A 144179-nucleotide genomic window follows, 5' to 3' on the forward strand; every position below is an offset into this window, starting at 1 on the left:
CTTATTATGAAACCAGTAGATACACCCGGTTTCCTCCTCTGGAAAATGCAGGTAACAGTGCGCCCTTAGAAGGGTTAATCGAATAAGGGAATGTATGGAAAGTACTGGTCTCAGGCTTGACAGGTAATAGATAGCCAATAAAATGCCAGCAACAAGCACCCAACTGGATACACGTTTTCTACCTTTCAACACTGTCTTACCGTTACTATACTTATTTGCCTTCTTATGAGGTAATAGCTTCACCTTATTCCCCTTATTTTTCTCTGAGGTCTACTGAAACCCTGTAATGTGCCAGGCACTTTTTCACTAGGTCATGGGAAATATCATTAGCAGTCTTATTCTTTTTTTGGAATGCTTCTGTGCTCAAGTTTCTAAGTATGATGTCCAGTTTCTCCAAGGACTAGGTTGTACTCAGAACAAGCACCCAGCACCCACCACCCAGCATGGGACATCTGTGAATGTCTCCAGGAGGAATACAAGTAGGCAAATTACTTTTCTGAAATAACTCACTTTGCAGTTCTTCCAGGGCGGGCTGTCATAGGAGGTGATGTGGAGTTAACATGAGAGCTGGCTTATCAGGGCCAGGTACCTAACATGAATATGTCGAGTTTGGGTACCAGATATGCTTCAGTTTATGTGCAAAGTCCTTAGCACTGGCCAAATCTGTTACCAGGAAGTCCCTCTTTAATATGTCTGATAAAATTCTGCCCAAACTCAATAATTTTTCCTATGCCTTAAAAAAAAATCAAACTCCAAGTTTCAAATATTTTTGGTTGTCACAGCTGGGAGGGGGGTGCTACTTATATCTGGTGGGTAGAAGTCAGAGCTGTTGAACATCCTTCATGCCCAGAACCACCTCATGACAAAGAATTATCCAGCTCAAAATGTCGAGAGTGCCAAGGTTAAAAAATCCTGATCTAGAACAATTTTCTCACTTTGCAAGTTTTCCTCCTTTCACAGCGAAAACTATCCTGGAACTCTCTCCCAGATTTTACCCAGATTACTGGAAGGAATGATCCTATCTCCACACATAGTACTCTCTCTCTCTCTCTCTCTCTCTCTCTCTCTCACACACACACACACACACACACACACATACACTCCCCAGAGCCTGTCTTTCCTATTTGCTCCTCGATCTTTCATGGGTGAGGTGTCCACTTGAATTCTGAGAATGGAGCAAAGAGCCACATTTGCAAATGTTTGAGCATGCTTCCCAGCTACTTTCCTTGATCTTTAAGAACCTTAAACCAATTAATTAAAAACCAAATCATTCTGTGTTCCCAGCAGCCAACAAATAGTTTATTGTGATCTAACTTTTTAAAATCTTTCCTTTTCTCCCTAGCTGTGTCTTGGAGCCTCAGGTCAAAGATTGTTCTAAATGGGTTTGCTGTAGGGAGGCTTTGGGAGAGAAGTTGGCAGGAATTTTGGTGTGCTGCTTGCAGCATCTCTGTCCCAGTGAAAGGGCTGTTATTATAATATTAGAGTCTATACAAAGATTTAGAATTTCACCTTTCCAGCATTTATTCAAATTGTATTTATTTTATTTTATTTATTTTTTTAAAGATGTATTTATTTATTCATGAGAGACACAGACTGAGAGAGAGAGGCAGAGACATAGGCAGAAAGAGAAGCAGGCTCCTTGAAGGGAACCCGATGCAGGACTCGATCCCAGACCCTAGGATCACGACCTGAGCCGAAGGCAGGTGCCCAACTGCTGAGCCACCCAGGCATCCCTCAAAGTTTAATTAACAAAATTAATTAATGTTAAAATTTGTCATTTGTCTCTCTAGAGATCATAAGTTCCATTATTAGAGCTTCTAAATTATAACTTTCAAGGAATTAAAAACATGACTTTCATGTAAATAATATAGTGGACACATGTCAAAGGTTTTACTCAACTCAGTAACTAATGAGAGAACCAGTCATAACATCTTACTATTATGTAAGAGGACATTTTGGAAAGTAGACGTTTGTGTACACAATCAGGAATGTCGAAATGAATATTTGCCAGTAGTTGCAAAACATGTCACCAGCCTATAGAAAACTGAAATGCTGTGTTTGGGGTCATCTTTTCTACAGGGTAGAAATGAAATTATCTTTCGTGGAGAACATTCATTTGCATCATTATCTGTGTTCTACAATATCACTTCTATCCTTACACATTTGTAATGCAGCCTAGTCAATAGAAATACAATGAAAGGTACACACCTCTGTAGAATCCAGTAATTCCCTGAAGGTCCCTTAGACCATGGCCCTCACTCCAGCAAAAAATACCAGTGCCATTTCCAAGTGATAGACAATTTCTTCTGCAGAGAAGAAGCCAGAATACATCCTGAATATGTTTTTTTCTGACTCGGATCCTTGCAAATCCTTGGGGGCATAACATGTAAGTAACTGTGGGATGCTTATTTAGCTCGTGGATCCTATAGTCCCACACTCCTAATCTATGAAATTGGAAATAAAAAGACGAGTGGGAGCAGAGGGTGAGAGAGAATTTGACAGAGAAATAGAAAGATATAATAGTGGCGATTTATCGCCCACTCTGTGCAAGGCATGTTGCATATGTTGGCTCATTTATCTTTGCAAAATTTCTGTCTTGTGAGTGAGGACACTGAAGTTCACAGACGTTAAGTAATTCATTCAAGGGTATATAGTGAACATGGTTATTGATTTGGTGGCTTTTTTTTTTTAAAGACTTTATTTATTTATTCATGAGAGACAGAGAGAGAGAGAGAGAGAGGCAGAGACACAGGCAGAAAGAGAAGCAGGATCCATGCAGGGAGCCTGATGTGGGACTCGATTCCAAGACTCTGGGACGAAGGCAGACAGACGCTCAACTGCTGAGCCACCCAGGCATTCTGATTTGGTGGCTTTCCTGCTCTGTGTTCTCTATAAGGGAGTGAGCTCTGGGAGGGCAAGGCCTTCCCCCCTTGTTTTATTCTCTGCCATATTTCTGCTCAGTCTGGCCCACCAAAGGTGCTCAGTCAATATCTGTGGAATGTGTGGATAAGCAATGTATGAGGGAATGAATGAATGAATGGAGCAAGGACTGTTTTCTTACGTCTGTTCAAGCACCACGCCCCATGCCTCCCCTACCATACAACAACAAATTGCTGTTCCTTCTCACCCTGTGGACTAAGTAGTTGAATGGAACTAAAATTTTTTATACCGTATTTCATACTTTTTGTTTATTTTATGTTTTCTGTTTTTACTGAGAACATTTGTTTTCCTGAGATGAGAAATTTCAAGGTCTATTCAGTTGGCTACTTTCAAATACACAATACAGTATTGTTAACTATAGTCATCAAGCTGTATATCACATCCCCAGGACTTATTTATCTTGTTGTTTTTTTTTTTTTTACTTATTTATCTTGTAAATGAAAGTTTGTGCCTTTTGACCACCTTCGCCCTTTCCCCCACCCCCAACACCCATCTCTGGCCACTGCAAATCTGAGCTCTGTTTCTATGAATTGGTTTTATTAGATTCCATATGTAAGTGAGATCATACAGTATTTGTTTTTCTCTTCTCTGACTTATTTCACTTGGCATAATGCCCTCAAAGTTGGGTAGGACTATAATTTAACATTTTAGTTGCTCTGGCAAAAGTGAATGTTTTAATTAGCATACAGTTTATTGTGCTTAAAATAAATATCTGATTATAGCTTATGTAGCAGAGAATGAAGCAAAAGAGAATTCATTTTTTTTTCTTTTTTTAAAATCTCATGATGAGGAAAATAGGCAAGAGGTAGAGGAAAGACAATGTTTGATAAGTTTCCTTTTTTTTTCCCCCATAAAGTATATTCTGGGTCAGAGTAATTGGCCTCTCTAGGTCCTGGCCTATATAGTAGGTGCTGCATCAATATTACTGAATGAATGACTAACCGATGGCTAATATATGCTTTCAGATAATGAGAGGAGGATAAGTGCAAATTCTTAGAAGGAAGTAATAATAGTGATCGTTCCCAGAGGGTAAAACACTTCTTAGCAGAGTAGTAAGTTTACCATTGTATAAATTACAAGCTCCTAGGTGAGCCTTTTAGGGGATATGATTAAAAACTGACAACTATAGAACCAGAAATTGAGAAATTTTCCTGCCTACCTGCCTCCTGAATCAGTCCAAGCATTGAGATGAAAGCACCGCGCCCTCCTTGAGAAAATGAGATCAAGTATCCTAAGGCTTTGTAATTCCCTGCCCTTCAGCTGCTCTCATTCCCACCCCTCCCTCTAACCCTCGCCCCTGCCATGCGGTTACCAAAGGCAAATTAGGAAGCCCCATGTGAGTTAGTGCATGTTAAAAATGATGTCAGAGGGAAAGGCACAGATGAAAGCCAGCCCGAGGTCTGAAGCATTTATTTGAAACCGTTACTGGAAGGCAGATGCAGCACAGAAAATAGAAAACCATCCCGCGCCAGCCACCAGTAAGTGTGATAGGGTTTTCCCATTTTCCAGCTTCAGAATCCAAGCACTGGGGTGCTGGCCTGGGCTTTGGTCTGGTCCCTGCTCTGTCTCTCCTCCTTTGTCGGAACTGGGTTGAAGTTTTTTCTTCCTCTGTCTCTGAATTAGTACACGATGGGCTTGATGAATGAGTTACAAATCTTACCTGAAGGTTGTGGAAGGTACAAGAAGGATAGTTTTTTGGCTTTTGGTTGGTAAACGTCAGCAAAGCTATTTTTGGTTTCTAAGCCCAGGGGCAAGGGGAGAAAATGCAAGATGAACAGGAAAGCATGAGTGAGGTAAAACATTTATGGGAGAACCCTGCTTGCATGAAGCCATTCCCTTCAAAAATTTTGATTTGGAATAATCTCTCTCTCTCTCTCTCTCTCTCTCTCTCTCTCTCCCTGCCCCCCTCCCTGCTCACTTCCACCGGCACCTCCCACCCCTGCTTAACTTCTCCCTCTCTCCTTAGCTGTCTCTTACACAAATTTCAGGCTTAAGAAGGCAGGGCAGCTCATGTTGAGATGACACAAACCTGATTTCCTAAAGGGTCACTCGCTGCCCTGTTTGTTGGTCATACAAACGCATTACTTTGGGGGTGGGGGTGGGGTGGGCATTGTTATTCATGATAGAAGATATCAGGTTAATTAGAATAATATACTAACATTTTGTGTTAATCTTAGTGATTCAAAGAAGACTATCCAAAGTCTTTCGTTAAAAAAAAAAAGTCCTTCGTAAGGAACAGCTCATTAAAGACTGAGGATTGTTGAATGCCCAAGTGTTGTGTGCTCTGACAATGATTAACCTCAACACTTCATTTCTAAAGCTACATAACCTTGCTAATTTCTGTGGCAATTTAAGTTTCTTAAGCCAGTCCTGCTGTCATTTTTCCTTTATTATGGTTCACTATTTAAATGAGCCCTATCCAGTAGACCTTCCTGTGTTGTTGAAAATGTCCCCTACCCATGCGGTGCCAAATGGTAGCCTCTTGCCCTACTAGGTCACTGAGCAAGGATATTGGACTGATGAGGAATGTGAAGCCCACGGGGGTTACCTGACTTACCAGGGACCACACTGGTAGGTAGTGATAGAACCTGAATGAATCTCCTGGCTCTTGCCAGAATGCCACACTGCCTTGTGTTTAGATTTCATTTGGGCAGGAAAAATGAGAAGCCATTTCAGAAAGGGAGACCTAATTTTTACTTTTTGCACCTAATGACTGTCTGGATATATGGAAATAATATTACCTCCTCCAGCCCTGCATGGAACAGATGACAGAGAAATTCAGTTGTGCTAGATAGTAGGACTGTAGCTTTAGGACTCCAAGCCGAATTGAACAGAATAAATCATTAAGTCCTGTGTCACTGTCTGCCTAAGGCTGCTCAGAACATATCTTAATATTGTGTTCTGTTGATCATTCATTCATTTACTTATTGAACACCTCCAATGGTCCACACAGAGTCGGTGTTGTGGGGGGGGGGGAGGCACATGAAAATGGATAAAAACAGTCGAAGCATTCAGTGCCTACAGGAAGACAGATGGCCAATCATTTCAATGCGATGCTGGAGTGCCACACTACATTGTCAATCAGGGGAGTACAGAAGAGGGTTTTATGTTATCTCTTGGTACACTTGCTGTGCTAGGGCAATGATGGGCTCTGGAGGCCAGATCTGGGTTCAAATTCAGCGCTTTGCTGACTACCTCTATGACGTCAGGCAAATTAGCCTTATCTTTAAGGTGGAGATAATATGCTGTCTTTGTTGCTAAGACTACAGAAAATAATGCACTTTAAAGCTCTGGGCATAGTGCCTCATCCAGAGGAAGCATTCATTAAGTGTTAGCGCTCACTCCTACTACTGTTGTCACTTTTATTTTTATTCTTATTACTAGAAATAAACAGGAGCCCAGTGAGGCCTAACTGTCTTTTATTTTGCAGACAAGGAAACTGAGGCTCAAGGAGATTGAGCAGCCAAAGTCACAGTGGTAAAAACAGACAGAGCCCACCTTTGATGCAAGTCAGAGGTGGTTGCTCTCAGGAGGGGAGGACTCCCCACCTGGCCCAGCTCTGAGAGGGCTGCCTTGGAGCAGAAGTGCTGGGGGCCTCTGGGGGTGCAGAAGCAGAGGCTCCAGAAAGGAAGCATCAGGCCCGATTAGATTACCACCTAAACTTGCTATGCCTCTAGTGTCCTTAAGAGAAGTTTTCTGAGGATCCCTGGGTGGCGCAGTGGTTTGGCGCCTGCCTTTGGCCCAGGGTGCGATCCTGGAGACCCGGGATCGAATCCCACGTCGGGCTCCCGGTGCATGGAGCCTGCTTCTCCCTCTGCCTATGTCTCTGCCTCTCTCTCTCTCTCTGTGACTATCATAAATAAATAAAAAAAATAAAAAAAAATCGTTTTAAAAAAAAAAAAAAAAAAAAAAAAAGAGAAGTTTTCTGATCTGGCATTTGTTGCCTAGAAGCATGCACATGCAAGATCAATTGAAACTTTAAACAAACTCTTTCCAGCACAGATTTTATGCTGGATTCTGGGGTTAGTGAAAGAGCCAGGGCAGAAATGGTCCTGTCCAGTCTGCCATCCATCCATCCATCCATCCATCCATCCATCCATCCACCTGCATCACAAACATTAAACGCCTACTGTGTGCTAGAAAGTATCCTGACTATGCTTTTCTTCCATAAGTTTTATGTTTTCCACTAGTCAGTATTCTCAATTCAAGATAGGAAGTGGTGAGCAAGGTGTGAGGCGCACATCGGTGAGTGCCATTAGGAGAGTGAGTACTTAGGGGCTGGTTTCCACCGACTGGGCCTGGCAGCTTTGCAGAGAGGTGAAGACTGGATGTCCGGGGAGTCTCAGCCCACATCTGAAAGGAGTCATTAAAGCGCTTTGTGCTCCGGGCTACAGCAGATGCAGGTACTCGTGGGGCGGAGGATTGCTTCTTGCAGGTTTTACAGCTCCAGCCACGAGCATTGTGACTGGTACAAACTAAGGAGCAAGATGATTTGGGTTTAGTTTTGTTCGGGTAAATTAGAAAAGAAGCCTATTGGGACCCGCAACAGGTCTAAGCGGCTGGGGGCGGGGGCAACGGAGGCCTGTCGGTGGTGGAACCGGAGAGTTTAGAAGGGGGCAGCTTTCCGAGCGGAGGGCTGCGCCCAGGGGCGGGGTGGGGTGGGCGCCGGAGAGGGGCCAGCTCGCCGCAGCAGGGCCTCGCCTCGGGACGTGCGCGCAGCCCCGGGCCGGGAGCTCCGGCGTCGCCGCGCGGCTGCCCTGCTGGTCCCGGGGCGCGCCCCGAGCCCGGGCGGAGCCGACCCGGGGGTGCGGGGCGGGCCGGGGGCAGCGCTGCCCCCCCCCCGAGGCTCCGGCCGCGAGTCCCCGCCGGGAGCAGGGCCCCGCGGGCACCCCGGGCCGCGCGCCTCCGCGGGAGCCGTCCGGGTGGTCCCCGGAGCGCCTCGCAAGTCATTCCCGAGCCGACGGAGCCGGGCGCCCGCGGCCGCCGGGGGCGGGGGCCGGGGGCGGGGGGCGGGGACGGAAGCGCCGGCTCTGGGCGCCGCGCGGGCCCCGCGGCAGGTAGTGCGAGCCCCGGACGGCGGGACGCGGGCTGCGGCATCGGGCGTCCCGGGCCGAGGCCGCCAACTTTGCGCGCTGCCTGGTGGCCGCCAGGTGGGTCGTGTCCGCAGCCGCGGCGCTCGCCAGGGTCCGGGGCGCAAGCCGGCGGGGCCGGGCCCCCGAAGCCGCGCTCGCTCGGAGGGGGCGGAGGACGAGGCGAGGCGAGGCGAGGCTCTCCGGGGCTCGGGGACTGCCTTGCCCGGAGGGGCTGCGGGGTGCCCCGGGCGCGGCGAGGGGGTGCAGCGGGGCGCGGCGCCACAGTCCGCAGGGGAGCGGGGAGCCGGGGCCAGGAGCCCGTCCCCGCCACGGCGCACGCAGCCCCGGCTCCCCGCAGCCCCCCACCCGCCGAGGGGCACCCCTAGGCCCCGCGGCAGTCGCGGGGTGGAGAGCTGGGGCTCGGGGCGCACTTGGCCAGGACGGCGCCGGCTGGGACAACAAAGGGAAGCGTGGACAGAGGAAGGAGCTTCGAGGCGCTGCAGACGCTGGGGCCCCAGGTCAGTTTCCCCGAAAGCCCGCTCCGAAGGGGGGGTCAAGGGGATGGCACGTCGCCCGGGTCCCCCTTCTCCCTGGCGCCCCCGGCGCAGCGGCGGGGGACGCGCTGGGGAGCCGAGTTACTGGGGCAACCCCCCCCCCCCGCCCCCGGCGGCGGATTCCTCGAGTCTCCAGGCTTCCCGCGCCCGCCCTGCCGCCCGTTCTTTTGTGTCCCGCAGCCCGGGAGAGCTTCCTGCGGAGGAGGGAGAGGGGGAGAGGGGGAGAGGGGGCAGGAAGGGGCCCGGCCTGGCGGTGGGCTGGAGGGAACGGCCGGGGGAGCCGGCGCCCCAAGCTTCCTGCAGCAACAGGTTGCGCCTGTGGCCACAGGCGGCTGCTGACCTCTCTCCTGACCCGGCTCCTGTCCAAAAAGGTTGTCCGGGGTGTGGGCAGCGGCCGACCTTCGCAAAGACAGGCACCAAGGCGGATGGCGGGGTCCTTGAACGCCCCACCCGAGACTTCTGTGTTGGGTTGAACCCTACGCAGCTGCTGGTTTTGTAGCTCAGAGTGTGGGAAACACTGTGGATTCACGTTGTGTGAAGTTGCTACTTCTTTTTTCTTTCTCACTCTTTTGTGAGCACCATGGGGAGCTGTCCTGTCTGTCAAGGTGAGCCCAGGGCCCCGGTGGAGTGTGGAGGATTGATGCTGGCAGTGGGGGTACAGACCTTGACTGACTGCCAGCTGTCGCCTGGTGCTGTTCCTACTCCGCCTCTAACCTTCTGCTACTATTCAAAACCCCACTTTACAGACAAGCCGAGGAGAATGTAAGCAACTGCTCATGCCACAGGGCTCATGAGTGGGACTAGGGACTCCTGCCCCATCTCAAACCTGTGGTCTCTTGTCACTTCAGCAGTGTCCTCTGGTTTCGTTTTGCTTCCTTGTTATGCCCTGTATTTTTTTTTCTAAATGAACTTCCTTATGATTTCCACACTAAACTGTTTCTGTTCATTCCAGCATAGTGAAGTAAACAAGTGCATCAAAGGACAGTTCAAAGTAATAAGACTTTAAACCAAATATTATTTTATTGGGACTGTTTAAATTTTTTTTTGATTTATTTATGATAGTCACAGAGAGAGTGAGAGAGGCAGAGCCACAAGCAGAGGGAGAAGCAGGCTCCATGCACCGGGAGCCCGACGTGGGATTCGATCCCGGGTCTCCAGGATCGCGCCCTGGGCCAAAGGCAGGCGCTAAACTGCTGAGCCACCCAGGGATCCCGGGACTGTTTAAAATATGAAGGATAAGGGTTTCGCAGGGGGCCAGGAGCTATCTCAGATTTGTTAAGGGGCCAAGATGCTTTGTTACAAATGATAGAAGCCAACTCTGGATAATTTTAGCAGAAGAGGGACTGGGTACCGGGTAGCTTAGAAAAGTGACAAGAAGACTGGCTAGCCAGGCTCAGGAGCTCATGCAGGACATGCAACAGGACCCTCGATTGGTGTGTGGTCACAGCAGCCACTGCGAGACTCTGGATGTGGCTGCTGGCACTGTGCCATCATTGCTAGACTGAATTAGAAACTTCCTCCATGCAGAAGCCCAGGAACTTAGTGAGTTTGAGGCACCCCCCAACCCAGGGCACACTTTGGGCACCTCCGCTGACCTCACAATGAAATGCAAGGGTTCTGCCCATGGGATAGGCTCAGGAGTTGAGTAGCACCCATTTCCCCACCACAACCACTACCCATCTAGGTGACAAATCTCCACTACAAAGATCCTTTCGAAAGATGGAGAAATGAAGCTAAATGCTCACCATATTTGCTTTTAAACCAATGTTTGTGAAAGTGCCATTCTCTGGACTCCAAGCTCAGAATTATGTGAAGTATTTCCTGAAAGTTCGCATTCTCAGGCCCCATTTCCAAAAGTTTGAACTCAATGCTTTTGAATGGAAAACAGGAATCTGCACCCCGTAAATTAGAAAAACGGTGAGATTGCCTTATTGATTGGTCTAGTGCCTGTGTAAGGAGCTAGCCCCTGAGGGAGCAGTTTCCAAGACCTGCAAAGTCGAGGGTCCCAGCAGAAGGCATGGCCCCAGGATGGTAGATCAGTTGCTCTGCCCTGGGTAGTAAATCCAGTAAAGAGGCAGTCTGCTGCCTATATTGTGGAAATAGCTAGAAACACTCCCAGCACCTCCCTTCCGGAGGCTATGTGACTGCTAATAAACGCTCAATACAATTTTGAAATGGGTAGAAATGATCGTTTCATGTCAGCTCTCCCCCTACTCCTCGCTGCTTGATTTCAGCAATCCTTTATTGAGTGTCTGGCTCCGGGGATACAGAGAGGAGTAAATCAGAGACCCCACACAGCAGCTGGGATAGATCAGTTTAATGCAATATAAGAAGGGCATTGGGGGCACTCGTCCCTTGCTTCTATTGTCTGGCAATTGTGTTTGAAGCCAACGGTGTCTTTGGAAAGTGGCACGAATTAGCCAGATGAGTGGGCACTCAGGAACAGTGCTGGCTTTCAGATTTTAGTTGTCTTGAGAATCAATCACCAGAGGAGGGTGTTAGAAATGCAGATTAATGGGCCCCATCCTCAGAAATTAGGTCCAATAATGAACATTTTAAATAAATATGCATTTTATGCTAATGAAGCTCTTGGTCCAGGAGAGCTGGCCTGGGCTTTCTGCTCGTGGTGCCAGAGAACAGCTCCAGTTCTCTTGCTACCCAGTAACGTTAACAGGTCAGGAGCCAGACCGTCTCCTTTAGCTTGATTTTTATTAATTATCTAATGTTTCCTAAGTAGTGAGATTTTAATATTTTCTTAACATTTACTCTAAACGTAAGAGGGTCTGACACTTTGGAGCTAGAAGTGAAGAAATCTGGACATGTGGCTCTAGGTGCTGGCTAGGTTAATTGGCACTTCCAGCTTTGCAGCCGTGAGTGGGGCTGAGTTTCACTTGGGATTTGCCTTCCCCTGCTTCTGCACAGAGAGAGTTTGAAACTGTTTATTCATAGCTCTTCCCCAGGCCTCCTGCCATCTCTCTCCTGCTGTGCTTCTCTCCATCCCTGGCTGAGGCTCCATGGCATTACCAGAAAGTCAGCCTTTCTTAGCAGCTGAGCCTTTAATCCTTCTAGTTGCTGTGCTCCCTGCCCATCCTTTAGCAGAAAACAAGATGGGAGTGTGTTGTGTGAGTGTGTGCAAGGGTTGTGTATATAGTACGTGATGTTTATGTGAGTATGCATGTTGTGCGTATGTACGTCTTGTGCATGTGTGTTAGTGTGTATGGTGTGTGCATGTGTGGTATGTATATGTGTTGTGTATCAAGGTGCAGTGTTTATGTATGTTAGTATGTGATACATGCATGTTGTGTTATACGTGGTGTGTGTGGTGTATGTGTAGTATGTGTGTGGTATGTGTGATGTGTGTATATGTATGGTATATGCTAGTGTGTGTGGTGTGATAGTGTAAAGTATGCATATGTGTGATATGTGTTAGTGTGTGGTGTATGTGTGGTTTGTGTTAGCGTGTGTGGTGTGTGTATGTGTGGTGTATGGTATGCGTTTGTGTGGTATGTTACGGTGTGTGGGTGTTAGTGTACGTGGTTTGTGTTAGTGTGTGTGGTGTGTGTATGTGGTGTATAGTATGCGTTTGTGTGGTATGTTACGGTGTGTGGGTGTTAGTGTACGTGGTTTGTGTTAGTGTGTGTGGTGTGTGTATGTGGTGTATAGTATGCGTTTGTGTGGTATGTTACTGTGGTATATGTGTGGTGTGTATTAGTGTGTGTGCTGTGCGTGGGGCATGTGCTAGTGTGCGTGGTGTGGGAGGCGTGTGCGTGCACCCTGCCTGCCCGTCCCCACGAGAGGAGCCTACGTGAGTGACGCCTGCCCGCTCCTTCCCCATCTTCCTCCTGCCCCGGGCGGCGGCAAAGGCTGGTCCGCCTTGTTTCTTTCCCATGTGTTCGCTCTGGAAACTATTTGAAGACGGAGCAGAGCAGGCCCGGGTGTGAGTGCGCGTGCGCAGGGGTGACTTCCAATTGGAAGCAGTGGAAGGCGAGGGCACCCGGGAGCCGAGCAGGGGGTCTGCAGCAGCCGTGCCTGGAAGGGAGGACGCCCTTTAGAGACAGTTACCAGGGGCCCGGTGTCCCCAGGGTGTGATGACGAGCCGACGCGGGGTTAACCAGGTTGCACTGGGAGCGTAAAGGCTCCATGATTGGACAGAGAGAGAGTCCAGGGTCATTCCGCTGGGCGCTCCGTGCAGAAGTAATTGGGCGGGACAGGCCTTAGAAGATGAGGCAATATCCAGGGGCTTAAATGTGAATTACCATCTTCACTCAGCTCCTGCACTCGCACCTTCCATCTGGAGCTTTCTCCGACTTGGTGGAATACAGGTAGCGGGCCCTCTGGCCCTTGAGCCATGTGTCACATCCTTGAGGACCTCCCTTCCCCCATCTCACCTTGGGTTTCTGGAGCACCCTGCCCTTATTTTGAAAGTCACTCAGTGTGTAACTAATATACAAAATAGAATGAAGTCAGGGTGTTCCTGGCCCCAGAACAGGGAGTACGAGCTGAGCATCCGAGGTCCCCTCATACATTCTGTTCTGATGCACCAAGTTCCACGCAGTGACACAAACAAAGCAGTCATTTTAGCTTATTTAGTTTTATACTCAAGGGTACCTTCTGAGCCCTGGCTGTGCGTGCTGTCTTGGGTTCGGTTCTGGGGGTAGAAACACAAGGGGACAGGTTCTGCTTTCGAGGCCCTCTCGGTCTCTTGCCCTCGCTAGACACTGGCTTGGTAGTTGCTTCTCGCGTTCCTGTTTCTTTCTCCCCGGTGGTGAGGAGTCTCCCTCCGCCCTGTGTCTCTTCCCAGTGACCCCTAATTCCCAGGTAGTGACTTGGGGGTGAGGGTTTCCATCAGCATTACCTGGTGAAAATGTCAGAAAGGTAGATGCCAGTCTGACTCGGCCTTAGAGAGCTTGGTTCGTGTCCTTGAGGTCTCTAGTTTGGGTTGGGGGTGAGGTAGAGAGGGGAGATGTCTGAAATAAGGTCAGTGAGCAAATGAGTAGAATTAAAAAGCAGGTAAGATATGGCTCCAGAACCAGGGACAGCAGCACTAGCTTGGAGGAAAAATAGGCAAATAGTCCATGGCTGGAGGCTTCTGGGTGCTGCCGGGAGCCCCAGAGAGAGGGCTTAGGAACTGTCTAGCGTCTTACTTGGGACCTGAAGGCAAGCTCCCAGGTTTGAATTGAGATCCCACCGCTAATCAGCCCTGACCTTGGGCAAGTCCTAGAAGTCCTCTGTGGGGGCGGTTTCTCATCTGTAACTGGTAGAAGGGTCCAGAGGGTCGAGCCCCGACAACGGTGTTGAATACATAGTAAGTGCTCAGTAAGCGTCTATATCCAGGGCTGCACAGCCTTCTCTACACTGTAGGGTGTTTCCTGAACCCATAAAGACCTGTGTTCTGCATCTGACCCCTGGGGTGGGACCTTCTGGCTTCCGAGCCCCCGCGGCTCTAAGCAGGCTCTGCGCTTGCCTCCCACCTGGCGGATTAGGCTGCTGCTCTGGCTCTAAAGCTCTGCAGCCTCCTCTCCGGGCAGCTCCTGGGCAGGCGGGCTCCCTGCGAACTGAGTGTCGCCTTTCTGTCTCACCAGGGATGGTGCCTTGAGCTACAGATCCGGATCCGGACCCGGACCCAGACCCAGACCCAGACCCGGACCAGCAGAAGGCTCTTGGACCCCCTTCGCTGCATGCCAGCCCGGCCAGGAAAAGGAGGACTCCGCACACCCAGCACTCGCAGCGCCTCTTCTGCACAGGAACGCAGGCTCCTGTCTCACCCAAGGCTTCCAGAACCTCTGAGGCCCCAGGCCCCCAGCTCTACCTCATGCGTGGGGGACATTGCTAGCCATGGCCCTCCTCCTCGGCTTCCTGCTGCTGCTGGAGCTGTGCTGGGACACCTCTGCCCTGGGGCCACTGTCTTCCACAAAGGGTTCCGATGGTTTGGAATTTGAATTGCCTGCCACCAACTATGAGACCAAAGACTCTTACCAAGCCGGGCCCATTAGCGTTCTCTTTCAAATCGTGCAAGTGTTCCTCCGAGTGGTGCAGCCCCATCCTTTTCCCGAAGGTAAGTGTGGGTGGCCGGAAAAGCTGGAACTCTTCCCCAGACGTGCTCACGTGCCACACTGAATACTGTTTGTTAATAATGACACAGTAAACATGTATTATAGTCAGTATTTTATTTTATTTATATATTCAGTATTTTAAAGCATAAGATTCAAAGGGATTGGATTGCACAGGAGCAGAAAGTATTGAGACAGAAGTTAAGAAAACTCGTCCTTGGTTAAATAGGTTGTCAAGGAATGTGATTAGAAGAAATGAAACCAAACGATGTTGCTATGTTGGTTTTCCAATTCTTGATCTTTCTTCCCTCTCTCTCTCTCTCTCTCTTTTTTTTTTTTCCTGGTGAGAGCAATGAATTACTTTCAAGTGCCAACCAAAGGTAAAAATTAGGGTAAAAATGCAAATTCTCTGGCATCAGATAAGTTAATAATTACCTCTGGTGGCCAGACCAGCTCTGAGATTGACCTCTCCTCCACACACCACAAAGTGTGATTTCACATTGCTTAGGACAAGGACAGGCCTGACCTCACCCCCCCAGGTTTACCTGAGTTACTGTTTGCTTCAGTTCCGAGACTCTAAGTGTGAGGAAAGGAGGCATGGCCCCTTGTGGGAACTCTGATGGCATGATGCCTTACCCTTCCAGAGTTTTGCTATTGTTTGCCCCACTCCCTGTACTTGGAAGTCTGCGAGTGTGTGTTTTCAGTAACGAGATTATGAAAATTTAAATGGTCTGTGGAAAGTGTCTGCTATTACGGTTTGGCTGTCTAAATTTTTATTGACTTAACATTAGACCTATTCTAGGCTTGTTCTTCAAACTATGAAGATTTGAATACTATTATTGATTACTACAATATACGAATTATAAAATTTGTAGTAATCCTTATCATCTTCCTTAGCTGGTCAGCTGTTGTTCATAAGAGGATTATGTGTCTGTGTATATGAGAGAGAAAGAGACAGAGACAGAAAGAAGGAGGGAGAGAATGTATTTAGTGAACTTTCATTTTTAAAAAATTTTTAATTTTTATTTTTTTCAGTGAACTTTTAATACTTGTTCATATTATGGGCAGTTTATAGATTTTCATTATGATACATTTATGTTGAAATTGTCTTAGGTTTTTTTTTTGTCTCAGATTAAGCAATCAAAACAGTTTGAAGTGTAGTTCTCAATTTATTGTTAGTTTAAATTTCAGTTCAATGAAACAAATCACTCTGAGCCCTGTTGCCATTGAAGAGAACCCTGAACAAATACTATGAACTATTTACCTCCCTGCTTAAAAGACTAAATTTGGAAATCTGAAAGATGCAAGTAGAAAATAGTTCATTTATTAATGTTGGATATAAGTTCACTATTCTCGATAGATACCACTTCCTTTGTTTGTGGACATGGTGTAAATATTATTACATTATCAAATACCTGCTAATGTTTTTAGTCTTAGCTTCTGTGTTTTTTTTATGCAAAAGGAATAGAATTCAGTTGTCTTATATGAATTTATAATGGTATCTTCAAAAAGATTGTGAAGCATCCATGTGTTATTAAGGTGTATCATGTAATTAATTAATCCTATAATCTCTTTCCATATGTTGCTTTATTTTGCTTCCTCTAGGTTTCAGAGGAAGGCTTCCTCACACTTATTTAACAGAGGAAAGCAATATTTTTTAAAGTTTTCATTCAAACGATCAGGTCAAAGGCATCCTGCATCCAGTGCCTTCTCCAGTTTTGAACTCCAGCATCATTATTAGTTGAGAAGGAGGTGTCTGAAGAATTTAAATCCTGCTGTAATCTGAGGGTGGTAGCCTTGTTTGTCCCTTGACCTTCATCAATACTTACTACTTTGGAAAAGGAAATTACTAAAAGTCTCAACGGGGGATCCCTGGGTGGCGCAGCGGTTTGGCGCCTGCCTTTGGCCCAGGGTGTGATCCTGGAGACCCGGGATCGAGTCCCACGTCGGGCTCCTGGTGCATGGAACCTGCTTCTCCCTCTGCCTGTCTCTGCCTCTCTCTCTCTCTCTCTCTCTCTGTGTGACTATCATAAATAAATAAAAATTAAAAAAAAAAAAGTCTCAACGGTAGACCAGAGCAGAGCAGCACTACTCCTTGTGAAAAAATAAATAAATAAATCGTTAGGTTGCTTCAAGAATATAACACTGACTTCCATAAGGGACATCGTGGAGTGTTGATTTTTTTTCCCCACCATCCCATTTTTTTAAATTCTTTCATCCAGTTACTAGATCTCAGAATGGTTTCAAAGTGCCCTGGAGGTGTTTTGCCACATAAAGGACATACATGAGACATGATTTTTCCTGCTGGGGACAGTTCATTTCATGAGCACCAGATCATAGACAGATGTCCTCATTATTGAAGATGCAAAAACAACAATGAGAGAGAGAGAGAAATGCAATCCTATTCATTAGCTTAACTAACTTAATACATTAATCAAAACAGATGACTTCTGGACCTCTACAAAGCAACATCTTCACAGAGAGAATGATCCCCTAGGTATACTCTGTCATTTGAAAGAGTGTTTTGAATGCAGAGTCCCAGGCCAGTGCAGAAAGGGAGGACCCTCAAGCCTGGGCTTCCTTTTCTCATGCTGTTGGACTGGAGAGTCATCCTGTATTGGGGCAAAACAGCGTATCACCTTTTGCATTTGTAACTCTCTAAAGCAAAGCCCATGTTGTATCCTTATAAATACAAGATGGAAGGCTCTTATTTAGCTAAGAGTTTACATAAAAGCCTACTTAACTTCCTGGGCAGAAGAAAAGATCAGGTTAAGTCAGACCAGAAAGACAGGTAACTATACACCACAGCAGAATATGCTCGAGAACCTGGTGGGAGTATTTCATAAACAACTGCCCTAGCCTAAAGCTGCAAGAGGGATGCCGAGTCCCGGGCATAGACTCACCATAAAGAGACTCATGGCTGACATTCAGGAGGAGTCACTTGTCCATTCCTTCAATTTAGAAGGGGTGTTGATGGCACGATGACCAGGGGGACTTGAGGGATGGATGTTCTGGGCACAGGCAACCACATGCCCAGGGAGTAGAGGAGACATTGGTTCACAGTGGAACCATGAGGTGGGTATTCATTGAGTAAGTCTGCTAAGGGTCAGGCCCTGACTGGCACGCTGGTGAGTTTTGTAAAGGGTAAGAAACTAAGGCAACATGAACAAAAGTTTCCTTCACTTGGCAAGCATTTATTGAGAGTCCTTGCTTTTTGAGGTGCACCTGCTGGGGGCTGAGAGCCTGGGCAGAAGGGAATTGGGTTTTGGGAAAAGAATCTGATAGCAGCTGGTAGGAAAGGTCATAAGGAGGCAGTGTGCTCTGCAGTGGTCCAGAGGGAGGTAATAACGGACTAACTTAGCACAAGGCAGAGGTGATGGGGGAAACAGAGTCGGGATCCATTTCATGGATTTCATTTCAAAGGACTTTGGTATGAATCCTAGCTCTTGCCTATTACCTGCTGGGTGATCTTGGCCAAGCTAATTATCAGAGATTCTGTTCTCATAGATGTAATATGACTATAATCATACCTCACTTTGTAGCTTTTATCTGTGAAAAACATATGGAAAGAGATTATAGGATTAATTAATTACATTTAATACACATACATGTAGTGAAGCCTAGGGGTATAAAACCACGCCTGAAGGGTATAGATAAAATGCTCAATAAATGTAGCTGCTATTATTATTATTATTATTATTATTATTAGGAAGAATTGACCAAATTTGACACCAAGATTGATGCCAAAAAGGGACGTGGGAAAAAGAAGGTGTCTCCAGGAGGGATCATTAAAATGTCCTTGCTGCTGCTCCATCAGGAATATTCTACATGGAGTTGCCTTTGTAGGAAGCAGTTCCAATACTTTTGATGTTCAATGGGCTCTGTCTCCTCCCAAGCCCCATAGCCACAGAACCGGGTCTAGAAGGCAAGGCATGAATGCAGTGCTAGTCTACTGAGTGGTCTTTACTCTTCCACTAAAGGCTACATCTAGCAGGCTCTCATTCTTCTGTTTCTTGTTTTTTCCTGCTGTCCCCACTTATCTGTTGTGAGGCATACTTTGCTAAGTGTTTTCACATTCCAATCCCCCAGCAACTTTGGGAGGTAAACAATAGTGGTAAATGATGGTCTTCTTTCTATTTATTATACCCCCTTTACAGATCAGAAAACTAAGTCAGAACAAGAGTATATGTTCAAGGCACACAGCTAGCCTTTGGCAGATGCGTAAACCTCTGTCCCTGGGACTAGTTGTTTCTCCTGTATTCCACAGTTTACTTTGTGGGTCATTTACTTCCCTTTTACTTTATCACAGTGCTTTAAAAATGTCTGCGGGTCTCTATAAAAAAACAGTAATTTTTGCACACTTAGAGTGTGTGTTGCAGGAGATTATCTGGCGTGGATAACAAATGGTGCCTTTTTAATTTCATGTGTCTGTGACGAATTTGGCATAAATCATGACCCAAATCAGAGCTAATTCAATTGGAGCAAGTAGGGAAAAAAGCATCCTTTGTTTTTATTTTATAGAAAGTCTCTAAAATTATTCTCTACCCTATTTTTGGTGTATTTTTAAATGAGATTTTAGGCTGGTTGACCTGTTTCTAACAGTGTTCTGGGTTAATCTGATTTTGGCGTGTGGCCGAGTGGAGCTAGGTGAGTGGGAGGGGCAGGAGGTGGGAAGAGTGAAGCTTGTCCTCTGCTGAATCTGAGATCCAGGTAGGATGTTATAGTAAGTGAGAGTTCCCTCCATTGCAGGTAACAGAAACCTTTTAGCTAAGGGAATCAAAAAGGACTTTATTATCATGACTCCCATTTACCTCATGGTGCCCAGCCACCGGGGACTGAGCCTCACTCTGGGCCCTCCTTGCCTCCCACCTTGGCTCCTCTCTGCACATAGTCACTTTGTACCCTCGCCTCCGATCCCCCTCCCTCTAGGTTCCTCAACTCCTGCCTTCCTTGTGTCAGAGAGCTAGGACGCCAGTGTCGCAGAATTCAAGCCAACTTCCTGGGCAATGGTTGGGGGTTCTTATCCTTAAGTCTCAAGCCCCCGTTCCAGGCTTGCCTGGACCAGTCACTAACCCACTACATAGTGGCAGCCAGGGTCACACCTCATGGGCATGACACTGTGAGCCATCACTTTCCCCATGACAACACAGGTAGGGAGGTGCTTCCAGGAAAGGGGGTGGCTGGGCAGACAGCCTAATAGGCGTGTCTTTGCCAATGTCCACTGAAAATCAGGATGTTATATTATATATAACACTCATGTGTTCTTAAATCAAACAAAGCCAGCATTGTCTCCTTTAGATCATATCACTCAGATTGGCAATGGGCCTGCTCATAGATAAGGTCATTGAGGGAAAGAGCTAATATCTAGTGATCCTTCCTCCTCAGTGTCACTCACTGTGCTGGACAGGCTACAACTGTCATCACTTCTCATCCAAACTTATGTAAGAGCAAACAGCTATTATGTACGTGCTTTGGGGATTTGAGCAACTCAATAACTCTAGGAGTTAGGTATCATTATTCTCATTTTACAAAAGAGGAAGCTGAGGGCCAGAGAGTAGTTGACTTGTCCATGCGACTAGTCTGTAGCAGAGGCAGGGCTGGAATCCAGGTAGGCTGTCTTTATCATCCAAGCTCAAGTTGCTGCCTGTATTTGCTGAACAGGAACTCAGGAGAATCGGGGACTGTCCCAAGGTCATACTGATGGCGAGGGGGTCAACCCAGGGCCGGTGACTTTGCCCCTCAGCGCTGCACCATGTTGCCTCTGTGGAGGAGATCTGCCTTACAGATTGCATTCATGTGTCCCAGTGACCTGTGAGTGTGGGGTGGGTTTGGGTGGGAAGTGACCCGTCCACAGACTATGATGGGCACTGCTCTAATCCATCTTATGTCTTCTGCTTCATAGAACAGCTTTTGCAGCTAAACTGAAAACCTAGTCCTATTGACTACATTCCTGTAATGTTGTATATAAGGTCCTGCTGGAATGTGCTCCTGACACTATGCATGTAAACAACAGAGGCGTGTTACACTTCTCTGGGAAATGTGTGCCCGGCCCACAAAAAGACACAAGAAAAGCTCCCTACTTTTCTCGTCTCCAGTGGTGATGTCCTTTTAGGCAGCCTTCAAATACATGCAGGAAATGAGAGATTAAGTACGAATGTAAATAAAGAGAGGCCACCTGAGCAGCTACTGGATGAAGCCAATGTGGTGTTAAACACCACTTGTCCACTAGTGTTGAGCGGAAGAGAAGTCGTAAAATTTGCTCTTGGAGAAGCAGCTGTGAAGTGTGGACTATACAGGGAAGGCAGCGCTAGGCCAGAACTCCTGAGCAGGTTAGACATTAGCAGGAGAGATGGTAGGCCTAACAGGCCTGCCATGTATCCTCTGCTTGGCTGGGATCTAGATTCGGAAATGAGCCCAGTACTTGAGCAGTGGTGAGGACTCACATTCTGGAGCCACTGCCTGGTTTGAATCCTGGCTCCATTGTTTTCTAGCTCTGTAACCTTGGGTAAGTTACTGTCTGTAGTTTTCCCTCTGTAAAATGAAGAAAATAGTCATGCTACTTTTGGGGTGCCTGGGTGGCTTGGTGGGTTGAGCATCTAATTCTTGGTTTCAGCTCAGATTGTGATCCTCAGGGTCATGAGATCAAGCCCCACATAGGGCTCCCTGCTGGGCATGGAGTCTGCTTGAGATTCTCTCTCCCTCTGCCCCTCTCCCCATTCTCCCCAGTCTCTCTCTGTCTCTCTCTCAAGAAAAGGATAAATAAATAATCATGGTACTTTTTGGTCATCATAATATTTAAAGAAATAATGTTTGCAAAGCAGTTAGAACGGTGTCTAAGATACACTAAGAGCTGTGTGTTTGTCAAATAAAATTTGAATGTATGAAATTAGTTTGAATGTATAAATTTCATATCTATTAAAAGCTTTTGAACTAATGTCAGATTTTGGTGATCACATGGACAAAAGAACAAGTATTTATTTGACCTCCACTGTATTGGTTTCCTAGAGCTGCCATAATAAATGATCATCAACTGGGTGGCTTGAAACAGCAAATATTTATTCTCCCTGAGTTCTGAGGGCCAGACATCAAGGTATTGGCAGGGCCTTGTTCTCTCTGAAAGCTCTAGTGGAGAATCCTTGCTACTTTCAGCTTCTAGTGGCTCTAGGTGTTCTAATCTCTGCCTGTCTTCACACGGCCCCCCTCTGTGTCACTGGCCTTCCCTTATAAGGACTCCTGTCATTGGATTTAGGGCTTACCATTTATCTAAGATAATATCATCTCAAGATCCTTAATTATGTCAGCAAAGACCTTTTTCCAAATGAGGTCACTTTCACAGGATCCTGGGGTTAGGACTTGAACATGTCTTTTTGAAGGCCACCTTTCAACACACACACCCACTACATACTTCTTTAGTTCTCCCCAACAGCTCAGTTATATCTAGTAGTGTGCCTAAGGTCATATTTCAAAAAAATGGAACCAGATTCAAATCTGACTATTTGATTCCAAGTGCTCATATTTTAATCTTGCAAATATGTAGTGAGCTCCTACTGGGTGCCAAGCCTAGTGGTGTTTGGTAGAGATGGCATCAACCAGGTTTCTCTGTTCTTGAAAGGCTGACATCAGGAGAGGAGACCTCCACCTTCGTAGTGGGCTGTGGTGCAGGGTGGGCTTATCCTTGCTCATTGTCAAGTGCCAGTAGTGGGCTCATGGCTGTCTGGAGGAGGGATTAATCATCATGGGGCCAACAGAAGGCATCATGGAGGAAGTAGCATTTGAATTAGCCATAGGGTGTGAAAGGGTTCAAGAAGCAGAGGAGAGCACGCAGGTGCATAAGTAGAGGCCTGATTGATGCAAGTTGAAACGGGCTCTTGGGTATGGTCTGGAGAATACCGAAGCTAGAGCCCTGCACGCCTGGGAGATTGTCAGGTCTACAGAGCCACACAACTACATGGGGCTCTGTAGACCGTGAAGGATGGGCATTGCTCAGTAAACCTGTGGCCCTCACTTAAGCTAACAGGAGGAGGTCGTGGAAAATATGCATTGTCCACTGAGCCTGCTCCTGGAAATTTTCAGGTACACTTGGACACTAGTGGACTAGCTCAGTGCTACCCCAGATTGGCATTTGGAACAATAGCATCAACATCACTTGGAAACTTCTTAGGAATCCAGATTCTTAGGTCCCACCCCATATCTACTAAATCAAAATTCTTCTTTTAATTTAAAAAAATATTTAAAATATTTTTATGTAGAAGCATAATATGCATACAGAAAAGTACACCTAAATCTACAACTTGGTGACTTTTCACAAACTTCACACATCTGTGTATCCAGCCTCCAGATCAAGAAAAAACACAAGCTTCCAGAAGAACCCTGTCTTGTTTACTGCATATTGTCCTCCAACTCATCCCAAGAGTAAAGCCTCTTCTGCCTTTCAATAGTATAGATGAGTTACACCTGATGGAATGCAGTATATTATACACTTAGTTTCTGCCTCCTTTTGCACAATATTTTATTTGTAAGATTCACCCAGATTGTTGCAGATAGTTGTAAATATTCATTCTCGCTGTTGTATACTCTTCTATCACATGAATATACTATAATTTATTGATCTATCCTACTGGCTTGGCTTTTGGGAGGTTTCCAGTTGAAACCTGTTTTAGTCAGCTTGGGCTGTGGTCACAAAATACCATAGACAGGGCGGGGGGCATGTAAACAGCACACATTTATTGCTCATAGTTCTGGAAATTGAAAGTCCACAATCAAGGTGCAGGAGATTTAGTTTCTAGTAAGAGACAGCTGCCTTCCTGCTGTACCTTCACATGGAGGAGAGAGAGCACAGTCACACAGGTCTCTTCCTCTTATAAGGCACTAACCCCATCATGAGGGTCTACATCCAGGCCTCATCTAAATCTAATTACCTCTCAAAGGCTCCACTTCCAAATACCAGGATGCTGGCTTCACTATATGAAGATGAGGGGCACACATGTAGTCTATAACAGGGCCATTATGCATAGTGCACTATGATGAGTTTTGTGTGTGTCTTTTGGTAATTACATATACGCATCCCTGTTGGGTGTATACCTAGGAGTGAACTGCTGGGCCATGTGGTGTATATTTTTTCACTTTTAGCAATACTACCAAACTGTTTTTCAAAGGTATATATATCAATCAAATATCTTTTTTTTTTTTCAAATATCTTTTTAAAAAAATTTTTATTATGGAGGATTTCAAGAATGTATGAAAGTAGAAGGGTCTGATGAGCCTTCATTTACCTGTCACCCAAGCTTAAATAACTTTCAACACATAATCAATATTTTTTTTAATTAAAGATTTCTGTTTATTTATACATGAGAGACACACAGAAAGAGGCAGAGACCTAGGCAGAGGGAGAAGCAGGCTCCTTGCAGGGAGCCCAATGTGGGACTCCATCCCCGGACCCTGGGATCATGCCTTGAGCCAATGGTAGAGACATTCAATCACTGAGCCACCCAGGTGTTCCCAACTCATGATCAATCTTATTTGATTTCTACCTCTACCTAGTCTTTCTACTCAACCTCTTCATTTTGAAGCAAATCCCAGTCTTTCTATCATATCATCTGTAAATATTTTAGTACCTATCTCTAAAAATAAAGATGCAGGACTATTACACTGTAGAAAGTCAATAGTAGTTCTTCAATATGATAAAGTATTGAAGTGTTCGGATTTCTTTATTGTCTCGTAAATGCACTTTCTTACACAGTTTGGTTGACTTGGGATCCAAATAATGCCCATATATTGCAGTAGGTTGATAAGTCTCCTTATGTCTCCTTAATTTCTAGGATGCGCCTTGAGGTCTTTTTCCTCCTTGCAATTTGTTTGCTGAAGAACCTAGTTACTTTTCCTGCAGTATTTCTTATAGGCTGAACTTTCCTGCTTCCACTTTCATGGTGTTCTTAAATGTTTCTCTGTCCTCTGCATTTCCTGTAAAGTAGCATTTATAAAGATCAGATACAAATTCATTCTGAGGACAAAAGCACTTTATAGGTGGTATTGTACATTTGCACCAGGATACGGATACTATCTGTCTGGTTGTGTCTCTTTTTGTGATGTTAGCAGCACTGATGACCACCCCTAGTTTCATTCATTCATGATGAGTCCAGCCCTTTCAATGTTATTTGCAAACATGCTTTCAGGTCTATTAAAAATCTTGAGGAACCAAATGTAATACTTTGCATGTTCTGTAACTGCAAGTTTTCACTTAGTATTTCATGGACATCTTTCCAGGTCTGTCCCTGTTAGGGTGTTGCCTGAACTAGAAAGGTTTTTTAAACAAGGAGCTTGAAACATTCATTCACCAGCCTTTTGATGTAGAGCCAAGACTAAGACCTTTTTTTTTTTTTTGACATGAGTTAATTGTTTGAAGTTTCATGATTAGCGTTTACGATATAAATAGCAGCCAAAATATATCCTCTATAATTTTTGGCTTGTTTTGATTTCTTTGAATTCAAAGAAAACACTTAAAGTTCAGAGTTGTGTATTTTTAGTTGCTTTTTCTTCCCAGACTTTTATGATTTACTCACTCGTGATTTCATCTAATTGGCTGGTCTTTATTAAGTTTTTATAGAACATTTAGTTTTCTGTGCTCGTTCTTTTTATGTGCATGTTTCCTCAGTTTGTGTAATATTTAATTACACATTGAACTTAATATACATAAAGAGGCAGAGAGAAGCTTGGTAGTAAACGGAGGGTTATGGGTTGAATTGTTCCCCCCACCAGTTGATATGCTGAAGTCCTAACCCCTGGTATCTCAGAATGTGATCTCATTTGGAGATAGGGTTGATGCAGGTGCCAGTAGTTAAGATGGGGCCATACTAAAGAAGAGCAGGCCCCTAACCCTGTGTGACTAGTGTCCTCAGGAAGGGAAAATTGGAGACCGATATCGACACAGGGAGGATGCCATGTGAAGGGTGGAAGGATGCTTCCATAAGCCAAGGAACTGCCAGAAGCTAGGAGAGACCTAGAACATTTCCTTCTCTAGAACCTTCAGAGGGAGCATTGGCCCTATCCCCTCCTTGATCTTGGACTTGCAGCCCCCGGAACTGTGAGACGATACATTCCTGTGTTTTAAGCCACTCCATTTGTGGTATTTTGATGCAACATGCCTAGCAAACGCATCCACTGAGTAAGTAGATGCATGGGCCGGTGTTGCAGAGGGCCATGTGTACCCATGTGTGCAGAGGTGGTCACTTCACAGTGAGTGACAATGCACAGCCATGTTTTCTGAGGGAATAAACTGAGGGCTGGGTAATGTGGTCAATTGGAAAGTGGAGTTTAGCTCCCCATTTCTCCACTGTGCATTTATATATTTATGATCCGAGTCATAGCATCCATGCATTTCACTCATGAAGATTCAGTGATATGTGCTGAAAAGGGAAAAAAAAAAGGAGAAATTAATGGTATAAATGGGTCTCTCACCAACCTACAACCACATCATGTAGTATTCACCTGAAGGAATTACTGCCTCCATCAGCGTTTAAAAGAAAAACTGGCATTGCTTGTTTGAGGCCAGTGATTTAAGGGATTTTCATAGGTAATTCCTCTCTCTCTGCTTTTTGTTGACTGTAGTCCCTGTCTGACGTGGGGTCTCAAGCCCCTTCAAAGTCAAACACCTCTCTCTCTTGCCTCTTGTCCTTCACATGCCTCCTGGTAAAAGTCCTGTCGTTTCTTTAAAATTTTCCTCAGGCTCCTGGGTGGCTTAGTTGGTTAAGCGTCTGCCTTTAGCTCAGGTCATGTCATGATCTCAAGGTCCTGGGATTGAGTCCCGTATTAGGCTCCCTGCTCCTCAGGGAGGAGGAAGCCTCTCCCTCTGCTTACCATTCCCCCTGCTTGTGCTCGCTCTCTGTCGAATAAATAAATGAAGTCTTATAAATAAATAAATAAATCTTTACCCATGTGATACCTATCCTGGAAATCTGGAACCTCTCATCTCGTTATATTGTCTGTACTATTTCTGTATCACTTGCATGCTTTTGATGTTACATATTAAACTTTGCTTTTTTGTTAGTTTGTAGTCTTAGATTATAAACTTATTAATACCAGCAATGCCTGGCACTTAAGAGATCTTTCATAATCTCTTGCTTTTGTTTTGGTATTTTGGGGCTTTAAAAAAGATTATACTTTTCCTTCCCTACCAAACTTCTTTATTCACTCAACGAAAGTTGAGTATTTACTGTGTGCACTTTCTTGAAATACTGGTGTCACAATGATGCCATTGAGCTATTATACAATAAAACCCTCAGGGCATGTGTCTTTCTAGAGCTTTGCTCTGCTTTAAAATTTTCTTCTATAACTTCCCTTACTGTCAGGTTTGCAACCTTTTTCTTTTGTTTCTGCGTTGTCAGCTGTTAATGCAGCTCTGCTTTCTTGAAATCCTAATGCTTCACTTTATATAGTTGAGTTGCAGTGGGTAACTCCATTTTTCCCATAGAATTCAAAGTGCATGGACTTTATGATAGCTGTATTATTTCAGAGATTTATTACTTTATTTCCAAGTAATAAATAAATGCTTTTTTGCTTTCATGGGAAAACTCAATTTTATAATATTTCAGCCATCAGGATTCTCAAACTTAACAGCAATTAAATATCTATGAAGAGCTTAAAAGCAAGGAACAGCTGTGATGTGAGGAATATCATGTGTGATCCAGATTGAAGGTGACCAGGAGTCCTGCAGATACCTGAACTGAGAAGGAATAAATATTGAATTAAATCCAAATCACCACATGAGTCCAATTATATGTATTTCTCTCATGTATTTATTAAAATAAAGCTAAATTTATTTTTAAACATGAAAGCTGTATATACACATAAAAAGCAAATAACATTTAAAGGTAATGATTGCTAACAAGTTTTGTGTGTAGCTGTTCTTTCATTCCTTCGTTCATTCATTCAGTGGGTAATTTAGTGAGTGCTTACTAAGTACCAGGCTGTGTTCTAGGCTCTGGAAGTAAACATCCACAAAATGTTTTACACACACACACACACACACACACACACACACACACACACACATATCTTTTAAAGGAATTATTCAACATATTCTTTGCTCCTTGCTTTTCAAACTTAATATATCTGATATGTTATTCTAAACATTCATTTCATTTCCCTTTAACTTCACAAAATGCAGGGAAGTACAGAGAAAAAAATTCATAAAACACTGGTAGTTTCCTCATGCTCCCGGAATGAATAAGTAGTCAGATTGTTTTAAATAAAAGTGAGAAAACATAATTGACAAAATTGGAATTTTGGAATTTATATACCATCCCCACTCCCATTCCCCTCCTGCCTTCCCTCTTTTGCTTCTCCACAGACACTGTTTCCTCTCAATGCATGTTTTTATGTACTCACTATACATATCCAAAGTGTTTTATGTGTGAGTCTTGTTTTGTGTCTGTTGGGTTTTTTTTTAACCCACTGTTAAGTTATGGGTTTCTTTTCTTTATTTTCTAAGAAAAAAAAGCATGCTTATTTATTTGAGAGAGAGCACAAGCAGGGGAGTGGCAGAGGAAGGAGAAGCAGGCTTCACTGATCATTGAGCAGGAAGCCCAATGCGGGGTTCGATCCCAGGACCCCTAGATCATGACCTGAGCCAAAGGCAGATGCTTAACCGACTGAGTCACCCAGGCACCCCAAGTTTTAGGTTTCTATTCATGTTGAAACCCCTCAATTCTGATCCGTTCATTTGAGCTGTGCCAATGTACCATCGTAGGAGTGAGCCATGTTGTGTTTATTCTGTTCCCTAGTGATAGTATTTAGGTCTCTTTCCTCAACTGCTATATCGAGTTCCATCGATTTGACAATGCGTTTCACTGTTTTTGATGGATATTTAGGTTACCAGTTCTTTTTGCTATTTTAACACTGCTACAAAGACTGCTCTTGAATGTCTAGCTTTACATACTTGGGCGGGTAAATCAGAAGGACTCTCTAGAAAAGGAACTACTGTGGCAAATGGTATGTGTGTTTAAAATTTTGATTGATATTAACAAGTGGTTCCCTAATTTTCACTGATTTGGACTCCCAATGTTAGTTCATGAAAATGCGTGCTTACCCACACGTTTTCCAACCCTGGTTATTAAGATTTTTTTTATCTTTGCAAGTCTGACACGTTATAGAAAAAAAATTGTGGTTTAATTTGTGTATCTTTAATCACTGGTGAATCATATCCTTTATATTTCATTTTGCAAATAACTTCCAGTTTTTGCCTTTGCTTATTTTCCAGTTGAATTATTGGTATTTTCCACTCTGAGTTGTTCCAGTATCTCATTGAATTTTAAAAACATTTAATTTTTTGAATAGGTAACATGTTTACATGGCTCAAAATTTAAGCGTAGAAAAAGACAATGTAAAGCTTCTGCCCCCTTCTTGATTCTCAGCCACCCAGCTAGCTTCTTTACAGACAACCACTGTTACCAGTCTTATGTGTGGCATTTGTGTGTCTTTTCAGAAGTATTTTCTACATATACAAACAAAAATGTGTATGGTCTTTTTTTCATGAATGTTAACATATTGTATATATTATTTGGCACCTCATTTTCTTTTTAAACGTACAGCTTGTATGGTCTTTATTTTACGTGAGTACATAAAGAGGTAATTCCTCATTCCTCTTTTTATTGCTGTAAAACGAGTCCATTACTTATTAACTCATTTCCACCATTTTACTGCTACAAACACTGTTATAAAATCACTTTAATTATTTCATAAATGTGCAAGTACATATGGAGGATATATTTCTAGAAATAGAATTGCCAGGTCAACTTACAACTTTATGAATTTGCACTTACAATAGATGTTGCTAATTGCACTCTGTAAAGGTTGATCCAGTTTAATCCTACATTAGTAATGCAAAAAAAATCTTAATGATGTTGTCTAGTGTCTTGTAAGGTGGGCATAATTCTATATTACCTTTGTGAAAATAGATCCTCACAGAGAGGAAATCCCTTAGCCAGGATCACACAGCTTGTGAGGGTGCAGAGCAGGAGTTTGGGCTCTGGGCTGTCTGATTTCAGGATCTTACTTCTTTCTTATCATGCTTTTAGACTAGGCTTTGCATGATACCTTTCAGTGGGATCAAATGGTGCTTTTTAAGTTCTCGCTTTTTAAGTTCTACTTGCAAGAAGTCTAGGAAGGAAAATAAGGAGGATGATTTTAACTTTTGATATGTAGGTTCAAGTCCAGTTATTACTCATGGATTTTAGACCACTTTCACGTGCTTTTTTAGACTTTATGCTGCTTGTGTTCCACATCCGTCTTCCCTGCCACAGCAGGAATAAACTTCAAAACGGAGGACTGGCTTTTACCGGCTCCCCATGTGCCTTTTAAATGAAAAATTATGTTCATTTTGGTCAATTTATTTTTAGGAACTCTTCCCTTTTGCATTCACAAGTCTACTTAATTTTCTTCTTTAACTTTTTGAGTTAAACAGTTGTTTCATTTTTATTCTCATTTCCTAATAGATTTAAGTCTGTAAAATGTCCTCTGAGAGTAATTTCAGCTTTATCTTGTAGATTTTGAAATATCTTGTAGATGTGAAATATAGATTTTCCTTTGTAATTTCTAATAGTCTATAATTTCAGTTTTGAGTTCCTCTTTTACCCAGTTTGACTCATGTCAATTGAGTAAAGGAATGAATGACAAAGGCTAATTGTGAGTCCTTATAGTATTTTTATTTATAAATTCCTGCATCCAGCTGTACCTTCTCTCCTGGGCTCTGTTCAGACCTGTGAGCTGTGCACCTGAATGGTTCGTGGTGAGCCCTCCTCTCATGCCTTGCTTTCTGGAATATTCTGGCATTTCTTTGGCTACCATCAGGACATTGTTAAGGCAGCTGTTGACTGTGTCTCAGAGTTTCCTTTTGATGAGGGCACCTAGGGGGAAAAACCTTTCTAGTCTTGAGTTTTACCTGAACAACTGGCCTAGGCAATTGCAGGTGGCTTCTGGGTGTTGTAGAACCATGGCTCTGCCTCTAGCCACCGGTACAGGACTCTCCAGTGTACCCCTTGTTTCACGTCTTCCTTTTTCCACAAATGCCAGAAGTACATGGGGGGCTGAGCCAGGCAGGGATCAGAACGTTTCTGTCTGCAGGTACCTAAGGAGTTTCAGCTTATGTCCCTGGGCTGGCTCACCATTTTTCCTTCGTCTTATTTATGTTATCTTACAGAATAGGAATAAAAATAAGAAATCCTAAAGGCCAAATTTTTATTGAATGGGATTAAGAAAAATAAGAACTACCTAATTTCAAAGCAGAGGAGGAAGGTTGGAGAAGACCCCCGGGGCAGCAGCCAAGGTGAAAGCAGTCTCTGGAGCCTTGCAAGGAGAGTGTTGATTAGCGTACAGATTGCGGTTTGAGAGACAAGACTTCTGGTTAGTCATTCCGTGGGGAGGAAGCTTCTTAGTCCACACTGGGAGCCAAAAGGTGGTAACAGAACTGTGTATTTTTGCCTGGCATTTCTTTAGCATTTATTACATTTGTTACATCGTGCATTTGTTACAAAATGCAGTTCCTGAATTTTTTAATTTTAAAATATTTTAATTTGATGGGGTTGCTGCTTCCATGACCCATGTTTACTAATTGAGATGAAGGCTCTCTTCAGACCTGATTGGAAGTAAATAGCTCTGTGTATCCTGGGGAAGAGGGGGTTGTATGTTGTAATATCCTCTTGGAAATTGGCTGACCCAGAAACTCAGCCTAATGAGATTTGGACAGCAGGCCGCTAGGAGGGGAATTATTGTGACATGCTGCTTTTAATGCAGCCACGTCTGCTGTGTTTCAATATGACCGTCTACCCTGGAGGCCTATGTCGCAAGGAATTGCATTTCTTTAAGGAGTCATTCCTGATATAACTCATGTGATAGAAGGAAAGCTAAGTAGAAATGAATACGCTGAAATTCAAGTTAATAGCTGACTTCAGAAACGAGTGCCTCCCTAAGAATTGCATTATAATAACAGGAACGGACCAGGCTTCCTAGAGACCAGTCTGTTGGCCGGTAAAGCCAGATGTTCTGCTGTGAACGTGTGTGTCAAATCTGTCCCCTTCTCTGTGTCAGGACTGTCCTCCCTCTAGTGAGGCCGTGCATCACCTGGACCATTGCAGGGGCCTCTGGACTCCCACAGACAGTGGGGAGGGATACACATCGTAGCCTCCTAATGACTGTAGTAGTCAAACCAGCTGACCTCCTCGCTCTTCCTAGAACACACCACACAACATCCTGCCTCAGACCTTTAACAACTGACTGTTCCCTTTGTTTGGACTGCTCTTCTGCATGGCTTGCACTCACGTCACTCAGGTCTTTGCTGAAATGTCATCTCCTCAAAGAGATTATCTCTGGCCATACTGCTATAGGATCAGTCTCTCTGCTTCCTTGACTTGCTTCATTTTCATTTGTAGCACGTATCTTGGTATAATAGTAAAAATTTGTTTATCTTGCTTATTAAACTCTAAACATCTTGTGGGGGGGGCGGGTTATGCTATCTTGTTCATCTTTAACACTGCATCCTTGGACCCTAGAACAGTGCCAAGGACATAGCGAGTGCTCAGTAAATCTTACACAAGTAAGGGTTGTGTGCGTAAGTGGATGCACTCTTGCATAGCTCACTTGTTCACTGTGCTGCAGTCACACTGGCTTAGAAGGTTACTAGACTCTAAACCACTTCCCAACACTGGTGCCTTTGCACCTGCTGTGCCTTCCACCGAGTGCTCTGCATCTTCTTGAGGGGGGTTCCTTTGCATCTTTGCCATCTCTGCCCATGCTTCCTCCTTAGTGGTGATCTTCCCTGACACAACACAGCAAGCCACCCCCTCACTTACCCTTCTCTGACTAGGCACCCCACGTTCACTCTGAGAGCTCCTCATCTTCACTTTGTGGGTACCCACAACCCTGCATTATAGACATCCTCTTGCCTCCCTCTCCCACCTTGATTCACCCACAGAATTTCAAATCTGGTTGTGCCATTTTCTCAGGTTGCTATTGGAACAGCTAACTGTACCTACTGGACTCACTTTAAATGTATGTCTGAACACGTTCCCATTTCCTACTTACCTACTTTCTCTTCTCTTCTCCAATTTCTACCCTATGCCCTCCTCCATCAGCCAGTGACCTCAGACTTCATGGAGGAAATGGATGGAATCACATAGAAACCAACCCCCCCCCTTCCCTACTTTTATTTCCAGTTTTTTCACCAGGGTTATTCAGACATTTAGAATTCTTTGCCCCAAGGAGACTTATCATTAGTGGAAAGATCTGATCATTTTCAAAGTTTTGGTTGTCAATTTACCAGAAGGTCCTATAATGGTTTACACCACCACCAGAAATGTGTTGGGCACTTTTAAGAATGAATTAATTGCAAGGGACAAAACAACATGTTAGTACTTAAATATATATTTCTGACTACTTGTGAGATTAATTGTATTTCCACCTGTTTCGGTTTTTTTTTTTAGAAGTTTGTCTGTGAAATGCCTTCTAGTTATATAGCAGAGTCAGTCCTTTTAGTATTGATTCCTTGAGAGTAGAGACCCTGTGCCTAATGTGTTTACTGTGAATTGCCATTAGACCATTTGGATTTAGAGAATTAGTCATTTGGGGAAGATCATCTGGTCAGAAATAATCATCCAATGTATTACTTCCATTGTACGGATGAAAACACTAAGGCCCGGAAATAGGAAGTTTGCTTGTTTAAGACAGTACAGCCAAGTGAGAATTGGTAGGACAGGCAAGCAAGAAAGAGAACAGGGATGTTGTTGCTTGGCAGGGTTCTTAGCACTGGCAGGCAGTGGTTCCTTTGTTGTTCAAAATGGATTCCTGATCCTTGAAGCATTTCGCTGAATGAATGTGTTTCTGTCAGTCGAAGGAAGCGAATTGTTTAATCATTTGTAATGTCATTCATTGCTAACACAACAGACATACCTTTAATTCCATTTTACAAGTAGAATATATTCTTATAGAATAAACAGGAACAGAAATTTAAAAAGTATCCATTCTCTCACCCAAAGATAACCTCTGTTTACATTTTCGTCTATTGTTTTTGGGCTTTTTTCCCCCTAAGCAAAGATTTGTTGTTGTTGTTATTGTTTTTATATAGCTAAAATCACACTGTCCTCCCATATAAGATGGAAGCTTAAAGTTATGATCTAAAGAAAAACAGAAAGATACTTAGATTGTCTGGTTTTGAACCACTTACCCACTGGTCTCCTGTATATGCAGATTACCTAACTTGACTGTGCTTGAGGATTTAATTTTTTTATTATGATAAATGAGACTTCAAAAAACTAGGTTGTGCATTTAAAAACCAGACTGAATTAAGGGCTTAGAGCTGCAGGGAAATCATATTTTGTCTGATGTTTAATGTACCATTGGAAGGACTGGGGTTTTAAAGTTCAATAATAATGTTGATTTGAAATTGTGTCTTAGTTTGTAAGAAGTCTCTGATTTCCCAGCCACATCCCCTTTGGGACTTAATCAAGAAGGAACGTCTTAAAACAATACTAAACTTCTTATGAATAGAACCATGATTGTATCCTAGATTCTTTTTTCAAGGAAACTATTCTTCTCAGAAGAATGGTAGCTTCTTGGATCTCGTTTAGACATCTTGTTTAGGGCATTAAGTTTTGTTGAACACTTGTCACAGGTGCATAGCACTGGGTTAAAGGTCACAGGATTTATATGGGAAAGGGAATTTTCTTTACGCAAAGAACAGTTTGTAGTTGAGGAGACAAATGTATTTACAGAGAATAAATAATGTAGGGAACATATAAGCCGATGGATCATTAAATGTCACAAGTGAGTGATGAGTTGTAAGTATTTAGTGATGAAAAAAGTAGGTTGAGGACCTTAAGTTTGAACCTTGAAGGATAGAAGGAGGGTTTAAATGGGTGGAGGAATAGCATCCCCAAGACTCAGGGGGGCATAAGTAAGGCACATTTCATTTTGGGGACCAGGGAAGAAGCCTGGCTGGATTAGAGGGGTCTTGTTTGAGGGAGATTTATATCACCTGCCTATTGAATGCTTAATATGTGCTGGACATCTTGTTCAGGGCTTATTTATGTATTTATTTTTAAATATTTTATTTATTCATGAGAGACACAGAGAGAGAGGCAGAGACATAGAGGGAGAGGCAGGCTCTCCACAGAGAGCACCTTGTGGGACTCAATCCTGGGACTCCGGAATCACTCCCTGAGTGGAAAGCAGACATTCAGCTGCTGAGCCACCCAGGTGTCCCAAGTTATTAGTTTTTTTTTTTTTGAAGATTTTATTCATTTATTCATGAGAGACACACACACACACACACACAGAGGCAAGGACACAGGCAGAGGGAGAAGCAGGCTCCATGCAAGGAGCTTGACGTGGGACTTGATTGTAGGACTCCAGGATCACTCCCTGGGCCAAAGGCAGGTGCCAAACTGCCAAGCCACCCAGGGATCCCCTATGTATTAGTTTTTTAACAATGAGTATTATTACCTCTGTCTTACAGATGAGGAAGTTGAGGCCCAAGGATACTAAATAGGTCATACAGCATTAAGTATCAGATCTGTAATTTGAATTCAGGATCACTTGATTTGTTAGCCATTTAGATCATCATTTAAACCAGGGCATTTAAAGAGTAAAAGGGAACACTTGTAATGATTAGGCCAGGGCAACAGGTGTAAGCCAGGACTGTCTGGGCAAACCAAGGAATACATTTGGCCACCCTGTCTCCAAAGCCTGTGCTCACTTTGATTTTAATTGGCAGGATTGGGTGACATTATGGATAGCTCTAAAGATAATTAGTGGAAGCCACATAAAGGAGGTTATAGACTGATTTGTCTGACAGCCCTGTGTAGAGTGGAATGGAAAAGAAGAGAAACGAAGAGACCAAAGGAGTAATTAGTCGACAGCTTCACTAAAAGTAGGTTAGGTGTGATGAAGATCTGAATTGAATAACAGATTACGAGTGTAATAAGATTTCCTATAAATTGCTTATAATGAAAAATTTCAGACCTACCCAAGACTGGAAAGAATGACTCCCCAAACCATTTGCCAGCTAAAAAATTATCTGATTTTGTCATATTTGCTTCATCTGTCCTTTTTCCTTTACATTTTTCTTTGCTAGAACATTTAAGGCAAACCTGGACATAATATTTCACCTTGCATTTCAGTGTGCATTTCTAAAAGATATGGGCAGCTCTTACTATCCACAGTGTCATTGTCAACCTGCAAAAAATTAATAAGAATTTAATTTTTTTACTATTAATTCTCATTAAGTTTAATATCCACATTTTTTTTTCCAATTAGCTGTTTACTGATTCCTTTCTTCCCTTGACTCAGAATCCTGACAAGGAATAATAATACATTGTGACTCTCAGAAAGCTTTGAGCTTAGTAAACAAGAAAGTAGGTTAACTGGCTCACTGGCTATTGAAAATAAAGTTTGGTGAAGGGAAAGTGATTATAGAGAATGATGGGATGAGATCTAGGAATGTTTTTCCTTCCAAATTTTTATTTTGAATAATTTCAAACCTTTGGCTCTGTTATGAGAATACAAATGAACACCTGTAAAACCTTTACCTAGATTCATCACCTGTTAGTCTTTTGCTACACCACTAAGTACTTTAGCACGTATCCCATGAGAATAAGTCATTCTCCTGTATAACCACATGCAAGCATGATACTCAAGACAACGAACAGTATTGAGACACTTTTTTCTAATGTACAATCCATACTTAACATTTCTCAGATTTTCCCGTTAATGTTCCTTATACTTTTTATTCCCTAGATCTAGTGTTGAGTCAAGAACCTTGCTTTATCTGTGGAGATTTAGTCTCTTCTAATCTAGAAGAGTTTCCCAGCCTTTTTATTTTTGTCTTTATGACGTACACATTTTTTTGAAGAGCCTAAGCTGTTTTTGCCCCAAAAATGCCTCTCAATTTTGGATTTTTCCTGATTTCTCATGATTAGATTTGAATTAAATATTTTGTCAGGGCTGCCACGCAAATGGTGTATCCTCTTGGTAGATCCATCCCATCAGGAGGTTATTGGTGTCACTCTGTCCCATTATTGGTGAATTAAGTTTGATGGTTTTGCAAAAGTGGTACTTTCCAGATTTTTCCATACCCAACCTTGGTCCCCAGCAATCATTTTCTCTTAGCATCTGCAGATTATTCTTGCCTTAATAAATCGTTATTGTGTTGGTTGTAAAATGGTAATGTCTTGTCGTGTCTTTTCCATTTACTGTGGGCATTCTGCTGTGTCAGGAGCATTCTGGTGCCATATTACAGGGATGGGGCTCACATAGTCTATTATTTTCCAGGGACTCAGTGGTAATTTTGTGACTGGCCGGCACAGAGCTCAGGGACTTGGATTCCGTAGGAGTGCAACAAATGCATGTTTCTTCACACAGATGTGGGAATGATAAGGAGGAAGGGCCATGTGCTTCTTCACTTGCCGAGGAAGCTTTATTTAGCCCATATTTTCTCAGTGGGAGCTCACGACTGCTTGGGCTCAGCTGTCATAAAGCATTCCTTTTCATCTCCACACTGGCTGCAGGGTTCCTGGCCCCATGGCTAATATATAGGCATAGGTATAGATCCAACAGAAGTTTGTTGCTTTGCTTTTAAATAGAGAGAAGGTGGCTTTGGGGCACTTTGCTCCCTTCTTCTTCATTTGGGGCTTTGTTTTCTGATACCTGGGAGGTTTCTGTAACAGAGATTCAAAACAGATAAGCAAATTGTGCTTGTATTGGGGCTTGGAGAGTTGTTTTGGGGGGCCACCAGGTTCCTGCTAATACCGGTGCCAGGATCACTAAGCCAGGGTCAGGAGTTGGGTCCCAGCTGTATCCCCTGAAATTCCTTCCTTCCACTTAATGCATTTCTACTTCTCTTTGAAGACACCGGTCAAATATCACCTGCTCTGATAAGTCTCTGCTTAGTCCCCACAGCCCCCCCTCCCCCCGCAACCTGCTGACTTTGAACCTTATATGGCCACATCAGAGCACATCCATTTGATTTTATTTACTTACCTGTCTTCCCAGCAGACTATGAGCCCGTTAATAGTTGCATCTTTTCAGTTCTGTATCCTTAGCACTCAGTACAGGGTCTGGGGCATATTCATGCTGGTTTAAGTATCTTCGTGTGTGTAGTGCAACTGTGTCACTACATGTGAGGAAATTTAGACCCCAAGGGGATAAGGGACTTGCCAAATATAATGGAACCAGTAAATGGAGAACAGGGCTAAGACCAAAGTCTCTCATGTCCAAGCCTTATCCCCTTCCCTGCTGCTAACAGATGTTTGGCCAATATTTTTCTTGGACTGGAAAGCCCGGAGGTCTATCTATTCCTAAGCTACCACTGCGGCCCCCACCTCCTCCCCCACCATGGCCACCATCACCTCCATCACCACCGTGACGTGGGGGCATTTCTTTTGTGTCAGGTACTGTTTCCAAGTGCTTTACACGTAGTATTTACATTGCTTAGAATAGTTGTGCAAGGTGGGTATGATTACCCCATTTCACAGGTGAGGAGATGGAAACAGAGACTCGAAGTCAGTGGCCCAGGTCTTCTTACGTGCAACAGGGCTGTGTAGTGGAGAGTGATCCTGAGTTTGAATTCCTGCCGCATCACTCATTAACTGAGTGATGTAGTGCAGCCTACTCAATGTTCTGAAACTCTGGCTTCCTCATTTGGGAATGGGAACGATCCTGCTCCTCCTACTAGATTGCTGGGAGGGGGAGACAGCCACCTTGAGTCATTTGTGATCTTTTTAATAAGCTCACAGATAGTGATTTCTGTCTTCCCATTTTATAGATGAAGAAATTGAGGCCAGAGAGTTTTGTAATTTGGCTTATATTAAAACCAGTCACAGAGTTTCTAATGTTGGAGGCAGACCTTGAAGCCAGCTCTGGTGACCAAATTACTACCCTTCCTGATCTGCCACACGGCCCCAAGTACTTGGCTCCATGGGCATTCATGGCTCTCATGAGTACCCATTCGAGGCTTGCAAGCAAATGCAAACTCGTTTCTGAGCCTTCTACACTCACAGTGGACATACTTGCCCATACTCAGTGTTAAGAGCTTATCAGCATTTTCAGTGATTTATTTTTACCGGACCATCAAAGGGGAAACACTGTGTGTCAAAGAGAGACAAAGGGGGGCTCTTTGGCGGGGCTTGATGCTCTGTGGAATTGATGGCTTTGCAGGCTCAGCTCTCTGGTGGGCCCAAGAAAAGCCATAATACTGTCTATGATCTAACTTGCTCTTCTTGTTGGTGGGAGGGACGCTGCTTTGCAGATTCGTACATCCTGAATGTCAGAGGAGTGTGAGTCTCCTGATAGGAATTTCCCCAGCAACACAACCTTTATGATTTTCAGCCTGGGTCTTATTCCAGTAACAAGAATTTACGGTGTAAACTCAGTTCTGATTTTTTTCCCTAGACTTTTGCTGGTTTTCTCTCTGAGCTTCTAGAGTTGCTCCCCTACATTGAATTCAACAGCTCTTTTATTTTATTAGACAACTCTTCTTTACTGAGTTTTTAAAAACATTCAACTTAGAATTTATGTAAACAGGAACTTTTGCTTTTTAGTCATGTTTTATCTGTTTACATGATATTCAATTAAATGATGTCATTGCATCAAGAACAACTAGCAGAAAGTGGTTTGGAGACAAACAGAAGAGAGCCTTAGAGAGCACATAGCTTAGCTGGCAAAGCAAGAGGGATGAACACACAGCCATGAAACATTGAAACATCGGTTCTGGTCCATCATGAACAAAACTCTGAAAGAGTGTGTTTGACTTGAACCAAACACTTATTGGGATCTTGAATATTTAATGATTTCTTTTCCAATGATTATTTATTGGGCAGCATGTAAATTTTTGCAGATTTCAGCCTTATCTCTTTTCGAGATCTCTAGTGACAAACAGTACATGCTATGATGCTGTAAAAATGGCCCCAGATCATATATCCTACACAACATACGGTAAAATCTGATATACATTTACAGGAACTAGAATTTTTAACTCCATAGTGTTAAGAACTGTGGGTTTTTTTAAATGTTATTTTTTTGGGAAAGAAAGGGCTAGAAGAATGTCAACAAAAATACTTTAAACATTTTTCAATAGTCTTTTAAAAATTCAAGTGAAGGGCAGCTGGGTGGCTCAGTGGTTGAGCATCTGCCTTCAGCTCAGGGTATGATCCCGGGTTCTGGGGATTGAGTCCCGCATCAGGACTGCGGGACTGCTTCTGTCTTTGCTTATGTCTCTGCCTCTCTCTGTGTGTCTCTCGTGAATTAATAAATAAAATCTTTAAAAAATAAATAAATAAAATAAAAAAGTAAAAGTAAAAATTCAAGTGAGTTCAAAAAACCTACAAAAAAAATTTCCCCTTTGCTCTGCCCCTCTATCCCTGGTTGGGGAGAGGCCATCGTCAACAGCTGAGCCTATTGTCACCTGATGGAAGAAAATGGGGCTTTGCTGATTCACATTCTCCCAGGAGTGCATGTGACATTATGAGGACCCCCCCCCCCACCCAGTGCACAGCAAAACATGTGATGCACATCGCATTCCTTTCAAAGATTCTTGAGGCAAACTTTGCCCCAACAAACAGTAGAGACAAAGACTGCAAATGGAATTACACTTTCCAGGAATGTCTCGGGGAAGGAAATGAACTGAATACCTTGGGAACTGACAGATATTTTGACTCTGTTTCCTGCTCCCCTCCCTGGATTCACCGGTGGTGGCAGTCCAGCTGCCAGTCCAGCCCAGCTCCGGGGGCCCCTTCCCAGGCCCTGCCCAGCACGAAGGAGGCCAGGGGGCCCTGGGCCTTTACCCACATGCAGCTTTGTCAAGCACCCCAGACTCCAGGAGACACCAGAAATTTCCCTTGGCCTGTGCAACCTGAGCTCCTGCTTCCTCTAAAGGAATTTGAGGTGATTTAAGGGCAAGGCTGCCCAGTAACAGGCTTGGCCACATGCTATGGGTAAGATAAAACCCCACTGCACGATCAGTGTGAACACATGGCAGGGAGGAAGTTGCAAGGGCCAGACTGGTCCCAGATGTTTTTGCAAGAATAGCTTCCCGGGCAGCATTTTCCCCACACTCTGTTCTCAGAGTGAGTTGGTGCCATCATTAATTCGAGTACAAGCCCATGTGTGTCCTTCAGGGAGAGGCTGCTCCAGTCAATTAAAGGAGAACTACTCAGAGTCATGTGTTGACAGTTGTAATGAAGGGAAAAGCACAGCAAGGGTGTTCACATTGTATTTTAAATAAAGGAAAGGAGGCTAGCCCTCCGGAATACTTGATTGTACACTCAGAGGCAGGGGGAATACATTTGATAGGTTCTAATAAACCCAGCTTGGCTTCTAATTTGTGAGGCATCAATCCCTGTATTAAAAACCAAACTAGAGTTTAGTTATGTTGCTAGAGGATTTGAATGGTATAATGAAGTGCTCCATGCGATTGGAAAGTACGGGATGGTTACTGCATGAAGTGGTTGTTAAAATGCATATCCCTAGAGCACTGAATTCAGACAGGCTCCTGGCAGACATTCCAGAAAGAAATGTGCTCAACCGAGGGAATCTGATGAACAATAAGACCAGAAGAACTTGCATTGTTTGGGTCCCCAAAATCACTTCTTTGGGCTCAGCCTTACCCACATCAGCCACAGAAAAACATGACCTAAGAACTGGACAGACTGTGTTCATCCCAGTGTCAAAGGATAACAAACACGTTTAGCCATCAGGACTTCGGGAAGATAGGCTTGCTAAGTATGCTCTTCAGAGAAGCAACATTTAACCTTGCAAGTGACAAACAAATTTGGGTCTGCTCTTTTCTTCTTTCCTTTTTTTTTCCTTTTTTCTTTTTAGAGAGAGAGAGCATGCACGAGCAGTGGAAAGGGCAGAGGGAGAGAGAGAGAGAATCTTAAGCAGGCTCCACACCCAGCACAGAGCCCTCTGTGGGACTCAATCTCATGACCCTGATCATGACCTGAGCCAAAATTAAGAGTCAGGGGCTCAACAGACTGAGCCACCCAGGAGCCCCAGTTCTGATATTTTTGATGGAAATCTTTTTCAAGTGGCATTTACTCACCTGTCTTGTAGTTTGGCACACACCAAATGTAAATCAATTTGGGCGCTGGTTAAGGATCATCATTCAAGATCAGTTGTCCTCAGAGACTGCATGAGATCCCTGCCCTTGCACTAACTGGGCCCTGATTGCAGTCTTCTGGTTGTCTGGGGGCATAGGTTGTCAGTAATGGCCATTACTGATGGTGAGTCTACCTGCTTTGTAACTGGGCTGCTAGGATACATTCTGTTCCAGTAAACCTGCAGGGTGTGACCATTCTATGGCTAACATGGCTGGCTTGGGCAGAGCTATGGTTAGTCTTCTGGTCAACTTGGCTGGGCTGTAGTCCCCAGTGATTTAATGAAACACCAATCTATGTGTTGCCATAAAAGTATTTTATAGGTGTGGTTAACACCTACAATAAGTTGGGTTTAAGTGAAGGAGATTACCCTCAATAATGTGGGTGGGCCTCCCCCAATCAGCTGAAAGGTCTTACGAACAAAAACAGATTTCCCCAAGAGGAAGGAATTCTGCTTCAACACATAGCATTAACTCTTGCTTGAGTTTCCAGCCGACTCTAAAGATTTCAAACTGTCTAGCCCCAACAATTCCTTAAAATCAACTCCCCTTTCTCTCCATCTCTGTCTCTTCTCTCATTGGTGCTGTTTCTTTGGAGAGCTCTGATATAGGCAATCGTTTGCAGTATTTGGGGATTGTGGGGTGGGAGGCGGGGGGAGTGTGTAGTTGGAAAAAAGCCTACTCCTCCTTTTCCCCATTTCAATCATTGAAGATTCAAATTAACCAGATCCCCCCATATCTTGAGTCAGAGATCACCAAGTGCTTTCTCAAGAGGACCTATGCTATAGGTGGTGTCACTTTGTGAGGCAATGACCCCTTCTCATGTACCCTAAATGTGCAGTGCTGAGATGGGGTGGATGGCAAGAGTCTACCTTGAAATAAGGGAGGAGCTTTCTTTTACCATAGTCAGTCCTAACTCAGCTCCATTCTAGCCAAGATGACTCATGATCAAAAATGAACCTTGGCTTCGCATCAAATGATAGGCAACAAACGTGTACCTGTATGCCTTAAGTTAAAATATCTAAGGCATGATTATTCTTCTTTTTCTCTTTTGACTAATCTGTCAGCTATCAGAACTGATTACGTCTACTATGCTGATTTAACGTAGATTTAAACATTTTTCATGCAATAAATTGGCACCTTAAACACTTTTCTTGATAAAGGGTGAATTGAGTCAAATTATCAAATAACCAGAAAATTTCCATTTTGTTCCCATTGAAATATTTCCGTGTCAAGAGAAGAAATAGATTTTCATTTATCAGAAATGTGAATCAGGAAGTTCTAAAGCACAAAAACAAAACCCAGGAAGCTTAGCCCAGGGAGAGAAGAAAGATCAACCACAATGAATTTCCTGTCTGTAGTCTAAGACCCCTTCATGTGGGAGCTCTGGAGAAAGTGCAAAGGCCACATAAAAACCACATAGAGGTTTACATTTTTACCAACTAACTTTGCATCTTGATGAAAATCTGCATTCTGCTCCAGAAAGAGCAACCTACCCTAGGGAGCTCGTGCTCTCAACCCATCTGAACAGCCATTTAGTGCCTGTAACTCTTGGAGATGACCCCAAGATCTTAAGCCAATGTAGTGTTAACTCCTTTTTGATACAAACTTCCCAGGATAACACTGTAACCTGAGAGCATTTTCCTTAGATATTTTGGCAGTAGAGATGCCTGAATCAGCATGTTTTAAACATGTGTTTTGTAGGTTAGGAAAATTCAGTTGGTAGTGAAACTGTTGAAAGGCTTATGGAAATTTAAGCCAGGACTATGGACATTTTCCAGAGCTTCATAGATCAACAAATGAGAAGCAGGCAGGAAGATGCTATACCTGAATTACATTGTACTGAATTTTGTAGTGGTATTTCTGAGTTTGAATACCTTTTTAGGGATCCCTGGGTAGCTCAGCGGTTTAGCATTTGTCTTTGGCTCAGGGTGTGATCCTGGAGTCCCAGGGTCGAGTCCCACTTCGGGCTCCCTGCATGGAGCCTGCTTCTCCCTCTGCCTGTGTCTCTGCCTCTCTCTCTCTTTCTGTGTCTCTCATGAAAAAATAAAATCTTTAAAAAAATACCTTTTTATGCATTCTCTTTTATGGATACAGAAATCTCAACCTTTTAATGAAGATGTCTTTTAAAATCTCTATTTACATTAGTGCCAACCTAATGGCTTCAGCAAACATCTTTCTGTTGTGTTAGGTGTATGTGTGCCTGCTCCTGAGGAAAACAAGTTAACCTTTGTTTGGTCAAAGCTGGCAGGACCGTCTATAGGTAGAGGATGCCGCTGCACAAAAATGTAGGGAGTCTTGATTGGCTAAGGCTTTTTTAAAGTTAGGGTGACTGGCATCATTTGCTCTAACAAATAAGTCCAAGTTTCAGTGAAAAATGTTCTCTGGCTTGGCTCAGTCTAATGTAGAAGCGATGGAATGGAGATGTGCAGGGACTCTGGCTCCCTCCATTTAATGGTCCTTCTATCCCTGTGGGCTTCAGGATTCTTCACTAGGTCTTCCATATTTGGCTGGAAGTTGGAGAAAGAGGGCGAGCACACAGGCCCTTGTGGGAGGTTTCAGAGGCAGGCCTGGAAGTGTTGTGCATACACACCTGCCCACATTCCATTGGCCAGAATTCAAGTCCTATGTCCCATCCAAGTGCATGGGCTCCGGGGAATGTAGCCAAGCAGTGGACCAAAGAAAATGAGGTGACAATCTGCCAAACATTCACATTCTGTGTCCCCACAAGCTGAAGGACTGGAAACGGCAGAGCAGGAAGTGTGCAGTACCAGAGTGGAAGTGGAAGACGCTCATGTTTCCGTGTTAGTATATCACATACCCAGCACTGAACTGAATATTTCTCTTAGGGCAGAGAGCCTCTTGCTCTTCCATCCCTTGCACAATGCCAGCACAACCAGGAAGGTAACACTTTGAACTGTCCAGGTTTGGGCTTTATCTGCACTTGTCAGGCATTCCACTTGGTTTGCCTACCTGCACCTTGTCCCCTCAGGAATTTGGTCTGGAGTGGGAGAGGGCACACGTTGTCAAATGGAAGTTTAAGAGCCTGTGGAAAGTCTTTTGTGTCTAGAAAGAAAGGATTAAAGTTTTCATTAATATTTAATTTTTGAAAGCTATGCATTCACAAACCTAGCTGTTGTAAGTTTCTAAGTTGAACTTGAATATCACTTTTATTACTTTTAGTAATACTTTTAAAAGCTAATACTTTTAGTAGTAACCTGGATAATCTTTCACTTTGATAGTGTTGATTTAATGCACAAAATAACAGATTAAGTCATTCTTAATAAAGAGACATCCTCCCCCCGCGCCAACACATGGGTTTAAGACAGTGCCACCGGAGGTCAAAGAGGGACACTGTGGTGTCTCTTCAGGGAACACTTAACACTGTTTACGCTCTTAGTTAATCACATTTCCAAACAAACACTTTAATCGCCTGAGAGAGCTTACTTTGTGTGCGTGTGTGTTTAATTTTTATTAATAAGCATTCTGAGTGCCAATGCATTTAACTTGACATTTTGGAAAGAAAAAAAAAACAATTCAAAAAAAAAAAAAAACCAAAGGATTCACTCTCTAAACTTTGTTCATAGAGAAAAACCTGTTCTGTACGTCTTAATCTCTAATTTTGATGCTTAACACCATAATGCTTCTAAGGTTATCACTTCATTTTTGGCTTCATTTTAATAGTTCTGTCTTGTTGCATCTAGTTAAAGAGACTAGAAAACATCAGGTAGAGAAAAGCAAAAAGACTAATTAAAATAACATGAATATAAAACTTTACTAAACTTTTTTAAAAGCATTTAAAATAGGACAGGCTAAAATTAGAATACTTTTGGCAGAAAAATTACCATCTACAAACCAAATAACATTCCATAAAAATATTTTCTCAAGAACCGCATTATAAATAATATCATTTTACATAGATTAAGAATTGGGGCACCCAGGTGGCTCAGTCGGTTGAGCACCCAACTCTTGGACTCTTGGTTCTGGCTCAGTTCATCATCCTAGGCTGCTGAGTGAGCCCTGCCTCTGGCTCTGTGCTCAGCAGGAAGTCTCCTTATCCCTATTCCTGCCCCTCTGCTCCTCCCTCCCCATCCTCATGCACATACACTCTTTCTTTCAAATAAATTTTTAAAATCTTTTAAAAAAGGAATAACTTGCAATATACTAAATGTTTATTTATATAAAAATCTCTTTTATGACATAAAAATTTCTTTCTTAAAAAATCTTTCAAATGTAATTTAGCACTTTGGGGCGGTTCTGTTCCCAATAAATGACAGGAACACGCTTTAAAGATGTTAGGTAGCACATCTTTTAACTAGAGATCTAACCAGGTAAATCTTGTCAAACAGATAAAAGCAAAATCTTTGCAAGACCACTTAAGTTCGTCACAAATCTGATTAATCAACTGCCAACAGCAGGGGTTTTTGTTGTTGTTTTTAAGTTGTTTACCCATTTTCTAAGAGTGGAATCTCATTTTGCCCAGCTCGGTCCAGAACCTACATATGTATTAAGAGAAGCCAGTTAGGATCCGAAATATCTTAGTCAAAGATGAGTTTTGACTAACATAGGAAGATGGATTTTTTAATGTATAGATCCTGTTTTTAAAATATTTTCTTGCTGAGTGGCTTCAGACATCAAAAAATCCATAGAGAAATTATTTGCACACAGCAAAAACCTCACAACCAACCAACCAACCAAATAAAACCAACGTACTTTCTAAGTTGGTGGCATAACACAAAAGCTCAGACCAAGGCTTCTACATTCCTTAATTTCCATCAATATATGAAATTTAAAATTAAGTCCCAAGCAAGATGGCATTGTACCATCTAAGAGTTGAATGCAGAGAAGCTGAGAGTCCCCATCATTGTGGAAAGATCCACAGAGCCCCTTCATGAGACCAGATACTGAGAAACAGTCTTCTACCATGTAATGAACTTCCTTATCCACTGGCTTCCATATTTCCCTCCCACTGCTATATCTGAAGTGGTGACTGTTAACTTGTGGAAAGAGCATGGCATTGGTGTAGGGGAAAATGAATAGCCACATGGGATACCTGGCCAGAAAGTTCCCCAAGTTCAGGGCAGGGTTACTCTTTCCCTGGTCTCTGGGAGTTGTCTGGCCCATGCTAAGTGCCTGCCAGGCTCTGTCAGAGTAGACCTCCCAACTTCATTTCAGGAAGGACGGGACAGGGGGGCACTGTCCACACCAAGAACTCATGGATGGTAGGATAACACTGTGGTCATGCAAATGCTAATGGCTACCTTGCTCACTAGGCAATACCAGGAACTAATCACAGACTTCTGGAATCCCATCTGATCTGCAGAAAGGAAGCAACAATTTTTTTTTGATAGTGTCATGTTTCTTCAGCTTCAATACCACAAACAGTTCTGAGACCCCGGAACTTTCTAGGGATGCAGATGATCCAGAGGTCAAGATAGTCTCCTCTGGAAGCCTTTAATGAGCTGGCCAGGAAGACAGAGACAGACACAAAGGATTGTAGTGCAGCAGAGCCACCAAGCAGGGGTGGTGGGAGCTTGGGGAGCAGAAGTGGGACCCTGCATCTTCCACATGCTTTCTGAGATGGACTGTAATTGGTTCCGAGTTCTCACCAGCAATGAACGTGTTAGAACTGACATAGAGTTTCCTAGTGTGGGGCTTCATGAGTTCCCACATGAGATGTGAGCAGCAGCGTTAATACCAGGGCTTTACAAATACAGATACTGGGCTGCGTACAACAGGCATTTCCCATGATCATTACCTGGATTAAGAGCCACTTAGGGAAGGCGAAGGGAAAATGGATACTGTGGATGCTCATTTTGTGTTCTCATGACACTGGGGTACACTGGGAGGAAGGGGGAGATAAAAAGACAAGCCCTGGTGCTTTGGGTAAAATGGAATCGCTCCAAGGTAGATGACCTGCAGCTTCTAACCCTGTTCTGTCCAGAACAGAGGCCACGGCCATGGGTGGCCACTGAGCACTTGCATGGTAGCTAATCTGAACTAAATGTACTGAAGCACATCTACACCAGACTCTCAACACTTTGTGTGAAAAGAAGACTAGCTCATTAATATTTTTATATTGATTGCATAGAAAAGGGACAACATATTGCATGTATCTGGACTAAGTACAGCATATTATTAAAATTAATTTAAAATAATCACCTGTTTCTTTTCACTTCTTAAATGTGGCTACTAGGAAATTTGAAATTATTCGCATGGCTTGCAATATACTTCTACTAGGCAGTGCTGCTCGAAACGAGAGGGAGGGAGACCATCCCTGCTCCAAAACCTCTGGTGGGTTTTTTCCTCACAGCAAGGATCTGCATTGGCAGAGGGACAGGGCTAGCAGGCAGACAAAGGACAGGGGTCAGCTGTCAGTAAGGAGTGTTGTTTGGAGTAGCTGGGACCATTCCTCGACACCAGGGACCACCAGGATCCCGGGAACCTGGAGAGTCCTCCAGCGAACCGAGGGGAGTTTCTGTCTGACATTGGAAGACTGTCACTGTCTCACGGTGGCTGTGGCCAACACATGATCCATATGTGTCATATTTGCTTGCCTACACATAGCTCCGTTAGGGAAGCACCTGCTACATGTGTTATTGATAGAACCTGTTAAAGTGTCTTGAGAACGATGTGGTTAAACCCCACGTCTGTCAACCCCACGGATACAAATTTTGCAGAATTCTAATTTTTGCTTCAGTGCTCTAATTTTATCACTGGCAACAAGTCCCATCAGTCGCTTTCTTGAAGTTGCGGGCTTGGCTTCCTCCATTCTAGAGAAAATGTCTACGAGATACTTAAGTCCAAATAACCATGGTTTGTCTTTCTTTCCAGTGCAAACGATGCTCTGTGAGACACCTGGTGAATTTAGCTCCCACCTCAAAATGACTGCCCTGTGCTCCTTCTGGGGACAGCTGGTCACCAGGGTGCGCAGCAGAAGCGCCTTGGGTAGACTTCTGCTTTCTCACACAGGATAATAAAAAGATGGTCACTCGCTGGTTGAGATTTAATAAAATCATGATTTTGTAATGCTTCGTCAGGTTTATTCTGAAGTGTCACTGGGTTTTCTGTCTCTTTCTCTCTCTGTCAAATTAATTGAATCATTTAAAAAAATTATCAGGGCTGCTTGGGTGGCTCAGTGGATGAGCCTCTGCCTTCAGCTCAGGGTGTGATCCAGGGGTCCTGGGATCAAGTGCCCCATCAGGCTAGCCACAGGGAGCCCGCTTCTCCCTCTGCCTGTGTCTCTGCCTCTCTCTGTGTGTCTCATGAATAAATAAATAAAATCTTTTAAAAATAAGTAAATAATTATCGGTAGACCCTTATATCCAATGAAATCTAGAACAGAAGCCTAATCTATAATACAAACCGAAGAGGGGCACCTGGGTGGTTCAGTCGGTTTAATCGCCAACTCTTGATTTCAGTTTAAGTCATGATCTCAGGGTCCTAGGATCCAGTCCCCCTGAGTCGGGTTTTGCACCTTTCAGGCAGTCTGCTTCAGGATTCTCTCTCCCTCTGCCCCCCCCCCCCCATGCATGTACTCTCTCTCTCTCTCTTTTTGTATCTAAAATAAGTAAATAAATCTTAAAAAACAGGGCAACCCTGGTGGCTCAGCGGTTTAGTGCCGCCTTCCGCCAAGGGCCTAATCCTAGGGACTCTGGAGTGAGTCCTGCGTCGGGCTCCCTGCATGGAGCCTGCTCCTCCCTCTGCCTGTGTCTCTGCCTCTCTCTCTCTCTCTGTGTCTCTCATGAATAAATAAATAAAATCTAAAAAAAATAAAAATAACAAACAAACCAAAACGACTAGTTCAAGGTGGGAGATCTGTGGGGCTGGGCAGCTGCAGGCTCCTCCTGTCTTTGGGTCTCCCTGATGTCCCTTGGAGGAATAACCAGAGTTCCTAGTACCCTGGGGTTAAGGTAGGTATCCCAAACCTACCAGTTTGATCCCTGCTCCTGCAGCACACCCTTTAAAGATCTGCTCCATCTAGTGTGCTCTGTGCAGGTGAGAAGTTGTTTATCAGAAAGCCTTGTGAGGAGGTGGCTTGCTTTGATTTCTGGCATTTAAAACTGAACTTCTTACTTTATGAAAGGATTCACAGTAGGGTTTCCTTTGCCCCCCACCCCCACCCCCTTGGATGTGTATGGAATGCAGCTATAGCATTCCAGAAGCTCATTGCTGGGGTCAGTTACAGTGTGGAGCGTGGGAAGGATCCTGGGCCTTGGCCTAGCCCCCTCACACAGCAGAGATTTTAGACAAGTTATTCTCTCTGTCTGGGCATCAGTTACATCATATCATTACTAGATTGGTGAATTAGAATAAGAGGTGAATGGTAACCTGTGTAGGAATTTGAAAGGAATTTGAAACGAACATGCAGGGGAAAAAAATTCCATTTTGCATATTATTTCACATTTTCATGCACTGCTTGCAGATGGAAAGAAAAGGATGTTTCATGTTAAGAACTGCTGGATTAAGTTAATTGTAAGATTCCTTTTATTTGTAAACTATTATGTAAATGTGGAATGATTAAAGAATAAATTGCATTTGTGTTTCCAAAAATTAAGAGTGAGCAATTTCAGTGTAATATTTTATCCGTAATTATTAATGATGTGTATGCTGGTTAAGTATTAAGGTATCTTGTGAGAAATTGAAAACTCTTAAAAATAGCAACCCTCCCAGCACCTGGGTGACTCAGTGTGTTAAGCATCTTTAGGCATCTGCCTTGGGCTCAGGTCATGATCCCAGAGTCTTGGGATTGAGCCCCACGTTGAGCTCCCTCCTCAGCAGGGGAGACTACTTCCCCTCTCTTCCCTGCTCATGCTCTCTCTTCCTATCTCTATCACTATCTCTGTCTCTCTCTCAAATAAATAAATAAATAAAAGCTTTTAAGAAAATGGCAACCCTCTAATTCCAGCAAAATAGTAAGTCAAAAATACCCGTCTTCCATTCTTTGCTTCTGGTTTGAGCCTCATTAGCTCAATTATTTACCTACATTAAGAAACAGGAATAAAATTGGGGTGCCTAGGTTGTTCAGTTGGTTGAACATCTGACTCTTAATTTTGACTCAGGTCATGATCTCAGGGTCCTGGGATGGAGACCCTGCATCAGGCTCCCCACTCAGTGGGGAATCTGCTAGAGGATTCTCTTCCTGTCTCTCCCTCTGCTGCTCCCCCTGCTTATGTGTGAGCACTCTCTTCTCTCTCTAAAACAAATATGTCTTTAAAAAAGGAAATAGGAATAAAATCATAAGAATATTACATAGAGGTACAGTAATTTGTGAGTGTATATAGACTTCATTTCCTAAATACGGATTTTTTGTTTTTACTGGAAAAGTAATCTTGCTATTCTTTTGTGACTTTTTCCCCCCCAGATATTTTAAGAAAAATTCTACAAAAGAAGTTTGACTTCTCAACTGATTATGATAAGGTAATTTTTATTGATGTCTTTGTTATTAAAATAAGTATATACAAGATTTTGGCTGACTTGGAAGTAAATCTTTAAACAGTTAATCTGTGAGGTTTCTAATTTTTTTTTTGACTAAGACCTTTTATGGAATATTGAAGCACCTTAAAAATCCCATTTGAACAACAGCAGAAATTCAAGCTGTGTGTTATTTTAAAACAGAAACTTCTTCAAGGGAAGTATTATGGTATTTCTTTTAGCTAAGGGAGAACTCTCTAAGAAGAATTGTTTGAATGTTTCTAGAAACAGGGATATATACTTTGTTTTAAAAGATAGTTTGTTAAAAAAACAGCTTCACATTTGAAGTGTGCAGTTGCCCCCACTAGAAATAAGGAAAATAGCCCTTGTTAGGAGGCGAAGAGCCAGATGGCAGAGACAGTACCTAATTGTTTAAGGAAGAAGAAGGAGAAAAAGGAAATAGGTAGATTTATAAATAACATGCAGAGGAATGTTGTAGATGGAAGTAATTAAATCTAATTGAAGCTCTTCCATAAGGAGGTGATTTGGGGGCTTGTTGTAAAAAGGATAATAAGCAGGGCTGGAGCAGGTGGGGAGGTGGCATTGCTGGCATCCCAGGCTTTGAGGCCCAAGTAAACCGCCAGGACAAGGTGTGAAAGAGTGGAGTGGAAGGAGAGGTGAGCTGGGACCCTGAACGCTCGCTGATATGAGTGGACGGTATTTTCAGAAAGCATTTTTTTTAAATTATTTATTTATTTATTTATTTATGATAGTCACAGAGAGAGAGAGAGAGGCAGAGTCACAGGCAGAGGGAGAAGCAGGCTCCATGCACCGGGAGCCCGACGTGGGATTCGATCCCGGGTCTCCAGGATCACGCCCTGGGCCAAAGGCAGGCGCCAAACCGCTGTGCCACCCAGGGATCCCTATTTTCAGAAAGTATTAAAGGACCTTGTGCGTCAGGACCTCTACTTATTACCCCAGCACTGCTCTGCCCATTCATTCCGTTTGCTCTAGGATCGACTACCTAAATGGAGGAGTGTATTATTTTGATTTTGGTTGACCACGAGTGTGGGTTGCCAGTGAAATAAACAGACAGATGTTTGTTGCACTGAATGTCAGGGTAATAATAATATAATAAAATACTTGAATCTGTTTGTCAGGCTCTTGGTCCTACAGGGTCAGGCACTTTGCTCTCTCCTTCCCTGGCACGAAGGTGACTCTCAAAACAATAAAAGCAGGCATATGGTGGACATTCTCTAATGGCCAGCCTCAGCAAATGTGAACAACAGTATCCCCAGTGGGTGTGGGGGGCAGCGTAGGGGGAGGGTGCAGTGAACTCCTGTCCAGCAAATGGGTACCTCAGATACTATGCTTACCATGCCCTTTATTCTCAATTTGCAATAAAATGATACTCGAGAGCAAACAAACACAGAAGTCAAAGAGGAAAGCCTTATCTAAAAACTATTTATGTGTATAAAAGATGATGAGCCAGTTTCTCCCTAGTGCTAATAGCCTTCCCTAGTACCCTAGCTATGAAAACATTTTCATTATTAAATGCCACTGGCTTCATATATCTCCCAAACATGATTGCCCATGTCTGCCTGTGGAGCGACTGTTGCTTTTATACTGATATTGAAAATTAGTGTGCCATTAGCAGCCTGGCCTGAATGCCAACTAGTTCCACCAAGGAATGGATGGAGGTTGTGCTTCACCTGGTCCCGGCCTTGGAGGATGGGATCCTGAGACCCTGAGGTGACTCTCAGCAGCCCAACAGGTATGAGCTGGAATTGGGCTGCCACCATGCATGGCAGGATTTTTAGCTGGGCAAGTCCTTTATGGTGGGCTCAGTATCAGATTTAGAGCACCTGTAAAATTGGCCATCTCCCTAGAGCCTGATTTTCTCTCCAACTTAGGTGCCTTTGCAAATGAGCAAAAACCACTGCTATGGGGGTAAAGTGGAAAAAAGAGACAGATCTGAGCCCTCACAAATGACCTGAACTCTCTCCTACATGTGGCACTGGGTCGCATTTTCCACCACTGTCCAGGAAAGAGGGATTTGGTTAGTCTAAGACACTGGAGAGAAGCCAAGCACTTGGGAGGGGAGCTCTCAGGTTGCTTCTAGTCTGCTGTATATTGGGTGTGTTGGGTTAGAGTCCTCCCAAGCAGACCCAGAGTTGAGGACTCATTGGTCTGTGAGGTGCAGGGAAGGCAGGCTGGGAAGTGGAGAGATAATACTAGGGAGGGTGTGGCATGAGGCCATCTGGCACGAGGGGTGACGGAAGTGTCATCCTGTAGAATTGCTGGGGAAACGGTGCAAAGTCCTAATGTCTGAGTTAGCCCATGGGCAGGGTGAGGGAGCTGAGATCTCTAGACACCCAGACGGAGGGGCACAGGGTAAGGGCCATGTGGGCATGGGGCAAAGTGTTAATCCCTAAGCACTCTTGATCTTCTACAGTTCCAGAAAAGGCCTTCACACTCTTACTGGCATAGAGTGAGAAATGCCAGTAAGCTAGAAGTTCAAGGAGGCACAGGGAGGTGCTTGAGGCCTGAGGAGTATGGGGGTGTATCAACAGGACCCTCTTCACTGCCCAGTGCCCACCCTCCCACACTGGCTGTCTAATCCACACGGTCACACAGGTCAGGTCCGACCAGGCAAGTGTCCCTGAGGGGCAGCTTTTCAGCTTTCTGTGTCCTGTGCTCATCATTTTCTCTTCTGGTGAGCCCCCAGGTGGTGGTGGAGCTGGGCTGCTGAGTGGGTGGCCTTCTAGCAGGGTGCTCTCTTAGCGAACTCTCTTCACAAGGAGGTTTGGAAGCATCCAGCAGACCTCTGGTTCCAAGGCCTGGGCCTGGCTTTGGAAGGAAAATAGGACTGCCTTTTGCAGAACTGCCTCCTTTTTACACTTCAGCTGAAAGTTCAAAGTAATACTTTAAGATCCTTAGATCCTTGGCCACTTCTTCTTGCCATTTTTTTTTTAAACTTCTCCTTTTGGTTCTTTTGTGTTCCTTTTATCCTTGTTTACCCTCCCCCCCGGGGGGCTGATGGGGAACAATACACTGGGACAGGGACAAACACGGGAAAGTATGGCCTTCACTCTGCCAACGTTCTGTTGGGGGAAGGGAGGTTGTGGGAGAAGATATAGACGTGGATGTTGGGGGTTGGTTGTGCCTCGGAGTCACATAGTTGAAGCCTGGCAGACATGGAGGTCCAGGAGGGGAATAGGATTTGGAAATAAGGAGCCACGAGGAGAGCTGAGGACCAGGCAGATGAAGCTATGGAAATCCAAGCGATGGCTGTAATAATCCCAGGTTCCTAGTGTGTCCGTAGCACGTGCTATGGGGTGGGTGTCCTTGTTCATGATTTTGCAAGTATTAAGCCATTTGGTCCTCGTAGGAATAGTGTATCTCCACCGGTGGTGTTAGTCTCTACTACATGGACAATTTGTCCATTCAGTTTGCTCAGCGTGTGCCAAGCCCCACACTCCAGTACAAAACTGAGCCACGCAGAGCATCTGAGGTGTGTTCCTCGGGATCAGAGTTTGGGTGATCCCTCTCCAATCCTCCAGCTGACTGATAAACCGAGGGAGACAGCATACCATCCTCCCAGCTCACCTGGATTTACTGCAGAGAGAGCCTCTCAGCCTGGCTTGTCGAGTGGTGGCTCCTCCATTAAATTAAAGGACATGAAAAAAAAAAAAAAAAGGACATGATTCCTGTCTTCAAAGAATGCATAGTTTGGAACAGTTTAGGTAGATGGTTTACAATCACTTCCACCAGCAATCCCTAGGTACCACCCGCTCTCTAGAAATCTTCCCAAGGGACAGCTCTCCCCGCAACCCCCCCCCCCACCTCCATCTTTTCATATTGTCCATCCTTATCCATAGGAATGGCCAGCTTCTTTGTGATGACCTCCTGGGTTCATTTCCTTGTGGTCATGGTCCCTCGCCACTCCAGCCTCTTGGTCATCTCCCCTTCCTCATTCAAGTTATCCCACCATTATTACCTTTCCCTTTCTTGAAGCTTCCCCTGGGGGCAGGTGCTGGGCCTGGGCCTCCTCCCTGCTGCCTCTCATGACCTCACCAGTGCTAACAGTCACTGGCTATCAATTTGGCACTTAGGAAATGGCAGGTCATCATTCCAGGTGGGTCTGTGGTATTTGGAACCCATTCTGTGTGTCTGCAAAAGGTAAGTGAATGAGTTCCTTGTTTCCTGCCCTCCAGGGGGAATGTGGCATGCTGCCTGTAAGAGCACACTGTCCTTTCCAACTAAGGGAAGTACCTTCTAGGACTCTCCAAAGCATGTAGAGAGCAAGGAGTGCCAGGCAGTCGGTGACTGATCATTGCCTGAGGCATGTTGGAGCTGAGGGATGAGAATCATGCTAACATGTTTTGATTATTATTTCTGGTGATAATGATGACTGATTGAGCATTACTCTGGGAAACCCTGGTCTAAGCACTCCACATGTATTAACCCAACATACATTAAATAGTTTACGTGAAGCACTTAGAATAGAATAAGACAAAAAATGTGTTGCTTCTCACTGTTTTCTCTTGTTCTCTTTGCAAAAACCACATAAAATAGGGTCTCTGCTTACCCCGTTCTGTCAGTAAAGTAACAAAAACTCAGAGTAGCATTGGCAACAAGGCCTAGGCCTGTCCCCAGAGATTCTGATGTAGTTGGTCAGGGCTGGCCGATTATTGATATTTGTCAAAAGGTCCCTGGGTGACAATAATGGATAATTAATTGGAGGGGAATCCCAGACACAAAGTGGCACAGCCAGATTCACACTGCTGCATTGCATGATAATAACCTGATACCTATGTGACACCAGCATGAACAGGGGAAAGGAAAAGATGCACCCAGCTTCACTAGGCAGGGGAGTTATTGGTACCCCATCAAATATATCAGACCAGACCGACCCCTCCATGTGAAAATGAAACACAAAAGAATCAGCTGATTATTGTAGTTTACAGGTGGCTCTGGCCTGGCCTCAGCCCATCACGATCAGCCCTTAGAGCTGACAGCAGGTTTCCCGAACCCACCTGATCATAGTCTTGACACCGAGCTTTGTTTAAAGACAGATTCCTGGTTTTACCCAAATCTCCTGATCCCCACTCTAGGGGAGGAGATGGAAACCAGTCTTTTTAACATGTCCTGTGAGGTGCTTATGGTAGTAAGTTTGGGAGGCAACAAGCCCGTAGAGCCCACACCCAAGAGGGGAGTCCAGGTTCATTCAAGATGCCCCATGTGATCCTGTGGACATGTACATCTGACCTGCCCACCCCAATATTTTGGATGCCTCAACTTAAAAATTAGTAATATCACAGACATCATTCTTTCACGTCTTTGAAAACCTGCCATGTAAAGCTATTGTTTCTGAACTTTTAGATTTCCCAGAGTTTCAAAAAAGTTATCCAGGAAATGACTGAGAGGCATCTAATTTCATTTTGCCACACAATGATATTTAAAACCCATCATAGCAGCAGTATTAACTCTGTCCCCTTTCGTATACATATCACCTCCCTCTCTCCACAAAAGGATAAAATGAGCAAATTTCACTTCATGGGAAACTCATTGCATCTTCATTTTCCTAATTCACTGGGGGACGGTCCAGCCCTGTCTCTGGACTACCATTTCTGGAACTCCCTCAGTTCATCAGTTTACCTGATTCCAGTTGGGCACCTGTTGCATGCCAGGTCCTGGAGTGGGTGCTTGGGAGAGAATGGTGAGCTTGACGTCACAGTTCTCACTCTCCCGGAGTGAACAACACAGCTCTGGCAGTGCTCCCGTGGGAGCCAGTCCTTCCATGCAGGACTGGTGTGGCCTCCAAGGCAGCATGAAGCAGGCCTGAAAGCAAACCCAGACTCGGTTATCAAGACAGATTCTCAGGAGGATGCAGCATCCAGACAGACTTGAGTTCCATGAACCGAGGAGTGAAGGGAATAATGTTCTGGGTGAGGAGGCAGCACCAGTGAGCCAGAGAGAGGAAGGGGGAGCATGAAGCTTCTTCCTAGGAAGAGAATGGTGGGCATGAAGAAGAACAGAACATGAAGCCAGGATTAAGTAACAAGACGACTGCATTAAGAGGTTTGAATGTAACATGGTGGGAATCCATGGAATGCTGTTGAGCAAGAGAATGATGCCATCAGATTCTCAGTTTAGAAAGGACACTTTGGAAAATGTTGCATTTGGTTGGGGCTCTAGGCAGCTACTGATCTTCTATTGTGTGAAGACCACATGGTTAGTGTGTAAAGCATGTGCAACTTTCCCTCTAATTTCCTCCCCTGTCCACAATTGATTAGTATATTGATAAGAACCTTTCAAGAAATCCGAATATAAAGTTCAGATGTAGATTCCAGACCTGACTCTGCCTAAAGGCTGTTTCTGTTATAAGCACTCAAGTTTTCTGTTCCTGTCTTGTGTGGATCCACCTCTCACTTGATTTTCTCTGTATGGAATATTAATGTTCTCAGTTGTGGTTAATTGCTCATGTCACTTTTTCTGTTTTCTTGATGCATGCTTGCCTCTGCCTCACTCTCTTCAACTCCTCAACTGCTTTGACTTCCACAGCCAGAAAATGTAGTCTTGACTCTGAAGGTAAAGTCTTTGCTGTTTCTTGTTTTGCTCTGTCTAAAGCCAGCGAGTAATGAGATGTTTCTGCCAGAACTTTCTGTTCTTCACTGTCTCTCCATTGTGATGGTTTTTTCAATGGTTTGCTTCATTTTTTTGTATATGGAATCATCATTAAATCTTCTCTTTCAGTTTTAGTACCTCACCAAAGAATAGCGACCCATCTCAGCAAATTTCAGTCTTGATCTTCTCCTCAACACAATCCACGGAGCTCTCTGGAGATCCTTGTGTATCAGGAAACTATTTAGGCCCTTGCCAGACTTCAGCCCAGAAGGGAACGCTTGATGTGACATGTCCTGTTCCTGATACATTTTGACATAATATTGAGTCAGTAGCATTGCAAAGGTTTTATATAAAGCGTGAAATTTGTACTTGGAGCTAAACATAGTACAATTAAAACTGCAAAACACCTTCCCTTCTGGGTTTGGGTTCAGTGTCTCCTGGGATTCAGAAAGGATTTTAAACCCCTTGAAAAGTAAATAATTTAGAACATTTGCTGGGAAATAATAGGGAAATAGAGAAGAGTTTGGGGTGTCTGAGGCTGGTTTCTCAACTGGCCAATCATGTGGGTTCTCAGGGGTGGGTTACACGCACCAGCAGGTAATGACTCTGTGGCCATGGGGTGCAACTTAGTTTAAGCAGGAGCCTGAACTTGATGAATGCAGCAAAATTCAACCACTTTTTTCTTTTTTAGCATTTTATCCTTAACATCAAAGGAGATAATATTCAAGTGCCATGTGCACCTCAATACTCTGAAGCATTTGTCCACAGAGTTAACTAATATTGATTGAATATTTGCTGTGTGCTGGGCACTTGGCTGGTTGTTTTCACATTAAATCATTTAATTATCTGACCCTCACTATTTATGACAGTAATGCTAATTCTGGTGTAGGAAACCAGAAGCCCCCTGGAATTTAAGGCAGGGCTTCTGACTTCTGGTTCAGTACTAAGAACCAGTACTTAGTACTTAGTACTAAGTACTATCGCATTCACTCCTTCAAACAGCAGTTGTGTTGTGTTTACTCTGCTCAGCGCGGCTTCAGAATCTGTTGCTAGCTAGCTGGTCCATTAGTTGCAAACAGCCAATCTGTAATTGTCATTCATTAAAAATGTCCTGCTTTATGAGAATTTAAGTAACTGTACATGTGAATTGGAATAAACTCAAATTTTGTCATCTGGTTGCATCAATTTTTTTTATCCCAGAATGCAGCCAGCAGTGATTATGAAAATATATTTAGGTCACATGGTTATATCTAGAAGTCATGCTAGTCCCTAGGCACATAGGACTATCTGAGACACAGGCTGCCCAGCCCAGCCTCACAGGCACAGCATGGCAGGTACCACTTATTAAGGTGCCTGCTCTGGCCCACATACTTTACTTGGCCATTATCACTGATCACACATCATCTGCAATATTCTCAATGACTTTACAAGGTATGTATTATTATTCCCAGTATATGAATGGGAAACAAAGCAAGTGGCGTCTGATTAACTTGTCTGACTCAGAAAGTCTAAGCCTTTTATCTCGATTTAGATATATTCCAGATTCATTTGTAACTAGGAATTTGTCATTAATTGATCCAATCCAAACTGCTTTGAATCCTTAATAGCTTATATTGGTCCTGTCTTTCTGGTGAAAAGTGCCCTGATATGTAGATTATTCATAGAGCAAATATTTCTGCCAAAATTTGTTACACCATTTAAAAACAAACCCAATTGGCCTTGGGATTTAAATTAAGCCATTTGCAACTTGACCATGCATTTGGACATTTTACTGTGAGTTGAAAGAAGATAGTAACTGGTTGGTTACATATTCCGATAATTCACATCTGCTTCCTCTGTTTCAAGAAGGAGCATCAAGAGACTCCAGGGTGGCCTGGTCCATTAAGAGCCTCACTCTTGATATCAGCTGAGATCATGTTCTCAAGGTCATGAGGTGGAGCCCTGCATCGGGTTCCATGCACTAGGTGTGGAACCAGCTTAAGATTCTCTCTCTCCCTCTCCCACTGCCCCTATCCTTCCCTCTAAAGAAAAAAAGAAAAGAGAGAGCATCAAGATGGAAACACACACACACACACACACACACACACATTAAGATTCAACTCATGATGGCAAATAGGTTAAAACGAATGAAACATGCAAGCTATGGAATGTGCTACTTGGTATTTTGTGTTACAGTATATGCTGTTTCTTTTGTTTGACTTGCAGATTATCTACTATGAAATCGGGATTATTATTTGTGCTGTCCTGGGGCTGCTCTTTGTTATTCTGATGCCGCTGGTGGGATTTTGCTTTGGTCTGTGTCGTTGCTGTAACAAATGTGGTGGAGAAATGCATCAGCGACAGAAGAAAAACGGGGCCTTCCTGAGGAAATACTTTACAGTCTCCCTCCTGGTGATTTGTATATTCATAAGGCAAGTAGAATCTGGGAGGACAGCTGATTTGTGTTTGGGGTGGGTGAGGAATGTCCCATGTGGTAACTGTTAAACCCAGGAGTTGAAAGCAAAATAACAACAACAGCACACTCATAAAACAGAAAACAAAAAATGCGTGTCCAGGATGGTTCAAACACAATGTCACTATGCACAGAAGTTAGTGTTGTAATCAGGCTGCCCTAATTTACATGCCAAGCCAACTCTTCGGCATTTTTTTTTTTCATCTTGAAGACAAGCTGATAAATCTTGGCCTGCAAAAAGTATTTACCTCCCAGAACAGCAGCGCCTTCCTTAAATAGCTGTTTGGAGACAGGCGGCCTGCAGAAGGCAGAGCATTTGCTAGTTGATTTGTACATTCAAAGGGATCTTGAAAGATAGGTATAGTCCCTGAATTGGGGAATGTGAGAATACTGTAGAATAGAATTAACTTTCTAATAATAAACTCAGCCTTCTTGGATTTGCAGTGACGCTGCTACCCTCTCCCAAAGCCTAGAACACGCTTCATGATTTAGAATGTTTCTTCTGCAATTCCTTCTGCTGCCATGAGCTTTCCAACAGACTGACCAATCGGAAGTACACTGCCTTTAGGACAGTAACATTTTAGGGGCGCCTGGGTGGCGCAGTCCATTAAGTGTCCAGCTCTCGGTTTCTGCTCAGGTGGTGATCTCAGGGTTGTGAGATCGAGCCCCACATCCGGCTCTGCACTCAGTGCAGTGTCTGCTTAGGAGCCTCTGTCTCTCCCTCTCCGTCTGCCCCTCCACCACTGATCCCCTTGGTTGGGTTATTTGGTCATCATTTCACATCTCCTCATTCATGCAGCCAATGAAATGTCCTGACTTTTAGCAACAGAAATAAAGTGCCCACAATGTGAATAATGCTAGGCCGCCAAGGACACACAGAGACAGTGAGGACAGGAAGTCAGCCTCCCCCTCGCTGTTTTCTCCAAGCACTGCATTTGCTCGGTAGCTATAAGTAGGATATCTCAGGTTTTGCTAAATAACCAATGGAAGGGAATTTAAGCAGAATTCAGAATTAAACATAAATTGAACAAAATTAAACAAACAATTGAACCTGGCCAACCAGCTGAAGTGTTAGCTGGAAATCCAAGAAGTTCTTGCAGTATGACCATTAGCAGGGTCTTGATAGGACCCATGCTTTGGGGTGATCATTCATCGGAACACAATACACCTTTTGGACGGGACCGGGCAGCTCTAGACATGAAAATAGGAAACAGTCCCCAGGAGAGACAAATTGACAGAAGCAGGCCCTGGGACAAAAATGAAAAAGGAGAGAGACACAAATACTTGGTTATATTTGCATAGAACATATGTGGTAGGCTTGCCACCTGGCAACAGTGGTTGCCTCTGGGAAGGAAATTTGCTGGTTGTGGAGGGTAGGAAGGAAATCAACTTCTCATTGCAGACAGACTTTTTGTCTCTTTTGAATTATCTCCGTATAGGAGATACGCTCAGGTGTTACTTACTGAACTAATTGCACCAAAAATTAAACTTAACCAAAAAAATCTCCACAAAGAGCAAAAACGCGAGTGCATCACCACTGATTCCGGGGCATTTTTTTGGAATAAAGATATACTTTTTCTGAAAATAGTTAATAGACTTTAACAGTCTGTGTGCTAACAGGACCCAAGTAAATGGGTTGCTAATTTCACACACCCTTGTTTGACCACCAGGGAGGGTTTTTTTTTTTTCTTCTTTTTTTTCTCTTGTCTCTATCTCCTCACTCTCTCTTTGTAAATTATTTGAATCTGTCCCTGTACGGTGAATTCTGAAAAGCAGCTTGAGATCAAGTCAATGGTAATTTCAGATGTCCCTGTCTCTCTGCTTTGTGTTTGAAATATTTTCAGGAATGCACAGACCCTCCAGCTGTGGGAGTGGTTACTTCCTCTCCAGCTACTAGAAAAGTGTCAGTTGCAGTCCAAAGACCTGTCAGACCCAGTAGGGATCCTTGTGCTTTTCTTTTAAGACTAAAACTTCCATCTTTCATTCATCCAGAGACTTGGACAGCTGTGCTTCTCCCTCTCTAGAGGCATACTCTGGACATCAAAGATGAGGCTCACGTGACAAAATGTCATCTGAAAATACTTGCCCCAAGGGCTTCTTGTTAACATGATTACTTATTTAACAAGTTAATAGTTTTCACTTGACATAAATACATGTGCCATAATTTGAGGAACATTTTTTGTTGCATGTAACTTCTTGTTTACCCAAATAAATGTTTACATATGTAATAATAGACTTTCCATTTTTTTAATGAAGCACACATTCTATATTTAGTTTCTATTTTTAAATTGGGCTTTTATTTACATTATACGTAATTATGTGCCAGATATGTTGTACTTCACCCTGAACTGTTTAAATTATTTACATTATGTTTAAAGTGCCAGTGGGCACCTGGTTGGCTCTGTGGGTTAAGCATTTGACCTTGGCTCAGGTCACGATCTCATGGTTCTGAGATTGAGCCCAGGTAGGGCTCTGTGCAGGGCTCTGTGCTCAGTGGGGTGTCTGCTTCCCTCTCTCCCTCTGTCCCTCTGGCTCATACTCTCTCAAATAAAATAAAGTCTTTAAAAAAATGTTTAAAGTACTAAAATATGTGAACAATAAAGCTACAAAGTCAGAAATAAACCCGGCTTTCATTTATATGTAAAATGAATGCTACAGTTATTTTTTAATTCTTCAGAACTCAGATCCATCAAATACATTTAGATAAGTTGTATGTGTGTTTTTTTTTTTTTTTTCCTTCCAGGGATATTTTAGTTTAGAAAATTCTTTAAAAACATACATGGTGTGATTCTCTATAGCATCCTCTACATTCAGTTGAGATATTTTTCTCCACCCAAGTAAAACTTATTAATGTAAAAACCACATCTTAAATTTCAATATAATTTAAACAAAGTTGATCATCTATTTGAAGCTAAGTGACAAATTTAAACAAACTTTCCATAATCTACTGAACTTATATCTGAATCATAAATAGCTCTAAAAAAGTAGTGTTAGAGGTTGTTTAGTTTACCTTAAGCTCACATTAGAAGTTTAAACTTCTTGGCTTGCATTTTTACATTTGGAATAGATATTATGATATCTTTCTTTTGAAACCACAATTGATTTGCAAGTATTTTCAACATTATGAGTTGAATAGTAGCTCTGTATTACTTCCAGGTAATCAAAACCGGCCAAAAAGATGAAGGCCTGGGGAAAGCAAAGATTTTTACGTTACAGTTAGATAGAAAGGAGAAGAAAGTATGTCCATAAAATCATATTAGATAAAATAAGAGGGAGGGGCACCTGGGTGGCTTAGTCAGTTGAACAGTTGAGAATCAGACTCTTGATTTTGGCTCACCTCCTGATCTTGGGGTCATGAGATTGAGCCCCACCTTGCATCAGGCTTTACACTGGGTGTGAAGTCTGCTTAAGACTTTCTCTCTCTCTCCCTCTGTCCCTCCCCACATTGCTTGTCAGTGCACAGGCTTTCACTCTCTAAAAAAAAAGAAAAGAAAAGAAAAAGAAAAAATAAGAGGCAAAAGCATGTCAATAAAGCTAGAAGACAGAGAAAGAAAAGGAGGTATAGCCTCTGGCTTACACTAACCTCAGCAGAGATTGGATATAATTGATAAATAATCTTTGGATATGATTTTTTAAAAAACTCTTTGATAAATCCAAAGTAGCTTACTTGCCTTTTAAATCAGTCTCAGCTTCATTTTGTGGCTATATACTGCATAACAGTTAATCCTGAAGTTGATTTTTATATTAGTCTTGAGTACCCTTATTTTTCTTCCATTTTTTAAAATTTAAAACAAATTAAATCTTTTTTTTTTTTAATTGAGAAAGGCACAGGTGTTAAGGAGAAAGGCCCCCTCATATATATGGAATATATGTGGTCCTGTTCTTTCTCTGAGCTTTTCCAAAGGCAGCTGTGGAATGTTAGAATTCACAGACGTTGACATATGTTTATGTAAGGCTGTTTGACCATCAGCAGAAGATTGAATTTCCATCTCTTGCTGTAGACTGTTTAAGCAGATGTGTCTGACTCCAGAAAAAGCCAAGTTTCCTCTCCTTTCTTTCCTTTGTGCTTTGTCATCACTGCATTTTTCAGAATTCCAAAAAGGTGGTGGACAACAACCAAAAAGTAACAGCCATGCCATTATTTTTCCAGTATATTTCTACGTTTCTGATTACAGTAAGTCAGCTTTTGTCAATTGTTGTGGTGAAAATTGAATCCTAGTCTCTGCCAGGAAGATGGCTACTTTCAAAATTCATTTTTTTTTATTAGGATTGTGATGGTCAATTCCTGGCTTAGAGTCCACAAGGTTCTAGAAAAGAAACTGAGCCAGCATGCTTGAAAATCATGAGACTTTCTTAATGTGAATAAGAGCAATAGTTATTTAAAATTAAAATTTAAAAATTGTCTTTACAAAATAAGAGATCAGTTATAGGCTGAAAGCAGTTATTTGGCTTTTATTGGCTAATTTCATTAAGTCAGTGGAAATTGGTAGGGAAAAAATTGCTACAGATTTTCAGGTTGAATCTTAGTTTTTCAAAAGCTTTAAGTATTTGCTTTTAAGTGTATATGAGATAAAATTGGTCTGTCCATAATAAAATATAGAAGATGTAAAACTAATATGCCATAAAAATTAAAATTCCTGTCTTTGGCTAAACATTTCAAAAGATTTTATTGTACTGCATAAAAACACACATCAAATGCCAGATTGCTAATAGTCATTGAAATTTTATTTCCTTTTTGGGTGAGAAGAATTTCCCTCAGTGTTCTATTCTAATAGCTGACTGATAGTTGTTTAAACAAAAACAAAAACATTAATTCATGTGATTTTTTTTTTACTTAAAAAATGTATTGAGTAATAAAGACTTTGTAAATCAAGGGCACCAAAAACATAACTTTTTAATTCTCTGTGTTCAAGTGGGAGGTTTGTTTTTTTTTTTTGAGATTTTATTTATTCATAAGAAACACAGAAAGAGAGGCAGAGACACAGGCAGAAGGAGAAACAGGCCCCCTACAGGGAACCTGATGCAGTACACCATCCCAAGACCCTGGGATCACGCCCTGAGCCAAAGGCAGATGCTCAATCATTGAGCCACCTAGATGTCCCTAAATGGGAATTTTAAAGGGCTCCCAGGTGGCTCCGTCAGTTAAGCATCCGACTCTTGATTTTGGCTCAGGTCCTGATCTCAGGGTGTGGAGCCTGCTTGAGATTCTCTCTCTCTCCCTCTGTCCCTTCCTCCATCTGTGCCCACACACTCTCTCTTTCTAATAACTAAATAAAATAAAGCATAAATAAATAGGTGTTTTAAAGTAGAGATCACAAATGGAGACTATCAGTTGGCTTGCATAGTATTTAGAGGCTTTTTTAAATTAGTTGGTAATATTTAAAAAGGGATGATTTTACATAAAAATCCAAACCTCCAGATTTTTGTTAGTAACTGGAAGATCTGACAATACTGGTCTCACATCATGGTGGTACCTGCCAGACAGAGCACCTGCTCCCACTCCCACTTGTGACCTCCCAGCTAGCAGAGTTTTGTACCATACACTTTTGCCCCTTGTGCTTTCTGCCTGGCTATGTAGGCATTTGGATTTGCCATCCTTAATTTAAATATAGGATTTACAATGTGTTATGGGTCTGAAAATCAGCTTTGGAAGCTGCTGAATTTTATTCCAGAATTCTGTTTAGGACAGTTTGTTTTTTTAAAAAGATCGATGCTTTCATTTTAATTGGACCCATAACTGATTGGCAGAAATGTAGGTATTTTTAAATACATCACATTGAAATTCAACATTTTATTGCAAAGTTGTATTGCAACTCATTTTACTGATTGATGATCTTTTGAGTAAAGGCATTTGTTCAGTAAAGGAACACTTGATCTTAGCCAAAAGGCCAAGATGCGATGTTCAATAAAGGAACAAAGGCAGTTTATGACCTAGGCATTCCAAACATATGGCTAATCTTCTAAATGGATCAAATGAAACAAAGCCCACTCCTTAAGTCCACTTTCATTGAGCACCCACCATGGACAAGAGACCCATCATTTATCCAAAGCTGACAAGGAAGCAGTTTCCACTCCTTTCTAGGGAAATTAAACATGGGTAGAAATAAGGGCAAATTAAAGTATGAAGTGAGAAGTAGCCCACCAGAATTTCAGGGAGAGCCCTCTGAGAGTTCAAGGCAAGGAGGTTCTTCTCCCATCCAGGGTGCCCAGTGAAAGCCAGGTGGACTTGGACCTGTTGTTTGTTTTCCAAGTTCGTTTTGACTTCTTCTATAACAAAATGATGAATGGCAGTGTGGTCATGCTGCAGAGAGAAAGACAGCAAGGGGCCCCCAGCGTGAAATGCTGTGATGGGCAGGTGTATTCAGGTGGTGGCCCCGACGCATCATGAGATGGAACATTTGAAATTGGGCATGACAAAGCTGCAGGTGCATTGCTACAACCCAACTTTTTCTCTTCTTCTGTTCATACTACTCCAACATTGTGTTGGGTCATTTGGCCTTGTTTGGCATGAGCGCATCATTTAATAGCTATATTTTTATGGTATGCTACCTGTCTCAAAAAATACCAGTGCAGACTTAAGGATGGCGAAGATGGATTGTAAGGTGATCATTCCAAATGGCACAGACTATTGTTAATGTTCTTTTTTTTTTTTTAATTTCCATCAGCATGAACCCAAACTTTTAAAAATGGTCTTAGAGAACTTGTGGACATCCAGGACCTCCTCCCTTTGCAGTTCAAGAAGTACTTATCCAATTTAATTTTCAGTTTTGTAATATCTGCTGTAGCTCACAAAATGAGAGTGACGTTTTCAAGCTCCCTCCGTGTGAGTTAGGGGTAGCAGTGGGGCTAGAACCCATGTCTCATGTTCCTACCCTAGTACACATTCCACAGTGACTTGTTAACCATAAGAAATGTCCAACATTGTATGTTACAGACTTTTTGGGATCAGTTTGGAAAACTTAATATACCTATGGAATTCTACTGTGGGAAAATATGTTTTAAATGAGACCAGCAATGAACCAATGCTGCTTGGAACGAATCATGACTATAAATAGGGTGAATGACTATCCCCATTTCCCAAGACTGAGGCATTGCTAGGGATTATGGGACTTTGGGTGCAAAAACTGACACTTGGCTACAAATTTGGCCTATTATTTGCAAACCTTTGTTCTAGAAACCTATCCATACCTTCCACTGGATGGTTACAAATGAACAATTTTGTCATTAACTTCTGTAGGTTAAAGCCTGTTGTGTCAGGTTAGGTAATTCCTTGCTGCCATCTAGTGGCTAAATCCAGAAGGGCCTTGGTAATTAGCAATTTTCAATGTAACGTTTTTTTTTTGTTGTTTTTTTTTTGTTTTGTTTTGTTTTTTTTTCAATGTAACGTTTTAATGTTGGAAGGCTTTGACGCAAAAACAAACTAACCCGTCAAATTAATTTAAGTTGGGATTGTTAGTAACTAGTTAGAATTAAGAGCCCTTAAAATGATTAATTGCAGACATTTTAGATGGCTTGAAAACTTGAACACTTTTTAATATTCCTGTAGAGTAACTTTCCATGCAAGATACCTTTCATAGTGTTGTTTTACTTAGAGAAGAGTGTCCACATCATAAGTACATAGGCATCAACTTGCATGACGTGAGCATGGCGATGATGTCAATAGCCGCCCCTCTCCAAATACAAACACTGACTTTTAGCACCATTGGCTTCTTGATTTCGTACATTATATAAAATAGAATGATACAGTATGTATGCTACTGCAGCTTCCCATGTGACAGTTTAATACTAAAGTGGTAACTCATGTTTCTTTTCCACCTGGGTGATAAAGTAATAAAGACAATTAGAGCAAAAAATGTTGGGAAGCCCAAACCATTCTTACCATTTTGGTATTTTGCCTGATAGTCATCTTAGGAGGGAGCAGAGGTATGTGGGTGGGGTGGGTTTGTGTGTGCCCCAGGCAGGAGGGTGTGTACCTGCATTCGCATGTGCGCAAGAAGGGCACTATGTTGCACACGCAGCCTCATAAGCTTTGCTCCTTCTGTTCCCTCCACCATTTAGTGGGATCATTGTTCCATTTATAAGATTCATATTCAGCAGAACAACATACTTTTTTTTAAAAGATTTTATTTATTTGTGTGTGTGTGAGAGAGAGAGAGAGAGAGAAGCAGGCTCCGCGCAGGGAGCCCGATGTGGGACTCCATCCCGGGACTCCAGGATCATGCCCTGGGTCAAAGGCAGGCACCAAACCGCTGAGCCACCTAGGGATCCCCAGAATAACATATCTTAAGTGGTTGTGTGTCTCCTGTGAGAGGACTGAGTCTCATTTTGTGACCCACATGTTGGATTATGGGATCTCGGCAGGAAAGCGGTGGCAGTGGGAGAGGGTTGGGTGGGGGCCCCCCGCTTGGGAGCCCTGCTCACCTCGCACCTGCAGAGCTGCTCTCTCTGTGCCTGGCCAGAAGACCACAGATCACATAGTAAATGCCCTCCCTTCTCTTTTCCATTTCCTGCAGTGTGGGTATCATCTATGGTTTTGTGGCAAACCACCACCTGAGGACCCGGATCGAGAAGACTCGGAAACTAGCAGAGAGCAACTTAAAAGACTTAAGAACCCTCCTGATCGGAACTCCAGCGGTAAAAACCACAACTGTGTCTCCCGTGGCACTTTGTGTTTGGGGCCTTTCTGATCCCTGTATGTATTTGGAATCTCATTTGGACTTCTAGGAACCCAAGAAATCAGTGTAGATAGATACTACCTTTTAATTCTGTAGATGAGAAATAACGGCCCAATGAGTGATGTTCAAAAACATACGGAAGAGTTATTTTAGAACTGGTGTTGTTATTTTATTATTTTATTTTACTTTATTTTAAGGTATAACATAAAATTATAGTACTTATAAAACTGCTTGACTATTTTATGGTTCTCGTGATTTTTTTTTTAAAGAAAAATCTTTGGGGGCCATCGTCCTTTCTCTTTGGCAAGATAGTTAATTACCCATCATTTGCATGAAGTTACAGAAGAGTTTTCTGCTTTATAAACACCCATTTGCTAATATCTGCATAGATGTGTAGAATTCCTTGGGAAGGGGATATGCACACACATGTAGACACATGTGCATACACACACACGTTTATGTACAAACACACACAGAGAAGTTGTTTTGAGAGAAGGGGGACAGGGTGGCTGGAGGGCATATTTTTTCTGTATCCCAGAGAAGTATGTTGGTGTCTTGCTTGTACAGAATATTGTTTTTAAAAGTGTCTGAGCAGAAAGCAGCCCAAATACTTGATGCTGAGCTGATGGGTACCAGTATGTGGAGGAGGATGCCTTCCTGTTGAATTTACAATCAGACCCCATCAGATTCCATGGGTCTTTTCACACAGAGATGTGCTCTTGTAAATTTATTATATTCTAAACAATACTAAACATATTAAATACTGTAGCAGTTTTTAAAAATGGGGTTGGAACTGAAAGAGCAAAAAATTCAAGCTTTTTTTTTTTGATATTTGAGGTTAGAGAAGCTAATTTTATTCATAGCTTTATAAGAGGGAAATGTTTCCTTTTCCCAATCTGTGAATAAAAATTCATGATTTTTACCCACCATTCTGAAGACTCCAAAGTAAAACCCTTTTCCAAAAAAGTTGGCAACATTAAGTATATAGTAGTAATGGCTGGTAAACTTTGGGATTGCTTTCATAATCTTGGAAGGATAGTAAATTATTATGACTTCTGGGGAAACTTGTCTAGTTCAAAATATATGAAGAAGTCTAACAAATGTATTTTTAAAATGGGCAAAAAGTGACTAGTCAGTTTACAGAGGAAATATGACTGGCCACAAACATAATGAGATATTTAATCTTACTCTAGTAGTTGGAAAAATGAAAATTTGAATACTGATGTATATTTTCGCTGAGGAGATTGGCGGTGGTTATTTAACAAATGGTAGCACCCAGTGCTGTGGAGGGGATGGGGAAGCAGGTCCACTGGGCCACAGAAGACAGGAGATTAAGCAGCCCCTTTGGGGGCCAGCTCAGTAGTAGCCACTGAATAAAATGGTGGTTCCTACTGCAATAGATTACTAATGGCCTCAAATTCTTTTTATCTCTCCTGTGAAGAGGTGGATGTGTTTCAAACCCCTTGAATCTGGTCTGTGCCTGTGACATGCTTTGACCAAAAAAAAAAAAAAAAAGCAGTAGATGTGCCCTTGTGCTAACCCTGACCTCAGGCTTCCAGAAAGCTCACTGTGTCCACTCCTGTTCTCCTGCTGCCAAGACCATGGTGTGAAAATACCCTGGCTGGCTGCTTAGAAGACGAGAGGCCCCATCAGGAGAGGGGCCCATTTGTCCCCAGCCAAGCTGGCCCTGCCCCAACTCTTTACAGAGCCAATGCTCAGAATCAGGACAAATTATACATCATATTTCCTAAGATGATAAGTTTTGGAGTATTATTAAGAAGTCTGGGTATCAGAAAATAGAGATATCTCTAAGAAGCTGCTTTCTTTTTAAAATGTTCTGACTCAGAATAGCTTTTGTTAAATGTCTCTTTACTGTGGCTTTGGACTTTAGAAGAGTTTCATGCAATGTTTTTTTTTGTTGTTGTTGTTGTTTTTTAGCAAATCAACTATGTGCTGAGCCAGTACACAAGCACTAAAGAAAAGGCATTCTCAGATCTGGATAGTGAGTAAACTTAAAGTTGCCTCAAATTCGTTTGTTTTTTGGTTGGTTGGTTTTGGCTAGAAATCACTGAGGCCATGTCCCATAAAACATGTGCCATGTGAGGAAGTATGCCAACTTCTGCCTCAGATTTGAGGCAAAACAGAACAATTCCCCAGAGTCACAGAGGTTAGAGAAGATTGGCTGCTTGCTACCCAATGAGTAAAAGCCAGCCTTTATTGTAAAAATACTTTTGATTTTTCTGTGGTCACCAGTGCTTGTTTTTCCTTCTCCATGTGACAGAGGACATGAGTCTCTGTCGGGTCCATGGTGACAGACAGAAATGGGCTCCCCAGAGAAACCAGTGGGCTTCAGAGATAGAGGGCTGGCTAGTTCTGGTCTCTGCATGTCTACAGCCTCTTGCTCAGGGCTTCTCAGCCAGGGGTTGTTTTGCCTTCAAGACAGCCTTGGGTGACATCTGGAGACATTGTTGTCCGCGGGTGAGGCTGGGGACAGTGCTACTGGCATCTGTTGGTCAGGGGGCCAGAGATGCTTATAAACACCTTGCAACACACAGGACAGCCCCTACAAGAAATAATATTCCAGCTCAAAACACTGATAGTGCCATAGTTGGGAAACTCTGGTCTTGCAAGGAGATTGGGGACACAAGCAGGTATGACTCCACATTATAAACATCGTGTTCCTAGTACAGATTTCCTGCCATCCGAAAGCTGGGCGTTCCTGTGAATACTTTTGTAACACAAAATGGCATAAAGAAAAGAAACAATTACCGTTAATTTATATGGAAGATTTTTGGAGCCTTCCCATAACCCCCAAATCACCCTTCTTAGGCTTTCTGGTACCATCGGACACATCTTGCTAACATGCACACAGTAGGTGGAGATGCTCACAGACAGCACAGAGCTCTGGTGCTCGACCCTGACATGCTGGGTGTGATTCCCAGGGAAGGTGCTTGGGGGCACCAGTCTCGCTGTCTCTGCAAAACCAGCAAGGAGAGATGTTTTCACTTTTCTCCTTTCCTCATGAAAGCAAGAATCCTTTATGTTACTGAAAACTGGTCCTAATGTTCGTTCTTCCATAAAGGCAGAGATGACAAAAAAAAAATTTGTCAGAGATGACAAAAAACTTTCGGAAAGCAGAGGTGGGGTGGGTTGGGGAGGCACCTATAATGTTAAATACCCAGTCCGTGCTGACTGCCTTTGTACCCAGGACTGCTGGTGGGGGGACTTTGAATAGCAGGAAGACATGTCCCCAGAAATCAACACCTACTTGAGGTCAAGGATGACAAGGGGGCAGGAGAGACCACAGATGGCTTTCCAAGGGAGGAAATCCTGCAGCAGGAGGAAAATGCAGGTGAAAAGGGGAAATTTGTGGAGCCTACCCTCACAACCCCTTCTGCTTCTTTGAATTTAGATATTAAGTCATTGCTAGGAGGCGGAATTCATGACCAGCTGAGACCCAAAGTGATCCCCGTGCTTGATGACATCAAGGCCATGGCTGAATGTAAGTCCTATGCTAGGAATGGACACAAGAGTGTTTGCCCTGGAAGTCTCTGGCTTCCCAGGATCACGCTCCCCTTTCTTCTGTTCCCCAGATGTGGGCATGCCAACAGACCAGTTAGAGACACACAGCCTTGCAGTGTTTTGGTTTGGTTTGTTGTTTTCTTTAAAAAAAAAAAGCTTCTGCCAAAGAGGTTGTACTAATTGTCTAAAAGTCCTTTGAAGTAATCACAGCAGAATGTGATAGGAGCTTGCCACCTGTTTCTGTAAAGACAGTGATCAGAAGGCAGCCGTGCTTGTCCGGCTAGCTGGCATCTGCGGCTCCTTCCACAGTGACTGACCACAGAGTTACGAACAGTTGCAGCAGGGACCCTGTGGCCCACAAAGCCTACAATATTTCCAGCCCTTTGCAGAAAAAGGTTGTCGACTCTTGCTATAGAAGATGAGTAACCTAGAGAATTTTAGGTCTCTGGGTATGTCTATTGGTTACTCTTTCCTACCCCACCCCCCGCATTGGAAAGAACAACTTTTAGAAAAGAGGAATATAGAGGGGTATCTTCAGACCCACTGTTGATGATTTAAGGGAGCAGATGTGCTGATTTTAAGAAACAACATATTCAGTTGCAATGAAAATAAGACTCCTAGGCTCTTCCAAATGTTGAGGCGATATCTGTGTTCAGCATCTGATAGAATAATTTCATCTACGTATCGCATTTGTCAACCTGCCACTGTGAATTTTACTGTCGTGAGCCAGGATTCCCGACAAAACAGTCCACAAAGGAAGGATTCGTGTAGAAGCTGGAAAGTTAAACCTGTTCCTTTTGGCATTCCTCCCTGCCACCCTCGTCCCCTCCATAGAGTTAAAAGACTCAGATGGATGTACGAAAATAGATGGTACACAGAACAGGCCAGGAGTTGGTAAAATTAATTTTAACCAACTGATTAGTCATCCCTTGCTGTTCACCTTGACCCAGCAGTGGAACTACTGCACCTGGAAGATGCGTCCTCTGCCATGGATGCCTTAGATACTTCCCTGGCCCCTGCTCTCCTCATCACCAACTGTGTCCTTCCAATGCAAGGAAACTGAGGCCCACAGAAGGGATGTGACTGCAAATACCCATGCCTCCTGCCTTCCTCTTAGATTTTTACATGTAGCTCCTTCTTTGCTCATTCCTTCCTTTCTCCCTTCTTCCCTTCCTTCCTTCCTTCCTTCCTTCCTTCCTTCCTTCCTTCCATACCCAGTCCCTGCCTATCCTTCTAGTCCACTTCCCATCTCAACCCTCTAACCCGTAAACCTTTCCTTCCAAGCCATGAATCTCAGTGTTTATTCTCCTGCAGATCTCTGCAGGCATAATTCTCTCTCAGACCCTTGTATTGGGTGTGCTTCCTTGGCCTGAAATGCCACAGGCTCTTTCTGACAGCATCTCACCTACCTACCAGACCATAGCAAAGTGCTCTGTTGTCTACAAGCTCCTCCTCATGTCTCATCTCCTCCTTTGCCCATAATAGAGCACGACAGCCCCCTGATTTCTGTTCCTTACTTTATGACTCTAAAATATGGCTCATTTGTAGTATTTACAACATTGCCCCTCTTTATTAGGCAATGAGCTCCTTAAGGACGAGACCTGTTGATTTTGTTCATGTCTTAATTCCCCTGGCTTGTGTCTGGAGACAGTGTCTGGCCCGGAGCAAATTGTCATTTCTTGAACGAATAAAGGCTGGCAGACCTTACCTTAATTTTCTAAGTGTAGGATACTGTTACTTCGCTGATTATGGAGTAGAAATGGATTATATTCTTTCATTCATCATCCTGCTTCAGTTGCTAGGCAACTCCTTTGACTTTACAAGCTTCCTGATCTTTTACTTTATGTCTGTAGTCATTTGATTTTGGGTTTTTTTTAGTTGCCCTTCATGTGCTTCGTGGATATATCTATCTATTCAAATCAGACTATAGCTGTTTTCATTTGCTTTGGGAATTTTGCAGATAATTCTGATACTTAGAGATCTTTTGGAGGTGCCATTGTTGTGATATCAATGCCAAAGACCCTTTAAGTGTCTTAAACAGCAGGAAATATAGCACACACGACAAGAAAGTAGAGTATGGCAGTTCCAAATTTAGCTGCTTCAGGAGTTCGACAACACTGTCAAGGAGCCCCTCACTGCCCTGCCAAGTCCTGTGGCTAGCAGGAGGTATTATTTAACCAACCAACAGGAACAGAATGTGAAAGGAGGTGGGGGGCCCACTGGGAGAGTCATCATTCCCATAAGATACTGAACCTGCACTTCTCACGTCTTCGCCATCACTCTTGCTGATTATCCTCCATGTCCCCTCATTATAGTTTCACATATTTGCAGTTCACCAAGGGATTAATGATGAGTTGGGCTGGCTCTGTGACCTTTACAATCAAATGTCTCCAGTTATGGCTCTTCTCTTAAGAGCATCTCTTGAGTAATCATGTGTCATTTCCCCAACACATATGGAAAATCTGTCTCTATCTGGCTTTCAACTAAGGGGATTATTTGCTCTTGTAACTAACACTGGCTTCAGGTAAGGCTTGATCTAGTGGTGAGATTCTTTCCACCAAGCTGTTCCCTACAATGCCTGTATCATTCTAACACAAACTCCCCTTGTAATTGCAAGAGGGCTAACACCAGCCACATTGCTCTTCCTCCTCAACCAGATTTCTCTCCAGTTGGGTCACCTGGGATTCCACAGCCATCTGTGGACCAGTGTGACCCAGGGGAGATGGGCTGGCTGAGGATATCCAGGGCCCACTCCTCAAATGGGAGGTGGGACACATGTCATCCAAACACAGGTCTGCTGAAGCACAGGAGTCAGGTGACATGGTTTCTGAGATGTCAACCAACAAAGGCCATAGCAAGTATTTATAGAAATCATTAGCCATAAAGTAATATTTAGAAAACTTTTGAGTGTCGAGGGCCTGCCACATGTCAGGTGCTTTTCCTAAATGCTGTTAGTACTCACAAGAGTTCTGTGTGATCAGTACAGTCATCTCCGTTTTACCAACTCAAGGCAGTAAGGCTCAGAGATCAAGTAACCAAGACCAGGTAGCCAGGAAGTGGTGGAGTTGGGATTTAGATGCAGGTCTGACTATGAAGCCTGTGCAGCCTGGTCCACACTAGATGGTATTTGGGTACGAACACCATTTGAGTATTAATATGTAGGGTGCTTCTGTACTGTCCATGGCAAGACAGCACAGAGTAACTTTGGAGGAGGAAGAATTCTAGAGTTCAGGAGCTCGTACAGCCACAGGATGATTCCAGGCATTTGGAAAATTTGTCTTCCAAGATCTCCAGCTCCAAAATCATGTGATGCTAAATTCTGTGCAAAAATACATGAATGATGCAGTGTGGTTGCTGTGTACCTTTACTTTTAACCCATGATTTGCCCAATTTTTAATGTTTGAATTATACCTTTTTTTGGATTAAAGACAACTAAAACAGATTTAGTTGTTGCTTCAGTGCTTCCTACATTAATGTTAAAGTTTTATTTTTTTTAAAAAATAGCCTGAATAAGTTAAAGTTCAGCCCGTGGTGTTGCCAGAACTTCTTATAATATGATTAATAAACTGCTTTGACAATTTTTTTTTTTGTCCTTCAAAGGGTGCACCCTTCCTGGAGGTACTGGATACCAGGTCAATGTGTGGAGCCAATGGAGGAAATTCTCATTCCATCTCCCCACTCCAAAAAACTATTTAATGTGTTGTCCTCAGACAGAGGACATATCTGATATTAAATTGTTAAGAACAGATCCTATACTGGGTCTTAGCCAAAAGGCTGAGAATTGACGCTTTGACAAAATTTTTGCTAAAAATCCTTTGCGGCTTTACATGTTTAGTGGCTTTGGAGAGAGCAGAAACATGCAAAATGATTTGTGTAAATCTTATTTGAGCTGCAGATCAGGACCCACAAAGGAAATGTGCTATGGCTGGTAAAATGTTAATCAACTAAAATTGAGAATCTGAAATATCTTTCCACTGACTTCAGATACATAATATATGTGATCTTGCTAAGTCTGGAATGACTCCCAGAGTTGTAACCCAGTAGATATTTTATAGACATCAAATACTTTGAAGCCTTTGGAAAAAAATATATGTGTATTACCTCCAAGTCTTTCTTGGCACATGACAAAATAGTTACCCATAACCCGGGATGTCTGTAGACTGTGCTTAAATGGACACGTGTATTCTGGGCCATCAGTTTATTTTATCACCCATCATTCTAGGCTGTTGTTGCTTGTCTCTTGCCTTAAAATACCTTATCTTAAAATGGAAAGGACTGTGAGAGGTAGACTACATTAAAATGTGGAGCGTGTGTTGTGTGATGGGAGGCGTACTTTGGCACACTCTCTTGCATTCTGTTGTGTGTTTTTAGCTGCAACCTTGTTCTTTGTTTCTAGTAGACATTGACTGAGCCTCTAAAATGAGCCATGCTTTGCTGATAATTCTGGGAGGTAAATGCAAGAGATGAAAAACTGACACCCAGAGTGACTCCCTGACAGAGTCTCAAATATTATATCTCCAATACTGTTAAGACATGACTGGACCACAATTCAAGAGGAAAGACTGAAGCAGATGCTAAGATTTCATATCTAGATAAGGTGACAGAATTTGGGGCCAGTGGTCATACCATCCAATCCTGGAAGCGTCCTCAGGTCTCAGGGTAAATCATCAAAGTTAGGCTGCGGTGCCATATTGGGTGACACAGGCAATGCACCTCTTAAGAGCAGACCTGCCAGGACATGGCCTAGAATTATCAGCTCTCATAGTAACCAAGAGATGACCGAACCAGCTTCCCAATTTACAGAGGAGATCCCCCCGAGGTGGAAGAGTTTGCTAAAGATGCTATAACAAGGTGATCACAGAATTGGGATAAGACCTCAGGGGAGATCCCACAACACGAGGCATTAAATTGCATATGTGTGCATGTGTGCATGCGTGTGTGCACACGCGTGTGCATATACGTGCTGCTTTAGCACTCAGTTTTTATGAGGTTGCCAGGGAAAGTTGGGGAAACTGACTTTTAAGGGCATTCACACTTTTCCTTGCAACACCCAAGTGTGGCTTGATGCTCTGCCGTCTGTTCTGTGAGCCTGGAAGACTTGTTGGCTTAGAAGAAAACCAGTGCCCTCTGATTTAAATTTCACATCTTCTACTGCTGTGGCTTTAAGTCACTGTGGAAAAGAGTTGTAATTCGTTACCTCCCTGGTCATGAATACACAGCTCTACACCTCAGAAAAGTGAGGAGGATAGCAAACAATTATCAAGGATTTCCTAGCATAAGAATGTATCCTGGGCTGTGAGGCTCCCCAAATAAAACAGATGGATTCACTGCCATTGAGGAATCTCAATCTGATCATCCTAATGCCCACATTCCATGATGCATGTGGTGGTGGTTTCACCATTTTCAGATGAGAAAATTGCTAAAAATCTTTCAGGAATCTGTTTCCAGTGACCAGCGAGTAGCAAGGCTGGGATCTACACTTAGACTTGCCTGAATCCAAAACCATGTTCTGTTTAATTCCAGCTCTCTGAAGCTCCATAACTAAGCTATATCTGGGTGTGATCAGTTTTTACGTGGGGTTAAAACTATTTGGGTTTGAAGGTGCTAGCTTGTCTGGGCTGGCCTCTTCAAAGCTGGACAATTCTAGGGTAGTGATGCCTTGTCCTGCCATTGCCGTTCTTGTGCTGGCCAGTTAATGCTACACCTATATGTCCCCCTTGCATTGCTGGATTAGTTCTTGCTCCTTCTTCTTGTCTGAAAGGCCTCAGGCAGGAAAGCTGAGCTGGCTAAGGCAGCAGGGCAAGGAGGCCAACAATGTCCTGTATTCTCCTAGAGGGATCCTCTGGTTGCCTTCCAATGTCTAAGCCCAGCTCAAGTTCTTTAAGGGTACTTTGTAGATTAGAAGGAATTTCACCATTGCCAGCCAAGTGGGTGCCTCTATTCTGAAGCAAGGTGTGTCTCTACAGCAATCAAAGAGACCAGAGAAGCCCTGTTGAACGTGAACAACACCTTAAAGGAGCTGAAGATGTCAACTGCACAACTGAACACCAGCCTCAGTGATGTTAAAAGGAACCTGGAGCAATCACTCAATGACCCCATGTGCTCTGTCCCTCCAGTGGCTACAACTTGCAACAACATCAGGATGTCTCTAGGCCAACTGGATGACAATACCAACCTGGGTCAGGTGAGGAGGTGACCCTGCTACAGGGCAGTGTCATTGGGACACCTGTCAGATGCATGGTGGTCTGGGTCTCCGCTGGCCTCCCTGGTTCTATAATTGCCACATTGGCATGGCTGCAGCAGGAGAGAAGGAATAATGGGAAACCTCTCTTTAAGTGTTCTCTGCAGTTGATTTGGTGGAACTGACCAGAATGAATTCAGCCTTAAAAAGAAAAAAGGGAGAAGAATGCATTTTTGTAGACCTCTAAAAATTAAGATATATTTTCAAATGACATGCGTAGTGTATTAACTATGTAGGCCTAAATAATAAGGTAATTCCCCATATTCCAAAGAGAAAATTATGGGGAAAAAAGAATTTAGAGCAACTTGAATATATAAAGAAACAACTCAACAAAGAGAACTTAAGCTAAGATATAGATAAAATAATCATGTCTATTCATGATATTTAATGTATCAAGATAGTTGTGTATATGTGCCACATCTTTTATAAAACAATATTTTAGTATGGCTGTACTCTTCTCACTTCCTATCTCATGGGTCAATATTATGCAGATCCTTCTCCTTCAGCCTCTGTGTGTATGAATCTACCACCATCACTGTGGTCACCACTGCATGGCTTTTCAGAGGCTGGGATCTTCACTTGCATTTAAATTGTTTCAGATCAAAAAATTAAATTAAATTAAAAAATTTCTGGAGACCAGGTCTTTTGGGTGTAACTTTTTATTCTGGTGTCCTTTCAAGCACACGAAAATTTGTAAGAATGGTACAAGGATGTTTGCACTCTTTACCCAGAGTCACCAATTGCCAGCCTTTTGATGCATTTGCTTTGTCATATTGTATCTGTTTATCAACCTGTGTAGCTACCATCTACTCACATTATCATTTCTATGTATAAAATACTATGTATTCTGTGTTTTTCTCAATCACTTGGCAGTAGGTTGCAAACTATGTCCTTTTACCTCTAAATATTTCAGTACATTTCCTAACCATACACAACCTTTCTACAGTTCTCAAAATTAGGACATGTAACACTGACCCAATAGTACCATCCATGGTTTATATTCAAAACTGACTTTATTTTTTTTCTTTCTCCGGTCTAAGGACCATTCCAGGGTCGCACACAGTCTTTCGCTGTCATGTCTGTTTGATTCCTTCAATCTGGGACAGTCCACTGCCTCTTATTCTCCTTTTTGACATTGACATTTTTGAAGACTACAGACCATTTATTTTATAGAAGGACCTTCAATTTAAGTTTATCTGTGTTCCCTCATGATTAGATTTCAGTTATCCATATTTGCCAGGAATATCACAAGAGTGATATTGTGTCCTTCTTGGCACATCACGTCAGAAGGTCCATGACGTTTGTCCCTGTCTTGGCAAGAGAACACTGTAAATCCATATACAATGCTGTAAATGAAAAATGTATTCCAGACCACTCACCCACTTGGCTGTATTATTTCTAAACATATTTTTTAAAAGGTTGTTTACAATTTTACTCAACAGTATTCAGTATCTGAAATTATAGGTCACACACATTTGATCTGTGTTAAGTTTCTTTCCCCAATTTTTACCAACTGCAACAGGGATGCTCCAAACATCTAAAATGTAATGCCTATAGAATATGTGTATACTTACTTTAGCTTAGAGCTAAAGAGCTACTTTAGCTTAGAGCTATGCTCTAAGCTAAATATCTTTTTCCCCAAATAACATTCTGTTGTTCAAAAGAAATTTAAATCATACTATATAACATTTGGGACTTTGGGACTTGGATATAAGATGATTCCCTTTTTTATGACAAATAATGTTGCTAGTAACCACCTTGCCTTATACTTTGTTTTATGAATTTTCAGCTCCCATCTTTGGATAAGCAAATTGATAATATTAATAATGTTCTTCAAACAGATTTGTCCAGCCTGGTCCAAAAGGTATGTTTTTCAGAAAAAAAAAATTACAGTAGTTTGTTTTACGGCATTTTAAAGGGTAGACTAGTACATAAGAAAAGAAGTAACTGCAAAAAAGTGTGAAATTTTGAAAAGGGTGGCAAAATTTTGCCAAGAAGGGTGTTGTTAACAATTATCCTCCAGGTAATTTTGCTCATTCCACTTCAAGAAATTTGTATCAAGCATCCATTGTGTGCAAAGCACCATGCTGGAGATAAAAAGCAAAACATGATCTTGCCTTCCTGGGACTCAGAATCTGGTGGGTGTAGTGCTGAACCCCATACTGACTCTGACGCAAGGTGCCCTCCCACTCTGCATGAGTCAGTCCTGTTGCTTTGTCTCCTCCCCCTTCTGCTCATTCACACATGCTGAGGGCTATGCCTGTCATTCTCTCCTTCACCTAGCTACTTAGGCTACCAAGTACTAGCTTCTTAAAGTATTCAATATCACTTTCTAGATTGATTGGTTGATTGATTTGAGAGACAGAGAGAGAGAGAGTGTGTGTGTGTACGTAAGTAGGGGGAGGGGCAGAGGGAGAGGGGGAGAGAGAATCTCAAGTAGACTCCCCTGTGGGAATGCCTGGGTAGCTCAGTGGTTTAGTGCCTGCCTTCAGCCCAGGGCGTGATCCTGGAGTCCCAGGATCAAGTCCCACATTGGGCTCCCTGCATGGAGCCTGCTTCTCCCTCTGCTTATGTCTCTGCCTCTCTCTCTCTCTCTCTGTCTCTCTCTCTGTCTCTCATGAATAAATAAATTTAAAAAATATTTTTTAAAAAAAGACTCCCCTGTGAGCTCAGAAGCCAACATACGGCTCCCTCATACCATTCCAAGATCATGATCTGAGCCAAAATCAAGAGTCAGACTCTTCGCCAACTGAACCACCCTTGTGCCCCCAGTATCGCTTTCTTAATGAAGCCTTTCCTGGGCATCTTGACCAAGTCACATCCTTTTTAATACATTCTTCCAGCACCACACATATTCTTTGTTAATGTCCTCATGACTGCAATTATTGCTTTAATGTCTCTATCGTCCCACTGGAGTGTAAACCCTAAAAAGAACAAGAGCTATGTTGGTCTAGCACATCATCATTTCCCTGATAGCCTACCAGTTATTGCTGTTTCTTTAGCCTATATGTTGAGTGCACAATAAATATTCCTTTGTAGATTATGATTTTATGAGAGTGCCCTGGGCCTGCAGGGCACTTGACTCTGACTTTGAGCATGGGTATAAAAAGATCATCAGTTATCTGTTAAACACCTGCTTACTGACAAAATTAAACATCACCTCCAACAAGTCATGAGAAACTCTTGGTCTTTCCATTCCAGTGTCCCCTCATTTGTTAAATGAGGGACTTGACCCAGGAGATCTGTAAGGCCCCTTTGGCCATTAAACCTCTTACAGTGAGTGACCACCACAAGTCCAAATGCAGATAAATGCAGAGGGGTCAGGTGTACACTAATCCAACAAGCACCCATGTGCTGGTAGCTTAGTTACTGCTGAGGAAACAGAAGTGGTGGATGTTCTTTTTCTGGCATTGATGTTACCACGCCAAACTGTACACTTGCTGGCACCATAAATCTTATAAGTCTATAACCTAGATCGGAGTGCTCTAAAAGCCTATCACAGGCTGGGTAGCTTCTCAACAAGAGAAATTTATTTCTCAGGTCTGGCAGCTGGAAGTCCAAGATTAGGGGGTCAGCACGATCGAGTTCTAGCAAGAGACCCTTCAAGAGGCTTCACTCTCCTGACCTAATCACCTCCAGAAGGCGCCACCTCCTCATACCATCACTCATGTTCAGGATTAGGATTTCAGTGTGTGATGCCAGGGACAGGAGGCAGGGCTATGCAGACATTCAGTCCATAACAAGCTGTAATTGATACAGTGTTCCCCAGCAGATGGCTAAATACACCAGCAGACAGCTAAGAAACACAAAATAAACCACTTCCAGAGGAAACGCTGTCTGTTCAGTTGAATTACTTGGAAATAATGACATCTTCTTATCCCAGATTTAGCCCCAAAATGACATAGCTTGGCTTGGCTGTTTTTGTTTTCACTTTAGTCTCACTAAAATGTGTATCCTCTATAAGCTGTGTGTTCTGTGAGACTAGACTTACTTCGTTAACTGCCGTGACTCTTGTTTCATTAACAAACTGACTCTTGTTTTGGAAACTCACTTTCTACCTGCATGAGGATCGTTGTACAGATCAGAGCTTCTCAACATCAGCACTGTTGACATTGTTGATAATTCCCTGTGGTGGAGGTTGTCCCATGTTTTTGGGCTATTTACTAACACCCAGGGCCACTGTCGTGATGACCAGAACATCTCCAGACATTGCTAAATGTCCCCTGGAGGACAAAATCCCCTCCCCCCCGCAAATTGAGAAATGCTAGTATAGATGACATGAGTTAAAAGTTTAAAAGCAGAAGATTTTCAGCAGGATCTTTGATAGATACAATTTAAAGAGAAAGCCCCCTCTAAAGGGGAATTTTTTAGTGATCTTTTGATGGCCATATGGTTATGATTTCAGGCTTAATATGACTGTTAACATTATTACTTTGCTTCTCTATTCCACACTTTGCTGAAAACTGAGTACTTGTTAATTGCCTTTCTACTCACTATGTATATCAATTTACTCTGAACTATTTTCTAGGGCTATAAATCCTTTAATGATATTCCTGAGATGGTGCAAAATCAAACCACAGACATCATATCAGGTGAGAATCAGTTTGAACTCATTTTGTTTCTCTCTGTGTTAAGAATTAGATAAATAATACCAAAAAAAATTCATATTGTTAAAAACTATACTTTTTCCCCCTCTTAAAAATAATCTCTCACTAATCTGGAAAATTAAATGAGCATCAGAGCTTTTTAAATGTGCCATCTTCACACAGTGATTTAGATTTTAAGAAATAATAATCCTCTTGAACTCTGATTAATATCATCCTGCTAGCTGGAGGTGGCAAGATCAAGGGCCACACTGTAGTGATGAGTCCTCGTCATTGTCATGAACTGTCAAAGCTAAGGACAGCCATAGATGAACTAGGGAGGTCACACTCTGATTGGTTTCACTGGGGGAAAACTGTAGGTTATTATATTTTCTTTAAAAAAAAGTGAAAAAAGTTTTCCCAGGGATACCATGTATAAGGATTTGTCTTTTTAGGAAAATGTTTATCTGCCTTCCGATGCTGCTGTAATGGTATCTTAGGCTCTTAAGGTTGCTTATGATTTTGGAGAAGCAAGACTGATTTTTGGGAGAATTCTACTAGTCTTAAATGATTGAATCACACTGTATTTGGGTTATGATATTTGGGCTAAATGTGCAGAGAAAGAGTGAGGTGTAAACAGTTTTTTGTGTAGCAATGGCAATAGACGTGGGTTATTTGCTTAAAGAAGAAATCTCTGAAGCTATATGAGATTTTCTTCTCCTTTTAAATCATCTTCCCTGTGCTTTCTTTTATCTGTTGACCAAGCAGTTTTAAAAGGTTGTGTTAGAAATATTTGATTTTTTTTTTCCTGTAATAGTGTTCTCTCAACCCATTAAGGCTTCGGGTGAAAAGCATTTCACAGAGTGCTTTAGATGTTTTGTGGGTTCCTTTTTGTTTCACCTAAGATTCTACTTTAAAATATTAGGATATTAAAGATGAAGTTCTCAGTTTCCTATGCTAGCCTCTGAAGGCTAACACATGCTCTGTGTCTGATAGCCACCTGCTTACTAATTTCTGTGTTTACTTTTTTTTTTGTTCCCCCTTTCTGGACCTCTTCTGCCAATACATGCAGCCCTCCCCTGTAAGTCTGGCAAAGCAAGGTGTGCAGTATGCGTGAGCGAGGTCCATTGCACACAGTGTCATTGCCTAAACACAAGCCAGAGTTTTCCCAGGTCTGGGCGGGTATCAACTCCATTAGCCTGAATATCCATTGCTTATTTTCATGTCTTTCCAAAAAAATAAAAACCCTTTGCTCCCATGTTTTGATCACTCGGCCCTACCCTGCACACATATCTTGAGTGCCTACTGTGTGCCAGGCTCTGCTGGGCTTAGGGGGTGGGAGATGAATAAAGCATGATCCCTGCCTGCCCTTCAGCTGGGCATGTATATAGATGCATTTTCCCACACTCTAGAGACATGACAAGGTATGTGCAAGGGATCCAAGGTGGGAAAGGCTAGTGGAATGCTTCCTGGAGGAAGCAACATCTAAACTGGACCCTGAGGGAAGTATTTGGGGAGAGAGGACTCCGGCCATGATGGTCACCCAAGCTGGCAGGGCCAGGGAGTTGTGTCATATGGGAGGGCAGACAGCCTGAGAAGCAGAAAGAACCTATTTCTGAGTCTAGGGAATATTCATAGGTGAGGGAGAGTCTGCAAACCGCATCTCTCAAACTCCCAGAAATCCTAGAGTTAAAGAAGAGATCCACCAAGTCACCTTGTTGAGGATCCTCAGGCTTTTGGACACAGGTGGAAGAGAATTGAGACACTGTGGGTACCAGTCTTCTCCTAGGAGCTCTGTGTGAACAACACACTTTGAAAAAGATCCCACCATCTTATGTAATTCCATTTTGATTCATGCAACCATCTGCCATCCGAAATTCACCAGGAGCCCTGGGATCACGTTGTGAGAACAGCTCACCTTGTCTCTGCTGCTGCAAAGAGATTTATCTCCCTTTTCAGGATCAGTGAACACTTAACTGATTAGCACGTTCTTAGGACATCTGTGTCAAGAATCACTGTGGATAGTGGCAACTTCATAGCTGTGTGAGCATTGAGTTAGGTGATGCCCATGTCCTAGGTAACCTTGATCCCAGGACTTGTCACAGTGGACACACTTCCCAGAAACTTAGAACTTATCTTCTCTCTGAAAGGTTAGGATGGATGTTACTAAGAAACTCTTTGACCACTGGGAATACATTGCTATCTACATATGAGAGACACAGATGTACTTTGACAAGTCTTAATTTGTAGGAGTCACATACAATTTGAACAAAAATGTCGCCGGGGCTCACTTGTTCAAAAAATTGTTCCTGGTGAATTATAGTGTTCCTGAATGCTATTCCTTATTAAATTTATTTTTTCCAAAATCATTTAACCGAAACTTTGGAGTTATACAAACCCAGGGTTCAATCCTATTTCTAGCACTTTCTGAAAAAAAAAAAAAAAAAAGGCCTATAGGCAAGTAGTTTAACCTGAATAGCCTTCTGGCTCACTTCATAAAATAGGAATAAGAATATCTACCCCAGTGGGATAAATGAGTTAACATTTATAAAAGTGCCTGGTCTGTGGTAGGCATGCCATATGTTTTAGTCACCAAGGTTCATTCTATTTCTTTAGTGAAATAAGTAGCAGAGGAAAACTCTGGCTTGACTTCAGCACCATGTCATTAAAAGTCAGTGCTCATAGCTTGCCGTTTTGTTAAGTAATTGCTCTTTGATGGTCTTGGCTACATTCATGCTTGTTGTAGAACCTTTCCACGTTTTAAACACATACATAACATGGGGAAAACTCAAAAAGTGGTTGAAGCTCTTCATTTTTGTTCCAAAAACAAAGTTTCTGCTTCCCTGTAGTTTTGAAAATGCATAACCTGGATATATTTGTTTTCAGATGTCAAAAGGACCTTGAATTCCCTTGGCTCAGATATTGAAAATATGAGCGAACAGATTCCTATTCAGGATAAGCTGTCAGATTTCATAGGTTACATTAATGACACTGAAACTTACATTCACCGCAATTTGCCCACGTTGGAAGAGTATGATTCGTACAGGTGAGTGCCCCCCTGGAGCTGGCAAACTAAAGAGCTAACCTTGCTCTGGAACAGAATAGAAATCTGATATGATAACTAGGATCATCGTCTTATGAGAGAAGATCGTACAAAGAGCTCATAGCCCGATAGGTGTGAACCCTAGTTTATGTTTATTTAAAAAGTTGGAGTGCTCGCTTTGGCAGTGCATATACTAAAGTTGGAACTAGACAAGAAAGATTAGCATGGACCTGCACAAGGATGGTGTGCAAACTCGTATATTATGTATTTTTAAAAAATGGCTCAAGAAAGTTCTTGAGCCAAGTAGTCAGTAACTTGCCATTTTGACATCATTAATGGATTCTAGAATCTTAGTCATAACTATCTAACACATGTAAAATTATTTTAAAGCCTGAAAATAATTAAGGAGAGCATTTGAATAATATTCTTCTTTTCATTGGCTTAAAAAATAAACATGTAGAGGTTTGTTCTCACAGAAAGAATTTCCTCGAAACAAGTAAATTGCTCAAGAGCTCAGGGAAGCAGCTGTGGTCCTCAGCTGTTGATTGCTGCATTAGAAAATGTTAGCAGTGGGGTTTGGCCCTGGAGACGCCAGTGGACATCTCAGGCGGGAGTGCTAGGGAGCCATGGACTCACAGACTTGAGGAATTTCAAGGACCACATGAGATAAGATGTGCTCTCCTCTCTGAAAGGCTCAGCCCCACCACCCATCACTTTCGGAATCATTCTTACAGCCCAAACTCATGGAGATTCCAGAGACTTTTCTTCCTATTCTGGTATTTGTTATGTAAGACCCCAAGATAAATAATAAAATGCTAACAATAATTGCTAGCATTTCAGAAACAGTTGCATTGTGCTCTCCAAAGTGTGTTTCGTGGGATATCTCATAATACTCAAAAAAAAAAAAAAAAAATCTGCCGTGTTGTGTTCTATTTGTAACCTTGTTTCACAGACAAGTTGAAGCTCAGAGGAGAGGAATAACCTTCACAAGGTCAGCAGCAATGTAGCAGAGATGGGTTTTCAACTCCCATCTGACTATGCTCTTAATTACTACCCTGTAATCATGAAGACATTTTCTTAACTGCGGCTAGGCCATCCCAGCAGGTGTCAGGACAAACATAAGACAGACCCTTTCTCAATGAATTTACATTATCATTAAGACGTTAGAGTTTCACAAATGGAAAGAATGATACAATTATCTGTTTATATGACAGGCTCCCCCTGCCCTGAGAACTAGAAGCTTATTTTTAAAGGAAATCTAACCAAGCAGATGAAGCATGTATTAACTGCAGAAGATTTCTGAGGTTCCATGGCTTGTTTAAAGCCCCAGTGTCTGGAACAAAATGCCACAGAATGGGTGCAGGTGGCTATTATAATTATCAAAATTGCTCTTAATTTAATTAAAAGCTTCAGTGGCAGTTTTTGTCGCAGAACTAAATTCTTTATTTTTTAGTGTTTGAAAGATTGAGAAGCATTTCTAGCCTTGAATGCTCCTCAGCTCCTGGAAAAGGTTGTTGTTCATTCCGGGAATGCCACTAAGACCTAATTGAGGATCCATTATCCTAAAATGTCTCACAGGACCATTACAAAACTGAGATTTGCATTCTACAGGCACTTGATTTAGGATGCTTGTAAATTCTAAAGTATTCAGCGCACTCCCCATGTAGAGTTTCTGGTTCAGCAAAGAACACGATGCCCCCTTTCCCTAATAATTCTTGCAACTACAAAGCATTTTAGAGAAAGACCAGGGAAAAGAGCCTGATATTTCTTTATCTGTTATCTAATCATGATCTGTCCACATCTCGTCATCATTATAACAAGTGCTCACAGCATCGGGGACCTTGACAGGACTTACAGATCTGAAGGGGTACGGTTATCAGTAGCTTTGGAGAACTTGAGTAAACCCTGCTTTAGGAGCCCCACAGAAATGAAACAACGGAAGGAAGCAATCGTCTCCCGACCAGTGAGCGAAACAGAGTTCTTCAAAACCAAGATAAAAATTAAAATTTCCTGCTGGTTGGGTTGGAGGACTAGGGGTGAGAAGGGATCCTGTCACTACAGTGTTAACTCTCCAAGGAATTAACAGGGGAATCTGATATTTGATTGCCAAGTATTTCTCACCTGCTCCAGCCCTAGTCTGACAGCTTTTGTGTTATAACAGTGCCACCTCTTTTATGTATAATAACACCGTGCTTGCTTCACCAGGTGGCTGGGTGGCCTGATTGTCTGCTGTTTGCTGACCCTCATAGTCGTCTTTTATTACCTGGGCTTGATGTGTGGCACATTTGGCTATGACCGGCATGCCACCCCGACCAGACGAGGCTGCGTCTCAAACACCGGGGGCATCTTTCTCATGGTGTGAGTGTTTGCTCTTCCTTGCCACGTGGGGGGTGAAAATGTAGGTGGGAGAGCAGATGGCATGAAGCCAGTGGCCTCTGCGCTGAGTGTTCTGGGTTCCAGTGGAGCAGGCATCCCCGTGTGATTGCACCTTTCATCGTTTTGGGAAATCCCGCCAAGTGTAAAAAAGTAAAAGAAAACTCTAAATTGTTTGTACTTTGATAGACAAGCTGAAATGCAGCCTCTATAGATGGTGGGCTGCTCTGTAGCTAAATTATTTCTAAGCTTGCTTTCTTGATTCCCGTTGTATTTTCTCTCTCTCCCTGCCATCCCCTCCCGCCTCCCTCCATCCATCCATTTATTTATTCACCAGAAACTTGCTGAGGATTGGCCTGGTATCAAACACTGTTCTCTGTGGTCAGCAGTATCATTAGCTTGTTTACTTTGAAACTGGAAACTTGATTCAGCAAAGGGATTGTCGACCCGGCACCCTTAGGATTTCGACACGTAACCTAAATTAGTGATAAGAGCAGGTGTGGGGTATCAGCGAGAGGCAAACCTGCAGTACACTGGAGCAATTGTCCCTACCTCAAAGACATTCATACCCAAGCTCATATTTTTGAAACAAACAAACAAAAAACCTTTACCAGGATGTGACAAAGCACAGAGGGCATGAGCTGGGTGTGACTGGAGATGGAGCCAGAAATGTCAAGTAGGAGGCAGAGGTAGAAGCTTTGAATGCACCTCAGAGAGGAAGCTGTATGGCTTCCAAGTTGACATTTTCTTTTCCAGTAAGTATATCAAGAATCAGCAGCGGGGAGTGTGATGGGGCTGGAGAGGAAGGTAAAACTTTAGAACAAGTTCATGGAGCAATGGAGAATCAAAATCTCAGCCATGCTCTCATTTCTCTGCTTGTATCACTAGTAGCAGGCTGGGAGAAGCTGGTTAGCAAGTGTTGTGCATTAATGTGCTTTTTCAAACATTGGGTCACTACAATAATTAATTAGACTGTTGAGTCATGATGGTAAGGCCTTTCCCTCAAACCCGTAGCCTCCAGTAGAGTACAGCTTTTATTAGCATTAACACAGCCACAAAGAGCCTTCCAAACAACCTTGAAGCTAACAACACGGGAATCTGCCAGAATCGGACACAACTGAACAGCGCTCCATGCATGGAAAAACCTGTGTGCTCACATACCTACACTTAAGAAATTAACCCAGCAAGGAAGAATATATTGCCCTGCCATTTTGTATCTGTACACAATTACAGATTGTGTACAGATACAAAATAGTTTAGATATAAAATGTAAACTCATTTTGTAATGAGTTTTGTAATGAGTTTACAAATGTAAACTCATTAATGTCCAGATTTTACTAATCCTGGTACTTGGCTGTTTTGTCAGTGTTTCAAGGTGAGTCTATGCACCACATTTTTTTAACTGCTTGGTGGGAGGGAGCACCTTGCTCTGAAAAGCAGCACTTCTCATAAAATTCTATTTTGCACATTTTTAAGAGTCGAAGCCAAAATATATGCTATCTGGCTTTGAAGATAAAAGAAACAGGGGAATCATGAGCAGTGAGATGGAGTCTAAAATTACTTCAATTTGGGTATAATTCTCAACTCTGCAGACTAAGGAATCTGTGAAGAGACAAAGTCACATGGAAGCCCATGGCTTGGGAATGAAGGGCTTTATCACATGGTAGGAAAAATGCTGGCCAATGCACTTCAGGTGCATTGTTGACACCTACCACTTAGCATGGAATTCATGTTTGCTGTGCTTCCATGTCTCTTGAGACATCTGGTAAACAACTGGATAATTATAAAGGAGGAAAATGGTACAAGTATAGTTAGTGTAGTCAAACTGATTAGATGAATGTAATTCCCTCTTAAAAACTGCTTATTTGATTGTAGGAACAAGAAAGAGTGTATTTTGTTCAGCTACAACCATAACACCACCTGTTCTTAAAAACAGTGACGCCATCCATTGAAGAGCATGGTCTCTTCAAAAGCCAAGCAAGAATCCTTATTTCCCAGGGGGCTCCTAGTGAAAGAACTGGCAGGAGGAAAAGTAGAAAGGCCTGGCTTTGCTCTGATACTGTGTCTTCTGAGGGTCTAGGGAGCACATTAGGGACTGGATGGGATACAGTAGGAATGTACATCTGTCTCAGGGGCACATGGAAGGTCTCCCTTGAGGTAAGGAGACCTAACCCAGGTACAAAGAAAACAACAAGCTCTTGTACTGAAGCCCACTGTGAAACTTCCAGTTTTAGCTCTTGCAAAACCATGCTCAGATTATCTGGAGCTTTGAAGAAAAGCTAATACCCAGCATGGCCATGGGTGTCACAAAATGGGCCACATGTACACACCGGTGGCAGTTCAGCAGTCATAGATATTTCAGAAAGCAGTCTGTCAGGCTGTAGTTGGGGCCAGAAAGACACAACAATCTCCTTGGCCAAGTCATCTCCATTTTAGGGGATCGGTTTTTAGGAAGAAGAACCCAGCTGTGGACAAAGCATCACAAGCAGGGAAGTGTTCTTGCGCTTTTAGTTATAATAGTGATGCATTGGGAATGACATCAAGGTCAGCCACCAAAGAGTGAGAGATCCTGGGGTCACTGAAATGTAACCAGGTTGTCTACCTTGGATTGTTGACCAGAGTCCCTAAGATGATTGACAGGGCCTCACGAGATTATGCACGTGTCACTACCATAACTGTGTAGATTTAGGAGTCAGCACACGTTTCTATAAAGGTCCAGATACTAAATATTTTTGCTTTTACTGGCCACATGCAGTCTTTATTGCATGTTCTTTTTCTTTTTTAAAAAATTTTAATAGTTTTATTTAAACTATAACATCCAAAACATTATCATTTCAACTTTCAATCAGTATAAAATTACTGAGGTGTAGTCTATATTCTTTTTTTCTCTACTAAGACTCTGAAATTCAGTGTGTATTGTACAGTTATGACACATATTTATTTGGAGTAGCCACATTTCAAGTGCTCAATAGCTCTTTGTGACTAGGAGCTTTGGACATTGAAGTTCTAGGTAATGATATTAAAAACATAGAATTCAAGTCAATATGGGAATTTTTTATTTTCCTGGGACATCTAAACTACTTCATGAAATTTGGAGGTGAACCGTAAAATTCCCTTGGCTCCACTCCCTTATCTAACTTAATACCAATCTCATTGATTTTTTTTTTTAACATTCTAAGAATCTTATCAACCCATTCTCTCTCTCTACTCCCAACACCCCAATCGAAGATACCATTTTATCTCAACTGTGTATCCTCTTACTGATTTACCTGCATCCACTGACCATTCTAAACTCTTCTCTATCCGACACCCATGGTAGTGTTTTCAAACATCTAAATCTGCTCATGTGATCCCTCTGCTTAAAACACTTTAGTGGCTTTCTGTTGCTCTAAGAATAAAGACAAACTATCATAATATGATCTACAAATCTCATTTCTGGTCTAGCTACACTGGCCTTTTAGTCCCTGTCACCACTGAGCCTGTGTACATCCTAATTAACTCCTATTGCATGTTATTTTTCTTTTTTTTTTTTATTAAAGATTTTATTTATTTATTCATGACAGACACAGAGAGAGAAAGAGGCAGAGACACAGGCAGAGGAAGAAGCAGGCCCATGCAGGGAGCCTGATGTGGGACTTCATCCCCAGTCTCCAGGATCACACCCCGGGCAGAAGGCGGCGTTAAACCACTGGGCCACCGGGGCTGCCGCATGTTATTTTTCTTATTCTTGCTTTACTTCTCCTTCTTTTCAACACTTTGAGCACACATTAGCCCTTGTATCTGAGTGACAGGCCTTGGGTGTGGTGTGTTTTTTATCTAGATAGAGGCATATTTAGGAAACAAAGGCTGGAAATGCTAACAATAAGCTATTTAGAGTAGCTTGTTGTTTTGAAGCGTTCTTTCAAAGGTTTTGATGATTTTTGTGACTCCAATACACACACATGCTCAGGCACACGGTTAAAACTATGGTGACTGGCATACGCTTCACACGTGTTCCCCTTCTTTATACTCTCCCTGACCTCAAAAGCCTCTTAGGTCAGAGAAATTCAAGCTGAGAGAGGCCCCTGCAATGAGCAGATCTTGCTATTCATTTCATCCAAACCAGACAAATATTTGTAATTGCGCCTTAAGTCTATCCACTGGGCAGATTCATGCCCTTAGAAAGGGAGACTGTTGTTTCTAAGTCCATCAGCCTATGTGCTTCTGAGGGTCCTTCCTATTTGTACCAGGGACGGTACAATCATCAGTGATGATCTGGCTATTTCACCTAGACAGATTGAACACTCTGTCTGTGTCTACACCTGAGTAACTGAGCACCCTAGAGAAAAGTCACACAAAAGGGCACGTTGGCGTCCCTACAGAATTTTATTCCTACCTCAAATGGATCCTTCAGAGCCCTACAAGTTTCTTCCATCCTTACCTTCCCGCTTCCTTCTTTCCTTCCTTCCCTCCCTCCCTTCCTTCCTTCCTTCCTTCCTTCCTTCCTTCCTTCCTTCCTTCCTCAATGGCTTTTTTCACTCTGGTATATCCATCCTCCTCATGTTCCCCCTCTCTTAGTAGAAGGCTTTACCACCTTCTTCACAAAGGAAATAAAAACCAAAACAACTTCCCAAGGCTCCGGTGGCGCTGTGTCCACACACATACAGTGCCACATGCAGAGGGAAGTCTCCCATCTGGGCCTGTCCCACCTGCCTTTCCCAATCCCATCCCTGTGCACTGCCCCAAGCGTTCCGTAGGTCAGTCTACCCTCTCTTGCATCCTCCTTCTCCTCTTCCCCTCCCCCCAGACTTGCTTCTCAACACTAAACATGTTCTGCTCTCTCCCCTCTTTAAACGTGAAAGCAGAAAACCTCCCAACACCCCTTCTTCCTTCTCACGCCCCTCCCTGCAGGGACTTCTGGAAATAATGGTGTTTGCTTCCTCTTGTTTTCCTTATCTCCATGCCCTGCCCAGGCCCCTCCCCTGCCCTCAGGTCCTCAGTGGCCTCTAGGCTTCCAGCCAGGGGACTTCCTTTACTTCTTCTGGAACGTGCGTGCCCTCCCTGCAGTGTTTGGGACGGCTGCCCACTCTCTCCCCCTGCAGACACACCTTTGTTTTCCCTTCAGTGACCACGGGCCTGGTGCTTTCTTTCCTACATTGCAACTCTCCTTAGCAGTCTTGTGCGCTGCTTGCCCTCCTCACCTGCTCCTCCAGCAGCCAAGGCCCCCAGGCCCAGCCCAAGTGTGCTTCTCCCTCCAGCGTCAGCCCCAGGGTCCAGTGGTCATGTCTAAGCAGCTGATTGCCTCCTGCAGGCCTGGCACCCACATATGTGTGCTCCAGAGCAGCCGACTCCCCCCCAGCATCCCCTCCACCGCAGGTCACGGGGAGCAGGACCAGGTCGCACCTCTCTTCCCTTCCTGGGCCCCGGCGTCTCCTTCCCCGCTGCCAAGCCCTGGCTTCAGCCTGGCCCTTCCTCGCAGCATCCCCAGCACATCCCGTGGGGTCCGCCTCCCCTGTCCCATCTCTCTCATCTCACTTCTCTCCCCTGCCTCCAGCCACATGGGGCCACCGCCCAGGGCTGACAACAGCCTCCTCAGTGGTCGCCACTGTCCATCCTGTGGCACACACTCTGCTGAGAATGTTCTTCCTCAGAGAGAACCGGGCTTATGTTCCTCCTGCGCTTCAAGGCCCGCAGCAGCCTGCCCTTCCTGGACCAGCCAGGCCCCGTCCCGTGCACCCCGCCTGCCCCCCGAAGGCTGCCTTCGCGCCCCCCCAGCCCTCCCTCTGGATGCAGAGCCACGTTGGCCCCTTTCAGACTCCCAGCGGTGCATGTCCCCCTCAGAACGCCGCCCCTCCCCGTGTCCCCGCAGCTTCACCCCCCTGCCCCCAGAGACCATGTCTGAAGCATCGTGCTGGCTGCAAGGAGAGCAGTCTAAGCCTTCCCTAAATACGTATGTGCGGCCCACAGATCCCAGTGCCTATGGCTTCCTGTCTCCCTCCTGAGCAGGCAGGGTCGGTCCCTTAACCTGCACAGAGCAAAAGCTCTCGGTCTGTTTCCTACACTGCATAGGTAGCATTAGCAAGGACCAGCAGGTAATACTGGATCTCTAGTTTTTTGTTGTGTGTTTTTTTAAAGTACTCCCTACATCTGACGTGGGGCTTGAACTCATAACCCTGAGATCAAGGGTCACACACTCTACCAACTGAACCAGGTGCCCCTGAATGTTGAATGGTTTACTGTAGAATTCCAAACTTTATTTCCGCTTTGGTTTTGGTTTTGTTTTCCAGCGGAGTTGGAATCAGTTTCCTCTTTTGTTGGATACTGATGACCATCGTGGTGCTCACGTTTGTCATCGGTGGAAACATGGAAAAACTGGTCTGTGAGCCTTACCAGAACAGGAAACTATTCCAGGTTAAGTATGACTTCTGGGCCCGATGGGATATGCGTTCAGTGGAAATTCTGATGTCTCTGTATCTTGTGGGGTCAGAAAGATGAGCAGTTTGGTTTCTTAATTCACTAAGTTAAGATTCCTTCAACTAGAGCAAATAACTGTGGTAGTATTGTTTCTCGAACGTCAAGTGAAATGAGTACCAGGACTTGAGGCGTCCTCATCAGTGTGGATTGTAATAAGCTGGGAAAGAAAATTCTTGAGGAGGGGTACCCCAGGAAGTTTCTGACATTTTAAAGAGTTTCTCAAATGACAATTGCCCATACAGATGGTGTGAGGCCTTCAATTTGAAGTGAGAGACACCAACAAATTCCATGCCTTGTGGCCAAGTATCGTCCCTGGTGGATGTCTGAGGAGACCATTCAGAAATGAATTTGGGCTCCACTTTCTCCTGAAACTGAGTCCTGTGGGCTCACCGGGACCATTTCTTAGTTCAGCTTCATTAGTTAATGAGCAGGTTTGGGTCTATGTGCCAGTCTTTTCACTCTGGCTTTCTGGTGCTATTTTCTACATTCTGGTTTTTAAAATATATTTGTTTTCCTGTTTTATTGTATATACTTTACCACTTCATATCTGTTATGAAATCCAGTGAGGAACTATGCAGGTAACCAGTTGTCATGGAATTTTATTTTATTTTTTAAAGATTTTTTAATTTACTTATTTGAGAAAGAAAAAGTGTGCACACGTGAGTGCATGGACACATTAGTAGGGTGAGGGGCAGAGGGTGAGGAAGAAGCAGGCTTCCCACTGAGCAGGGACCCTGACATGGGGCTTGATCCCAGGACCTCAGGATCATGACCTGATCTGAAGGCAGATGCTTAACTGACTGAGCTATACGGGTGCCGCTGTTGTCATGTTCAATTTTAATCAAGTTGTTTAATTTTTCAGTTGGCTGAGGAAAATTAAATTGGGAGTGTCGATTTGTCAAATTATGTCTGTTTGGCCTCTTGATAAAAAAATAATAGCGATCATCAAGCCAGACTTGATGTTCCATGCTGTGTTAAATTGCTAAAGTGGAATTCTTTAAAAATAGAGGGATATTTTGAAAACATTTACATTCCTCAAGCACATACATGGTCATGCATTAAGGAGCCCATTAAGATATATGATATATTAGCCATCTTAAATATATGATGTTAAGTGAGAGAATATGCAAGTTTTAATTCATTTTGTCTAGAGTAAAGGAGTAAAGAGATGGGCCAACTGTTTTATGGCTTTCTATAGGCTATTCTGAATCAAGTTGTCAATTCTTCTCTTATTTCTAATGTCCCTGTCTTACTAAGAGAAATGTAAGGGCAGGGCAGGGCAGCCCCAGTGGCTCAGCGGTTTAGCGCCGCCTTCAGCCCAGGGCATGATCCTGGAGATCTGGGACTGAGTCCCACATCGGGTTCCCTGCACGGAGCCTACTTCTCCCTTTGCCTGTGTCTCTGCCTCTGTCTCTGTCTGTTTCTCATGAATGAATAAATAAAATCTTTAAAAAAAAAAAAAAAAAAGAAAGGGAAATGTTCTCCAAAAAAAGCAGTTTCAGTAATTCTTACTGAAGTATCAGTAAGAACTGCCCCCATTGGGCAGTTTATTGTGATCACACTATTATTTTCCTGTTTTAAATTGGAAACCAATGAAGAAAATTATGATCTGAAAACCCCCAAATATACTTAACAGAATATTTTATTATGTGTATGTATATTAGTGTAAAAGCATCTCTTTCAAAATAGCTTTTTTCAATTTGTTCTAGATTTTGGACACCCCATATTTACTAAATGAGAATTGGAAATATTATCTCTCTGGCATGGTGTTGAACAAACCGGATATTAATCTCACTTTTGAACAAGTTTACAGGTATAAATAATGGCATAATGTATTTTTTTGGCTACTGAAAATGTTGTTTGTTCCAGAATGAGAATTTTGCTTTCAAAGTGTCTTTAAGTTTGATAAGACCAGCTGTTCTATAATCTTCACAAAGAGGTAGTAGAAATAAGACCAAAAAGAGATCCTTCTTCTAAAAGCCTTCTAGACTTTGGTGTGGTGATGTCTCAAGGTCCTTCTGTTCAGTATCCTCTAGACCTCGCTAGTTAAGGTCTTTAATGCCCAAGAGGCATTAAAGAGATCCTCTGAGAACTCTGGTGCAGGAGTCACACTGCCCCAAGTAAATGCCATATAATGAGATGTCAGTGGATGGGTCCAAATCTCATACATGCTAATAGTGAAGCACCTGACAGGCCAGGCTGTGTAGTCAGTCTGCCTGGGCTCCAGTCTTGGCTCTGCCATCAGGGAGCAGGCCTTGGTGATCTTGGGCAATTTTACTTCTCTGTTCAATAGGGTTCAAAGCCTTCCCATCATCTCTAGCAGAGACAACAAATGAGTGGCACACGTGCCCACCTGTTGATCTCGCCCTTGTGATAGCCGTTGGTAGTTAGCAGTGGTCTTGTTCATAGCCCAGAGAGTCTCAGGATCCTCCTCAGGATCCTGCCTCAGCATGTTGTAGGCAAAGGTTATCAATCGATTGGAGTTACTGTGCATGATTAAACCATCCCTGGCCTGAAAGGACAAAGCCAGCCTTCTTGGCCTGGCCTGCCAGCTCTTTATGACTCGGGCTCTGCAGTCTTACCCCTGGTGGTTAGTGTATCAAGCTCTCTGTTCCAACAACACCAACGTACTGGGAATTCCCTGAAGAGGAGCATCACACCTCTAGGGCTGTGGGAAAGTCACTTTACCCACGAGCCCCTCAGGGCTAGAGGGCTTTGGCTGCTGGACCAGGAAGAGGCACCCCCAGGAAGCAGCTATCTCAGCAGCAAGGATATGCATCAGATGAGCCTGCCCTTCTTGGCTCAGTTGAAGAAGGATTTTGCATGTTTTAGAGAAGCATGAAGAGGTGAAGCCAAGCTATGTGAACTGACCGTCTGGATCTATGTGTGTTCCGCTTCCGTATCTCAACCCTGGAAATACAGAGGCAGGTGGTCTGGCAGAGGTTTGAATCTTTTAATAAAGCCCATGATATGCTGTGTAACACACATCTTTCCAGCAGGTGGTGGCTTGTTTTGTTTGTTTATGAGAATTTATTTCTTCCCAATTTGTGAACTTATGATTCCCTCATAGCACTAGAAAAAGCAAAAGGAGACAGATGGAAGGATGACTTACCAGTCTTACTGTAACTGCTCCAAAGATGGGACATTTAGTAAAGCAGGGAACGAAGTCCAGAATGGTAGGTCTCCGGGGCGAATCCATGCAGCCACTAGTGACCACCCCCCCTGCATCAGCACTCAAAAGCCGCTTCTGTGCTTGCAGATGTAAACAAAAGATACACCGTGAACCTTTCTCTCCACCCATAGCTGGGGACAGAGATGGACACGGCTGCCTTTTCTGGATCATGATCTCTCTGTTTTTCCCACAGTGACTGCAAAGAAAATAAGGGCATCTATAGCACACTTAAGCTAGAGAACACCTACAACATCAGTGAGCATCTCAACATTCAGGAGGTAAGTAGAGCCAGGCAGGAAACTGATGTACATCTTTAGTAAATCCATTTCTTTCTTTCTTTTCTTCCTTTATTACTTTCTTTCTTTGTCATTGAGGTGAAATTCACGTAAGGGAAAATCCTAAGACATTTTCGCCATCCCCAACCAGGTGTCTCTCTTGAGGCACGAGTTCCTCTAGTGGACTGCGCAGGTGCCCTAGAGGGGTCTGGCTGCAGACGCGATGCAGGAGGATCTTATCTTGCTATGTGTCAGGGTCCTTAGAGGAACAAATCCCAGGGATATTGGCTTTCCAACACTGGCCACCCTTTCCTGGTAGGTGCCTGAAGAGGGAATAAGACACCCAAGACTCCAGCCCACACAGTCTTTGCCCCTTGGGAGTCAGGGCTGTGGCCCCAGGGCTCCAGGGAGGCCCTGCAGAGCTCTATTGGCCTTTGAAAGACAGCGTGGCAAGAGTGTTGGGAGCAGACAGGAGGGAATGATTTCCTCCTTCTCCTTTGCCCGTGCCCACCCACAAATCTTGAGCCTTAAGACTGAAGAGAGGCCACTAGAGAGCATTCCAAGACAGGAGGAGGAATAAGAATTTCCCTGGCAGGCCTAGGGTGCCATCAGCATAGGCTCCCCCCCTCCCCATACCTGGAGGCCTCTGGCCTTCTCGGGGGTTAAAAACTTAAGGAGGCTTCTTTCTTTTGGGCTTCCAACTGGAAGCAGACACCAAGAGACACCAAGGAAAGAGACTGTTCTCCAAACCCCATACCTTGTCCACTGAGACATCACTGGCTTTCAGAGGCACCGTGAGACCATGGTGGCCTCACACTTTTCAGATATGAAGAGGTTTATTTAAAAGCCGAATACAAATTCTGTACTGTGTTGTATTTTTTATTGTGTTGATTATCCTCCCTAAATATTCCCTGCATGTATATACAAACAAAATGTAATTCTGTAACCAAGCCCAGACTAAATGTCCTCTACCTATTTGGCATCACACCGTGTGTCATTTTCTTTGTGCACCAGAGACAGAGTGCCTGGGACGCTGGCACTGCATGCTGCCTGAAACTACTTAGGTCAATCTCAAGTCCCCAACCATGTCCCCATGATCTCAAGCATCCTCACTACGCAAGTCCAGTGCGTGCTGCCTTTTTTCACCCTGAATAGAGCCTGCCTGGCTCTTTTCAGCATCCATATTTGTCCAGACCCATTCAGAAGTCGCCTCCTCTCTGTTGCCCTGTCCAGGCCCCTGCCTCAGCAGACTCTCTCCTGACCCTTGGGGTCCTGATGCAGTTTGTGTGCCTTTATTATGACACTGCCTCTTCCTTTGAGGACTTTGAGGGCAGAGAAGGAATCTTATTCTGTTTTGCATCCCACCTCCTCACACAGTGCTTGGCGTGGGGCATAAGGAGGGAGGCAGGGAAGGAGTGGGCGGGGAGAGAAGAGTACCAAAGAAGAAAATGCCAGTCAAGTGCCTGACTATGTTTTTTGTCTTGTGTCATTGCTCTTTTAAAGCATGAAAGCCTGTGGCATTCTTGAAGAATGGACTTACTTACCACTTTTCTTTTCATCATGCAGCATTCTAGAAACCTCAGCAATGATTTTAAAAACATGAATGTAAATATTGACAATATTGTTCTGCTGGACGCAGCAGGAAGAAAAAACCTGATGGATTTCAGCTCTTCGGGAGTAGACACCATAGACTATAATGTCTACTTGGCAGAGGTGTGACCCATGATCTTGATCTGTGGGGGGCAAATAACAGCAGATACCTCTTTCTTTCTTTCTTTTTTTTTCTTTCTGTCTGTCTGTCTTTCTTTCTTTCTATCATTGAAATGAAATTTATATAACATAAATTGGCTATTTTAAGTGAGTTAATTCAAGGGCATATGGCTGGCTCAGTTGGTAGAGCATACGACCCTTGATGTCAGGGTAGTGAGTTCAAGCCCATGTTGCATGGAGAGATGACTTAAAAATAAAATAAAATCTTTATAAATAAATAAAGGGAGCAATTCATCAGCTTGTAGTATAATCACAGTGTTGCACAACTACTGCTTCTATATGGTTTCAAAACATCATTATCACCCAAAATGAAAGCCTCCTTCCCACTCCATGGTTGTTCTTTTCCCCCAGCCCTGGCGACCACCAGTCTATGTTCTGCTTCTGTGAATGTACCTGTGCTGGATGTGTCATACGAATGGAATCATACAGCACGTGACCTTCTCTGTTTAATGGCCTTTCATGTCACCTAAAGTTTTTGAGATTCATCTCCATTATAGCGTGGATCAGAACCTGATTTCTTTTTATGGTTGGATAATGTGGTTGGAGAAACATAATATGGTCTTATATGTGTAAGTCAGAATGTAGCTGTTGTCATCTCTGTAAGAGTTTCCAGCCCTACTTTATGGTCACAGGACCAGTTTATTCTGTTGTCCATTAGATATTGTTAAGGTCTAAAAATCCCACAGCCATGACACTGTTTCCCTCCCCCTCTTTTGTAGATGGGTAAAACTCCCACCAAAGTGAATCTTTTATCGTTTGCAGATGATCTGGACACAAAAGCCAATAATCTGGTGAGTTTGAACGGTCTAGTTTTAAACGCTATAATCGTTATAGATGTCAAATGTCCATACTATTCCTAGTTTCCTTACAGCACAAGTGACCTTTGGTTAAAAACGCCTCTCTCTTGTGCATGTCAAGACTTCCCACCAGCCGCCACTGCCGTGTGGCCCAGACACCTATGAGCATGCGAATGGTTCCAGGGTGGTGTCAGGGTGCCCACAGCTGCTCCTGACCTCTCCTTTTGCTGCTGCCCGCACTGCTTTAGAATGAGCTCTGCTCTCACGCCTATCAACCCCTCTACCACCACATGCACACATGCACACACACACACATCATTTTTCTTGCAGTTTAGGGAATGGAAGGAGATTCTATTTGGTGATTTGCATCACCAATAACAAGTGGATAAGTGAAGGCAAAGACACCACCCAAGCCCCTGTAAGCTTCTGTTCTTCACTTCCCCTGCTGGCTGGTGACTAGATGACTCAAACCCGTCCCTTTCAAGAAGCAGCAGCACATGGGGGTGAGGAACCTGGGCTCTGGAGGAACACTGGGATTTAAACCCTGACTCAGCCACTTCCTAATGGTGGGCCCTTGGACAAGATATTTCACTCCTCTGTGCCTTACTTTCCTCCTCTGTAAAATGATCACAATAAAATTGTTACATGTTAACATATTAAACATTATTTAAGTTGAGCCTGGGTTTTTCTCATCTGTAAAGTGGGGACACAGCTGCTGTAAAGTGGGCTTTACAGTGGCTATATTATGGTGAGGTAAGAAAGAGAGCCCAACCTCCAGCACTCAGGAAAGGCTCATGGGTTTGGGTGGCTGCGGAAAGTTCATGGTTCTAGGATTCGAGGTAGGGTGTCTTGGTGATGCCCCTCCTAGTGGTCCCCACATGCACAGCATACAGGAGGGCTGCATGCTTGTCACCACCACCCTGCCCCGACCTCCTGCAGTTAAAGAGTGCTCCACAGTCTGGAAGGATGGTGTTGATTCTGTTTATTTTATTCTCCTTGCAGCCCCAAGGAAGTTTGAAACAGTCCCTCAAAAATAATGCGCAAAATCTTAAAACGATTCACCATGGCCAAGTCATGCCTTTGGAACAGTCAATGGTAACAACCCGCCACCTCTGGTGTTTCCTGAGACCTGAGCAAAGCCTGTCCCACTAGCCGGCTTTCATTTAGACTGAGTGAAACATCTGCATCTCATGTGTGGGTCAAATCCAGTTGGCCTCAGGAACTGAGCTGTGTTAAAAATAAACGATGGCAGCGGGGCGCCTGAGTAGCTCAGTCGGTTGAGTGTCTGACTCTTGATTTCAGCTCAGGCGTCAACCCCATCTCGTAGTATCGAGCCCCACATCAGGCTCCCTGCTCAGCGGGGAACCTGCTTCTTCTTCTCCCTCTGCCCCTCCCCCTGCTTGTGCTCCCTCTCTCTCTGAAATAAATAAATCTTTAAAAAAATTAAATAAATGATAGCACCTGGGCTTTGAAGAAGACACATTTTCAATGTCACCACTCCTTTTGTGCTTTATCTCCTTGCCTTTTTCACTCGCCTGTGTCCAGGTAGATTAACTCTGTGGTTGCCCCACGGACGGTGCTTGGGTTCCCCGGCCCCCAACAGGCACCCGGGAGCCAGGCACCTACCTGGAGGGCTGATGTCTGTGCTCCGGACTCACTCTTACTTATTCTCAAATTCTTTTTCTCCAAACCCTGCCAAGAAATATGGGAAGGCGAGGGTAAGTTCTTTTCTCCCTGCCTCATTAAGCTTTGTTCACTGATCTAATGGGCCATGTTTTCTTTCTCCTCTCTCGTAGCCTTTGATCTGACTTCCCCCGTTCTTTCTCCTCTCTCTGCTCCTGGCTTCTTTCCCGAATTCCAGAAGGGCAGTCTGTAGCAGAGAAAGAACACGGGCTCTGGAGTCAGGCGGAGCTGATTTCAGATCCTGCTTCTGCCTCCCCAAAGTCTTACCACTTTCCATTCTCTCCTCTGAAAATGGTGGGGACGGATCCCGCCCTACTGTCACCTGGTTCCTGGACATGACTCTGTAACTAGCAGGAATTCTTATTAGGCTTGTGTGGGAAACCCGTTACCCAGTCAGCGTGCTCAGGTTTGGAGAAACACAGTAGCCCACTTGACTCCAGCTTTGAAGCCTTCTAGAACTAATTTTTACCATCTCTCTCTCTCTCCCCCCACCCCTTCCCTCCTGATTCTCTAAACTTGTTAGAGTATTCACAAAGAAAACTGAATTTTCTGAATTTGTGTGTTGTGCTCGTCACAATCCTCTGTTCTGCTTGTTATGCCTACCACCGGGTTGTTAACATTTTAAGTTGGTTTTTCCCTGTTCCTTACACGGTTTCCTTCAGGTAGACACAGGATTCCTTGGCCTTTTCAGAGCTGGGGCAGCCTGTCTACAAATAGGCAAACTGCTCTGGACATGTGACCTACCATCTAAAACAGGGGGTAGCAAACTATGCCCCCCAAACTACAATCTGTGGGCCAAATCCAACCTGTTGCTTGTGTTATAAATAAGGTTTTACTGGAACACAGCCATGCCCCCTTATTTACAGATGATCCTTGGTTGCTTTCAGCTAAAAAGGCAAAGTTGAAAATAAAAGGGCAAAGTTGAGAGCTTTGGACAGGGTTTGGCCCACTAAGTCTGAAATATTTACTGTCTGGCCTCTGTTTCACCAATCCCTGGTCTAAACCACTCAGAATAAACTACTCTGGGCAGTTTGGGCAGACTTTTTCTGATATAGTGCCTGCCACTTGGAGCAAACCTGACTCAAAGTGGTTTCTTGGACACTTTGCATGAGATGTACCACCCTTCAAAGCTTTAGAATATATATCCTGATTTTCTTCTTCAGCTTCTCTAACACGAGAGGGATTGTTACTTCCATCTGTTGTTTTTTCTAGAATGAAAGCATCACAGAGTAAAATCAGATTTGGTGGCTGACTGGGAGAAGGGAGGGGAGACAGAGGCATGTGATCTTGCTGATTGATTCATGTAATAAGTTTGAAAATATGTATGTTTGTTCACCAGAGCACTATCAACCAAAGTATCAAGGAACTTCAACACAAAAGCAGCGGATTGAGGGTAAGGACTTATTTTCCTTTCTGCCGTGGTGGGGGAGGGGCACACACAGACTCTCAAGAGATGCTGGTTTTATAAGTACTTAGGTTTAAAAAACCAAAAGTCTTGGGATCCCTGGGTGGCGCAGCGGTTTGGCCCCTGCCTTTGGCCCAGGGCGCGATCCTGGAGACCTGGGATCGAATCCCACGTCGGGCTCCCGGTGCATGGAGCCTGCTTCTCCCTCTGCCTATGTCTCTGCCTCTCTCTCTCTCTCTCTGTGTGACTATCATAAATAATAAATAAAAATTTAAAAAAAAAGTCTTGGTTATCTGCCCTTGTTAAATGCCAAACTGCCAAACTGAGTTTTCCTACCAGTACTTCTCACCTTGGCCCTAATAGACACACAGGTGAAAGCTGTGTCTTAATGTGTAGAACACAAGCTCAGGAGGGACACTGGTCACTTTTACTGAGATAACGCTGCCTGCAAAACCCAGTGCCTTTGGACCACAAACTCATTCTCACTGTTGGATGGACTGCAGGCTTCTCCACCTATCTCCCCACCCAGAGACAGGGTGAAGGGAGCACAGGAAATCAGGGGGTGAGTGGAAACAGGCTGCCCTTTAAGTGACAGGTTAGAACCAGCATGCTGCCACTCCATCTACATTCTGTAGGCCAAAGCAAGTGACACAGCCAGGCCTATCATCACTGGTTGGGGATGTATGCAGGTCCCTTACTGTCCTCTGTAGCTTGACCTTCAGGTGACGGTATGCAGCTCTGCACTGCCCTTCACAAGGAGCCAGCGTGGGGGCAAGTTGGGTTGGAAATCAGCCCTTGTCCCACTGGCCAGGCTGTTGTCCCTGGGGTCTCCAGGCAGGACAGAAAAGGCACCTTTTCTCATTTGCACCAAACTGCCATGTGGAGATTCTTATCTGTGTGAAGAGACTAGGTACGAATCCCAGGTCTTGTGTCCCCAGCTTGGTTACATAGAGCAGGATCAGCTACCTCCTCTGTGAAGGGGGCCTAACCCTGCCTTCCTGTAGCCTGTGAGTACCGGAGCCCCCCCTTATCCCCAGGGGAGGGGGTTGGTTCATTCAGTGAATGCCTGAATCCACAGGTGGTACAGAGCCGTACTGTACTTACGGGTTTTTTCCCCATACATACGTAGCTCTGAGAAAGTTGAATTTATAAATTAGGCACAGTAAGAGGTTAACAACAATAATAATAAAATAGAACGATCATAGCAATATAATGTAATAAAAGTTATATGAACGTGGTCTCTCTCAAAATATCTTACTGTACTGAACTCACCCTTCTTCCTGTGATGATGTGAGATGATAAAATGAGTGATGGGAATGTCTTAGGCATGTGACGTGGCATTAGCCACTATTGACCTTCTGACCACACGTCAGAAGGAGGATCATCTGCCTCTGGACCCCAAGTAACAGAAACTGTGGATAAGGGGGAATTCCTGTCTCAGTGAGACGATTTGGATTCTTTGGCCCCGTGTCTGGCACAAAGCGAGGCTTGGTACGTACTTCTCTCATTCCTCTGCCCTCAGAGGGCTGGGCTGGTTCTGTGGTCTTCTTAACTAGCAAATTATGGTGGTGTGGAGCTGAGCTAACAGCAGTCGTATCCACATGCCAACTCATATCCACATGAAATCCCTTCATTGCTTGACCCCCTGGCAATTGCTGTGTTTTCCAGGTGAAAGTGGCCAATATCCTTTCCTCTCTGGATTCTGCTCAGGACTTCCTCCAAACTCGCATCTCCTCAGTTATTGTCAAAGTAAGTGGGTGTGAGCCCCTAACTACATGGCTGCAGAGAGTATGGGATGGTCCCCTCAATGGTGTTACTACTTTTTGATTTCTTTCCAGGAAAGTAGCAAGTATGGGAACATGATAATAGGATACTTTGAACACTACCTGCAATGGGTCAAGATCTCAGTAAGTAGTTTATCTTTTTGAACATAAGAGGGCCATGTGTTAAGATAGTCATGTGCTAGGATAACATCAGGAGGAAATAAAGTAACATTCCTAGCAATTTGGTAGGAGATAACCAAAGGACCTCAAATCTGGGGACCATGAGGAGGGGTGTCGTCGGACTCAGCATGTGTCGTCTAAGCTGGACCCTTTTCCCAGCCTGCCCACTGAGCTGGAGAACATGCTCCTCACTTTCTCCCCTAGTTCCTTTGCTCACGGTGTGGGGGTTCCTGCTACAATTGACTCTGTCTCCCCAGGGAACTGTAAGCTGCCTTTGCAGGGGTGGTTTGTTCATGCCCTGGGCCCTGCAGAATCTGTCATGTGGTTGGTGTGTAAGTCTACGAGGGGTGGCTTGAGCTACAGAAATTTGTTTTCTCACAATTCTGGAGGGGCTGGAAGTCTAAAATCAAGGTGTCAGCAGAATTGGTTTCTTCGGAGGCCTCTCTCCTTGGCTTCTGGAAGACCATCTTCCCCTTGTGTCTTCACATGATCATCCCTCTGTGCCTTTGTGTGCCCACATTTTCTCTTCTTTTATAGACACCAGTCATTGGATTAGGACTTACCCTAATGACTTCATTTTAACTGAACTGCCTCTTTAAGAACCCTACCTCCAAATAGAGTCACATTCCAAGAAACCGGGAAGGAGGACTTTAACATGTGAACTTTTGGGGGTCACAATTCAGTCCACAACAGTTGGGTCCCCCTGAATATATTATAAGAGAAAGTTGAGGAGTAGAGTGAAGTTTCCAGTGATTTCAAGGCAGCTCATTCCTCCCAGAAGCCAATTTATAGAGAAGTAAAGTGGCTTGGAAAGTGCTCCTTGCCATCTTGGGCTTTGGGTCAGCTTTCCTCTGAGGATTATTCCCCTGGGGCAGGGGTAGGGAGAGATGCTTGCAGCTGAGTTACTTGAGTAACTTGGGCTAAGTTATTAGGCTGCTTGCTGCTAGCCAAGACGGGCTTTGAGAAGTCTAGGGACTCAGGAAAACTTAGACTACTCCAAGCAGCCTTGAGTATTGCATTTGTATTCCTGGCCCTTGACGGTGTGAACCCAGACTACCGCCATCTCCTGCTTTGCTGCTCCACCCCATATTCCAGCCAAATCCAACTGCTTGAGTCTCTGAAATGTTCATATTTCTTGATGTGATACCCTCTATGTCATATCCTCCTCCCTGGTTCCCACCTCTGGCCCCCACCATCTGAGCCCTGAGCCTGGTTCTTCTTCAGGGCCCAGCTTTCTCATGTCTGTGCTGACACTTCCTCCTGCCTCCCAGATCTGAAGACCTCAGGGTCTTGTCAGTGCTGGGATGAAGGGCATACACACACAGGTGAGTTGTGGTGGAAGAAATGCATTATCATCATTGCCACCATGGCCACTAGAACCTGTGCCTCTCCTCCACCAGATCAAGGAACCATATTTTGGTCACATTCATACCCAGAATATGAAGCAAATACCCTGAAGTCAAAGTGAGTCTGGATAGGAATGGTTAAGTCATACAAGAGCCACACCATGTGAATATTAGGTGGCCGTTTATACAAAATGGATCAGAGCTCTGCCAAGGCACTAGGAGAGATTTTCACAGGGTATAAATAAGAGAGAAAAGCAAGATGCAGAAAAACATATGGAGTAGGACTCATGCTCTGTTTTTTTTTTTTGTTGTTGTTGTTGTTTTTTAAAACAAACAGTTAAAAAGCCTATACAGAGGGTGTACCAGCTTGTTTAAGCTTGGTAAAAATAAGGTTGTTCACATGCGTTGCCTTGTAAGGCATAGGTGGGAGAAAAGGGAAAAGTGATCCAACCAATAAAGGCAAAGAAATAAGACACACCTCTGCCCTAAAGAGCTAACATCTAGCTCATTTTATGTATTTTTTTTAATGAATGAATATAGTTATTTTAAGTCAATGGGATTGGAGCATCTGTTTGTCATTAAACTTGTTTAGTGAATTGTACATGGTCTTCTGCTTTCTAAAATGGGGTCAGCAGGTAGTGCTGTTTTTCTGTAAACACAATTTTATTAGCACACAGCCGCACATTCCTGCGTATTTATCACCTGTGGCTGCTTTCACCATACCATGGCAGAGTTCAGCACTTGAAACAGAAATGTTTCAGTCTGTCCTGCGGCGTCAAAAATATTTACTCTTTGATCTTTTAATAGAAAATGTTTGCCAAGCCCTGCTCTAAAATCTATAATTATTGATTAATTAGCTTTCCATTTTCTTCCCACATCCTTTGTCAGATCTCAGAGGGGTCAGGCAAGAAATTCAGACTGAGACCCAGTACCAAACACCTGGACTTCTTCATTCTCTCAGGAGCCTGGTAGGGTGGGTCTTACTGTTCCAGATAACAAGTGCAAAAACCAGAGACCCAGGCTCCAAGAGAATCCACATCTTGCTTTCAAGTACCTACTTGTATGCATCATCGAACTTATCCATAGAAATCAGCTCTCAGCTCTGTACCTGAGACAGTATAGAGAACAGGTCAAAGGTAAATGGCACATCTAATTCTTGTGGATTTTTATGGGTATGGTTCAGAGTTCTCTTGTGCTTCCCACTCATAGATTACTGAGCAAATTGCAGCCTGCAAACCCGTGGCCACTGCTTTAGACTCTGCTGTTGACGTCTTCCTGTGTAGCTACATTATCGACCCTATGGTAAGAATTTCATCTTTCAAAATAAGGAAACACAATAAACTCATCAATCATCATGTTTTGTTGGCAGAGTATAGGACACTCTGATATAAAAAGAGTTTTGCGCTTGGATCTGTTACTGTTGTAGAATCCAAAACCTAAAATCTAAAATTCAGATGACTGTGTTATGATACATAACAGACCAAGGAAAGCCAAAGACCTAGCTGCATATCTTTGTTCCTTTGTAGAATGATATTTATGGAGGCCAGGAGACCCTCATGAAGAAAAATCCTATTTGTCCTATTTGTCTCGATTAGTCAGAAAGGAGCAGTCACTGGTGTGCAGATTACCAATATTCAAAAGGATTTTGAGTGCAACTGTGTGATGTGTGTGTGTGTGTGTGTGTGTCCCCATAGGAATAGCAAACTTAATTTTTGATTTAAAAGGCCTTTGATATGTTACCAATGGGATGGTAAGTTCCAATTAATCAAGTTTATTCCTCAGCTCTATTCACCCCTCAATATATCCTGACTGTCTGCGAGCCAACCCTTTCACTTCCTCTGCTGAAAGCACCGCAGTGGCTTCCTCCTGTGGTTATCCACTGTAAAGATCAGTATCCTTAACTGAGTACACCAGGCGCTGTATGATTGGGCCCCCGCCCATTGAGGCCACATTTTGCAAAATTTGAACACCTTTCCTGCTGTTCTTCAGACACATATTTTCTTTCACTTCTTTAAATATATCTCATCCCCACCATGATGACCTTTGCACATGACCTTTCTACCTGGACTGGAGGTCTCTCTCTCTCTCTCTCTCTCTCTTTCTCTCTCTCTCTCTCTCTCTCTGTGTCTCTCATTCTTCCCCTCCACATCCACACCCCACCTGGCTAACTCTGATTCTAAATCTGCCAGTGAGTGAAAACAAAGGCCCTGGATTCAGATTCTACTACATTTCCTGAACTCTGTGACAGAAAAATTATTGGACTTTTCTGAGCTTTCTGAACTTGTCTAAGTGGGATTGTTTCATGGTTCATGTGATTATTAGAGATTATGGGTAAAACCCTTAACACCATGCTTAGTACATTAACAGTCAATACATGTTTGCTATTACTAGTGAGCTGCTTTCAGGTCTTAGCTCAAACAAGTCTTTTTTTTTCCAGGAAGCCTCTTCTGATCTTCCCACCTAGACTGGGCTCCCTTTTCTACACTCCCATAGAAGTCTGTACTTTTCCTTAAAGATGTTATTACTGCTTGAATTGTACATTTGTGTGGTTCTTTGGTTAAGACCTGTCCCCTGCAGGGGCACCTGGGTGGCTCAGTGGTTGAGCATCTGCCTTTGGCTCAGGGCATGATCCTGGGGTCCTAGGATTGAGTTCTGCATCGGGTTCCCCACAAGGAGCCTGCTTCTCTTTCTGCCTGTGTCTCTGCCTCTCTCTGTGTCTTTCATGAATAAATAAACAAAATATTAAAAAAAAAACACCTGTCCCCTGCAGCACACTCTAGACTCTCACCTCCCTGAGCAGAGGGCCGGTGTGTTGCTGTGCCCCTATCATCTGGCATATTGCCTGGCACAGGCAATGGAATGAACGAAGAATGATCAGACGGCTATTTGTTGAAGTACATCTGTATTGCTCCATCTGTCCATCTCCCTACCCTACATCCACATGTCCATCTGTGTGCAGGACGGACTTTCACACCCAAATGGAAACAATCCTGTGCTCATAGCCATGCAGATCCCAGGGCTTGGCTTCCTGGCCACCTCCCTTCTCCCCAGCCCCTAAACCCCTCTGTCTTCTGCTTGGACTCCTGCTGATGGCTTTGCTTGAACCCTCATTGGACAAGTGCTGGGCTAACTTGGTTGATTCTGAACTGATCTCCTGTCTTCACCACCTGCCCCAGCTACTCAAATACCCAACTATCAGACACCTTTCCACAAATAATTGGGGCCCAGTGGAGGGGAGGCCTAGAGTCTGCTCAGGAAGATTGTAGGCTGGAGCTTTATAGCCAGGTGGTTTAAACAGTGAAAAAGAGCTCTGGGCATTGATTTTGCCAGGAAAACAGACTCCAGACTGACTAACATATTTCTCTTATATCTTGATTGTTCCCAGAAGAATTGTGGCAGCTTCCAGTAAAAGGATATGCTTGTCATAAAGCTCTAAAGCCTCTCAAAATAAGTCTGAAAGCATAGAAATCTGCCAATAAAAGAACATGGGTGGGGGGGGAAGAGAACAAATTTACTGGAAATTCTGGGCCAAGAGGTGTCACTGCCATTGGGCAGGACACCATCGGGGGGGAAGCAGAACCTCAGTGGCTGAGCTGTGAGGGTTGGAGTGGGGCTATTGTGACATCTAAGCTGCCTTTGCCTCAAGGTGGGCTGGGGAGGCGGCCCTAGTGTTGCCAACAACTTCTTAAGGCAGCAGCCGCAGACTTGAGCTTCTGTAGGGATCCTGCAGGTTGTACATTTACAAAGTAAGCCAAGTGTAAGACACCGGCCATGTGTGGTGCCCAAAGGGTCATGCTGGTGGTTCCCAGCTGTGTCTTTTCTGATTGGTGGATAAGGTTAAACAGTGTTAGGTGTCACCCCTGCAAAAGCTAGTGGTGTGGCCTGGGGCAAACCAAGGACAGATGCCCCTGTTGACGGAAGAACCACCATTCAGCTACAGCTGGTGTAGCCTTGTGAGACTAGGGGCTCAGTGTTAGGAGACCAAACTTCAGACTTTTCAAGAAAGGATGGAAATCCAAGCTCCTATGTGAAATCTGACTATGAATGTTGGTAACCATTTTTTAAAAATACTTTAAGGAATGCCTGGGTGGCTCAGCAGCTGAGTGCCTGCCTTTGGCCCAGGGTGTGATCCTGGAGACCTGGGATCGAGTTCCACATTGGGCTCCCTGCATGGAGCCTGTTTCTCCCTCTGCCTGTGTCTCTGCCTCTCTCTCTCTCTTTCTGTCTCTCATGAATAAATAAATAAAAATCTTTTTAAAAAATAAGAATAAATAAAAATACTTTAACTTACTTTTTAGACAAAACGAAGTTGAATACAACCTACCCTAAAATGGGTTAAATTAAATACAGAATGTTTATTGAGAGCCTCATAATTCTGCCTTTTTCACACAATGCTGTTTTGGGATAAGGATGCTCCTGTCCCACTGTTCCAATGCACAGCAAGGCCAGAAAGGTCAATTAGCATATCAAACAAGTCCTAAAAGGGATTAAGCTCAGGCTACCTGGCAGCCACTGGGCTCTTCTCATTGGCATCAAAGGGACACCATCACCTGGTGGGATTCTTTTCTTTTCTTTTTTTGTTTTAAGAAGCATTATCTTTATTTCTAAATTTTATTTATACTCAATTAATTGACATATAATGTATCATTGGTTTCAGAAATAGACATCGGTGATTCATACATCTCATCTGACACCCAGTGCTCATTACATCATGTGTGCTCCTTTTTTTTTTTTTTTAAATGATAGTCACACAGAGAGAGAGAGAGGCAGAGACACAGGCAGAGGGAGAAGCAGGCTCCATGCACCGGGAGCCCGACGTGGGATTCGATCCCGGGTCTCCAGGATCGTGCCCTGGGCCAAAGGCAGGCGCCAAACCGCTGCGCCACCCAGGGATCCCTGTGCTCCTTTTTTTTTTAATAATAAATTTATTTTTTGTTGGTGTTCAATTTGCCAACATACAGAATAACACCCAGTGCTCATCCCGTCAAGTGCCCCCCTCAGTGCCCGTCACCCATTCACCCCACCCTCTGCCCTCCTCCCCTTCCACCACCCCTAGTTCGTTTCCCAGAGTTAGGAGTCTTTATGTTCTGTCTCCCTTTCTGATATTTCCTACCCATTTCTTCTCCCTTCCTTTCTATTCCCTTTCACTATTATTTATATTCCCCAAATGAATGGGACCATATAATGTTTGTCCTTCTCCGATTGACTTACTTCACTCAGCATAATACCCTCCAGTTCCATCCACGTTGAAGCAAATGTTGGGTATTTGTCATTTCTAATGGCTGAGGAATATTCCATTGTATACATAAACCACATCTTCTTTATCCATTCATCTTTCGATGGACACCGAGGCTCCTTCCACAGCTTGGCTATTGTGGACATTGCTGCTAGAAACATCGGGGTGCAGGTGTCCCGTTGTTTCATTGCATCTGTATCTTTGGGGTAAATCCCCAGCAGTGCAATTGCTGGGTTGTAGGGCAGGTCTATTTTTAACTCTTTGAGGAACCTCCACACAGTTTTCCAGAGTGGCTGCACCAGTTCACATTCCCACCAACAGTGTAAGAGGGTTCCCTTTTCTCCGCATCCTCTCCAACATTTGTGGTTTCCTGCCTTGTTAATTTTCCCCATTCTCACTGGTGTGAGGTGGTACCTCATTGTGGGATTCTTCATGCAAACCCTGGCTTCCTTACCTGCTGCTACTTTTCCTCATTTGCAAAATAACTGTAATGATAGGACTGATTCAATGTTTTCAGAAAGATCTAATGACTTACAGTAATATGCAGTGCTTTACACAGTGGCTGACTCCTATTACGTCACAAATGGTCTTCACAAACAAAATTAGAGCTCATTTAAAAAATTGCAAAAAAAAAAAGGGGGGGGTGTATTTCTGCCTCAAGAAACTGCTGTTTCCCATTCCCTGTCTTCAGGCATGTAATCCTCCTGATTTTCTTTTCTCCCCTAGAATTTGTTTTGGTTTGGCATAGGAAAGGCGACCATATTTTTACTTCCAGCCATCATTTTCGCTGTGAAGCTGGCTAAGTACTACCGTCGAATGGACTCAGAGGATGTGTATGATGAGTAAGTAGACAACTTTCTGCAGAGTTTGGTGGGATGGGGGTCATTTTCTAAGTGGTACTGATCTCAGAGAGCTTGCAAAAAGATGAGCTCTGATGAGATTAAGCTTGGTCTTTTTTTTTTTTTTTTTTTTTTTAAGTAGGGGGTCATCTCTATTCAGGTGTTTTCTTTGTACCAACTTTCTTATGCTTGTGTTATGCTATATTTTCCCTCTTCCTTACTCTTCTCAGAATCCTTAACTGACCTTCTTATTTCTTGTTTGCAGTTCCTCTGTCTTGGGGACTTGGCACTTTACTTTATAACTGTTTTTACTAGTTTCTGTTTTGACTCTGTAGCCTATACTTCACTCTGTGCTGACCCTGTATGCTTCGTTTTTACTTCTCTCATCTCCCTCTCGACTGTGTCTCTCCTGAATTTACTCTGTTAGCATCAGTATTAGGATAAAAATGTGGGGGATGCAGCTGTTGAGCTGTAATAGTAATTTTAAAAAAATAATTGTATCTCCCTTTTTAGTATTCTATAGTGCTGAAACTGTATCGCCAAAAAGTAAGCCTTTTCTTTTTTAAACCATATTCATCAGATGGGACTGGGGAGGTCTTTATTATTATATGGTGGACTTATAAGACAAAATTAATAGCATCTTAAAATTACATAGCAACATTAGGTATGCCTAGATAAAAATCAGTGCTAATGTCTCTTAAAATGAGGGCTGACACATGCAAGATACTGAAGAAATACTTGTTGAGTTAATGAAATTTTATACATTAAGCTTATGTATCTATAAAATGGTTGTCTTAATACTTGGTTTTTCAAAGGGAGCAGAATGTTGATATAGCTTTTTTACCTTCTTTGTAGACTTAACAAACTGTCACATACTTTTCATGACCATTGTGTTGCCTTGTAACCCATGATGTAAATACTTCATCTTAGAGATAACATGGTGTTTTTGGTATATTTATTTTTGTTACAGTATGGAAAATGGTAATATTGGTTTTCATAGACATCATTCCACTCAAACTGTATGAACAAAGGTTTTAAACAGATCCAACGTGGCACGAGTTCTTGACCTTCAGCATCTCCAAATGTTGGAAAAGAAACCCTTCTCTTCTGGAGTTTACAGAGTTCAGTGATTTTATATGCAACATGCACTGATTCGCCAAAGAGTGAAAAGCGTGCTCACCAAAATTTTTTTAAATCTCTAGAACTTTTGCTCTAACCATCTGAACCTTCGATGAAAGTTTCAATATGTAATACCTTCATTAATTTCCAGTTTAGCTTTTGGAACAAGACATGAATTGTGTCACATTTCATTGCTTGGAAACTTAGACTTGTAGTTAGAGAAAGTTCAGCAAATCACAGATGTGAGTGTGAACAATAAAAGAATGATTTCAGAAATCTGACTCTAATCTTCTTATTGAAAAATATTCCTAGGGATGCCTGGGTGGCTCAGTGGTTGAGCATCTGCCTTTGGCTCAGGGCCTGATCCCAGAGTCTGGGGATCAAATCCCACATCCAGCTGCTCCCTGCAAGGAGCCTGCTTCTGTCTCTGCCTCTCTCTGTGTGTGTCTCTCACGAGTAAATAAAATCTTTAACAAAAAAAAGAAAAAGAAAAATATTCCTATTTTATTGGTTACGTCACTGTGTTATTTGCTTAGGGCTACTGTAACAAATTATGCAAAGGGAGTGGCTTCAAGAAGTGTCTTCCTCAACACTTCTGGAGGCCAAGGGTGTGAAATCCCCATGTCAGCACCGCTGCTTCCTCAGAGAAGGTCTGTGGGAGATTCTGTTCCATGCTTTTCTCCTAGATTCTGATGGTGGTGACAATGCACCACATTCCGTGGACACATGACTCCAGTCTCTGCTTCTGTCTTCCCCATCATAGAGTCTTCCCTTGTGTGCCCATGTCCACGCATTGTGTGCCTCTGTTTACAGAGGGAAATGTGGATCATGGCCCATCCTAATCAAGAATGACCTCGTCTTGATTTCATTACATTTGCAAACAACCTATTTCCAAACATTCACAGGTTCTAGGTGGATACGAATTTGGGGGAGTGTGGAGGGGATGGACACCATTCAAGCCAGCACCATCACACAACAGCAATAGCAAATAGCCAGAAAGTTAGGGAAGTAAATTTGAAGGAAAGAACACTATACACACAGAAACTAAGTTAAATAACCAAAATCACAAAAGATGGAAAAATAACAAATTTTATTAGACACGTACAAAAGAGTGACTCATCCCCCTTTTCATTTTATGTTTGTCTTTAAGAACACATTAATACCCCAACTGCTTGTGAGCATAAATTGTCTCTTTATCTAACGCAGTGAGGCCCAGCCCCTGCCACACAATGGATTCACAAGGCTGGTACTTAGGTCCCACTCTTAGAGATTCTGATATAATTGGCTACGGGTGTGGATTTTTTAATTTCTTCAGGTGTATTTCCTGGATGGCCTACTTGGTTCGGCTTCCAGTTTTTGGTTTTGGCTCAGGCCATGGTCTTGACATTGTAGCTTTGAGCCCCAAGTCGGGCTCTATGCTTACTGAGGAGTCTGTTTCAGATTATTTCTCCCTCTCCCTCTGCCCCTCCCTGCTCATACTTTCTCCCTCTCCCTCAAACAGATGGATAAATCTTTAAAAAAAAAAAAAAAAAAAAAAGATTCCTCAGATGATTCTAATAGACGACCAAGATTGAGAAACACTTCCCTAGATTAACTGAATCATTTTCTGGGATATATACCATGTAATTCTCATGTAAACCTGGCTTGAGAACTACTAGTGCAGCTCTATATGCATTTCATCCGTAAGGACCCTGTCCCTCAGATATCAGAGATTTGTGTTCTGATCGCTGATTGCTGCTCCTAATCCAGAGGTGCAGATGCAGAAGGGGGCAGCACTGTTACTCTCCTTCTGAGGACCAGCTGCATTGTGTTCTCACTGTCTTCTCTCTGGGGAGCCTATAATGCTAATGACATGGTCTATCCAGCAATCTCTCCCAGTCAAGTCTTTTAAAGTCCTTTCAACTTCTTGACGACACCACCAGCTAAGAATGAGAAGGAGCATAAAATGCCCACTGAATGTCATGTCCATTGCCCACTATCAGGGCCCTTTGTCAGCATTTGATTGTAAATGTCCCAGACATCCAAAATATGCCAGAGCTTGGTCTCAAATGCTACTCTAGTGTGGCCAGAATCTGCCACTCCCACAGAACAGCAATTTTACTTATTGGATTGTGTCAAAGACCACAAGAAGCCAGAAATTGCCACAAGATGGCAGCAGAGGACACATGTAATCTGTTTGCAAGGTGTACCCTTAAAGCCCACGGGCTAAATTCAGAGGCACCTGTTCTGAAGTGCTGATGATGCTCTTGGCTGATGGGCCACTACCACAGTAATCCATCCATTTCTACCAGAGATGTCACTAGCACTAGAAGTCTGCTGCCACCCAGGGGACTCAATCAACTTATAGTTGGGATGAGCCTCCAGGAAGCCAGGCCCAGGCATCCTCAGACCTACCTGGAAGCCATCACCAGGTAGCCAAAGGCTCCCATGTGAGTAATCAAGAGAGATATAATGGGTCCTAAAGATGTAGAGATGTAGCATTCCTTTGTCTTTGGGAACTGACTTGCTGTTTTGGGATATTCCATTCCTTTTTTTTTTTTTTTTTTTTAAGAGAAATCTGTTTTCCCAGGATCTGAGGGGGCCCATGCAGAATGGGGACACCTGGACACAGTGATGTCTGGTATTTGTCTGTCCCTAAGCCACTCACTCTCCACAAGTGCCCAGTAATAGGCGAGCAGCAGTGTGTCAAGTGCAGTGCAGCGGGGAGACGTGGGCAAGAAGTAGGAGCCCCAAAGGGTGACCCTGGGCAGAGGTGCCTCCAGCTGCCAGAGGTGACATTCAGCACATGTCCCTGTATCAGATCGCTGGATTCCACCAAGGTCCTTGGGGTCTACAGGCCTTAGCTAGATGGCCTATGGGGCTGCCTCTAACATACCTGCTATCTAGGTCCCCAGGCACATTCGGCAGATCTTCTGGTCAAGTTGTACACAGGGCTCAACAAATTACCTGGATGAGGCACATACTGTCTCCTATCCCCAAACAACCCAACTAAGTGTGTGCTTCCCTCTTGGCTTGTGAGGGCTCTAGAGCGTATAACTTTTCTTTTACTGTCTCAGGAATCAACCTCTGAGCCTCAGTACACAGTCCTCCTGAGAACTGACTGGAGGCTGATCCCTCAGAACCCTATCCCTAAGCTGCTACCTGCTCTTCTGGGAGCTCATCAGCTTGATGTCATCCGTGCAGTTACCCCCTGGTGGAGAAAGGCCTGCCCCATTATTGGCCCTGCTCTGGTGGCACAGAATGTAAGCATCCAGGTGCCCCTATGGCAGGGCAGTAAATCTGCTTGCAGGTCCAGGTGAGCTTGCAGACAAATGATCTTTGACATTTTGTGCCAAAGAGATTAAACTAAAGGCATTAGCCACATCCAAGACCGAATCCTGCCAAAATACATAATCAATAAAGTTGCAGTTGGAAGTCTGACAAGGCTGGGGTTCTAGAGGTGACAACTGAATTTTGTTCATGATAATCCACTATGAAAACACCCATTTTGGATTTAAGCAAAAAATGAGTTTCCAGTCTTTGGAGTGCCCATGGTTGGAGTGTTATTGTTCTAGCAACTGGCTTTACCTGGCTAATACAGTCTGTTGCTTCACAGGCTCTAGGACCTTGTGAGTGGCACATAATCTGTTTGGGTTTCATACAAGAATAGCAGTAAATGTCAAATTAATTGAATTGATGAATTTAAACTGAGGGTTTGACATCCCCATCTCTAATATATATGTACTCCTCCTCTCACATTTGGTTATTCCAAGTCTATATGAACATGGGACAGATTAAGCACAGACCAGTTACTGACCTTTTAATAATCATCCCACCATCCACAGAAAGAATTTAGAGCATGTCTGGGAGGTGCATATATTATGGCAGGGGTCCAACTGTTTTAAATAAAATGGCTAATAAAAATGGAGAATGAAAAATCCTTGCGTGCATCTGCTTACAAATATATCCAGGTCAGTGACCTTCTGAAAGATTGCAGTTCATAATCAGCACAGAGGAACCCCCAGAAGGACTTCTTTCTGCCTGTAAGAGCTCGCCAGATGCTGTCTGGGAGGCACATGCCAGGTCTTCTGACTGGTCCTTTAAGAATATAAATTTTTGAGGGGTGCCTGGGTGGCTCAGTTGGTTAGGTGTCTGCCCTCTGCTCAGGTCATGATCCCAGTGTCCTGGAATCAAACCCTACACACATCAGGCTTTCGGCTCAGCAAGGTGTCTGCTTCTCCCTCTCCCTCTGCCCCTCCTCCTACTCATGCAAGCTCATGCTCTATATCTATCTCTCTCTCAAGTAAATAAAATCTTTAAATATATATATACATTAATATATATTAAATATATATTTATATTAATGTCCTGAAATCATATGTGTCCATGCTCTAGAAATTAGAGCTGGAAAAACTTTGGACCTATTAATATAATGACCAGGTTTGTGTGGAGCCGTATGTCCCACCCCTCTCTATGCATCCCCAGAATTCATCCCCACCTCCCACCACCTAGGGATCCCAGTTCCCTTTCTGATCTCTTTCCTCTCCTTCTCCTCTCTCTTGGAGCCAGGCCAGGCTTCAAGCTGAAGATTCATCAGGATTTCCTCTCCTGGATTCTTTCAGAATCCTATACTCAAGTCGTGTCAGGCTTGGTTTGGAGTTATGGTGTCCCTTTTTATCTTCTTCTATCAGAAAAGAAAGAAGGCTGTACCTGGAGCAGGAGATCTGGTGTACCTGGGACAGATGAATTCCAGGACTTTAGGGAAGTAACTTAGTTCACTCATTGTTAATTCAGTTTAAAATAATGGCAATTGCTGATAGTGTTTTGATAAAGGTCTCTTGATTTACAAGATGCAAAACTGATGCTCAAATGAGAGTGGATAGTAATTTGGTTAATCAAATGCAAATAAATTACCAAATTTCCATTGCCTTTGTGGCACCTTTTGACAGCAACCTAGAGTAAGGGCACAGATTTTTTTGAGTCTCCATGACCTGTTTTGGAGTCCTGGCTTTACCAGTCACTAGCTGTCTGTGCTCTTTCATTTACTCCTCTCCACAGGTAGATTGAGGGAAGCATTTATCTGCTAAGCAGAGACTCAGTGAGCTCATCACACAAGCTGTGTGCAGTAATAGCTCATGTCATAGCTGCTGTCACCCTCACCATAGTGTTGCTAAAGCACTTTTAGAAATGTGTGAGTGCTGTGGTGGGGAGGTCTGCCCAGGCTGTGGGTGTCATAAGCAGTCCTCATACCTGGGAAGATGGGGAGTCATTGGTCTGGGTGCAGCCTCAGGTGAATCTAGAATGCCCTCCTGCCCACTTCATCTACCTTATCCATAACTTCCCTCTAGTGCAGACTTGAAACTGCAGTGTCTCCCTGTGCTGAGAACAGATCTCCATTCTTTGAGAAAAGTTGTTCCTCTTGTAAATCCAACCACATGTTTTAGGTGCTGGGCTGTTCACCCCAGAAGCCTGCTCTTTGCCAGGATGAGGAATCCAATGTCAGGAATGTGACTTAAACCCAATCTATCAAAGTCTTCACTTGAGATTTCCACACTGCAGCTCAGCTCAGAGCTGTTGATGCCCATATTTCCAACCACATGAAGAAAAGCAGAGAGAGAAGCAAAGCATACATGCAGAGAAAACTGAGATATGATGTGAGAACAGAGCTTCAGGTCCCAACTCTTTGGTGAGTGGTATCCCAATCCATGCATCCATGATTTATAAGAAATTTTCCACCAATTCTCCATTTTCTTTGTTTAATACATTACATTTAATTAGTTCCTAGCATTGAGAATAGAAGGTTCTTGAAAAACACAAAATCCAATTCAATCCAGAAACATATGCTAAGTTTTTTCTAAGGTTCAAGCTAGAGATCTGGGCTGGGATGACAACTCACAGGATGATGACAGTGGCAAGTTTGTAAATGAACCAAATATAATGACAAGTCAATTGTAATAATAGTGAAGTCTGTAAAAATTTAGAGGAATCCAAAGAACCATGGATTTTTTGTGTGGGGGCATAGAAAATCAGAATGACTATTTGCCAAGTAGACAATGGCAGAATGGAATTTTGAGACAAAAGTAACAGTTTGGCAGACATTAAGTCTCTCGAAATAGCCTGATACTTGAATAGAAGAATAAACACTCAGATAGAACTGCAGCCCAAAGACGTGCCTATAGGGGGTGATGGATACTGGACCATATCTGGCTGGGATTAAAGGAGTAAATTCCTATTTGTTGCCCTCAGAAATTAGGACTTTATGCTGTGGAAAAATGAAAGCCAACTGGTGCTTGATGTTTGGAAGTGACTGGTGTCACCACTACAGCCATCAGCAGATAGTGAGCCACAGACTAAACCAGCCCACCTTGAGGGCAAAAGCCAAACCCTATTCACTTTGATTCCCTAAACTGATATGAGCAACTGCTATGGAGCAGTTACTGAGTCAGGATTGAAAAAACGACATTCCTTTTCCACCAGCTGTTGAGCATCTTTAGCCAGTTACAGGCTCATAAGAAATTCTCTCTGCCTCTGGCTAGGTTAGATGTCCCCATCCAGATCACTCCAGGTTCCCGCCTCCACAGCAATTACCCCTCTATTGTCAAGGTTGAGATCCTTGTCTTTCCCTTACTGTATGCATCTCCTTGAGGACAAGGACCATGTCACCTTGATTACATTCTGGGCAATGACACGGAGAGCCTGGGACCTTACATGTTTCATGAGTGCTCTCTGGATAAATGCTAGAATGAGTGAATGACAGGGTGAATGAATGATTGGTGGCAGAATGAATGACATCTGGTTAGAGGGCAACCCCATTCTTCCTAGAGCCAACCAGTGTCTTATTCCCTTGCCCATCCCTGACTTGCCCTAAACAGCCCACAGCACCCGAGAGTGCTTTGTCCTCTGGGTGTGAGTGCCATCCACTTGTCCTAGGTGTGCCTTTCCTCTTAACATCTTCACTTCTCCTTGTGACAGAAGCTGCCATGCATGTGCCCAAGTGCATGGTGGCTCACAGGGGTAACACAGAGAAAGAACATCTTCTCTTCTCCCTTTGCCATTTTCCTTGTGGCAACTGGCTCTCTTTGTAACACACTGAAAAGTCAAAAGGGCTACTAGCTTTTTTCTGAATGTCTCAGAAACTGTATTCAAATAAAAGTAAGCTTCTTTAAAGTATGTTTAACCTGTTTTACAATGTTTACCTTTAAAACAAAAATACAGAAAACCTGGAGGTGATCAATGAACTTCTTTTCTGAAGAGTTTGTTATAATATACTAAAAAATATTGCAATAACATATAAGACTTTGAAACAGCCCTATTACTTGAAATGGATGGGGGAAACCTTAATATTAGTTGGATCCATCCAAATTGCTGGTAATCTACCACTTTTGATCTACTACAAACAGTAATTTATATGGTTTAAACTATTATAAAAATGGGCATTTCTTTTAAATGGGCTTAGAATAAAAACCATGTATTGCACATAACTTCTAACAAATGGGTTCAAAATTATGGTGTGTGAATCTGGATGTCTTATTAAGGTAAATAAACTTTATAGGCTTTCAATTTTCATTCATACAAAATACTGTGCTATCAACTTTTCACTGTCTTTTATTTTTCTAAAGGAAAACTTTGGCACTATGTATTAATTAATTTGCTGAACAGGAATTCTGAAACCTTATGTATGACAAGTGAGGATTTTAAATTTGGGACACAAATACTATTCAGTGGAGCTAAGATGAACACTTTTTGTCAGGACGGTTAGATTTTAATTGAAGTTTTTCAGATAATTTCCTTATTTTCTGACGATAAATTTTTAATGCACATGACCTGACCCTACAAATTAATATCACTTTTATGAAATGACTCAGCATTTTCTAAGCCTGCTCATGTGGTCACTTTTAAAGGAGGTACTGGCTTTTGACCAAGTTTGGCTTGACATGAAGTTAAAGCTTACCTCATAACTAAATTGTACCCATTGGGGAATCTCTGGTGTCTGTACCCATAAGTACCTAACCCAGGAAATGATATTGTAGTAGCAAATACATGAGAGTAAAATCAGCTTTTGAACTTGAAATCACCTACCACTGACCAGACTGAATGAGACTAACATTCAACCACCAGCCTTACCCTGTAGGTGGTCACCAATTGCATTCAGACATTATGGAGCCCCCAAAGGAAACCTGACATCTACCATTTAAATCTTTGATGGAGAGAAGAATGACATAACACCAATCTGATCATGAGGAAAACACGAGGCAAATTCCAAAAGGGACACAGTCTCAAAACACCTGCCCAGTCCTCCTGAAAACTCTCAAGGTCATCAATAACAAAGAACAGCTGAGGGACATGACAAAGAAGATTAAGTAGTCAAGACTACATTAAATGTGATGTGGAACATTGGCTGGCATCCTGGACAGAAAAGACCACTAGAGGTTGTAAACTTATGGGCACAATAAAACCATGGATGTTTATATCAGCTATTTATTTACTTATTTATTTATTTAACCAAAACATGGGAACAACTGGGATGTCCTTAAGTAGCTAAACAGATAAATGAACTGTGGCGTGTCCAGACATTAGTATATTATTTAGTGCTGAAAAGAAATGAGCTTTCAAGCCATGAAAAGACACAGAAGAACCTTAAAATAATAAAGCTAGTGAAAGAAACCAATCTGAAAACACTAAATTCTGCATTGTTGCAACCATCTGATGTTCTGGAAAAGGCAAAATTACGGAGTCAGGAAAAAGACAAGTGATTAGCAGGGGTTATGGAAGAAGGATGAATGGGTGGCATCCAGCGAATTTTCAGGGCAGTGAGACTGTTCTCTGTGAGACCATATTAGTGGACATATGTCATTATATATGTCAAAATCCATGGCAGGTAGAAGGCCAAGAGTGAACTATAGGAAACTATAGTTTCCTATACTGGGTCATCACAATGTACCAATGTTGGTTCATACATTGCAACATACACTACAGTGCTGGATGTTAGCAGTAGGGAGTGTCTGTATATGTAAAGAGGGGAGGTATATGGGAACTCTACTTACTTTCCACCCATTTTGCTATGAGCCTAAAACTGCCCTAAAAATAGCCTATTAACAACTTCAAAAAGAACATTAAGTGAACTCTAAAGAGTTTCAATAATACAAGGACTTCGATGATAATGTATCAACATTGATCCAATTCTTTTTATATATGTAGCATAGTAATGTAAGAGATTAATGATAGGCCAACCTAGGTGAGATGTGAGGAAGAGGTCCTACTTTTTCTATATATCTAAAACTTTTTTTTTTACTATTTTTTTTTTTACTTTACTATAAAAGAGTAAGGGGAAAACAGGGAAAGTTTTTTAATGTATAGTATGTTACTTCATTTTTAAAATACTAGAAAGGTCTTCCATACATGAGATTTATTTATTTTTTTAAGATTTTATTTACTTGTGAGAGACACAGAGAGAGAAAGAGAGGCAGAGACACAGGCAGAGGGAGAAGCAGGCTTCCTGCAAGGAGCCTGATGTGGGACTCGATCCCAGATCCCAGGATCATACCCTGAGCTGAAGGCAGATGCTCAACCACTGAGCCACCCAGGCATCCCCATACATGAGATTTATAATTATGTGTCAATCGCTGGGTAAGGCACCTACTGTATATATCACATTTGAGCATAAAACAACCCCATGAAGTAGGCATAATTCTCCCTCATATGCAGCTGAGATCTACTTGCCATGTTAAAATAACTTGTCTAGAAAGATCCTTACTTTTGGTGTAGTTCAGCTCCTACATTTATAAAATGGAAGTAATAATAGGGTTCTTGTGCAAATAAAGTGAGATAACTTTTTAGAATGGTATTTGAAATATAGAAGCACTGTGACAGTGCTCATGAGTTACTATAAGTATCATCACCATCACCACCCACCACCATCATTATCTTCAACACCATCATCAACACCACCACTATTACCATCATCATGTAGATATTTTGAGGGAAAAACACTTAATATCTTTAACTTCTCTTTCCTCAAATATAAAATGTGGATAATATCTCACCAGTTTGATGAAAAGATGAGAAAAGTTTGCTTGAGGGCTGTTTCTAGCCTTCAAATCCCCAAAAGAGACAATCTTGACATGGAGGCAGTGTTCAGATTTCTGGTTCCTCATACTCTTTTGTCTGGTTTCCTCTCTATACCATAGTTTCTGTTTCCCATCTCCACTAGGGAGTTGGTTGGCCAAAGACAAATTCTTTCTCAGATCAGTGAAAGACACATGACCCTGGGCTATACACGCTACTTGCTTTTCTTTTTGTCAAGGGTTATTTAATCTGAATCAAAATGTGAAGAAAGGTAAATCTTCAATGTAAGTCCCACTTCTGATACAGGCTCACTTGTGCAAGGTTGTGGATTCTCTAAGGTGTGAATTTGCTCACTCTTCTGCGCAAAAATACTGGAAATATTCAAAAGCCCCATCAATGGCAGGGATGGCAAGTAGGCTTTGTCCTTCATGCCAACACTGGTAGATGACTAGTGGCTTCCTGGAGGACTGGGTTGAAATGACTTCTGAGGCTATGTCCAGGCTTAGCAGGAATACTCTACACAGCCTCCTGGAAAGTCAGCCAAGGACACTGGAAGGGAAGGTGATGGCTCCTGGATTGCATATCAGTCATCCTCTGCCTGTGAAATAAAACCCTCAGCTTTGCATTCAAGACCTCTCTTTGACTTTGAGATCTTATCTTCCACCTTCTCCTGTCACAAACCTTCTCCTTAGGCAACTTGCTTACTTACTGATCCTCAACCAGATTAGAAACAGTTCTGTCCCACGAATCTGATATGGCTTCCCTAATTAGTTAAGTCCTACCTCGCCAGAAGGAAGTCTTTCTCAATAGGTTAGCCAACAACTGTGAAATTCCAATATAACTTATTATCTGCATTTGTTCCCATTAAGTGAGAACCTGTTGAGATGTAGATTGATTTTTTTTTAAAGATTTTATTTATTTATTCATGAGAATGCACAGGGAGGAGAGAGAGACAGGCAGAGACAGGCAGAGGGAGAAGCAGGCTTCGCGCAGGGAGCCTGATGTGGGACTCGATCCAGGGTCTCCAGCATCACACCCTGGGCTGCAGGCGGCACTAAACTGCTGAGCCACCGGGGCTGCCCTAGATTGGTTGTTTTTGTCCACTTTTCCTGCTTCTGTGGATAACAGGAGTCCCCTTTCTTGTTGAGAACTGCCCATCCTCCACTCCTCTTGCTTCTGGTGGGCTGTCCACCTCTGTCTCTGCTCCCTGCAACAGACTCAGTGAATGTACCAGGGAGGGGTTATCCGAGTTTTCCTGGGCACTCATATGATGCTAGGGATGAAAGGTCATGTTCTCTTCTATGACAAATGGAAGGACCTTGCCTGAGAATGAAACTAGACAGCAGAGAGTGCAGAAGACAGAGAGAGAAAGAGAATGTGATAGAGACAGAGATCCAGAGAGAAATAGAGACAGAGAAAAGAGACTTTTAAACCTTTGAATCCATGTATATATGAACCAGCTTTCTTCCCTCTCCTACCCCGTCTAATAAGCCAATAAGTGTTGTCTTTTAAACTAGTTGAAGTTGAATTGTTCAACTCATTACTTCAATAATTCTGATAAAAACACCTACTATATGCCAAGAACTGTTGTGGATAATGGCGACATGGAGTTACATTAGACAGCAGGGTTGGGTCTTCTCACAATGTAGAATTGAGAAAGATTCAGGCCTAAAAACCATAAGGCAACAGAATACTCTGCTAGGAAGTTAATCAACAGACCCACCATTAGCACAGGCTGTGACATTCAGAGCTCAGGACATTTGCCAAGGGACTTGGTCCACTTAAGCCTCATGTTCATTTTTGTACAAGAATCCAGGGTCACCCCAAATTTCTCCTGGGGTTCTTGTGGAAAAAATAGGGATGAATCTTTACAGTCAGTCGGATGAAGGCATGTTTCCCTTTGGTCCTGGGAGCATGCGGAGGCAGTGGGAACCTGCTGTGGACAGCCTTGCTGGGGCTCCAAACCTCTCCAATTTCCCCAGGGCACTGTAGTACAAGTGCATCTTTTTCTCAGTATGTTGAGATGTGAAATAACACAACCTCAGCACAATGCTGGCACAACGTATACACTAACAGGGAGCAATGGTCTGTTTCTCTACAAGAACATCCATGAACGGTGGGGAGCATAGGCAATGATGAGGGAGCCAATGACATCAACAGGGAGGAGATGACATTTGAGCTGAATCTTGAAGGATGGGCAGGTGTGTGCCTGCCAAAGTAGGACTGGGGTGGCATTTCAAGTAAGGGAACAGCAGGATCAAAGACAGGAAGGGAACAATCAAGTACACCAAGAATTCAGGAGATATTGGGCCAGTGATTTAGTGTGGCATGATTAGAGGGTGTGTGTGTGTGTGTGTGTGTGTGTGTGTGTATGTCTGTCTGTCTGTCTGGAAGAGTCTGGAAAGACAGGCTGAGCCAACAGGACAAGTTATGCAGCCTGGTCTCATATTGTGCCATCTGTTTGGAATGCAAAGACCAAGGCAGAATTTGGGATGGGATCAGAGAAAGACTGAAGGTCCATGTAAAACCAGTGGGAGAAGTTCCATGTTCCCTGCCAAAGCTTACTGACACTTCTCAGAAAAGATCCTGGAGTCCATGTGTTTCCTTATAAATTTGCTTTGGGTTCTGGCCTATAGTCTTCCTCCAGAAAGAACCTGTTTGCCTCCTATAATCAAGACAAATTTCTCATTTTTAGGTGGTCATCTTGAGCTATATCTTTCTTTGAAACAAAACTGCTTTATTTTGCCCTTGTCCCAAAAACTGTGCAACTCCACCTATTTATGGAGGTCAGAGTTTTAAACAGTGGTGGTGGGGATCCCTCAGTGGCTCAGCAGTTTAGCACCTGCCTTCGGCCCAGGGCATGATCCTGGAGTCCTGGGATTGAGTCCCACGTCGGGCTCCCTGCATGGATCCTGCTTCTGCCTCTGCCTGTGTCTCTGCCTCTCTCTCTCTCTCTCTGTCTCTGTGTGTCTCATGAATAAATAAATAAAATCTTTTTTAAAAATAAAAATAAACAGTAGTGGCCAGGAAATTGGAGATGGTTCCTAACTGAACAATTTTACAAAAAGCTTGGAGTTTGAAGAAATAACCACCTCCAATGGAATTCATGAAGAGACTGAAAAAATTGAGTGAACCAGTCAATATCCATATCTCTGTGACCCTGGGATTCTCAAACAAATGAATTTTGAATGAAATACAACCACAGTTACAACTTTTGGCCCGTGTATCATTGAAACACATTACTATTTAGGAAAATATGAGTTAAATGCTAACCCAATTTCATATCAACATATCTGGATTTCAGACATCTGAGAAATTCAGAAAGTCTCACAATGCTGAGCCCTACTCCCAGCTGTGCTCAACCAACGGAACTGAGAGTTGACATGTAGACAGGCAGACATTCTAGTTCGCCACGATCCACACAATTCTCCCTGGTGCTACGTCAAAGCAAAAGCTTAGATGTCATTTACCATCAATTCAGGAAGATCGTTAAGGAAAATAGGGCTTGGCAACTATGAGACTTTTGTTACTGTTTATAACTGTCCCACAGATGTTGCTGCTGGGGTCCTCATCACATCAAGCAGGATCTTTGCAACCTACCCTGGCCACTGGGGAAAAGAGAAGGGCTTGAAGAAGCAAGTCTAATGCTCTGCATGTATTCTCCATCACCTCCCCAACCTCAACACACACACACGCAAACACACACACACACACACACACACACACACAGGATTACACCAACCACTTTCCCTGTAAGAACTGTCTCCCTCCTGAGGGATGTGGCTGGGAGGAGTATCGTAAAGATAGATAGATATGTGTGTTGTAAATTTGTAAATTCCACCTGCCTGGCTTCTATAAAAAAGGCCTTCCCTGCCTGGCAAGCAGATGAGACAGCTGGAAGCCTACAAATTCACTCGCACATGTGGGATTGCACTGGATCTGCATACTCAGAATAAGGTAAGAATTTGGCTTTTTAAAAGAGTTTCATTACTTGCCCCCCTTCTAGCTCCTCAGAAGACCTCAAGATCCTAGTTCTGGATATCATCAGAGACATTTAGGGACTGAATCCCAATGCTCTGATGAATTAGGGGGTATTTATCTGGTGTACTCAGTTCCCCATCCACCTTCATTTAGGAGCCCTCATACCTGGACACTGTTTCCCTTTCTCAATCTTAAGAAAAGGCCAGAAGCCCCTTATGCAAATAAAATTCTGAATTTATTTTTATAGTAGAGCACTATAAATGGATTTTAACATATTTTTAAGTGGATTCACAATAATATAAATCAGAGCAGCTCTGATGGCTCAGAGGTTTAGCGCTGCCTTCAGCCCAGGGCGCAATCCTGGAGACCCAGGATCGAGTCCCATGTCAGGTTCCCTGAATGGAGGGAGCCTGCTTCTCCCTCTGCCTGTGTCTCTGACTCTCTCTTTCTCTCTCTGTGTGTGTCTCTCCTGAATAAATAAATAAAAATAAAATATTAAAAAAAACCAATAATATAAATCATCACCAACTAAATCAAAGCAAATCCTGAGTAGTTTATAGTTTTCTTGTTACCAATATTTTCTGAAAAATACCAGAAAGATAGGGTCTGGCTGCCTGTCCTATCTTTGTTACTTTCCCACTAGGAGATCTTGAATAATTTGCTTACCAATATGGGTCTTATTGTCATATCTGTTACCTGGGGGTGATTTTTTATTATCTACCAGGCATAGTTCTGGAGTGGATTAAACAAGGTGAGAAGCAATACTGGCAGAGGGCATAGCACACAGCAGTTGTCAAAATACAAGTGCTATTTCTCTTCTCCTTTCAAGTGTGGGGGTTTTTTTGTTTTTATTTTTTTACTGGCAACCTGATAAAATCCATGCTGTGTACTATTTAAGGTCATCATTTTTTTTTCATTTTCATTTTTATTTATTTTTTATTTATTTTCTATTTCACCTTTTTCCCCATCTGCCTTCCATCTGGCAATCATCAGTTTGTTCTCTGTATCTGAGAGGCTGGTTTTTGTTTGTCTCTTTTTTCCTTTGTTTGTTTCTTAAATTTCACATAGGACTGAAATTATGGTATTTGTCTTTCCATCAGACTCATTTCACTTAGCATTATACCCTCTGAATCAATCCATGTTGTTGCAAATGGCAAGACCCATTCTTTTTATGGTTGTGTAATATTCCAATATATTATATATTACATATTATAAATATATAATATTTTCCTCATCCATTTATCTATGGATGGACACTTGGTTTGCTTCCATATCTCAGCTATTGCAAATAATGCTGCAACAAACATAAGGGTGTATATTTATTTTCATATTAGTGTTTTCATTTTGGGGAAGATAAATATCTAGTAGTGCAATTACTGAATAATACATTAATTCTATTTTTATTTTTGAGGAACTGCTGTACTGTTTTTTTTTTGTACTGTTTTTTATAGTGGCTAAACCAATTTGCATTCTTACTAATAGTGCATGAGGGTTTCTTTCTTTCTTACCAATACTTCTTATTTCTTATCTTTTTGACTAGTCATTCTGACAACTGTAAGGTGGTATCTCATAGTGATTTTGGTTTGTATTTCCCTGATGATGAGTGATGTTGAGTTTCTTTTCATTGTCTGTTATCCATTTGTATGTCTTCTTTGGAAAAATGAGTGTTCAGGTCCTCTGGCAATTTAAAAAAAAAATTTTTTTTTAAAAAGGATTTTATTTATTTATTCATGAAGGACACAGAGGAGAGAGACAGAGGCAGAGACATAGGCAGAGGAAGAAGCAGGCTCCATGCAGGGAGCCTGATGTGAGACTTGATCCCGGGTCTCCAGGATCATTCCCTGGGCTGAAGGCAGGTGTTAAAGAACTGAGCCACCCAGGGATTCCCCTCTGGCCATTTTTTAAAGTGGATTATCTGGGAGTGGGGGAAGGGTTAGTGTTGAGTTGTATAAATTCTTAAGGTCATCCTTTCTAGTCAATCATTTATTTTTAAAAGCATTGGTTGAGAGCTTTCTACATGCCCAGCACTGTACCACAACAGGCTTCCAGAAATTAATTAGTCATCATTATTCCCTTCAATTTCCTAGTCTAAATGTTCTGGCAGAAATTCATCCCCATTCACCCTGGCTCACATTGCCCAGTCAAATTAGATAATATCTGCTCCTTCATGCCTTTCCTTAGGTTCTTACTGCACCCCAAGTGCCCAGCCTTACAAACTCTCCTATTTCAGAGCATCCAAACTCCACCCATGTGGAACACTGGGTCAGTTGTTACCTTTCACGTCATTTTCCATGTCCACTATCATTACATGGTCTAGTGACACTATAAACCTATATTAATCTGTAAGAGAATTTCTTTCTTTCTTTTTTTTTTTTGTAAGAGAATTTCACTCACTGTGTCCAAAACCTCAATATCCAGTTGATAGAACTGAGACCCAGAGTGGGAGAGTGATTTGCCTAAGATCATATCACAGGGTTGGGACAGACTTCCAGTTAATGTTGTTCAAATTTCCTAGAGTTATTTCTAAGAGTTTAAGATATGAGACTTTTCTTGTATTCAACTTGGTTAATTTAATGTCTGATTTAGCTCATGGCATACAGTAAATGCTTCTTAAATGAACAAGTAAATGAAGAAGTGAGTGAGCAAATGCAGGAGTAAAGGAGTAATGAATGAGGGATGAGAGTTTATTTGGCTCAGAAAGTGGTGAAGGAATGAAGGAAGGGTAAGAGATTTTTGATGTTCAGGACTCAAATAAAGCAAAAATGTGAACAGATGGGCTGCTGGTTTAGTAATTCCAGGAGCCAGAAGGATTCTTAATCTCACTCCTAATCAGGCAGACATGTGTCAAGGTAGAGGGAGGGTAATCCTGTAGCCCTGCATTGCTGAACTACAGCCAGGCACTGACCTACCTGCTCTTGTCAAACAGGTCCCCACCAAATTGAAGCCATGAGGATCCATAGCCTCATCCTGCTTTCCTTCCTCCTGACTGCTCAGGTATTCTTGGTGGAGGGACAACAGGAATTAGGAAAATGGCAAAGCAGCATTGCAACCAAAGATCAATGGATCCCTCTGGGCAAGCCCCAAATTGTGCAGAAAACGCAGGAAGAAAAGCACGTGGTCAGTGGCATAATTGTTACCCGAGATCGGGCCACATGTCATTTGACTGTGACTTATCATAAGCAGGGTGCTACCCTGATGGTAGAGTGCACCCGACTGGATCATAAGTTTTCCTGTGTCTTTGCTGGCAATCCCACGTCCTGCATATCATGTTTTAGAACTGATATAATCTATTGGAGACAAATTGCCCAGAATTTGCACTGGCAAAACAACATCTGTGAGGACTCCAAGATGGTCCTGAGGACCAGGGTATGTGGTTGGAGGTTTCCAGAATCCAATCTGAAGCTGGTGTATTCCAGTCTGATCCAAAGTCCCAGGAATGCTAATGTGGAGCTTAACCGCTGGTGTCGTGTCTTTGTCGGAGAAGCCACCGATATAAATTCCAAAGGTGTCAAACACTACTATCCCAAGCAACAGAGCCAAACCATACCTCTTTTGCCTACCAAGAAGATCCAAGTTCCAGAGATCGCTCCCACAGTGGCTATTGTGAATGAAGAGACCACCCCTACAGAGCGGTTGGTTGTTGAAAAGACCACCACTACACAGCCGACCACAACCACAGAGACCACTCCAGAACAGACTACCCCTACAGAGCGGTTACTTATGCGAGGAGCCATCACTACGCAGCCAACTACAACCACAGAGACCACCACTACTCAGCCAACCACGACCACACAGACCACCACCACCACCCAGCCGACCACAACCACAGAGACCACCACCACCACCCAGCCGACCACGACCACACAGACTACCACCACCCAACCAACCACCACCACCCAGCCGACCACAACCACAGAGACCACCACCACCCAGCCGACCACGACCACACAGACTACCACCACCCAACCAACCACCACCACCCAGCCGACCACAACCACAGAGACCACCACCACCCAGCCAACCACCACCACCCAGCCAACCACGACCACAGAGACCACCTCAGAGCAGACCACCCCCGCAGAGGTAACCAAAAAGGTTACCGCCACCATCAAAATTAAGCAGAAGACAATTCAGGACACCTACCAGAATATAGGCCCGAAGACAGTCCAGCAGAAAGACCTAGATATATTCCAGCAGAGGGGGTTGGATGCATTCCAACAGTCGGTCCTGGATACATTTGAACAGACAGACACGGATCCATTCCAGCAGACAGACATGGATCCATTCCAGCAGACATACCTGGATTCATTCCAGCAGGCAAACCTGGGTCCATTCCAGCAGGCAAACCTGGGTCAGTTCCAGCAGGCAAACCTGGGTCCGTTCCAGCAGGCAAACCTGGGTCCGTTCCAGCAGGCAAACCTGGGTCCGTTCCAGCAGGTAAACCTGGGTCCGTTCCAGCAGGCAGACCTGGATCCGTTTCAGCAGGCAGACCTGGACCAATTCCAGCAAACAGACATGGATCCATTCCAGCAGACATACTAGTTCAGAAGACAGCACAGCAGGGTATATCTAGTTACTGCCCAGCAGATGGCCCTGAATTACTGTGAAGAGTAGGAGCACCTTTGGCAAAATCTTAGTCATTGCGTTACAGGACAAACAATTGTCATGAAGCAAAAGGAGATGGAGGCAGTTAGGAAATGTTATGCCATTAGTCCCTCTGTATGCTGCAAAGCTCTCCAAGTTCTCCATGAAATAATGAAATTATGTGCTATGAGAGTACAATGGAATATTTAGATTTTTGTAGTTTTGTTTTTGTATTTTAAAATTTCCTTTGTATTCACTTGAGATGTGAGTTTCAGAGGCTGTTTACCACAGGGTATAATTCCGTTGCCTTCAAAGCTATGTATATATGCCCAGTGAGGACCTGTCTTTGAGGGAAATAAGCCAGAGTGATGATTTCAGCATGATTCTATTTCTGTCAAATTAGCAAAGATAATAAAGCTCTGAGCATTTTTCAGAAATATGTTCAATTGTTGTTTGGTTTCTCTATCTGGTTCCAAACGAATTCATAAACAGTCCTCAATATATCAATGAAGAAATATCTGAGAAACTACATTCTGTTGCCTATCCATCCTAAGTTATCCTCAAAGGTGACCCATTTCAGAATTCCTATCTGTATGCTTTCATTCTTTGGTCTGAGATATGTGATGATTTGTGGGCTGTAGTAATTAGGATCCCTGATTTCAAGAGGATATATGGTGATTAAGACAATTGTCAGGGTTTCACAAAGGAGGGGCAGGATGAGATCCCAGGAGGTCTGTAAGCCAAGTCCACAGGCTGGAGGAATGCCCTCTACTGACTCAAGTCAGAATCCATTATGCCCACCCCATGTGGGGACCCTGACCTTGAGAAGCTCATCTGGCCTGGGGAGAGAGGAGGCTGGGAAAATGCAGTTACCTGTGTGAAAACTTAAACAGAAGAGGGGAAGGTGGCATTGAAAACAGACAGAGGAGGTGGAAATAGCAGGAAGATGTCAGTTGAGCTTTCATAGAAGTGGCATGAAAGCTGGAATTTTGAAACAGTATCCATAGGTAGGAAATGAGGCATAGTAGAGGCACTTTAGGCAATGACAGCATGTGTGAAAGCAAAGAAAAGAGAAAATCCTAGAAGATGGGAGATGCCATGGCTAGAATATGGGGGGATACAGGGATGACAGTGCTTTGTGTCATTTACATGTTCGTGAGGAAGATCTGAAAGTGTTTTAATTCAGGAGTTGGAGAGAGAGGAGGATGTGACACGTAATACCTTATCACAGTTCTACAAGGAACAGAGAGTCAGGAGCAGGGAATGGTAATAGCACTATTTTTTAGAGTCTCTCCCAATGTCAGGGAAGAATGGCAGGTGGTGTGGAAGATTGGCCTTTTATACTCACCAATATCCACTACTTACACTGAGGATTGTCAGTGGCTTATCAAGAGTGTGACAGCCTCAGAGTGACCTTGGATGTCATCATCAACATCCACACTGACATTTATCTCTCCCTTGCCATGTGTTAGACACTGTGCTAAGCTATTCCACGGAGGTGGCATTCATTCATTCATTCACTTGTTCATTCAACACATAATTTATGGAGCACTGACTCTGCCAGACCATGTTCCAGGTCTAGAGATACAGAAACTCAAAGAGATGATGCTTTGCCACATGGAACTACCACTGGATAAAGTAATGATAAACTAACAAATATACAAGTGATAGAAGAGTAAAGGAGAAGAAGTGGGTAAAAGTGATGGGCTATATAGTTAGTCTTAAATAAGACAGCAGAAAAGGCCTCTCTGTGGAGGTGACTTTTAAACCTACCACAAATGAAATGGAAAATCAAGCCAAGTGACTCTCCAGGGTAAAGGTGTTCCATGTGGAGGGAACATTAAGGGCAAATGCCCTGAAATTAATTAATTAGTTTATTTACTATCTACTCTGAGCTCCTACTATGTACCAGACACTGTTCTTGGTGTAGAAAATGGTATCAAAGAAAAAAAAAAACACAAAACAGATCACTCTCTTTATAGCACTTATTTTCCAACGACTGGCTCATGTTTGGCATGTTCAGAAACATGGGTTAGAGGTTTGCTTCTGCTGCTTCCCACACAACATGTCTGTGCCAATGATTTAACTCTTCTGAACTCCAATGAGCTCATCTCAACAGTGAGGACAGTGAAACCCACCTGGAAGGGCTGCTGTAAGACTCACATTGGTCAATAAATCTGAAGCACCTAGTGCCCCACTGATAACACAGAAGGTGTTCAACACAACTGACTGCCTAAAGTCCACAGCACAGGACCAGCTGTGGAGGGAGTTCAGAATTGCCTTATGTAAACTCCTTAAAAGTGTGAGGGTTTTTCCCCCTAACCCAATAAGCAAAGAAGAAAAATAATTATTGATAACCTAGCAGGTGTTAGTGGCTTTGCCCCTTGGCTTATATAATCCCCCTCAACAACCCTGTCTGGTAGGTGTTATCATCCTTGTATTCTACATGAGGAAACTGAGGCCCAGAAAAGCTGGGCAGCTTGCCAAGGTCACCAAGCATGAAGTGGCAGAGCTGTAAGTGAGAAACCCAGGTCTGGAGTTTCCCCAGCCCTTTCTGTGTCTGAAGCTCATGATTTTCTTCACTTGATGGGAGAAAGTGAAATTTGTGGTTTTAGATGCAGACCAAGCCATAAAGTGAATAAGATGCCTCCAACCTTTCCATGGGTACATCCCTTCTATGTTCTTAACAGAAAGAAGATTCCAGAAGCTAACACTTCCATTCTTGTCCAGCCTTCTGTTAGAGTCACATCTTGTGCAGACATTTAAAAATACAATATAAAATAAATTTTAAAAGACAACACAGATTTTACATTTGCTTGTATCCAACTTGGCACTCCATATTCTCTCTCTGAAAATTTTCTTAATATGAAATGGAGGAGTCAGTGTACGTGTGTGTGTCCCTTTCAGAATGATTCCTCTTGATAACAAGAGATGGGAGGCTTTCAGGTAGGTAAGAGGTGCTGAAGGATGGCATCTACTAAAACTGCTCAGTGTTGGAAATCTCTCTCCTCCCTTAGAAAATGACAATTTGGCACTGGCTCTGTATAGGAACCCACAACCACAGCAGTGCCAACACATCTCGCTGGCCATCCATCTATCCACCTCTTCCTCAGCCTCTCTGTTAGATTGGTTTTGGCCAAACAAGTGACGGAGATCTGTCATCCAGCTGTTGGTGGCTGCAGTTAACCCTGGCATACCTTGGCTTATAGAGTATCTCTCTAATCCTGGCCTCTGTCATCACATGGAGTCATGCCCTGTGTGTCCGTGTCCACATTTCCCTCTTTTTAGGGGGACACTAATCATTGCACTGGAGTCTATCCTCATCTAGTATGACCTCATCTTAACTTGATTACATGTGCAAAGTTTCTATTTCCAATTAAGGCCATATTCACAGGTTCTAGGTGTACATGAAGTTTTGGGAGATACTAACAAGCCCAGCACAGTCACCCAATAGCAACAACAAATAGCCAAAAAGAGAGAGAAGTGAATTTGAGAAGAGTAACTCTGAACACTCAGAAAGTAAATTAAGTAAACAAAGTTGGAAACGACAGAAAATAAGATTTTATTAGGCCCATGCAAAATCATAACTTGCTCCCTTCTCAATTTTGCTTTTGTCTTTATCTAAGAACAGGTTAAGAATCCACTGCTTGGGTGGATTGTTTCTCTCTCTTGGCCAGAGATACCCAGCCCCTACTACATAATAGCTTCACCTGAAGGTTCTTTTTAAAGATACTGATGCTTCAGCCCCATGCCCAGAGATTCTGATATAATTGTCAGACATGAGGCCTAAGCAATGGGTTTTTAAATTTCCACAGGTAGTTCTAATGTGCAATCACGGTTGAGAGATACTGCCTTGGATTAATTAAATCAGAATCTCTGGAATGGTGTTTTTATTTAATTCCCAGATAGTTCTCATGTGATACCCTGGCAGTGGTTGAAAACTACTAATACAGCTTCTCTATGTATTTTGTACAATTAAGATATATTTATTTATCATCTGCTATGTCCCAAGCACTGTACAAGACACTGGATAGAGAAGTAAACTAACAGACTAGGCCCAACTTCCTAGAAGTCAGGGTCGGTGTCGGAACAAAGAGCAAGAGACACGGAAGGCTGGGTGGTGGTGGGGATCAGGCAAGTTTTGCTGTCACTGAGTTTCTAAAATTATATACAACAAGCATTTACTATGACACAGTTATCAAATCTGTTTCTTATAAAGAAACAGATGTACCTTTCACTTGTCCCCTCATATAACCCTTGTCACCTCCTTATTAAATCAGCAGTTTTATTCCCAGTTATAAACACAGTGACCTGAAGTTTAGAGAGGTGAGTTGTCCAATATCACACAGCTTGTGTGTTTGGGGCAGAAGAGGAGCCAGGTGCCTTGGAATCCAATCTCCTGGCTCTCAGTCCTTGCGCGTCACAGGCTAGAGTGGGTTTGGGCACAAACCGTTTCCTAACCTTTCCTAATATTTCAAACTAAAACCCCATTGTAGCTATCTGGTATTTTCTTAAGATGAAATGTGATGTAAAAATCAGTGTTATTCAAAGTGTGGCCTGAGGACCAGAAGCACCTGGCTAGCTCTGGAAATGCTAATTCTCGGACACTACCCCAAACATACTGCTCGGAATCTCTGAGGCTGAGGTTCAAGATTATCTGTCTTTTTAAATGATTTTTTTTTTTATTGTGGATAAAAACACATAACATAAAATCTACTACCTTAACCATTTTTTAAGTGTATTATTCTGTATTTCTGTTGATTTTGTCCTATAATGTCCAAAAGATTTTATGATTGATGCAGTCTCATTTGTCTATTTTTGCTTTTGTTATTCATGCTTTTGCTTTTTTTTTTTTAAGATTTTATTTATTTATTCATGAGAGACACACAGAGAGAGAGGTAGAGACACAGGCAGAGGGAGAAGAAGGCTCCATGCAGGGAGCTCGACGCGGGACTCTATCCCGGGACTCCAGCATCAGGCCCTGGGCTGAAGGCGGCACTAAACCCCTGAGCCCAGGCATCCCAATACTTTTGCTTTTCTATTCAAGAAATCATTATTCAATCCAATATCATGAAACTTTTCTCCTGTTTTTTTTTTTCTAGGAGCTTTTCAGTTTGGGGTCTTAAGTATTTAATTTATTTTAAATTAATATTTGTATATTATGTAAGATAAAGGTTCAACCTAATACTTTTGCATATAGCTTTTCAGTTTTCCCACAACATTTGTTGAAAAGATCATTTCTCGTTCAGTGGTCTTGGCACCCTTGTTGAAGATAATTGGACAATATATGTAAGGGGTTTTTTCTGAGTTCTCTATTCTATTTCATTGGTCTATATGTCTGTCTTTATGCTGGCATCACACTATTTTGATTACTGTAAACTTGTAATATCTTCTGAAGTCAAGAAGTGTGAGTCCTCCAACTTTGTTATTCTTTTTCAAAATTGTTTTGGCTATTCTGCGTCCTTTGAGATTCCATACAAATATCAGGGTGATTTTTTTCTGTTTCTACGAATATACCTCTGGGATTTTGTTAGGGATTATGTCAAATCTGTAGATTTTGTGGGGAGTTTGGCATCCAAATGGTATCACATCTTCCAACCCTTTCTGATTATTTGTGGCTTTTTAAATTTTTTTTCAACAATGTTTTGTAGTTTTCTGTGCCCAGCTCTTTTATGTCTTTGGTTATGTTTATTCCTAAATATTTTATTCTTTTTAAAAAATATTTTATTCTTTTTGATGTAAATTCTTATGTAAATGAAATTGTGTTCTTAATTTACTTTCTGGATTGTTCACGTGTGGAAACAAAGATGATTTTTGTATCTTACAACTTTGCTAATCCATTTGTTAGTTTTAACTGTGTGTGCATGTGTTTCTGTGTGTGTGTGTGTGTGTGTGTGTGATCTTCAGGATTTTTTACATATATGATCGTGTCATTTGTGAACAAAGATAATTTTACTTATTTCTTTCCAACTTGGATGACTTTTTTCTTTCTTTTTTTCTGTTTTTTGTGTAATTGCTTTGGCTAGGATTTCCAATGCTATTGAGAAGTGATGAGAATGGGCATCTTTATCTTGTTCTTGATCATACAAGAATAGCTTTCCCCATTGAGTATGTTGTACCACTGTAAGCTTCTCATACATGGCCTTTATTATGTCAAAAATAGTTTTCTTCTTTTCAGAGTTTGCTGGGTATTTTTAAGGGTGTTGAATTTTGTCAAACACTTTTACTGCATCAGTTGAAATGATTATGTAGTTTTTGTCTTTCATTCTGTTAACAAGGTGTATTACATTGATTAATTACTTTATTTTGAATCATCTTTGCATCCCAGGAGTAAATCCCACTAGGCCATGAAATATAAATATAGTCCTTTCAATGTGCTGTTGAATTCTGTTTGCTAGTATTTTGTTAAAGAGTTTTATATTAATATTTATTGGGAATATTGGTCTGTAGTTTTCATTCCTTGTAGTATCTTTGTCTGGCTTTTGTGTTATGGTGATGCTGGCCTCGTAGAATGAGTTTGGAAGTTTTCCTCCTCTTCAACTTTTTAGAAGAACTTCAGGAGGGTTGATGTTAATTCTTTAAATGTTTGTAGAATTCTGCAATGAAACCATCTAGTCGTCAGCTCTTTTTCATTGGGAGTTTTTGATTACTGTTTTAATCTTCTACTAGTTATGGGTCTGTTAGATTTTAAATTTCTTCATAATTCAGTCCTGGCAGGTTTTGTGTTTCTAGGAATTCATTCACTTCTTCTAGGTTATTCAGTGTCTTGGTGTACAATTGTTCATAGTAATCCTTTATAGTCCTTTTTTAAAATTTCTCTGGCATCAGTTGTAATGTTCCCATTTCATTTCTGATTTTAGTTATTTGGGTCTCCTCTTTTTTTTTTCCTACTTAATCTAGCTAAGGATTTGTCCATTTTATTGATCTATTCAAAAAACCAACCCAGTTTCATATACTTTTTTCCTATTCTCTAGTTCATTTATCTGTGCTCTAATCTTTATCATCTTCTTCCCCTAATAGTTTTGGGTTTAGTTGTTCCTTCGTTTCCTAGTTCTTTGAGGTTGTGAAGTTAGATCATTGGATTTGAGATCTTTTATTTTTTTAATAGACATGTTTACAGCTATAAATTTCCCTCTTACACTGCTTTCAGTGCATCCAGTGCATTGCAGTATATCATGTTTTTGTTTTCAGTTGTCCCAACGTACTTTCTAATTTCTCTTGTGACTTCTTCGTTGAGCCATTAGTTGTTCAAAGGTGTGTGGCTTAATTTATACGTATTTGTAGGTTTCCCAATTTTACTTCTGGCATTCATCTCTAGTTTTATTCCATTGAGATCAGAGGGAATACTTTGTATAATTTTAATCTCTTAAAATTCATTAAATTGTGTGGCCTAACATGTGCTCTATCAGGAGAACACTTTGTGTGCCCTTGAGAAGACTGTATACTCTGTTGTTGGGTGAAGTGTTCTTTGTCTGTCTCTTGGCCTATTTGGTCTATGCTTTGTTCAGATCTCTCAGTTCCTTATCTTCTGACTAATTGTTTGGTCCCTTATTAAAAGTGGAGTACTGAAGTCTCCTGCTAGTCATGTGTTGTTGTCTATTTCTCCCTTCAATTCTAGTCTTTTGACTAGACTTCAATTTTGACATGCCTTGAATTCAAGCCAAAGTTTGCTTCATATATTTAGGAGCTCTGATGTTTGGCCTAAATATAATTGTTTTACCTTCTTGGTGAATTCACCCTCTTGGTGACTTTCTCTGTCTCTTGTAACAGTTTTTGATTTAAAGTATATGATATTAGTGTGGGCACTCCTGTTCTCTCTTGGTTGCCATTAGCATGAAATATCTCTTTCTATCCTTTCAGTTTCAATTCATGGGTGTCCTTAGACATAATGCGACTTTCTTATAGACCGTACGCAGTTTGATTCTGCTTTACTGATAAGGAAGGACTTACTGCTGCCATTTAAAACAATTACTTTTCAGTAAGCCTTGTAACTTTTTCCATCTCTCCATTCCTCTCTTACTGCCTCCTTTGTGTTTTGTTGACTTTTTGTAGTGGCATGCTTTGGTTCTCTCTCACTTTCTCTTGCATATAGTTCCAATTCCTTGGTGGCTACCTTTGCAATTACATATAACATCTTAAAGTTATAACGTTCTATTACATCCCTTCCTTGTATCTGGTCTTAGTGGAATAACTTCAAGTTTCCTATTATTAAGTATGAGGTTAATGTAGATCTTGTAGAAAATCTTTACCAAGTTTGGAAATCCCCCTCTTTTCTTAGTTTACTGAGAGTTTTTATTGTGAATAGGTATTAGATTTTGTCAAGCACTTTTTCTACATTTATTGATACAATTATCTGTGATTTTTTTATTCTATCATTGTGATTAATTACATTAATTGGTTTTCAAATATTGAAGCAGCTTTACATACCTGGGATAAATCCCACTTGGTTGTGGTATATAATTCTATTTATACATTGCTGGATTTGATTTACTAATAATTTTGTTGAGGAGTTTTACATTCATGTTCATGAGAAATATTGCTCTGTCGTTTTCTGTTTTGTAATATCTTTGTCTGGCTTTAGTATTCGGGTGATGCTGGCCTCATAAAATATGCTCAGAAGTATTCCTTCTTCTATGCTCTGAAAAAGGTTGTAGAAAATTGATATATTTTTTCCATAAATGTTTGGTAGAATTCACCAGTGAATGCATCTGGGTCTGGTGCTTTCTGTTGTGGAAGGTTATTAATTATTGATCCAATTTCTTTAATAGCCTAAAGCCTAATCAGATTGTCTATTTCTTCTTATGTAAATTCTTTCAATAATTAGTCCATTTCAGATGAAAGATTTAAATGTGAGAAAAGAATCCATCAAAATCCTAGAGGAGAACACAGGCAACACCCTTTTTGTACTTGGCCACAGCAACTTCTTGCAAGATACATCTATGAAGTCAAGAGATGCAAAAGCAAAACTGAAATATTGGGACTTCATCAAGATAAGAAGCTTCTGCACAGCAAAAGAAACAGTCAACAAAACTAAAAGACAACCTACAGAATGGAGAAGATATTTGCAAATGACATATCAGATAAAGGACTAGTATCCAAGATCTATAAAGAACTTATGAAACTCAACAGCAAAGAAACAAACAATCCAACCATGAAATAGGCAAAAGGCATGAGAGAAATTTCACCAAAGAAGACATAAACATGGCCAACAACCACATGAGAAAATGCTCCACATCATTTGCCATCAGGGAAATACAAATCAAAACCACAATGAGATACCACCTCACACCAGTGAGAATGGTGACAATTAACAAGACAGGAAACAACAAATGTTGGAGAGGATGTGGAGAAAGGGGAACCCTCTTGCACTGTTGGTGGGAATGTGAACTGGTACAGCCCTTCTGGAAAACTCTGTGGAGGTTCCTCGAAGAGTTAAAAATAGAGCTACCCTATAACCTAGCAATTGCACTGCTGGGGATTTACCCCAAAGATACAGATGCAGTGAAAAACCAAGACACCTGCACCCCGATGTTAAGCAGCAATGTCCACAATTACCAAACTGTGGAAGGAGCCTTGGTGTCCTTCAACAGATGAATGGGTAAAGAAGATGTGGTCTATATATACAATGGAATATTACTCAGCCATTAGAAACAACGAATACTCACCATTTGCTTCAACATGGATAGAACTGGAGGGTATTATGCTGAGTGAAATAAGTCAATCAGAGAAGGACAAACTTAGATATTTCATATTATATATATTTTTTCCTTTCTGATACATGCATTTGGGTGTCATAAATTTCCCTTTAAGCACTACTTTCTTTTGACCTCAAGATCTTGATAAGCTGTATTTTCATTTTCATATACTTCAAAACAGTTAAAATTTCTCTTGAGATTGCTTTGTTGACATGTATTATTTAGAATGGTGTTGTTTAATCTTCAGGTGTTTGGGAATTTTCCAGTTATCTTTCTGTTATTGATTTCTAATTTAATTTCATTGTGGTCTGAGAGCAGATATTATATAATTACCATTTTTTAACTAAATGGGATGAAGAAAGTGTCTACATGCAGTTAGAGAAAGAGTCCAAGATGTATTTTTATGTGAAAAAATATGAAGATCTAAGCAGTGTGTTTAATCTGCACTCTTTAATATAAATGTTTGGCATGTAGTTGTATGCACTGGTATTTTTTTTCATTTTCAATATGTGTGATTTATAGTATGTAAATTATACTTCTTAAATTTTAAAAAAAATTTGATTCTAGTATAACTAACATATAGTGTTATATTAGTTTCAGGTGTATAATATAGTGATTCAACAACTTTTTTTTTTCAAGATTTTATTTATTTATTTGAGAGAGAGAGAGAGAGAGAGAAAGTGATTGGAAGAGAGAGCACAAACCAAGGGGAGAGGCAGAGGGAGAAGCAGACTCCCTGCTGAGCAGGGAGCCCAATGCAGGGCTAGATCCCAGGACCCCAGGATCATGACCAAAGGCAGGTGCTTAACCAACTGAGCCACCATGATACCCTGTGATTCAACAATTCTATACATTATTCCATGCTCATCCCTACGAGTATATTCTTCATCTCCCTCGCCTATTTCACTCAGCCTCTCACTCACTTCCACTCCGGTAAACATTAGTTTGCTCTCTATATTTAAGAGTCTGTTTTTTGTTTGTCTCTTTATTTCTTTGTTCATTTGTTTTGTTTCTTATTTTTTTAATTTATTTATTCATGAGAGACAGAGAGAGAGAGAGAGAGAGAGAGAGAGAGAGAAAGAGAGAGAGAGAAAGGCAGAGACACAGGCAGAGGAAGAAGCAGGCTCCATGCAAGGAGCCCGATGTGGGACT

At 42.8% G+C, this 144179-nt stretch overlaps 1 protein-coding gene and 2 non-coding genes across 14 annotated transcripts; 2 read left to right on the forward strand and 1 right to left on the reverse strand.

The window, feature by feature from the left end:
- Nucleotides 1-7976: 7976 nt before the first annotated feature.
- PROM1 (prominin 1) lies at nt 7977-114999 on the forward strand. Of its 12 annotated transcripts, XM_072737745.1 has the most exons (27): nt 8249-8530; nt 14149-14621; nt 51117-51172; nt 57734-57760; nt 60002-60207; nt 68762-68882; nt 70862-70925; nt 72336-72425; nt 78412-78629; nt 80476-80550; nt 83215-83278; nt 86156-86315; nt 88518-88670; nt 94952-95075; nt 96848-96951; nt 98504-98588; nt 100152-100298; nt 101075-101146; nt 102155-102247; nt 102853-102870; nt 104175-104228; nt 105909-105989; nt 106079-106147; nt 108739-108831; nt 113492-113607; nt 114118-114150; nt 114575-114999. In XM_072737745.1, exons 2-26 carry the CDS (start codon nt 14402-14404, stop codon nt 114125-114127), a joined length of 2520 nt encoding a protein of 839 aa, XP_072593846.1. In that variant the 5' UTR covers nt 8249-8530; nt 14149-14401; the 3' UTR covers nt 114128-114150; nt 114575-114999. The 12 variants fall into 12 exon arrangements, with proteins under 12 accessions (XP_072593841.1, XP_072593848.1, XP_072593842.1 ...); XM_072737740.1 differs by lacking the exons at nt 8249-8530; nt 114575-114999 and adding an exon at nt 7977-8090 and having other exon boundaries at nt 113870-114150; XM_072737746.1 differs by lacking the exon at nt 102853-102870.
- LOC112923610 (U2 spliceosomal RNA) lies at nt 76042-76231 on the reverse strand. The gene has a single exon (XR_003235727.1). It is a non-coding gene; the product is annotated as a U2 spliceosomal RNA (small nuclear RNA).
- LOC112923546 (U6 spliceosomal RNA) lies at nt 86482-86584 on the forward strand. Its single transcript, XR_003235698.1, has one exon. It is a non-coding gene; the product is annotated as a U6 spliceosomal RNA (small nuclear RNA).
- Nucleotides 115000-144179: the final 29180 nt, after the last annotated feature.

Source organism: Vulpes vulpes, chromosome 14, assembly GCF_048418805.1.
Source record: "Vulpes vulpes isolate BD-2025 chromosome 14, VulVul3, whole genome shotgun sequence".
NCBI classification, from domain to species: domain Eukaryota; kingdom Metazoa; phylum Chordata; class Mammalia; order Carnivora; family Canidae; genus Vulpes; species Vulpes vulpes.

Excerpts from the sequence above, each read along its gene's own strand:
- PROM1 (XM_072737738.1), top strand. The coding sequence starts at position 14,402 with ATGGCCCTCCTCCTCGGCTTCCTGCTGCTGCTGGAGCTGTGCTGGGAC. Across the intron at positions 14,622-51,116 it reads GCCCCATCCTTTTCCCGAAG|ATATTTTAAGAAAAATTCTA; the intron begins GTAAGTGTGGGT and ends TTTCCCCCCCAG. Across the intron at positions 80,551-83,214 it reads TGTCCAGCCTGGTCCAAAAG|GGCTATAAATCCTTTAATGA; the intron begins GTATGTTTTTCA and ends ACTATTTTCTAG.